Here is a 141907-nt window from a genome sequence, read left to right as displayed (position 1 = left end):
AGAAAGCCTTTCCTGGTCTCTCTTAATTCCAGTTCATTTCCTCTATTGATTATTTCCCATTTTATCCGATCGCTTGTTTGTACATAGTTATTTGTGACTCCTTGAGGGCAGGGACTGTCTTCTACCATCCTTTGTAGCCTCAGTGCCTCTGAGACTTAGAGATAGAAGGGACCTCTAAGGCTATCAGTCTGACCCCTCATTTTTCAGAGGAAGGCTAGCCAGGTAAGGTGGCTTGTCCAGGTTACACAGACTGTAACTGTCAGAAGTGGGATCTGAACTTTAGAGCTAGAGTTCTTTCCATTGTACAACCAGTCCATGTCCCTCTCTTATGCATGCATTCATTCATTCATTCAATTCATTCATCCATCCATCCATTTATTCATTCATTCAATTCATCCATCCATCCATCCATCCATCCATTCATTCATTCAACCATCAGATCTCTGTAGGAGAATCACAGATGTCAGTGATAGATGACGCCACAGAGACCATTTAATCTAACCCACACCTGAACTAGAATCCTCTCAAGTGCCTAAGAATTCAGCAAGGGATCATCTAATGATTGTTGGAGGATCTGCTGGCTTCTGAGGTGGCTCAGGCCAGTTTTGGACAGCTCCAGTTACCAAGAGCCTGGACACACAGTTTATCTGAGTCCGTTTTCCTACCCTCATTCATCCTCAAAAAGTAAAAATTAGGATTAAGTGGGGATTTTCCAGTGACACAGAAACAGAGTTCAGAGGATTTACTGTTTTCTTCCAGTCAAGGGACAGGGTGTTGAAATCCAATGCATTATAGAGTCCTCTCAACCATCTTTCCAGTCTTATTTCCAATTATTCTCCTTTATATATTCTCTCTTTCAGGCAAAGCAGCCTCTAACCACATAACAATCCAACCTGATAAACATTTATTAAGTACCTACTATGCACCAGGCACTAAGTGCAGAGTAGAGGAGGCTAAGCTGAGTTTCCCATCCCTCTCTTCCCCACTCCCCATCCTGTGTACCCTAGGGGCTGCCCTGCCATGGTGTCTCTGGCTCTGTCTCCATCCTCCCATCTCCTTCAGCAGAGGGGCTGCTTCAGGTGCCTTGCCCTGGCATGGCTTGTGATAACTGCTGGGGAATGGATCAAAATGCCTGCTTTGAATCCTGGTGGGGAGAGGACCTGAGCATGTTATACCTCTCCTTCCACTTTAGGGATTCTTAGCCTGTGGGTCCTTGAATTTGTCTTCACGAATTTGAGTGTCATCCTTGCGTAGGAGCCATGCTAATCTTCTTTGTATCGTTCCAATTTTAGTATATGTGCTCCTGAAGCACGCACTTGAATGTGTCTTGAACTGTTTTTTATGATTGTTGATTTCCTTTGTAAATCTCTGTATTTTATGTTATCATTATAAATATTATTCTTGGGGCAGCTAGGTGGCGCAGTGGATAGAGCACCAGCCCTGGAGTCAGGAATACCTGAGTTCAAATCCGACCTCACACACTTAACACTTACCAGCTGTGTGACCCTGGGCAAGTCACTTAACCCCAATTGCCTCACTAAAAAATAAACAAACAAACAAACAAATAAATATTATTCTTAAAATGTTATTCTGAGAAGGGGCACCTCTGGGCGACTGCCAGTGAGGGTCTGTGACACAAGAGAAGGTAAGAACTCTTGTCGTAGACAAGGAAGTCAACGAGAGCAGAGACTGTTTCTAACCAGCCATGGAGTCAGAGGACCTGGGTTCAAAATCCCAACTCTGACACTTATTACCTGCATGAGGTTAGGCAGGTCACTTAGTCCCTCTTGACCTCAGTTTCCTCAGCTGTAAAATGAAGGAGTGGAAAAGACTGGTGGTCCCTTCTAGCTCTGGGATTTTGTTGTCATTTAGTTGTGTCTGACTCTTCTTGACCCCATTTGGGCTTTTCTTGGCAAAGATACTAGAATGGTTTGCCATTTCCTTTTCCCGTTCATTTTACAGCTGAGGAAACTGAGGTAAACAGGGTAAAGTGACTTGCCCAGGGTCACACAGCTAGTAAGTGTCCGTGGCTGGATTTGAACTCAGGAAGATGAGTCTTCCTGACTCCAGGCTGGGCACTCTGTACACTATGGCGCCCCCTAGCTGCCCCTGAAATTCTGAATCTGTATTAAGTCTGAGGCCAGAGGGGTCAGGGAAGTGCCTGGGATTTGTAGTCAGAGGCCTTGCTTTCCCCTCTCTGGCTCTTAGCATCCTCTTCGGTGGAATGAGGGAGTTGAATGTGAGACTTTCTTTGTCTTGACCATTCATATTGGGTACAAGAATTATCTTTTTCTTTCCTTTAAATGGAATGGGGAGGTGAGATGGAAAGGAGTTCCCCCTCTCTAACCCCCACCCAAAAGGGAGAAGAGGATGGTATATTTGGAAACTCTAATTTTAGCTGGTGTTCAAGTTCAGAATTTTAAAAAATGTAATAGAAGAAAAAATAAGTGAAATAAAATAAAACAAAAGGAGGGCCTTTGGCCATCTGTAAGGTCTCCTCCAGCCCTAAATATTATGCAATGTGAGCCACTGGTGAGCTTCTCTTAGGGAGCCTTGGGGTCCGGGCCAGGAAAAGTGGGGGTGGGGGGAGAGGAGGGTGGGTCTCGGGGCCTTAATCTGCCCCCAGGCTGGCTCCTCAAGCTCCCCCCCCCCACCATTCCTAGCTGGCAGGGTGGGGGGAGTCTCCTTGCCAAATCAGGGAAAGGGTGGCATGTGGGTGGGTTTACAAAGATACTTTGCTGGGACATGTTCACTGGAAATAAAAATGGGAATTCTAAGCAACTTCCAAGTGAGGAAGGCCTCATCCTCAAACTTTTGGCCCTTCTTCCTTCCTTCCCAGCCGGTAGGTTAGGACCAAGTGTCCCCCACTCATGGGATCTTAGACAATTGTCTAATTGTTGCAACAATTAGACAATCTTTGACAAATGTTTAACAACCAGCTTGGGGTGGGGAGGGATTATATATACTAGAAACTCTTAATTTTAATGTGTAATATTTAGCATTTTCTCCATTACTTTCTGGACAATGCATAAAACAAAAAAATCAAACCCCGATTTGCTGTGTTTTCAGATTTCCAAGGTCTAAATACTGAGCAGGAAAATTTAACAATCAGCTCTTGTAAACCCTTGCAAGCTAGTATTTTCATTCTCTCTCTCTGTCTCTCTCTCCTCTCCTATCTCTTTCACTCACTCACACACACACACACTCTGCCGCTCTTGACCCACTGGTGGTTGGGTAAAGCATGTCTTACACCTCCTCCCTGAGGTGCAAGGGCCTTCTCGTCCTCCAGCAGGTCCTGGACAGATGCCTCAGGTGGGAAGGTCCCTGAGTCCCAGTGTTGGGAGTCAGTGCCCAAGCAGTCGCCCCAGGACAAAGGCGCCGGAGGGAAGCCCAGCACCACATGCAGAGCGGCCATCAGGAGCTTTCCCCCACTCAGCCCCACCCCGACTTCTCGTCTCCCCTCTTGATTCCCATGCTTCCGGCCCAGGTTTCACAGGCTGGGCCTCTCCTTTGGCAAACCCCGGATTCATCGCCCATTTCCTTTCATCTTCGCCCAACCCTCCTCCTATTTCTCCCATAGATAACATCTTCCCGGGGGCCTTTGTGCCAGCAAGTCAGGTCACCCTAGGGGAGTCCTCCCTTTGGCTGCTGGCCCTTCCCCTCCCCCTTCTCCCCTCTCCCAGGTGAAGAGGAGGGACAGGGAGGGGCCGGTGACTCCAAGAGTCTGAGAGCCTCTGGGCCTAGTCTGAGGGAGACCAGCCGCCCAGTGGGGCTCTGCAGCCACTATGGATGAGAGAGCCAAGGGGGAAATCGGAAAAGGGGCCCCCCATAATCTGCCCCAGATGTGAGCGTGTCATGATGGGCAAGTCACTAACTTGTGTCTTAGCTTTCTCCAATGTAAAATGGAAATAATAGTAAGTCCACCCCTCCCTCATAGTACTGCTGTGAAGATCCAATTAGAATTTTTTTTTTTTGTGAGGCAATTGGGGTTAAGTGACTTGCCCAGGGTCACACAGCTAGTAAGTGTTAAGTGTCTGAGGTCAGATTTGAACTCAGGTCCTCCTGACTCCATGGCCCATGCTCTATCCACTGTGCCACCTAGCTGCCCCTCCAATGAGAATTTATATAAAATATAACAATGTGATTGATGTGCTATGATATGCTATGACATGCATTATATCATATACCTGCACATCAATGATATATGGGATATAATGTATTATGTCACATCCTATATCACATATTGAATTGTATTATATTATCACATCATATTGTCATGGGGCGCAGAGCACCCCAGAATTTCTCTGGGGCACACCGAGGAATCTTCTCCTTGAGAAACTAAACCAGAGGACAGATAAGGCCTAGAGGAACCAAATCAGACTGAGCTAGCTTGGGATTCCTACCCTTCATTCCGGTCTCCCTTATCCTGGGGAGATAAGTTTGGGTGTGGCTTCGGCCTTTGTGTTCTGAAGAGGGATCCGTAGCCACCCCTCACCCAATTCCTCTAGTCACTACCAGTGGGGGATGGTCCTCCACTGCTCACCCAATTCCCCAGCTACCACCAGTGGGGGATGGTCCTCTCTCACTAAAGGAACTTTCCACAGGCAGATGGTCCACCCCCATCAGTCATCTATAAAAGTACCTTCCGGTCTCCTGTTCGAGGAGATTTGGTACCTCTGAGCCATGTGCTTTATGCCAAATCTCCCCATGAAAAGTCTGAGGATTTCTTTCATGGTTTCCCTCCCCCCACCCTTCCCTTCCCTTGCTCCTAAATAAACTATCACCTTGTTCCCTCCCCCCACCCTTCCCTTCCCTTGGCCCTAAATAAACTATCACCTTGTTCTAACTAAGTTTTGTGTGCAAGAGGGTGTAATTCTTTAAAGAGGAATTCCCAAGAACCCCAACCCCAACCCGTACCCAATTTCCACTATATCATCTGGCGCCCGAACGTTGTAGGGACGTGGGATTTTCCTCTTTCCTCTTAGCACACAAAACTGGGGGGTGGGAACCTCCCTTCTGGGTTTCCTTTCTCCCTCTCCCACCTGACTCAACCTCCCGTTTGAGTCACAGAGAGGTAGAGAGAGGGTCAGCTTTCGCACGCGACAGTGGAGGGCAGCCTGAGTCTCCCTCCCTCGCTGAAAGCTCAAACAGACGTCTGGACCACGCTTGGCACAGAACCTGGAGGTAAGGCCCTACCTTCTGGGTTTCTCTTCTCCCTCTCCCACCGGACTCAACCTCCCGTTTGAGTCACAGAGAGGTAGAGACGGTTGGCGTCTGCAGGACAGCAGAGAGCAGCCTGGGACTCCTAGATGTCCGAACCACGCTCGGACTCTCAGACTACACGTTTCTGGGTAAGAACATTTATGCTTATGTGTCTATCCCTTACCAGCTCTCTGCTCTTGGTTCAGACTATTCTCCTTAGACAGTAGTTATGGGACAGAAAGGGAGTGTTCCGAAAAATTCACCTCTGGGGTGCATTCTAAGAGGTTGGACTAAATTGGAACTTAAAAACCTGAGAAAGAGGTGCATGATACATTTTTGTAACAATTTATGGCCACATTATCCTCTAGGAAGTGAAGGAAATTGGCCTGTACACGGCACCCTTAATTATAATACCATCTTGCAATTGGACAGGTTTTGCAAGCGTGAAGGGAGATGGACAGAGATTCCATACATATCGGCTTTTATGAGTTTGAGCCAGAAGTCAAAGGGAAAGGATGAGGTCCCCTTGCCGGTTGAGAATCACCACAAGCCCAAGCAATTCGCTAACTCTTTGGGCACCTACTCTGAGACCTCAGCCTCCCCTCCTCCTCAAACTCATTCCCTACCTGTTTCTCGTTCCACTCCTTCTTCGCCTGCTTCCATACCTATGGGTCAACCACAGTCATATCACTCTATGACTGAGACCTCTCCTTGCCCACCGGCTGATCTCAGAACCAATTCCCTGTGCCACACGGGGAGTGGATATCAGTCTCCTTCTATCCTGCTCTACCCCATTTACAATCGGGGGGAACTCCAATATGTTCCCATTTCTCCTGTTTTTTCCATTCAGCCGACCCCATCTGCTTTACCTAATCTGCAGTCACCTATGGCTATCTCCCTTTCCCCATCTCCACCCATGCAGCAGCCAAAGACTGTTTCCCCTCCCCCACCTACTCCACAGCCAAAGGCTGTCACCCCTCCCGCACTGGGCCCTGCGCCCAATCCTCTGTCTCCACCTGAGCTATCTCCTCAACCCAGGTCTTTACCAGTGTCTCCCACTACTTCCCTGCTTCCATTAAGGGAATTTCCCATTGGGAAGGGCACAACATTAAGGCGTGCCCCTTTTTCTATAAGCAGGTTATCTCAGATTAAAGAGAAATTGGGGAGCTACTCAGAGAACCCCACAAAGTTCATAGATGGCTTTAAGTCTGTGACACTGGAGTTTGACCTTTCCTGGACCGATTTGCAAATTATTCTTGCCAGCTGTTGTACCCCTGACGAAAAAAAACAGATTTGGGACCTGGCGGTACAAGTTGGGGATGAACACTCGCAGGTTGGAAATTGGGTTGGGGTCCCTGGTTTTACAGCTGTCCCGGTCATAGAACCGAGATGGAACTATGATAACAGGGAAGATAGGGCTCGTAGAAATCACATGGTCACCTGCCTAGTTGAGGGAATGAGAAGGGGGGTTAAGAAACAAGTCAATTATGGAAAGGTGAGGGAGATAACACAGGGGTCTGATGAAAATCCTGCTGTCTTCATGAGCCGCTTAGCAGACTCTCTGAAGAAATATACTAACCTAGACCCCCAAAGAGATGTAGGAATTACTGTCCTCAATATTCATTTTATCAGCCAGTCTGCTCCTGACATTAGGAGAGAGCTCCAGAAGTTAGACTGGGGTCCCCAGATCCCATCCTCACAACTCCTTGACATTGCTTTTAAGATTTTTAATAACAGGGACCTTGCAGTAGCCAAAGAGAGAGAAAAGATGGCTCGTGCCCGCTCCATAGACCAAGCTTCTATAATAGCAGCCGCCATCACCACATCTGCTACCAGCAGAACTCCGGCTGGCCGAGATTCTGGCAGCTGCAGTAAACCGGGACACAGAAGTGGGGGACGCCGCACGAAGGTGAGGTCAGCTCTCCTACCTCTTTGTCCCCAGGGCAGCACCCAAGAGATCGGCTCTGCAGCTTGCTCTCCTGACCAGCATCGTGTCGGGCCTATGGCCAAGCTGGACATAGGAGGCAAGCCTAGGAATGGTTTTGGGGCGACCTCTGTCTTACTCTCTGGTTCAGGTCCTAGCATGCAATCAAGGCACAAAGTAGGGATGGGATAAAAGGGACCCTTAATGTAGACAGACACTGCCTATCACAGAATTAGGCTTGAACTCCCTCCTGTAAAGCAGGCCACACCCTGTCCTGCAAAAAGGTCCCACTTGACTCCTGATCTGATAAAGTCCCTTTTCCCTTTTGCTCTGGTCAGTTTTAATTTTTTTGTTTAAGTCTGTTCCATCTAGGCTCAAGGATTCATGACACTGTGCCTACGTGTTGCCTCTGGACTCTCTGGGCCCCTCACAACTCCGAGCATTCCAGGCCTTCTCCACTTCTCTCCCCTCCCCCTCCCTTGCGCCGTGATTTCTTCGACCCCCGGTCAGCATGAAGCAGTTTCAGAAGAATCTTCGTCCCCTTTCCTTATATATAGAGAAGTGGGGAATGTCATGGGGCGCAGAGCACCCCAGAATTTCTCTGGGGCACACCGAGGAATCTTCTCCTTGAGAAACTAAACCAGAGGACAGATAAGGCCTAGAGGAACCAAATCAGACTGAGCTAGCTTGGGATTCCTACCCTTCATTCCGGTCTCCCTTATCCTGGGGAGATAAGTTTGGGTGTGGCTTCGGCCTTTGTGTTCTGAAGAGGGATCCGTAGCCACCCCTCACCCAATTCCTCTAGTCACTACCAGTGGGGGATGGTCCTCCACTGCTCACCCAATTCCCCAGCTACCACCAGTGGGGGATGGTCCTCTCTCACTAAAGGAACTTTCCACAGGCAGATGGTCCACCCCCATCAGTCATCTATAAAAGTACCTTCCGGTCTCCTGTTCGAGGAGATTTGGTACCTCTGAGCCATGTGCTTTATGCCAAATCTCCCCATGAAAAGTCTGAGGATTTCTTTCATGGTTTCCCTCCCCCCACCCTTCCCTTCCCTTGCTCCTAAATAAACTATCACCTTGTTCCCTCCCCCCACCCTTCCCTTCCCTTGGCCCTAAATAAACTATCACCTTGTTCTAACTAAGTTTTGTGTGCAAGAGGGTGTAATTCTTTAAAGAGGAATTCCCAAGAACCCCAACCCCAACCCGTACCCAATTTCCACTATATCAATATCATAGGCAGCTTAAGAGGCAGCTAGGTAATTCAGTGGGTAGAGCACTGGGCTTGGGAGTCAGAAACCCTGAGTTCTAATTTTTTTTTTGCAAGACAATGAGGGTTAAGTGACTTGCCCAGGGTCACACAGCTAGTAAGTGTCAACTGTCTGAGGCCAGATTTGAACTCAGGTACTTCTGAATCCGGGGCCAGTGCTTTATCCACTGCTCCACCTAGCTGCCCCACCCTTTCAGACTTCAAATGTATACAAGTACATGTGAAGGGTCCAAGAATTCAACTGAGTCAGTAGGAGAGCTAATAACTTTTGTACCTGGAGTTGATGTTGTCTCTCTGGGTTTTGCCAGAGAGAGAATCCACATCCTCTGATCCCAAAGCCAGGGGCATGGGCAGACCCAGAGGGATCATTAAGGGGGCTAAAAGTGGTAGGCAATGAACCAGAGCTATGGATATTTGTACGCAGGCGGGTCCAGTATCACACAACACCCCCTGGGCCAGGGGGATCTCATCTGCCTGAAGCTGAGAAGGCAGATGTTGGCTGACGTAGCTAGGGGTAACCAGGGGGAGGAGCAGGGCTGGGGAGGGGAGGACTCCACCTTCCTGTAACTTCCTTCGGAGGCTCAAGGGCCGCAAGGGAACTTAGAGGTCATTTAGTCCAATTCTTTCATTTTACAGATGTGGAAACTGAGGCCTGGACTGACCATTGGAAAAGAGAGAAAAATCTGGGAGAGACTTTAGAGGCTATCTGATCAGGCAGGCATGCGGGACAGAACCAGATTAAAATAGAATTGGGAGAGGCAGCTGGTGGCGCTGTGGATAGAGCACCGGCTCTGGATTCAGGAGGACCTGAGTTCAAATCTGGCCTCAGACACTTAACACTTACTAGCTGTGTGACCCTGGGCAAGTCACTTAACCCCAATTGCCTCACCAAAAAACAAACAAAAATAAACAAATAATGAAATAAAACAGAATTGGGAAATATTTAACAAAATTAAAATACAATAAAACATAGCTAATGTTAATTTGTGGCTTTCAAAGTCAACATGCAGTTGTAAGGATCCTTAGCATATGGTTTGGCGACCCCTGTGGCCTAGTTTTTTGTTTTTTTTGGTGAGGCAATTGGGGTTAAGTGACTTGCCCAGGGTCACACAGCTAGTAAGTGTTAAGTGTCTGAGGCCAGATTTGAACTCAGGTCCTCCTGAATCCAGGGCTGGTGCTTTATCCACGACAGAGTTTATATTAAAAAAACAAACAAAAACTAAACAAAAACTGGACAAGTCACTTTATTCCCTGGGCCTCAGTTTCCTTCCTCTGTAGAATGAGCAGTAGAGACTGCCAGGAGAGTTCCCTCCCAGATCTAGACCTTGGGTCCTCTGGGCCCGTGATCTTATAGCCCTCAGTCTCCCTCTGTCTTTTTGCTCTTTGTGAATTGTGCCTCTGCCCCTCCAGTATAGACCCCAATATCTGGTTTCTTTCTGTCTCTTTTCTCTGCCCTTTTTTTTGGTCTCTCTGCCCTACTTGCTTTTAAAAGACTCTTCAGTTCACCATAACCCCTCCCCTAACCCTAAGCCCCCTCTCCAGATTGGGTTCACCCTCTCCCCTTTGTACAAAGGAGATGCTCAACAAATATTTGTTGAATGAATGAATGAATGAACAATATGCTCATTCAGGAACTCAGGAAGAACCTGGGCAAATTAATAGCCACCCCCAGTGGCACCTGGAAGGTGCCAGATGTTTTCTCTCTAACAGAAGTAATCAGGGAGCCCCACAGAGCTCAGGACTGGGGCACTTCCCATGGGGCCTCAGGATGTGACACACCAGAAGAGGCCAGAGTGCGAGCTCAGCCTCGTGGGAAGTGCCCCAGTTACAGCAGATGGAGCAGGGAGCTCCGGATACGCAACAATAACGAAACAATAGACGGCATTCATACAGTGTTTCAGGTTTGCAAAGTTCTTTACGTGGATTATCTCAGTGTATTCTCATAACATCCAGGTGAGATAGGTACTATTATTGTCCTCATTTTATACTTGAAGAAACTGAGGCAGAGGTGAAGTACCTTTCCCAGGGTCACACAAGTGTCTGAGGCAAAATTTGAAGCCAGGTCCAGCACACTATGAATTATCCCACCTATCTACCTGAAACATCCCCTGATAACTCTATGACAACATTTTCAATGGTTAAGACCCCATGTTTACCTTTCAGCAGTGAAAACCTTCAAAATCCCTGTCCAGCAGAGCCCCTTGGCTCCTAAACACTTTTTTTTTTTAATTTTTTTTTTTTTAGTGAGGCAATTGGGGTTAAGTGACTTGCCCAGGGTCACACAGCTAGTAAGTGTTAAGTGTCTGAGGCAGGATTTGAACTCAGGTACTCCTGAATCCAGGGCCGGTGCTCTATCCACTGCGTCACCTAGCTGCCCCCGGCTCCTAAACACTTTTAGGGGATGGAAACTGGTTTTCCATAAACAAGAAAACTCTGGATAAGGCTGTGTCCTGACTCCCATCCCTCCTCCATAAAGCTGCCAAAATCACGTTGCTTAGCCACAGGTCTGACCACACTGCTAACTCTCTTCCTCAAAAATCTTCCGTGGCTCCCTACTTCTTCTAGAATAAAAATATAAATCTCTTAGCTTGCACTGAAGTCCATCATAGTCTGTCTCCTATTCCCCTCACTTCTTTTCTCTGCCAGCCTCTCAACGCTACAAGATTCCTCCTCCCCTGGCATCCTTTCCTTGGGTCAGTTCTTCCTAGAAACTTCTTTAAAAAAGGAAGAGTACAAAGTTGTGGCATATGAATGTAATGGAATTCTATTGTGCTGCAAGAAATGATGAGCAGGAGGAGTTCAGAGAAACCTGGAAGGACTCGCATGAACTGATGATGAGTGAGATGAGAAGAACCAGAAGAACATTGTACACAGTATCATCAACATTATGTGTTGATTAACTGTGATAGAATAGATTCTTCTCACCAATACAATGGTACAAGAAAGTTCCAAAGGACTCATGATGGAAAAGGCTCTCCAAATCCAGAAAAAAAAAAAGAACTGTGGAATATGGATGCTGATTGAACGATACTATTTCTTTTGTTTTTGGAGCTGTCGTTTTTCTTTTTTGAGGTTTTTCCTTTTTGCTCTGATTCTTCTCTTGTAACATGACTAATGCAGAAATAGGTTTAATGTTATTATACATATATAACCTATATCAGATTACCTACTGTCTTGGGGAAGGAGGGAGGGAGGGAGGGGAGGGAGGGAGAAAAAGTTGAAATTGGAAACATTATAAAAACAAATGTTGAAAACTATCTCTACATGTAACTGGAAAATAATAAAATACTTTTATTTAAAAAAAAAAAGAAGAGTTCAGGTCAGGCATGTCCACTCTTTGTCTCTTTTCTTCTTTTTTTTCTTAAGGAGGCAATTGGGGTTAAGTGACTTGTCCAGGGTCACACTAGCTGTGTAAGTGGTTTTTTGTTTTTTAACTGAGGCAATGGGGGTTAAGTGACTTGCCCAGGGTCACACAGCTAGTAAGTGTTAAGTGTCTGAGGTTGGATTTGAACTCAGGTACTCCTGAATCCAGGGCCAGCGCTCTATCCACTGCGCCACCTAGCTGCCCCTAGCTGTGTAAGTGTTTGAGGCTGGATTTGAACTCAGGTCCTCCTGATTCAAGAGATGGTGCTCTATCCACTGTACCACCCAGCTGCCCCAGTCTCTTTTCTTCCAAAAGTGCAGTTGGCAAAGGGAAAGGGAGAACTTTTAATTAAGTGAAGGATCTCATTGAAAGAAGTTTCACTGCTCTCATCCCCAACTCCCCAGCAAATACTGAGCTTGGAGGTGGAGGAGGAGGAAGAAGCCATCCTGGGATCCTGGGAGGAAAAATGAAGCTCATTGGCTGAACTTGACCTTGTTGACCCTGCCACTCTATAAAAGGCTGAGATAAGCCCTGGCCGGGGGTTCTAACTTGGCGATGGCTACTTGAATCCTCAACTTTTCCAATGCATCTGTGACCTCATGGACAGGGATGCTCCCTCCACACACACAGATCCCAGCCCTGCCCTTCCCACGCCATGTTTGTCTGTGTCTTCGTATGGGTTGGAGGCAGAGAACAGCATTATTTTGCATCTTATTGCAACTCTCTTTAATGCCTGGCTTAGTAGGAGACAGCTGGATTCTCCACTCTCCTTCTGCACTTAATGGGTTGTGAAACGTTGTTTTGGTTAAAGCATATAAAGAAAACCCGACCTCACACAGATGTGAAGTTGGAAGAGAGAGAAGCATTCTAATAGGCCAATAATGTCTTAGTGTTGTTAGTTTAGTCCTCATGGACTCCCAGAAAGGGTCTCAGAAACTTAGGGATCCCAGGGCCTTTCTTTGAGAATCACTGTCTTAGAACATTGAATAACCCCACATCCTTTCCCGTTGGAGACCAGAAACCCCTAGGGACAACAATGGTGAGCCCAGCGGGGGTCTTTTAAATCTGGCTACCCCTTTCGTATCTCCTTGGGCACAGGACACTCTTCTTTTTGCTGCCTGGCTTTTGAAAAATCTGACTGAGATCTGAAATCTGTGCTGTGGTCCAGAATATATTTTCTTCCTTGTCAAAGACATCTTGCTCTTTTTTTTTAATCCTCGCTGCTTAACCAATGCTTATTGGTTGGTTGACTGGCCTAGATTTGGGCCAATATGTCTTGGTTCGAGAGCTACTGGCATCACTCAGGTCTGAAGGCATTCCTCATAACAACCACACAACGGGTCTCATTAGCTCTGTTTGAAAGGAGAGGAAACTGACCAGTGTGTTCCCTTCACCGTCCAAGAAGAAGAAAATCCTAAGGAAGTGCTGCCAGGAATGAGAAGGGCCTTGAGTCCTTCCCATAAAAGGATCAGTTAAGGGAACTGGGAAAATTTAGCCTGGAAAAGAGAAGACTGGGAGATGGAACAAGAAGTTCCATCTAGTATCCAAAGGACTGGGGCTGTGGAGGACAGATGGCACCTGTTCTGCTTGGTCCCAGAGGATAAAACCAAGAGCAAGGAGTATTAGCTGCAAAGAGATAGATTCAAAGCTTACTTCCAGGGGAAAACATCCCGACAGTGGCAAGGGGCACCAGGCTGCTTTGGAAGGTAGTGAGCTCCCCATCATAGGAGGTGTTCAAAGAAAAGACTGGATGACCAATGGATGGGTATGTTGTAGGGTGAGTTCTTTTTTTTTTTTTCTGGAGAATGGAAGAATTGATGTCTGGGATCCCCTCCTGTTCTGCAGTTCTCTGACTCTGTGAGTGACCTGCAGCCCCTAAATCTCTCTCTTGAAATCTAGTGATCCTTCCACTGCCCTGTACCATTTCTCACCTGAAACACAAAATTCTGTATCGGTGTAAGGAAATCAGCTCCATTCAAAAGGTTCCTCCTAAATCAAGGGGAACCAGATAATCAAGACATTTTCTGAATTCAGGGACCATCCAACCTCTTGACCCCAAAGAGCTGAGACCAACCAAGTAATATGGCTGGAAAAGACAGAGACTTGGAGGGTTGCTTCAACACACCTTAGGACAGGCTGCCCCTCACGCCAGGATTGCCCTCCCTCCTCACCTCTTCCTCCCCCTGGAGTACTGGATCTCTCTGGGGAGTTAAATTTTCAGTGTGAGTATTGACGCCTCTGAAATCAGCAACTACAGCCCACCCGGGCTCCATTCATTGTCTTGTTGATTGTCTGGACGGAGGAAAGTGATAGAGGAAATGTGAATAGTGAAGATTACTCTTAAAAGTGTGTCCTGGGGACATTTTTCTTTTCTGAGAGTCGGTTGTTAAACATTTACCAGTGTACCCCGCCCCCTCCTCCTCTGAGAATCCTAGCTCTTTTCAAGGCTCAGTTTAGGTAGAAACCACCTCTACAGCCTCCAATTGTCAACACCCTGCAACCCAGCCCATGAAATTATTCCTTTACTCATTCATGGACCAGTAGGACGTAACCTCCTACTACTACAGTAGGACAGGGACTCATTTTTATCTTTGGACCTTCAACATCTAGAATATTATAGTTCCTTTGGAAATGCTTGTTGATTGAATTAAGGTCATCGTTACTGTTCAATTGTTTCAGTAACATCTGACTCTTCATGACCCCATTCTCTGAGGCTTTCCTGGCAAAGACACTGGAGTGGTTTGCCTTTTCTTTCTCCAACTCATTTGACAGATGAGGAAACTGAGACAAACAGAGTGAAATGACTTGCCCAGGCTCACAAGGGTCTTCCTGACTCCAGGCCAAGCACCCTATTCACTACAATGAATATCCAAGGCACAGTGGATAAAACTAGCCCTGGAGTCAAGCTAGGTTGTGTTGTGGATAGAGCTCCAGGCTTGGAGTTAGGAAATGCCTGAGTTCAAATCCAGCCTCAGACACTTACCAGCTACGTGACCCTGAGCAAGTCATTTTACCCTGCTTGCCTCAGTTTCTTCACCTGTAAAATAAGCTGGTGAAGGAAATGGCAAATGAGTATCTTCACTAAGAAAACCCCAAATGGGGTCAGGGAGAGTTGGACAAGACTGAATAATAACTACCTAGGGTCCTAGGGCTATAGTTAGAATCCCAGGGGGAGAAGGATCAGACAGCGTAGTTTGGAAATAGCTGGAAATGTTCTTGGGGATTCACATTCAGCTGTGCCTTGGAAAGGATGGCCATAGAGGTCTCCTCCAGGTCTGCCACTCCATGATTTCAGGTGGGAGGAGGCAGAATCATTTTCTCCAGAATACCTGCACCCCCATCTCCACTTTTTGGTCTCCTGGGAGTAGGTCCCAAAGCTCTTCCAGCTCTGACTCTGTCCTTTAACCTCCAAAGTGTGATGCCCCGTGCCCCCTGCCTCTGGAGAGCAGAGAACCAGAGGCAGTCAGGAGCATAAAGGTTTTCCCTTCCTCCCTAGCCCAGCCTCCCTGACAGATACCTCTTCCTCCTCTTCTTCCTCCTCCTCCTCCTTCTCCCCCTCCTCCCCCTGTTCTTCATCTTCCTCCTCCTCCTCCTCTTACTTCTCCTCCCCTCCTCCTCCTTCTCCCCCACCTCCCACTTTTCTTCCTCTTCCTCCTCCTCCTCTTACTTCTCCTCCTCCCCTCCTCCTCCTCCTCCTTCTCCCCCTCCTCCTCTTCCTCCTCTTACTTCTCCTCCTCCCCTCCTCCTCTTCCCCCCTCCTTCCCCTCCTCCCCCTGTTCTTCCTCTTCCACCTCTTCCTCCTCCCCCTTCTCTTCCTCCTCCTCCTCTTTCTCCTCTTCCTCTCCCCCCCTCCTCTGAGCCCCCAGGGGCCCCTAATCAGTTCTCCAGGGTTTTAGTTGTGGGTACATTTGGCCCGGGAAGATAAGACTTCCTTGGCTAAAGGTCCGGCTCTCGGCCGCTCGACGCTCTGGGGTCTTTGGGGGGAGGGGGGGGCCAGCACTGCAGGGAAGGGGTTAAGGCCCGTGCAGAGCTTCATCCTGACTCAGCTAAAGGAAAACCCAACATGGGGAGAAGGGGGGAAATCGAGGGGGAGGTCGCGTCACCGGAGATGGCTGGGTCTGCGGCTGGAACCACAAGGTTAGGGATGGCCAGACTCCAGGGTGACATGTGAGAGCCTCCGTTCCCTGCACTGCGCCCCTCCCAAACCGCTCCCCGGCTGCAGCCCCTCCCCCCAAGGTCCAGCCGCCTTTGTGCGGGAAGTCAGAGCCACGATGGGGCTCAGTGGGGCTGAAGGGATGGGGTGACTGATAGAACCCGCCAGCATCTGATCTTAAAATGCTTCAGCCCTGCTCAGAGCCGACCCACTTTCCCCTCCTTCCACTACCTCATCTTCCCCCTCTTTGATCCACTTTCTGATCCCTCAGCATGGATGACAAACTGAATTCGGAGTCAGGAAGATCTGGGTTCAAATCCTACTTTACACATTTACCAGCTGTGTCCACTTTCAGCCTCAGTTTCTTCATCTGTAAAATGGGAATGATAAAAGGGGAGCAGCACAATATCTAGTGTTTTCTCTAAGAGGACCTCAGTTCAAATCCCATCCCTGATCCTAAAAATACAGTTCAGAACACACCCCTGCCCTGCTCAAGAAGCTGCAATGGCTCCCTATTACCGCTAAAATAAAACATAAATTCCTCGGCTTGGTGTTTCTAGCCTTTCCAGTCTGTCTCTTTCCAGGCCGATTACAAATAACTTCCCCTCACACGCTGTACATTCCAAGAAAATTGGTTTGCGTGCTGTTTCCTGAACCTGACGTCCCATCTCCTGGCTCTTTCCCACAGGCTCGGAATGTACTTTCTCTCTGCCTCAGTTTCATGGAAGCCCCTATCTCAACCCCTGATTGAGCTCAGCTCAGCCTCCAAGAATCCCTTCCTCATTCTCCCGGGGCGTCCTCTCAAGAAATTACTTTGTTCTTATCTTGTATCTAGTCTGTTTCTGCTTCTCTGTGCCTGCTGACGCTTGGATACATTGTACACATGCTCTATCCCTCCCCTGGAATGTAAGTTGCTTGAGGACAGGGATTTTTTTGTTTGTTTATTTTTTTATCTCTAATACTAAACACAGGGAACATAGTAGGGATTGGATCCAATAAACTTATGATGAAAAATGCTCTCCACCTCCAGAGAAAGAACTGACGGAGTTTGAATGCAGATCAAAGTGGGCTTTAAAAAACAAAACAAAACAAAAAACAACTTTTTCTTGAGTTTTTTTTGGTCTGTGTTTTGTTTCCCAACATGGCTAATAGGGTAATATGTTTTGCATCACTGAACATGTATAACCTATAGCCAATGGCTTGCCTTCTCCGTGAGGGAGGAAGGGATGGAGGGAGGGAGAGGATTTGAAACTCAAATTTTTAAATGAATGTTAAAAATTGTTTTTACATGTAATTGGGGGAAACGTAAATATTAAATAAACATTAGGAATTGGATAAATGCTTGCAGGGTGAGTTAAACTCAGCAAGATGTGGTTCCTGCCCTCACAGAACTTACTATCTAGTGAGAGATAAAGGAAATTTCAGCTTCAGCTTGGTCCTTCTCCTCTACCTAGTCTCTCTTCTCAGGCTCCCTTTATCTGGGTTGGGTCAGAAGCTTTGGCTGGAAGGTTCTCTTGGTCCAACTCTGTCATTTCATAGCTGAGCAAACTGAGGCCCTGGGAAGAAGGGTAACTTGTCCAAGGTCACAGGACTAAAACCCAGACCTCCATATTCTCAATTCAGGCATCTTTTTTCTGCACAGTCTTTTCTGTGTATGTAGAGGGTAGCCAGATCTTCCTAGAACATCCCATTTATAAGTTGAACTCTTCAGTTAACAGGTAGGAGACCTTCGTCTTGCCACTGAACTCTATCCTTAATAAGGTCGAACCTGACTCTCCAGGGCACTGTTGACAACACTTTAGGGGTGATTGCTTGAGCCAAGGCTAAATCAAACATCTGAAGTGCTCTTTCCCTTTTAAAAGGAAGGGCAGTGGGGGCAGCTAGGTGGTGCAGTGGATAAAGCACTGGTCCTGTATTCAGGAGGACCCGAGTTCAAATCTGGCCTTGGACACTTTACACTTACTGGCTGTGTGACCCTAGGCAAGTCACTTAACCCCAATTGCCACACACACACACACACACACACACACACACACACACACACACAAAGGGAGGGCAGTAGACAGACTGATGTAGAGAGCCAGAGCAGAGACAGCTAGAGAGAGAAATTGTGCAGGCACTGTGCCCTCCTCACAGAATTCAAGATGGCAGCCATGGGGAATGATTCAAGAATTCCTGGATCAGAACCTCCCCACACCTGGAGAGAGCAAAGGTGAAGGAATTGGGGGCAGGGGGGAGGGTTAGTGATGGAACAATGAAGAAGTCATTAGATGAGGTTCTCAATCAGTGTGTCTTCCTTTCCTTTGGTTGGTTTCAGAAGTCAGGAGCAATTAATAAAATTTTTGTAGGGCTTTGAGGTTTGCAAAGTGCTTTACAAATAATCTCACTTGGGCCTCACAGCAACGTTGGGAGGTAGGTGCTATGATTATCCCCATTGTATTGATAAGGAAACTGAGGCAAAAAAGGGATAAGTGATTTGCCCAGCTATCAACTGTCTGAGGCTAGATTTGAAATCATATCTCCCAGACTCCAGGTCCAGGTGCCAACTTTTGTTGTTCAATCTTATTTTTCCAACTCTTTTGGACCCCTTTTGGGAATTTTCTTGGCAAGGATACAGGAGTGGTTTTCCATTTCCTTTTCCTGCTTATCTTTACACATGAAGAAACTGAAGCCAACAGGGTAAAGTGACTTGCCCAGGGTCATACTGCTAATGTCTGAGGATGGATTTGAACCCAGGAAGATGACAAACATAGATAGTCTTCCTGCATCCAAGTCCAGCAGTCTATCCACTTTAGTACCTAGCTGCTGTCAGGCGCCACCTAGCTGCTTTAATTGAAATGGTTCAGCTCTACACTAGACAAGTTTCTCTCCGGACCCATCTGCCAACTTCCCACCGTCAGCTCTGTTCTTTTCCCTAAACTTTGTCTCTGTGGCCCCAACACCTCCTCCTCTCTTCTACCCATCCCAACTCTGTTCAGAGGGTCTCCTGCCATGGCAGGATAATCAGCAGGGGACCATTAGGTCATAGATTTCAAAGCATAAGAAAGCTTAAGGGTCATAGCATCCACTCTCCTCATTTTACAGGTTAGGGGCAGGGGTAGTGGTGGGAGTGGAGGACCCAAGAGAAAATGCTTCAAGAGATCAACCACTGAGACCCCTCTGCCCTGTCTGGAGGATTCTATCCTGGGCATTGTGGGAGGATCACTCACTCAGGATAATACAAAACTCCTTAGAAAACACTTTTTTCATCCCACATTTAAGCTTTAGAGAGTTTGTAACAATCAGAAAAGGTCAGGACCTGGAGCCAACATGATGATGAGCCTCTCCCACCTTCTCTACACTGGTCCTGGGACAATATACAGTCCATTACGAGGTCCAAGGGTTTATGCTCCTATTGAATTGTGTATAAGCACTCAGACTCACCTCCAAGCATTGGAGAAGGACTTTATTGGAAGGTTGAAAATAAATAATTTTTAAAATTCATCTTCTCCTTTTCCTTCCCCCAGCTTACTTTTTCCCAACCTCTCAATCCCTGGTAGCTATGTGGTACAGTGGATAGAGGGAGTGGTTTCAGGAAGACCTATGTTCAAATTAATCCTTAGATACTTACTAAATGTGTGACCCTGGGCAAGTCACTTGACCTCTGTTTACTTCCATTTTCTCATCCATAACATGGGGGTAATCATAGCACCTAACTCTCATGGTTGGTGTGAGGATTAAATGAGGTGTTTGTAAAGCACCTAGAATAGTGCCTGGCACATAGTAGGTGCTTATTTTCCTCCTGCCTTGTAGAACCTCCACATTCTTCAGAGATAACGCTGGGCTGTGATATTTCTATGAAATGTTCTTGGCTACACTCTACTGAGTTGCTCTCTATGAACATCACCACTGAGCTGCTCTCACCTATTTTCTGCCAATCGTTGCTGCCACCTGCTGGTCTCCATCTGATTAAGTGATGTGCCCAAAGATAACACAGGTGATGAGTAGCAAAGACAAGGTTTGAGTCCAACATCTTCCAAATCTCCATATCAGCATACAGCTGTTCCTAAGACACTGTTTTCATTGATGATCGGAGTTCAGTTCCATTAATTACTTTTTTTTTTAATTGAGGCAATTGGGGTTAAGTGACTTGCCCAGGGTCACACAGCTAGTAAGTGTGTTAAGTGTCTGAGGCTGGATTTGAACTCAGGTACTCCTGATTCCAAGGCCAGCGCTCTATCCACTGCGCCATCTAGCTGCCCCCATTCGTTACATTTTAGGGATGATATTGATGAACTGGAGAACATCCAGAAGCAGCCAAACAAGATGGTGAAGATGCTTGAGCTCATGTCTTATGAAGATCTGTAGAAAGGATTGGAAATATTTAATGTGAAGGGAAGATTCAGGGGAATATGACCTCTGTCTTCAAGTACTTAAATGTGTGGCAACACTTAGCACAGTGCCCAGCACACAGTAGGTATTTCATAAATGCTAATTAGTCAACTATGATGAACATCTGGAAAAAGTTTTAATTTGTCCAAAAAGAAGGAGGAGCAATGGGTCAAAACTGGAGAGAAGCAGGTTTGGGCTTGATTCCAGGAAAAAAAAAACAAAACCTTAATAAGAACTGTCCTAGTGTGGAACAGACTGCTTTAGGGGATGGTAGTGCCCCCTCTCCCCCAACTAGAGATCTTCAAGCTTCAAGGAAAGACCAAATGATCATGTACTGGGGATGCCACACACATGCCACTAGGTGGTACAATGGTTAGAGCGCCAGACCTGGAGTCGGAAAGACCTGAGTTTAAATCCAGCCTTGAATACTTACTAGCAGGGGCAGTTAGGTGGCGCAGTGGATAAAGCATCAGCCCTGGATTCGGGAGGACCTGAGTTCAAATCTGACCTCAGACACTTGACACTTACTAGCTGTGTGACCCTGGACAAGTCACTAAACCCTCATTGCCCCACAAAAAAAAAAGAAAATACTAGCTGTGTGACCCTGGGCAAGTCATTCAACCCTATTGGCCTCAGTTTCCTCATCTGTAAAACGAGCCGGAGACGGAAATGGCAAACACTCCAGGATCTCTGCCAAGAAAACCCCGAATTGGGCCATGGGGAGTCAGATACGACTGAACAACAACAAACACACACACACACACACACACACCATGCTCTGTGCTGTCTTTGGGGGACAGCGACATGCAGTGAAAACGGTACTGACATTGTCAGCAGAAGATCTGGGGGCTCTGCCACTTGCTACCTGTGGGGTTTAGGATTTCAAGGTAATTGGGGGGTGGCATGGGGGGAAGAGTTGGGTTTCTTCCAATTCTGAGTCCAGAATTCTGCCACTTTTCCTCTCTGGGGCATCTGTAAAAGGAGGAGAGTTGAACAGAATGGTCCCATCTAACTATCAGTGCAGGAATTGGCCCTCCCAGATGCCACTGGGCATTGTGGCCATTCTGGGTTCCAGGGAAAGGCAAGGGGTCAGCCTCAGGAGACTATGAGCACACATTCTGGTTAGACTGTTAAACAGCCCAGAGGCCTCACTACAAAGGAGGTGGAAGAAGGGGCCCAGGCCTGCTGGGTATGGGAAGCCAGAGCTGCCCTCAGCTCTGACCACTTTCCTCCCTTCTGCTTGGGTTCCCAACAGAAGGGAGAGGCAGATGAGATCCAGATGGTGCTCCCTCCACACTGACCAGAAGCATTTCCAAATGAATCCCAGGCTCCTGCCCCTTCTTGGCAAGACCCAAAACTCACTGAGTCATCTGGGTGGCAAAGGACAAATCAGCTTCTTCCGACCCAGGCTGGTACTGTGGGAAAGAGCCCTGGCTCTGGAGTAAGAGGACCTGGGTTCCACTGACTTTGCCACTTAGGACCTGTGTGATTTTGGCTAAGTCTTATAACCTCCATGACCCTCAAGTGCCTCACCTGTAAAATGAAGGTTAGACTAGATGACTTCTTTTTTTTTTCAGGGCAATGAGGGTTAAGTGACTTGCCCAAGGCCACCCAGCTAGTAAGTGTCAAGTGTCTGAGGCCAGATTTGAACTCAGGTCCTCCTGAATCCAGGGCTGGTGCTTTGTCTACTGTGCCACCTAGCTGCCCCTGAGACTAAGATGACTTCTAAGGTAACTTCCCCTCAAGATCTATGAAGCTATGAGGTCCTGGGTTTAAATCCTGACTCTGTTGCTTACTACCTGTGTGACCCTGGGCAAGTCACAACCTCTCTGGGCTTCAGTTTCCTTCTCTTTGAAGTAAGGGGTTCAAGCTAAATAGCCTCTAAGGTCTCTTTCAGGGCTAAATCGATGATCTTATTATTCTGGCTTAGGCTCATGGGGGCAGAAAAGAGGAGTCACTGGGATTGAGGGGTAGGGATGATGATGACATTGGACTATCTTCACTGAAACGTCAGGCATGTCTTTATCAGGCCACACGACAAACAAACATACCTAAACAAGTTCTGTCCTTCCGAGGGGTCACTTCAAAGTCTCACGGTACTTTATATCCATGCTTTCTTTTGACCCAGAACAGCATTGAGATGGACCCTAAAAAAATCAAAAAAGGAAGAAAAGGTCCCACGGGTACAAAAATATTTCCAGCAGCTCTCTTTATGGTGACAAATAATTGGAAATTGAGGGGATGCCCATCCGTTGGGGAAAAGCTGAACAAGTTGTGGCATATGAATGTAATGGAATAAGGGTGTGTTTTTAAAAAATGATGAAGAGAGGGGGCGGCTAGGTGGCACAGTGGATAAAGCACTGGCCTTGGATTCAGGAAGACCTGAGTTCAAATCCAGCCTCAGACACTTGGCACTTACTAGCTGTGTGAACTTGGGCAAGTCACTTAACTCTCATTGCCCTAAAAAAAAAAAAACAAGGAAAAAAGTGGGGGGAAAAATGATGAAGAGGATGGATTCAGAGAAACCTGGGAGGACTTGTATGAACTAATGCAATGTGAAGTGAGCAGAACCATGAGAGCAATTTATATAATGACAACAATACTATAAAGATAAACCACTTGAAAAGACTTAAGAACTCTGATTCATGCAATCGTTCACCATGGCTCCAGAGAACTAATGTTGATACATTCTTCGCATCTCAGGAGAATTTTTTTTTTTTTTTTTGCAGGGCAATGAGGGTTAAGTGACTTGACCAGGGTTACACAGCTAGTAAGTGTCAAATGTCTGATGCTGGATTTGCACTCAGGTCCTCCTGAATCCAGAGCCAGTGACTTATCCACTGCGCCACCTAGCTGCTCCCCAGGATAATATACTTTTTGTACAGGGTCAATCAGAAATTTGTTTTCACAGCTATTGAATATTTGTTAGGAAGGTTTTGTTTTTTTTCAGTAGGTTAAAGGGAGGGTGAAAGAGAAATAAAGTAGACTTTTGTTATTTATCACATTAAATTAAAATTTTTTTAAAGGAATAATGCTGAGGCTTCATGATCTAAGGGGATCTTCGCTTCCATTAAAAATTGCTCGTGGGGGCAGCTAGGTGGTGCAGCTTCACCAGACTTCTTGCTGCCCAAGGGTCCATGATACCAAAGAGATTAAGAACCCCTGGCCAGGGGCAGCTAGGTGGCACAATGGATAAAGCACAGGTCCTGGTTTAAGGAGGACCTGACTTCAAATCCAGCCTCAGACACTTGGCACTTACTAGCTGTGTGACCCTGGGCAAGTCACTTAACCCTCTTGGCCCTCCCCCCCAAAAAAATTGCTCATGCACAATGGGTTGGGGCAGCAGCAAATCCAATGAGATCTCTGCCATCGCTATCTGGGGAAGATGAAATGGCTTAGTTGAATGAAGGACAGAATTGAAGGTCTAGAGACTCGAGGCATCAGAGTCCCATTCCCCCAAAGGGGTGAATCTGGGGTCACTCTGCCCTTCTACTACCCTGACATTTTAAGGTGGATAAATAGGTCTTTCACCCATGGAAACCATAGAAGGCATAGAGGACGGAGCTCTAGACTTGGAACCAGGTAAATCCTGCCACAGACATTCACTGTGTGACTGGGCGAGCTACTGGAGTTCTGGCCCTCAGTTTCTTTCTCTGTAAAATGAGAGCATTAGAGCCAGTGGCTTTTTAGGATTTATTGGCCTTATATTTATGCATGTAGTTGTCTCCCTCATTAGAACATGTGTTTATTGGGAATGGGGATTGTTCCATTCTTTGTCATTGGATCTGCAGTGTTTGGCCCATGTCTGGAACATAGCAGGCGCTTAATAATGGCTAGTTGATTTATTGATAGCTCTAAATCTATTTATGATCCTATTATTCTATGAATTAGTTTTGTAGGCCAAGATGAAACAGGATCTGGAATAATGGGATGTCTAAGAAATGAGCTTAGACCTACCTGCTGCCCGACCACCAAGAACCATTTGACCAAGGGACTCTAGGGAGCCACAGAAGAGTACAAAAGTCAACAAGAATTTATTAAACACCTACTGTGTACTATGTGCCAGGCATTGTACTAAGCACTAGAGGGTCCACTGAGGCCCTATCTGGGCCTCAGTTTCCGCCTCTGTAAAAGGAAGTTGGATTGGGTGACCTCTGCTGTCTTTTGCAACCCCAGGTCTATAATCCCATGCATTTGGGCAAACCCTTTAAGTTCTCTGGGCCTCATTTTCCTTATCTGTACAATGAGGGAGTTGGACAAACTGGTCTCCAATATCTCTTCTTGTTCCAAATCTCTAACCCTGTGTTCCTAAAAATCTGAGCATCCTGCCCTGGGAGACGTGTCTTCAGGAGAGAGCTGTCTACAAGTGACCACCAGGTGTCAGCCCTGGAGAGGCACCAGTTAGCCAGAGCCAGGCAGGAAAAGTTGCCAATGAGACAGGAATGGAGAGGATGCAGGGAAACAGAAGGGAGACACCAGCACTTTGGCCAAACAAGAGCTGTTGTCCCAAGGGAGCTGGAGCCAGAGAAGCTCAGGGCTGAGAGAGCCCTGAGGACACAGAAAGTCCCATGGGTCTGGACCTTTGTCATGCCCAAAGTGCCCAATCACTGAGTGTATATACAGGGTTGGCCAGAGCAGCTTTGCACATGTCCTGTTCTACATCTTGCTCCCCCACGGAACATAGAATGTCAGAGCTGTGAGCTCCTGCTGCCTCCCCCCTCCCCACCCACCCCAGGCTCTCTTGTCCCAGGAACCCTCTCTGCCTTGCCCCATCAAAAGTTACCTGCACAGTCCAGATCCCTCAGGGTAAACTGCAGTGTGTGACAGAGGAAACGACTTGGTTACTTTCTGTTTAAAGAGACAAGTCCTGGCTGGCCCAAGATATGTGACTCTGAGGTCTTGGCAGAAATCACTGGCCCGAGGAGACTAATCCCTGGTGTGTGATAAAAAAAAGGGATAAAGACCCATTCAGCTCAGATTAGGAAAGAGACCCTGGAGAAAGGAGGGCAAGGATCCCTTTTGGAAGGGGTTAGGGGTGGGGGATGGAGAGAAAACAATCAGGAAAAAAGATAATCCCCGGAGCCCTCAGAAAAGAGAGGAGCTTGCAGGCTCTGGGGGATTCCTTCTCTAACAACCTGGGGGACCGAGAGGCTGGCAGAATTAGAGAATCCTGGCTCTAGTATTGGAGGGACCGTCTGGTATAACTCCCTCTTTACACAGGAGGAAACTGAGCCCCAGAGAGAGCAAATGACTTCATAAAATCATAATTCCATATAGAGCAAGAAGGGACTTCAGAGAACAGCGAGACAAGCCCCATCATTTATGTTCATTTATTCATTTGTTTATTCTAAAAATAAACACCATTGTAGAATGGGCAGATCCATAAATGTGGTCTAATATGAAACATGTACATAGCAAAACTTTCTAAAGGACCTTTCCTGATCTCCTCAATTTTGCAAACTTTCCCAATGTCAGTTCTTACATTCGTTTATATTTCTGCAAAACTCCTCTGCCCAGTTGCCCACGTAACATTTCTTTTTTTCTTTCTTTCTTTCTTTTTTTGGTGAGGCAATTGGGATTAAGTGACTTGCCTAGGGTCACACAGCTCCATGTAATATTTATAAAAATCACTTTAACTGTGTCACTCCCTTTCTCATGAAACTTCAGTAGCTCCCTATTGCTTCTGGAATAACATGTTGTTCAGTCATTTTTTGGTCATGTCTGACTCTTCATGACCCCATTTGAGATTTTCTTGGCAAAGATATTGGAGTTGTTTGCCATTTCCTTCTCCAGCTCATTTGACAGATGAGGAAACTGAGGCAAACAGGGTAAAGTGACTTGCCCAGAGTCACACAGCTAAGCCAGATTTCAACTCAGGAAGATGAGTTTTCCTGATATACCAGCTCCTCAGTTTGGTATTTAAAGCCCTTCCCAATATTACGCTGATCTGCCTTTCCCTGATTACTCATCGCTCCTCCTGGATCATATGCTCCGGCCAAACTGGCCTATAAGCTGTTCCCCAAACACAACATTTCATCTCTGCCCTCCATGATTGTGCACAGGTTGTTATACCCAGAACACCCCTTCTCCTCACCTCTGCCTCTGGAAACCCCCCTACCTTCCTGCATGCCGCTTCTTACACAAAGCCTTTCCTGACCCTCCTGGTTGCTTTGGGGACACCCTCCCCCATACTCTGCATTTATTTTCTGTATTTTAATCAGTTTATCTGTGTTAAATGCAGAGTATGGGGAGTATAGACATAGACATAGACATATGTGTGTGTGCAAGTAGCCTGGCAAAGAAAACTAGATAGAAAGCTGGCCTGAGTTCCAGTTCTGATTCTGACTCAGACTTGGTTATGTGACTCTGCACAAATCACTTGAACTTTCGGTGTGCAGGCAATCCACTAAGACTTTAAGAGCTTAAAGCAGGTGTCCACCCATATTGGTAGAGGGACTTCTTACTAGAAGCTCTGAATACCAACCAAATAAAAAGTCCAGCCAAAATTTTTTTTAATTAATTAATTATTTTTTTTTTTGCTGTGGGGCAATGAGGGTTAAGTGACTTGCCCAGGGTCACACAGCTAGTAAGTGCCAAGTGTCTGAGGCTGGATTTGAACTCAAGTCCTCCTGAATCCAGGGCCAGTGCTTTATCCACTGCACCACCTAGCTGCCCCCCAGCCAAAATTTTAAAATAAACGTGTTCATGGTGTTCCCCCTCCCATCCTCATAGACTGTCAGCTCCTTGAAACAGGGGTGGTCTCACTTTTAAAAAAAATTTCCAGTGCCTTGCAACAGTGCTTAGAACATAATGGATGCTTAATAAAGGCTTGTTGAATGAATAAGTGAATAAATGAATGCATGAATGAGCTTTTAAAAATATTTTTTAAATTTTTTTGTTTTATTTTAGAATTTAATTTTTCCCAAATTACATGTAGATACAAATTTTGACATCAATTAAAAAAAAAAACCTTTGTGTTCCAAATTCTCTTCCTCCCTCCCCCTCCCGCCAAGAACTTAAAGCAATTCAATATAAGCTATACATGAGCAGTCAAAAATATTTTTTTAGCAGGACAATGGGGGTTAAGTGACTTGTCCAGGGTCACATAGCTAGTAAGTGTCAAGTGTCTGAGGCCGGATTTGAACTCAGGTAGTCCTGAATCCAGGGCCAGTGCTTTATCCACTGTGCCACCTAGCCACCCCCCAAAAATATTTTTAACATTTTTATTTAAAGTTTTGAGTTCCAAATTCTATCCCTTCTTCCCTCCCTTCCTCCCTCCTTGAGGTGGTAAGCAGATATAGATTATACATGTGCAATTATGTAAAACATTGCCATATTAGTCATTTTGCATAAAAGACCAAAAAATAAAGAACGAAAGTGAAAAATAGCATGCTTCACTCTGCATTCAATCAATATCAGTTCTTTTTCTGGAGATGAATAGCATGTTTCATCTCTAGTCCTTTGGGGTTGTCTTGTATTGCTGAGAATAGTTAAGTCATTCACACTTCTTCATCGTACAATATTGCTATTACTGTGTACAACCTTCTCTTCTCCTCACTTCACTTTTGTTTTGTTTTTGTTTTGTTTTGCAGGGCAATGAGGGTTAAGTGACCTGCTCAGGGTCACAGAGCTAGTAAGTGTCAAGTGTCTGAGACCGGATTTGAACTCAGATCCTTCTGAATCCAGGGCCAGTGCTTTATCCACTTTGCCACCTAGCTGCCCCCTCACTTTACTTTTCATCAGTTCACATAAGTCTTTCCAGGTCTTTCTGAAATCATCCTGCTTGTCATTTCTTATAGCATAATAATATTCCATCACCATCATATACTACAGTTTGTTTAGCCATTCCCTAATTGATAATCATTCCTTTGATTTCCAATTCAATAAGCTTTAAAAAAATAAATTCTGGTTTCTTTTTCTTATAGTAGATGTTTAATAAATATTTATTGAATGTTTGTAGTTATTTTGCATTCAAAGAGGACAATGACTTCAGGGTGATATCATGACTTGTAGTGAATGGGATTTAAGTGAGGGAGGGCTATGCAGAGTCACCAACCTTACTCTCTCCTTACATGAATGAATGAATGAATGAACGAATGAATGAGCCTTTAAAATAAAGAATTCTGATTTCTTTTTCTTATGCATAACTGAATAGGAAAATGTGCTCCAGCTCCATCAGGAGTCAGCCATCATCAGGAGAATGGGTCCCCAGGGCTGGGGTTTCTCCAGGGCCTGAAGATGATTCTGGAGGGGGAGAAGATGACAAAAATCAGGGCCAAGTTTTGTGCCCATGGTCTCACCTTGTCAGTGGACAGAAGCCTGGATGCGGAGTGCATCTGCCACCTGGTGCTTGTGGGACCTTGGACAAGTGAGTTCACCGGCTGGCTCTCAGCTCCTCTTTAGAAGGAGGGGCTCAAACCCGGTGGTCTCCACTGTCCCTTCTAGCTCTGGGTTGGATACAAATCTTTTGACCCAACGACTCCAGCTTCCATCTAACCCCACCACATACACCCCTGTCCAACTTTCTCTCCATAAGTTACCATGCTCCCTTCTCAGGGAATCCCAAGTCCACCCCAGCAGGTGGAAGGCAGCTGCCAGCCGCCGCATGAGGAACCCTCCCCTAACAGATGGTAAAGGTGAGATTTGAACCCAGGTGCATTGATTACAAAGCTGGAGTTCTTTCTATTGCACTGCACTACCTCACTTCTACCCCCAAAATACTTAAGACCGGGGCAGCTAGGTGGCACAGTGGATAAAGCACTAGCTCTGGATTCAGAAGGACCTGAGTTCAAATCTAGACTCATACACTTGACACTTACTAGCTGTGTGACCTTGGGCAAGTCACTTAACCCCCATTGCCCTGGCCAAAAAATAAATAAATAAACAAACAAACAAACAAACAAACAAATAAATAAAACCCCCAAATACTTAAGACCTCTCATGTGCGTGATGCCATATCTACACCAAGTCTACGGTTGCCCTTCAACTCTTGTTTATGGAAGGGTGTATTTTTGTCACAACCCCTGTTACAGGGCAGAGGGATGAGATATTCTGCCAGTATTCAGAGGGGGTACCCTCCCCCCTAAAAAAACAGTTGCAGACGAGTCACACGTGGCAGCCACGGCCTGTGGGCCCCTCCTCCCCACCACAGGAATCTCTGCTCCCCAGATCCAGCCAAAGATATAATCAGATGCTTCTGCCTCCTCGGCGCCCGCCTGTGGCCTGGCTCACCCAGCCCAGTAGGGAAGGGATGGGGGCCCTACTGGGGAGGCTGGATGGGAGACCAAGAGGACTTTCTCCACTATACTAGAGCAGTAGGGCTGGGGGAACAGGGTGGTGTAGTCTCTGGACACCGGCCCCTGCTTCTTTAGCCATTCCTAGACCATTCCAAGAGGCTGTGTGGGCTCAGTGGAGAGGATTTAAATGATCTGGGTTCAAATCCTGACTCTGCTACTTACTAGCTCTGTGACTCTGGGCAAGTCATGGGACTTCTCTGGCCCAAAGTTTCTTCTTTGTTCAAGTGAGAGAACAAATTGTCAAGATCACAGATTCAGATGGTGAGGGTCCTCCCAGCTCTGACATTTGTACTCTGGATTTTAAGGCCTCACTCCACTCAGACATTCCCTGTTCTCAGGCCCCTCCCAGCTCTGTCTCCTATAAATTAGGATATAGATCAATGGATTGTTAGATTTCTAGGCACTGGGAACAACCTTCAGAAAGGAGAATGCACAGCTGACCCAGACAACAGGGACAGTCCCTTGTCAGTAGGGTCAGAGAATTTGGTTCTCTAATAAATTTCATAGATCACAGGCCCATTTGATGTAGAGCTAAGCCAGGCATTGGAAGCATCTGGTCCAACCCTCTCATTTTAGAGAGGAGGAAACTGAGGCTGAAGGAGATGAAGGGATTTGTCTGAGGTACCACAGGGAGTAAACACCAGGGGCAGAATTTGAACCCAGGTCTCTGACTCCATCAGCCAAGGCACTCATCACACTTATCCCTAGTCTGCTCTTCCTCGCAATGAAATTCCTAGAAATTTTGCACTACCTTTGGTCTCCTTTCACTCCAAACCTTTTCCTGCCTCATTGGGCCATCATTGCTCTCCCTGTGGGCTCAAGGGCTGTGCTCCCCTTCCTGGAGCTCGAGTTCTGACCCAGGAGGTCAGAACAAGTTCTCAGATGCCCCATGACAGGTGGGGCATCTGCTCTCTGAGCATCAGCCTGGGTCTTCACGAGTTTCACCCATGTGTCAACCACAGCCAAGCTTAGCCCAGAGGCTAAGACTAAAGAGGTTGGTTGTTCTTTCTGTTTCTGTTTCCATTGCCGCAGTTGTGGTCATTCTGTACGTTGGTTTCCTGGTTCTGCTGACTTTGCTCTGCATCAGTTCATGGAGCTTTTCCCAGGCTTCTCTGTTCATCACATTCATCATTTCCTACAATACATGAGACTGTTACATTTCTGTTACAATTTGTTTAACCATACCCAATCAATCTGCTTTGTTCTGGACATGCAATTTCATGAGTGTGGGGAACTCCATCAGCTCCTGCTCTACTATCAGTCTTGGAGAATTGCCTAAGGCATTGGAGAGGTCTGTGACTTGTCCAAGGTCACACAGCCAGGACTGTCAGAAGCATGTTTTGCGCTCAGGCCTTTCTGGCTCAGAAACCAGTTCTCTATCTATGATACCATCCCACATCTCACAGTCATTTGATTGTATTAATTAATGATACCGATATTCATAATGACTCACTTTCCTTTAGCACTTGGCATAAATTATCTCATTTGGGTCTGACAAGTCCTCAGTGAGGTAGGCAGGGCAAGGACTGTTCTGTCCTCAGAGCGGGTCAGTGATTTGCCCAGGGTCCCTCAGGCCCAGGACTGATCCAGGGCTCTGCAGCTCTGCAGGATGGGGCTATGTGGTTGGAAGTCTTGGCAGTCACAGGTCAAGTCAGCTGGAGAACAGGAGCCTGTGGGTGGAGGGATGTCCAGCTGCTGACCAGCTGGTCCCTGATGCCAAGCCAAGGACTCACAGTATCCTGGGCCAAAGTGGGGTGAGAACATAAGATTCTGGGGGCCTTTTAAAGAGGCTGCTCCCAGGTGCCTCCCACCCCCAGCCCCCCTGGCAGCCTGGCCGCCCACTCCCTTCCCAGCAGGAGGGTTCCCCTCTTCCTCCCCCTTCCTTCCAAACACATCTGTGCTAAGGGCCCCAGCAGCCTGCTCAGACAGGGTTGGGAGCAGAGAGCCCAGGCCTGGGTCTGTTCCCACAGCTTTGCTTTCCCACATCCACAATCCCAGCTCCCGCCAAGTTCCGGCCTCCTGGCTCCGCGGGGCTTGGCAATGAGCTGAGGGGACAGGGCAAGCGGGGTCTCATACCAGCCCGGGAGAGCTGGTAGAAATCAGTCCCCTGTGCCTGGGGAAATCTACCCACCCACAAGTACTTTTAACTCTCTACAACCTCATGGGCTCTCAGGAGAGAAAGACAAAAATGAATCAGAGAGCCTGATGCTTTTTCCTCTGTGACCCTGGGAAAGCCCCTTCATGGCCATGGGCCTGTTTCCTCATCTAGAGAAGGAGGGGTTTGAACAAGGTGGCCTCTGAGGTCCCCTTCAGCTGGAGATCTGTGCTAATTCCAGGAGCAGGACCTGTCCACTAGCCCTTACATTCTTTTAGGGGAAACAGCATATATACACAGAAAACTATCCAAAGGAAATAAATACAGGGTAATTTTGGTAGCTGGAGACAGATCAGGAAAAGCTCATGTAGCTGTCACTTGAGCTGAGCTTTGAAGGAAGCTAAAAAGAAGAGGTGAGGATGGAGTGAATTTCATTGTATGGGGAGTAAGGGGGTACAGCCTCTGCAAAGGCATGGAGTTGGGAGATGGATTTCTCTGTGTGGGGGGAATGGCAAGAAAGCCAATAGAGTAAGTGAAAGGGTAACGACAGGTATCCCCTAAGGGCCCTTACCTGGGGGAGGGGTGTTCCTTGGCTCACCGCATCAGACTTTCTTTCCCTTCCATTTGTAAGGCTATGAAAATAGGCATAAAAGTCCAGAATCCTCTGGGCCACCATCTGTGCCCATTGACTTACTGCAGTGAAGCAGACCCAGAGCAGAAATAGAGACTAGCCAATGGCATGGACCATAGATTTAGAGTTAGAAGGAATGTACGTTAGGGGTCACTGAGTCTACGCCACTCATTTTGCAGAAGACGAAACTGAGACTGAGTCCTCGCCCAGGGTTACACAGGCAGTGAGTGTCTCAGAAGGCATTCAAAACCAGATCTTCCTACTGCCATGTCTAGGACTCCACCCTCTATCCCTGGACATTCTTTGCTTTATGCCATCTTTATTGGCTACCAATCCCCATGACCCAACCCTTCTCCCTGGGGCCTGGGGTGGCAGCCCTTCCTGCATCTCTCTACCACTTTCCTCAGTTATGATCATTCTCCATTAGAGCAATGAACTCTTTGGGAAGGGAGGGTTCCCTCCTAAAGAAAGAAGGAGAGGGTCCAAATTGGAATCCAAGTGATTAAGGATAAGCCAAAGCCAGGTCAGGACCCTGAATTCTCAGGCACTCTGCAATCCAAGGAGCTAAGATGAAGAGAGAACCCAGGGGCAGGTGCCGAGATTCAAGCTGGGCAGGTCAGTTCTGGATCTGGGGACGTCAGTGGGCAGGTGGTTGGTGTGACTCAACCTCGAGGCTTTGGCCTTTGGCAGAGATGGCACTTGTGCTGACGTGTTGGCAGGGTTCTAGGTCAGAAATATCAAGTTTTGTGGCCAGGTTAAAGCTGTGCTTGGGAGCCCAAGTGTCAGCTGGGACTTCATTCCCCTTAACACACCCAAGATGGTGCTTGGGATCATTGGGGCCAGAGTTTTCAAGCTGGTTGGGACCTTCTACACCATCAAGTTTTAGGGTCCTAGATAGAAGCCATTGGGCTCACACAGACCAGCTCCAGTCCTGGGGCCTGACTCCCAAGAGGGTCAGTTCTCTCTTTAGTTTATTATATACCTCTTCCCCACCCCAACAATGTTTTACTTTGGCAAAATCTCCAAAATAAAGCTTCACGTGGCTCTTATCTTTGTTGTTATTGTTCAGTTGTTTCAATCATGTCTGACTCTTCATGATCCTATTTGGGGTTTCTTGGCAAAGATACTGGAGTGGTCTGCCATTTCCTTCTCCAGCTCATTTTACAGATGAGGAAACTGAAGCAAACAGGGTTAAGTGACTTGCCCAGAGTCACACAGCTAGTAAGTATCTGAGACCATAATTGAACTCAGGAAGATGAGTCTTCCTGACTCTAGGTCTGGTACTCTATCTCCTGTTCCACCTAGCTGCCCCTACCTCTTATGTAGGTTTCCCTAAATCTGGGTAACATTACTAGCTCCTGAGCAGGCACTCAAGGTTCTAAATGCATTTCAGACATAGGGCAGCCTTTATTTCAGCCCCATAGAAAATGCTATAAGAGTGTGTGGCAAAGCCCCTTTCAGACCTTTTTTTTTTTTTTTTTTTTGGTGGGGCAATGAGGGTTAAGTGACTTGCTCAGGGTCACACAGCTAGTAAGTGTCAAATGTCTGAGGCCAGATTTGAATTCTGGTCCTCCTGAATCCAAAGCCAGTGCTTTATCCACTGCACCACCTAGCTGTCCCACTCCTTCAGACTTCGAATGTATACATGTGCATGTGAAGGGTCCAAGAATTCAACTGAGTCAGTAGCAGAGATAATAACTTTTGTCCCTGGAGTTGATGCTGTCTCTCTGGGTTTTGCTTGGGTCTATATGATTTTCTGTACCCACTCATCTACTTAGAAGAATGGAAGAGATACAGGTTTTTAAAACTAGGGAATCCCATACACCCATAGCTGTTTGGTAATTATTGGGCAAACAATCATTAACTGGTTTACACCCTATCTTTTGATGACGAAAATTTGTCAAGTCTGTGGAGCATCTAAGCTAGAGTGAGTTCTTTGACTCGAGGGGTTTAAGACTTTGCCCTAGGAAGCAGAATCTAAAGAAAAGACTAATTCTAAGGGCCCTTGCTATCTGAGATGACACTCGCTGATCTTTGTTCTAAAGAACTTGGCACCTGGACCTGAGATGTTCCTGCTAGGAAGATAAAACACTCAGAAGTAGCTGAGAGGGGAACAAAACCATGGAGGGTGGGTGGGTGACTCTTCCAAAAGGAGTATGTCCCTCTGACTCTGAGTGCTGTCACCTTGGAGGTAGTAGCTGTCATGGGATCCAGCGAGATGACTTCCCTGTGTCCTCTCTGTAAAATATCGATATATCTGCCTAGCATTGGGAAGGTGCCCTTTAGAAGCCTCCCAATATTGAGAATCATCTCAACAGGTTGATAGAAAAGCTCACAAGATCGATCAGGGGCTCCCCTGCTCAGCCACATTGGCACTTGGAATGAGGTCCTCAAGCCGGGGCTGGACCCACTGTTGAGCATATTGAAGGGAGGATTCTTGTTCCTAATTAATCTTATCCTAGTGTGTACCAGTCCTGTGCTAAGTATTTATTCTGGCTACAAATACAAACAAAAAGAAAGTCCCTGCCCTCCAGAAGCTTACATTCTAAGGAAGAAAGACAACACATAAAAGGAAGATGAAAGAAGGAATTGTGGGGAAGCAGTGAAGAGGGAAAGAATCTCAGTGAAAACTCCTAGAATCCAGAGATGGAGTGTTGTGTGGGAGCAACAGCACGGAGGCCACGGTCACCGGGTCACAGAGTATTTTGAGGGAAGTAAGGTGTAGGAAAAAGGTGTAGGAAGGTATAGAAAACTGAGATCTTAAATCAAAAGTACTTGGTATAATGGAAAGAGCATTAACAACTGATGTTGATTATCACAGGAGCTCCCCAGTGGCTGGACTGGGATTTCTCATGCACTCTGGCTCAGGGCTAAAGGGCTAAAGTGCTACTTGGGCACTGGTTTAAAGGGTATTGGTATCTGAGGCAGGAAGACCCATTCAATGCATTATGAGAATGGAAAACAGAGTCCTTTCTCTTTCGAGGTGGTCTCTTGTTTGGGACACAGCCAACACTGGCTCCCCATTGAATTTCTATTTGGGGGTAGTGGTCTTCATTTAGCTTCACATCCATTCAGAGATCCACCTAAACCATCTCACAATCTGCCCACTTCTTTCCACCTCTCCAGAACAAAACTCCCTTCCCATTCACTTCTCCCCATGTGTGTTGTCTGCCCTTGTGTGGGAAAGCTTCCTGAGGGCAGGGACTGCTATCCCCAGCACTTAGTACAGTGTCTAACAGATGATAATCACTTAATATACTGTATATCTTTTTGTTCATTCATTCATTGCTTTTCCCATCCCCACCTCCAACCTCTTCAGTCTGGGTAGTTACAAGAACAGAGCAAAGAGAACATGGACCTCTCTAGGTCATCCTGAGACTGGACCTCAAGTCCCTGGGTGCCTCTTCTTTTCCATGTTTCTCTCCCTGAGCCTGGATCACACAAAAATCAATCCTGAGAGATGGACATTTGCAGCCCTAATGTAACCTTGAAAGCATGAAAGGATGTTTTACATAATCATACATGTATAACCCATATCTGATTGTTTGCTGCCTCAGGGAAGGGGAAGGGGAGGGAGGAAAAGAGGGATAAAAATTGGAACCCAAAACTATAAATAAAAATGTTCATTATTTTTTTTTAAGTTTGAAAGGTTGGGAGTTTTTTAATTCCTGTTCCTCTGTTACTGAAATTGTGTGTTGTCTTCCCCTATTAATTAAATAAATGTTTATTGACTGATTGACTGAATGTACTCCCATGAAATGACACCACCAGAAAGATAATCTGGCTGAAAATATTATTTGCCTTGGTTTACAAGGAGATCCAGATTTTTACCTTACACAGACAACAAAAAGTAGAGGTGAAAGTGAAATACCTACTCAGTATTCCCATAAAGTACCGTAACCTTTTGGAAGAGTACAGTAGCCGATGAATTGATTCATGTGTTAAGCATTTGTTAACAAATGCCGTTAAGTTTTATGTTTTGAATATTTTTTGTTTGATAGGAAAAATAGGGGCAGCTAGGTGGCACAGTGGATAGAGCACTGGCCCTGGATTCAGGAGGACCTGAGTTCAAATCCAGCCTCAGACACTTGACACTTACTAGCTGTGTGACCCTGGGCAAGTCACTTAACCCCAATTGCCACACAGACACACACACAAAGAAAAAGAAAAAAGAAATAGCTGTCCTATACCTGATATCTATTTTGTACCTTGAGGACCTTTTCTAGAACAGCCACTGCTCCCTATTAAAGGAGACCTTAGACATGAATCATACCTAAATGTTAAGATTTTCCCGATCCATGCAGGGTGACAACAAAATGAGTCAGAGAGTGCAAGAAAAGCCTAATCTGCCAGAGCTGTCTTTGGAGTCAGGTTCTTTCAGCACCAGATCTCCTTGTGTTTCCAGGGGTGCCCCACAGAGCTCCAGATAATAAGAATTGGGTGACCTGAATCCTAGTCCCACCTCTGCCCCTAACCAGCTGAGGGAGCTTGACCAGGTCACTCCTTCTCATCCATAAGGAGCGGCACTAGATTCAACCCAAGGTCCCTCTAGTTCTAACATTTTGTGTTCTGGGATGGGGCTTTGATAAGCAGACGGGGACTGGACTTCTGACTTTGATCTGGGCACAGGCCACACAGGTCATCCCTCCCAAGGTCTCCAAGAGGCCTCACTCTCTCCCCTACCTTCTCTCCCCCTTCCCTTGCCGCACTTCTTCTTGCTGCTTATTCTCTGCCCTGACACCCCTCCCTCCTCCCTGCTCCCTCCTCCAGAGTGTGTGTGTGTGTGTGTGTGTATGTGTTCTGTGCCACTCTGAGTCTAGATGAAGTGACAGCTCTCTGAGGCTATGAACCCTCTCCCAAGGGCTCCCTCCCCCCTCTCCTGCTTCCTTCCTGTTACCTCCTCCCTTACCCTGCCAAGGAGGAAAGCATCCATCAATCATGAGTTGTGTCAGGGCCGGGCCCCAGATGCATGGATTTGGGGCCAAGGACAGGTGCTGCCCCCCAAGGAGAAAGATGAGAAGGGAGGATATGGGCAAGCCAGCCTGTCAGTCAAGGTGGTTCCCAGATCCCTCACCTCTCACCCCCATCTGAAGCACATGCCCTATCCATCTTTCTAGGTTTCGGGTGGGGGGGCTCCAGGCTCCTCCAGATGTGGCCAACAGTAGGTATGAGCAGCTCAGCCCTTGGCCAAGTGCAAGGAGGAGGACCTAGCATCGCCTTTGGTGGGAAGGTAGGAGGTCTGAAAAGATTCTTAGAAGTAACAGTGAGCAACACTAGCAGTATGGTACAAAGGAGAAAGAGCCAGAACTTCCAACCAGCCTGAGTTCTCCTGCTTCTGTTACTTATTATCTGAGTGACCCTGGGCAGGGTACTTCTCTTTGAGCCCATTATAGATTGGTAAATAGGGGTAAAATGGTAAAATGGGGGCAATAATGCCTGGCAAGAGGGCCTTCCCCCCAGTTATTATGAGGCTCAAACAGGATTATGTGTGTAGAACACTATAAGGGTCATATTTTAGCTCAGGCAGCTATATGATGCAGTGGATAGAGCATCAGGAAGACCTGAGTTCAAATCCAGCCTCAGACATTTAATTATTATGTGACTCTGGGCAAGTGCTTTAGCCTCTGTCTGCCTCAGTTTCCTCATCTGTAAAATGCGAGAGTTGGACCAGATGCCATTTGTGGTCCTTTTGGCTCTATAGAGACAGAGATGATTCTAGCACCACTCCCTCCTTTCACAGATGAAGAAAAGTGCAGCTAAGAGGAAGAAAGACACTGGCCCAAAGTCACCCAGCTCAGAAGACTAGATTCTAGACCGAGCTCCACTCCTTGCTACCTATGTGACCTTGGGCAAATCACTTCCTTTACTCAGGCAGAGACCGCCCCAGACTCGCTGCTGTCACCAGGGCAATGAGGCCTCCTTTCTCTACTCCCGTTCTCCCAGTGTTTGAAGCAGAGAGGCTGCACCCTGACCTCATCTGTACCATACTGCACATTTTTATTATTACTGGGGTTTGAATGTCAGTTCTGACATTGAGTAGGTGGGGAAACTCTAGCAAAAAATGTCACCTCTCTGATTCTCAGCTTTCTTGTCTTTAGAAATGGAGGAAATTGTGAAGAAAACACTTTGGAAACCTTACAGTTATGGAAAAGTAAGTAATAACCCTAGCTAATAATAGTTAACCTTTATAGAGTCATTTAAGGTTTGCAAAACTCTTTCCTTAGTTTATCTCATTTGATCCTCATAACAACCCTAGGAAGTAGGTGCTATTATCATCCCCATTTAGTAGGTGAAAAAACTGAGGCAGACAGAGGTGACGTAACTTACCTGTGGTCTAAGGTCGAATTTGAACTCAGATCTTCCAACTTCAGGTCTAACAGTCTATCTACTACATCTGCAACCTATGTCAAGTAGTATGTTGCTGTTGTTGAATTGATGTAAGATAACATATTACACTAGAGAAAATACAAATGCTTTATTGTCTCCAGAAAACTCTCATTATAAGGCATGTGGATGATCTTCTCTGGTCTTGTCAATTAGCATACGATTGCATTAGCTCTTGCTCACCTTGGAAGGCTAGTTCTGAGGGGATGAGAAAGAGGACAGCAGGAAGCAGAGGGAGGAAGAGAAGGGAGGCGTGACCACATCAGACATTGGCAGGATGGGGGTTAAGGAACAGGGGTAATGGCTAAGATGAGGCAGATTTCTGCTTGATATAAGGAAAAGTTTCCTAACAGAGCTATTTGAGGAACCAGGAATGCTTATCCCATAGAAGCCAAGTCAAGTCAACAAGCATTTATTAAGCACCCACTGTGTGCGGGGCAAAAGACAGTCCCTGCTCTCAAGGAGTTCCCAGTCTAATGGGGGAGATGACATGCAGACATCTAGGTATGAACAAGCTACTTGGCAGGATCAATTATAGATAATCTTAGAGAAGCACTGGGTGGATGGTACATGATATTTGTCATCAAGTAGAAGGAAGGAAGGAGGGAGGGAGGGAGAAAGGAAGGAAAGAAGGAAGGAAGGAGGGAGGAAGGAGGAATAAAGAGAGGAAGGAATGAAGAGCGAAAGGAAAGAAGGAAGGGAGGAAGGAAGGAAGGAAAGAAGGGAGGGAGGAAAGGAGGAAGGAAGGAAAGAAAGAAGGAAGGAGGAAGGGAAGGAGGAAGGGAGGGAGGGAGGGAAGGAAGGAAGGAAGGAAGGAAGGAAGGAAGGAAGGAAAGAAGGAAGGAGGGAGGGAGAAAGGAAGGAAGGAAAGAAGGGAGGGAGAGAGGAAAGGAGGAAGGAAGGAGGAAGGAAGGAAGGAGGGAAGAAAGGAGGGAGGGAGGGAGAGAAGGAAGGAAAGAAGGAAGGAGGGAGGAGGAAGGAAGGAGGAATAAAGAGAGGAAGGAAGGGAGGAAGGAAAGAAGGAAGGAAGGGGGAAGGGAAGGAGGAAGGGAGGGAAGGAGGGAAGGAAGGAAGGAAGGAGTAAGGGAGAAAGGAAGGAAGGAAGGAAGGAGGGAGGGAGAAAAGAAGGAAGGAAGGAAGGAAGGAAGGAAAGAAAGAAAGAAGGGAGGAAGGAAGGAAGGAAGGAAAGAAAGAAGGGAGGAAGGAAGGAAGGAAGGAAGGAAGGAAGGAAGGAAGGAAGGAAGGAAGGAAGGAAGGAAGGAAAGGAGGAAAGGAGGAAGGAGGGAGGGAAGAAAGAAACAATCATTTATTGAACACCCACTGTGTGCCAGGCACTGTGCTAACCATAGGGAATAAAAATTCAAGCAAAAACAAAGCCCTCAGGGAGCTTGTGTCCTAACAGGGGAAGACAACATGAAGGGGGGTGGGGCTGAAAAACAGGAGGGGGATGAAGGCTCCAGGTGTAGACTCCTGGTGTTGAAGTCCCAAACTCAGGAGCAGAGGTGGGCCAGGAACGGAGGGGCCTCGTCCCCTCCACAAAATAAAGGTCCGGGGAGGAGCTGACCAATGGGAAGAGGGGACCAGGCTGGTGGAGGGCTACTCCAGGGTGAGAAAGCCTGGTTGACCGCCCCCATGCCAGGAGGCCCCAGAGGCCAAGGGAAGTGCCAGGATGAGTCAGCCGAAGGGACACGGTTGTAAAGTCTGCCAGATCCAAGCTGGGAAAGGGAAAACTGTCTACATGCCCCATGAAGAGAGTGGAAGGAACCAGGGAAGCTTGGCCTGGGGAAGAGAAGACTCAGGGATGGCATGCTAGTCATGTTCAAACACTCGAAGAACTCTCAGGCAGAGAGTGTTTACTTCTCCTGCCTGGCCCTAATCAATCAGCCAATCCACCAACCATAGAGCATTTATTAAGGACCTACTATATACACCATGTACCTCACTAGATGGCCCAGAGGCCCCTTCCAGCTCTGAGGGTCTGGAGAGAGGAGGGGAGGCTTGGGGGTGGGGCAGGTGAGTCCAGTGCTGGGGAGGAGGAAGCTTGAGGAGCCCAGAGCTGAGCCCCAGCCCCCAGGGCTGTCTGTCTACTAGACATTTGCCTTTGCTGGTGGACAGTGTGAGTCAGCGCTCCAGTTTAGACTCATTCCTCTACTTTGGCTAAAAAGATCTGCAGACATGGCAGCCTCCCAATGACCCTGGCCTGGTTGAGCCCGAAAAGCCCAGGATTCTTGGGTAAGGAAAGTAAGATGTTTTTCCCCACAGGACATCACCTGAGACAAGGACAGACCCCACACACAGGAAGCACTTTTATATTTGGAGGGGAAGGAGACAATCCCTGGCCCACCAATTATTTTCTCTAACAGAATAATCCTCTTAGGTGGAGGGTTTTTCCAAATTAAAATCTCCATGGGTAGAATATGAATATATTATGCTAGTATCAATTATTCACTCATCAGTATAAGTGACTGGAATATATTCTTCTTGACAGACTGACAGCCTGAGCCATCAGGAATTGGGATCAGGGGGGCAGCTAGGCAGCATAGTGGATAAAGCACTGGCCCTGGATTCAGGAGGACCTGAGTTCAAATCTGGTCTTAGACACTTGACACTTACTAGCTGTATGATCCTGGGCAAGTCACTAAACCCTCATTGCTCTGCCAAAAAAAAAAAAAAAAGGGAATTGGGATCAGACATGCCTACCCCCTCCCAACAACACTGTCCTGACCCAATGTCTTTGCGTTTAATGTGGGGGGTAGTAGTTAGTTTTTTACCAGCTTATTCTATCCCCAAAGATGTAGTCACAGAAAGTAAGGGCCAGATTACAAGGTGCTTAACTCAAAAGGTCCAGCAATGGAATGACCATCCCCACCCCAGTGTTCCCCAAAAGACAGTGGAACCGTTTGCGCAAAGCTAGATTCCAAACCCAGAGTAGCCTGTGTGGAGTGTGACCCCTCCACCAATATGAGTGGAGGGATTTTTCTCTCCTCCCTCCATCATGCTTGAGATGTTTATAGATGGAACTACTTATCCATGAGAATACACACTGTCCAGAAGTTCAAGAGGGTTTGAGACAGGCACAGTTGTGGGAGGCCAGACACAGTAAACAGTTACAGACAGAGACAGACACAAAAGAGGAAACAAATGTCCAAGAATGGTTCCCCTGGCCACTGAGAAGACAGCCAAGCATGGATTCAAGGGAGAAATAACCTTGGAAATTAACAGTTGAGCTCTGCAGAGGACTTCATGATGTACTGGAGGCATGAAGTGTGTCTCACTACTATAGAGCCCACTCTTTCCCACAAATGAATGTGAATTTGTGAGAGAGTGAGCCCCAGATATATAAGGGGACTGTTTTATAGCTCTTGTTCCTACTATGCTATTTTAATAAATACCTTTGGTTTGATCTAATGGTATCTACCAGCTGACTGTAAATGGGGAACACACCAATGGGGGTTCATAAACAGGAGTCAGATCTTGGACCCACAAGGTATCCTAAGAAATACTACTTAGCCTTCCTCTGGGGGTCCAATCCTTGAGTCTGAGTATATATTGGAAAAGTAACCAAGAGGGGGTGCTACCAATGAATTAAAAGCAAATCGAACCCTAATCTTAAAAACTTCATTGTAGCATCATTCAATCACCCATTTGTAATATCACCTCTCTATTTGCCTTTATCTATGTAAGCAGTTAGGGATATAAATTTTCCCCTAAGTACCACTTTGACTGCATCCCATAAATTTTGATATGTTGTCTCATCAATGCCATTTTCTTTAATAAAATCGTCGATTATTTCTATTATTTGTTCTTTGACCTACTTGTTTTTTAAGATCAGATTATTGAATTTCCTATTGATTTTTAATCTCTCTTTCAATTGTCCATTATTGGATGTCATTTTTATTTCATTATGATCTGAAAAGGATGTGTTTACTATTTCTGCTTTTCTGCATCTGGTTAAAAGGTTTTTATACCCTAACACATGGTCGATTTTTGTGTAGATCCCATGTACTGCTAAGAAGAAAGTATATTCCTTTCTATTCCCATTCATTTTTCTCCAGAGGTCTATCATATCTAACTTTTCAAGAATTTTATTCATTTCTTTAACTTCTTTCTTGTTTATTTTTTGGTTAGATTTATCCAGTTCTGAGATGGAAAAGTTAAGGTCCCCCACTAGGATAGTTTTATTATCTATTTTCTCCTGTAACTCATTAAACTTCTTCTTCAAAAATCTATATTCTATACCATTTGGTGCATATATGTTAAGTATTGCTATGATTTCATTGTCTATGGTACCTTTCAGCAAGATATAGTTTCCTTCTTTATCTCTTTTAACTTGATCTATTTTTGCTTTTGCTTTGTATGAAATCATGATTGCTACCCCTGCTTTCTTTGCTTCAGCTGAAGTATAATTGTTTCTTTTCCAATCCTTTATGTTTACCCTGTGTGTATCTCTCTGCTTCAGATGTGTTTCTTGTAAACAACATATTGTAGGATTTGGGTTTTTAATTCATTCTGCTATCTGCTTCCGTTTAATGGATGAGTTCATCCCATTCCCATTTATAGTTATGATGACTAACTGTTTATTTCCCTTCATGCTAGTTTTCACCTGTTTATCCCCCCCAATCTTCCCGCCACCCTTTCCCTCCTTGCAAGTGTTTTACTCATGATCACTGCCTTCCCCAATATCCCCTCCCTTGTATCAGTCCCTTCTCCCCCTTCTACCAGTGGTCAGAGCTGGGTCTCTTCTCCGATCGCAGAGGTCACATCCCCCAAACTGTCTTCTGCCTTGGCTCTCGATTGCTCTTTGATGGGTACAAAGTCCCCCTACTGATCCAATAGCTCACCTGAAAGATAATATGGCTGATGGGGTAGAGAGAGAAGAGGAGAGAAATCTCCCTCCTCAGGAACAAAGAGCAATTCCCTAAGAGCTGGGTCCTACTGCTAGGTTTACATCCCAAAGACATCCCCCCAAAAGAGAAAAAGATGTATTTGTACAGAAAAGATTTATAGCAGCTCTTTTTCTGGTGGCTAAGAATTGGAAATCAAAGGAATGCCCATCAATTGGGGAATGGCTGAACAAGCTGTGGCATATGATAGTGATGGAATATTATTGTGCTATAAGAAATGACAAGCAGGGTGACTTCAGAAAGACCTGGAAAGACATGTATGAAATGATGTATAGTTAAGTGAGCAGAACCAAGAGAACATTGTGCACAGAGACAGCAATATTGTTTGATGAATAACAGTGAAAGACAACTATTCTCAACAATACAATGATCCGGGGGCAGCTAGGTGGCGCAGTGGATAAAGCACCGGCCCTGGATTCAGGAGTACCTGAGTTCAAATCCGACCTCAGACACTTGACACTTACTAGCTGTGTGACCCTGGGCAAGTCACTTAACTCCCATTGCCCCGCAAAAAAAAAACAAAAAACAAAAAACACCAATACAATGATCCAAGACAATCCTTAAGGACTATTGATGAAACATACTCTCCACCTCCAAAGAAACAACTGATATTAATGGAATAGACCAAAGCACCCTATTTTTTACTTTCTTTCATTTTTTCTTTTAATCAAGTTTTCTTGTACAAAATGACAAATAAAGTAATACTTTGCATAATCATACATGTATAACCCAAATCTGATCATTTGCTGCCTCAGGGAGGGGGGGAGGGGAGGGAGGGAAAGAGGGAAAGAGGGATAAACATTGGAACCCAAAACTATAAATAAAAATGTTTATTACATGGGGCAGCTAGGTGGCGAAGTGGATAAAGCATCAGCCCTGGATTCAGGAGGACCTGAGTTCAAATCCAGCCTCAGACACTTGACACTTACTAGCTGTGTGACCCTGGGCAAGTCACCTAACCCTTATTGCCCCACCAAAAACCAAAATGTTTATTACATAAAAAATAAAATTAAAATTTTTAAAAAAGAGTTGGGTCCTTCTTCCATAGCTGGCTCTCTTCTCTGCTGCCAGGGATCACACTCCTCAGAGTTATCTCCAGCTTCAGTTCTGGACAAACTCCTTAGAAAGTGTGTTTTGATCCTTAAAAGACCACCAGGGTTGTAACCCATCTTTGAACAGTCAAAAGACTAACTACCTTCTCATGGCAGGAGAGAGTACAAGGAGAGGGGAGGGAAGTCCACTTTGGCTGGACCTTGAAGGGGAAATAGAGACATGATGCTTGGGAAAACACATTGCCTTCAGAGATAGGTTCTAATCCCACCTGACCATGGACGCTTCCCTCGGCCTCAGTTTATCCATCTATAATATGAAGGATTGGGCCTAACGACCTCAGATCTCAGGCAGGTTGAGGCCGGATTTGTGCTGGCACATGGTGCTTAATACAATGCTTGTTGACTGGCTGATTAGGTGTGTGACCTGGAACAAGTGACTTCCCCTCTCAGAAAAGTTTCCTCATCTGTAAAATGGGAACCATCCTGCCTGCCTCATCCATCTAATAATAGGTTGGGAAGCTGTAATGAAATGATAACAAACGGATGTGTAACCCCTGGGACAGGATAGAAACGTCCTGTGAGAATTGCTATTATTCATCGTTAATTTACGATTTCGGTGGAAGCTTCCTTCCTCAGATCTCCCCCTCCCACCGTCCCCCCCCCCCCCCCGCCCAGCCCCTAAGTGGAGACACAGGAGGAACATATTAGCCGGGGTGAGGAGGGCTGAGCTCCATGGGGCATAAATAACCTCAAATTCAGCGGCCAGGCATGCCGATGTCATTTCCCAGCAGCGTGGTCTAGGTCTGGCTGGGCAGAGCCATTGGGAAGGGGCCAGAGGCCTCCAGGGCATGGGATCCCATCGAGACCCCTTCCCTCCCACTTCCATCTGTGCTCCCGCTTCCCCGGGACGATGAGACCCAAAGCTCATTGGATCAAAGGAAGTGCGGATTCTTTGTTTCTCTACTTGGAAGCTCTGGGCAGAGACTCAGCCTCCCTCTCGGCTCCATCCTTTGTCTTGGAACCTCCCTCCCGGGGCTTTGAAGGGAGCTGCGAGTTACAAGCTTCATTCCCTTTCACTGGGACAACACCCGCTGCCAAAAAGGCCTGGGGGGGGGGGCGGGGGGAGAGGATGGGATCAAGACAGGAGAGGCACCGACGATGCCCAGGAGCAGAACAGGCGGCAGAGAAGTTGGAGGGGCCAAGGAGGAAGTGATGCAATGGAGAGCGTGAAGGGTTTGGATCTGGAGTCAGAGGTCCTGGGTTCAAATCCCCACCCTGACCCTGAGTAAGTCGCAGCTTCTCCGGACGGCCTCGGGGTCCCCTGAAGCTTCCGATCTCAGAGAAAATCTGGAGAGGAATTAGAAGTTTCCTGGAAATCGAGGCCTTGAAAAGAAACTCAAAAGTCTCCACCCCCTCCCCACTGGCTTAAAAAAAAAAAATCTGAGCCGATGCCCGGACCCCTAGTTTCCGGTCTTCATCCTGTTGGGGACTGGCTGGGGCCTGTGGACGCAGGCTGCCTTTCAAAATAAACCCGGCGACTGTATTAAGAAGAATAACAATCTGCCTTTACACAGCTATGGTTTGAGGTTTATCAAGCCCTTCATTCCTCAGAGGAGCCCTGGGAGGTGGGCAGCACCAGGCAACCTTAGTCCCCATTTGACAAAAGAGGAAATCGGAAACCCCAGTCAGAAAGAGAGCTTGCCCACACACCTGGCGGGCACGGGGACCTCAGATATGTACTCAGGTGTCCACCTTCCAGGCCCAGGGCTCTCCCACCCTTCCAGGCTGTGCCTCAGACTCCTGGTCACTCAGTGGCTTTGGGAACTCTCTGGACCTCAGTTTTCTCATCTATAGACTGGGTCTAATAATACTAACATGACCTGCCTCATGGGGGGGGGGGGGAATGAAAGAGTCAAATGGCTATAACCATAAAGCCTTAGGTAAATGCCAGGTTTTCTTCCCCTCCCCACCCCCACCCCCACCTCGGATTTCATGGGTGTGGAGAGCTCCCCAGTGCACATCAGCAGATCACCCATAAAGTCTTAGGGGCCCTGAGACGATGAAGGGATTTGTCCAAGGTCATATTGCCAGTACTTGGCTTAGTAACAGAGGAGTATGTGGCCTGTCTCCCACCTGGCTTCTGCCTCTGGGAATCCCTTATTTTCTACAAAGCTCAGCTAGATGGCTCCGTCAATAGAGCGGTGGGACTAGAGTCGGGAAGACCTGAATTCAAATCCAGCTTCCGACACCTACTAGGTGTGTGACCCTGGGCAGATCACTAAACCACTGCATGCCTCAGTTTCCTCAACTGTAAAGTGGTGAAAAATAATATCCTCTACCTCCCCAAACTGTCATAAGGATCAAATGAGATAATATCAATTAAAGCACTCAACCCAGCACCTGGCATTGAGTAGTAGCTTAATAATTGCCCATTCCTGGAGCAGCTAGATGGCGCAATGGATAGAGTACTGGCCCTGGAGTCAGGAGTACCTGAGTTCAAATCCAGCCTCAGACACTTAACACTTACTAGCTGTGTGACCCTGGGCAAGTCATTTAACCCCAACTGCCTCACTAAAAAAAAAGGAAAATAATAATAATTGCCCATTCCCTTCCCTTCCTCAGCACTGTTAAACAGGCACATTAGCTTGGTGTTGGAGCTGGGAATTCCAGAAAACAATTTGGAAACATGCCCCCAAAGTCACTAAACTCTGTGTATCTTTTGACTCAACTAGGCCTAGACTTCCCAAAGAGATCAAAAAAAGGAGGAAAAGGCCCCATCTGGGGAAAAAACATTCTGGCCGGCTCTTTTTGTGGTGGCTGGCAATGGAGATGCCCATCACTTGGGGAAGGGCTGAATAAATTATGCTATAGGAAGGCAGTGGAATACTACTGTGCCATAAGAAAGGATGGAGGGGGTGGCTCCTGAGAGGCCTGCAAAGACTCATGAACCGATGCTTGTAAATTGGAAAAAACGATCAAATTAGAATGTAGAAACTCAGGTCACACAGCACTTCCCACGAGAAGCCTATCCTGACTCCTCCGGCTGTCATAGGGTCCTCCCTCCCAAATGACATCATAGTCCTTTAGGACACAATTTGTCTATAGGCAGGTGGGGGGTGAGGGTGGGGGGTAGGGGACTAATGGATAAAGAGCTGGTCTTGGAGCCAGGACGATCTCCTCTCAAACCCTGCCTCTGATGCCCACTGGGGCATGTGAGCCTGCGCAGGGTAATCATGCTCTGAATGCCTCCCGTACCTCCCAAGTTAAAAGTTTGAGAGGGGGGGCAGCTAGATGGCACAGTGGTAAAGCACCGGCCCTGGATTCAGGAGGACCTGAGTTCAAATCCGACCTCAGACACTTGACACTTACTAGCTGTGTGACCCTGGGCAAGTCACTTAACCCTCATTGCCCTGCAAAAAAAAAAAAAAAACCCAAAAAACAAACAAACAAACAAAAAGTTTGAGAGGATTGTGATGTTTAAAATCTAAATTGTGGTCGCCTTAAATTAGAAGCTTTAGCACCAGTCCTTGGGCATTAAACATTTATTAAAGCATACAGATATTCCCATGGAGTTCAGAAAGTTAAGAAAAAAAGCCTATTTAGCCTAGAGTTCCAGCCTGGTTGGGCTCTTCCTCAAGTCCTCCTCCACAAGCCTACATTAATCAGGAACTCTCTCCAGCAAACTGATTGTGGAAGCTCTTTATTGGTCTGGAACAGAGGCAGTCCTTACACACTGCTTCAAGCTGATTGGTTGGTGTCATCCAAATCCATTAGTTCTGAAGGTGTTCTCAAGGTGTGATTACAATCCAGTTAACTTGAAGTAGGCTAATCAGCAGTTAATCACTCTCACTTGATTCAATCAGTCTAGATTAATCTCCAGGTGGGTCTTTGAGTATCTGCTAAATCTCATTATTTCATCACAGGATGGAGCACTTCGTGTGTGTGGAAAAGGTTCCCTTGCCCAGCAATTTGCCTGTACTCCTGAAATCACAGGTCCAGTCCCTATCTCTTTTGTATCTGCGCATTTAATCATTTGTTTATTTATCTACTTATCTATTTACTTGTTTATTGATGGATTGATTTGTTCATTCATGTATCTATTTATCTCCCTCTTTAGAATGAATGTAAACTCCTTGAGGACAGAGACTATTTCATTTATTTTTTCTATCCCTGGCCCCTAGCACAGCATCCAGTCTGTTGTTAAGTTGTTGTTTGTCCTTCGATCTCAAAGAGGACCATGACATCAGGAGGTGATGTCATGACTTGCAGTGAAATGGATTTGTCACCAACCTCACTCTCTCCAGAGCCATCTGGGGCCAGTGGTGAGATATACCTGTTGTCTTCTCCATTAGAATCCAAGCATCTAGAAGGCAGGGGCTCTCTTGATTTTGGACTTTTAAGATCAGGGTTTATCCTCCACATACATACTGATGGATCAGCTCTCTAGATGGGGTTTCCATCCAAATGCAAGTTGCATAATAGATATTTTTCATCCACTTGGTCTTTCCTATGTGAGTGGTCAGGCTACACTCCTTGGAGTGGTGACAGACTTCTCTTTCAGGAGACTCTGTAGTATTCCCAGACATAATGTAATCAGTCCAATGTTAGCCACAAACAGAATATCTAAGGGTCCTCACCATTCGCAGGGAAGCCTGAACTTCAACCTGAACTTCAACCTGAACTCTGGCTTTCTTCCATCACAACAGCAAACACCTTTGTCAACCGTTTATCTCTCTGTTTTATGCCTCACTTCAGATTTATGATCGAAGGGTTGGGGAACAGGGTTATTCCTGTTGTAACATCTTCCAAAGGAATTTTGAATGGCTTTGAGGAAGCTGGTGGGGTTAAGGGCAGAATGCTAGTCTTGGAGTCGGAGAGATCAGAGTTCAAATCCCACCGCAAATACTTACCAGCTGTGGGATTTGGGGGGAAATCCTTCTGTGCCTTTATTTTCCCACCTGTAAAATGGACTTAATGGCCTCTAAGATCCTGTGATGCATGAATGGTAGGTACTTAGTTGTAAAATAACTAGTATGGGAGCATTTGGTTCTACGATGTGAAATGCTTTTTCATGCTCGAAACAGGAAGAGGAGAAAGAAGAGGAGGAGGAAGATGATGATGACATCAACGATAATGATCCGAGTTTCTCTGCATCTTTAACTTGATTGTGAAAGGGTAAAGAGGTGGTGGCATTGCAGAAACCTACTTGTTCTGCCCTCTCCATGGATATGCTTGGCCTGGAGCAGAGAGAAGAGGAGGAAGGTGGGACCATCAGTGGCCCCTCTCTCCATCCCCTCTCTTTCCCTCCCCACCCCTCCCCTCCTCCTCCCTTCCTCCCCTCTACCTCCTCCCCCTCTTCCCCTGACCCCTCCCTTTCCTTCCTCCTCTGCTTCTGGTACTAATGAAGTTTGAGGTGTTTTCCATGATTTTGACGTCATCCCCTACCTAAATTGTAGTCCCAATTCAGCCATCTTTGTAGCCTGTTAATTAGTAAAACTAGAACAGCTTTCTGGCCCATCTGGTAATTGGGATTAAGTGACTTGCCCAGGGTCACACAGCTAGTAAGTATTAAGTGTCTGAGGCCGGATTTGAACTCAGGTCCTCCTGACTCCAGGGCCGGTGCCCTATCCACTGAGCCACCTAGCTGCCCCGGTGCAGGCCTTTTTGTTCCCAGATGATGGTGCACTCCATGCAGCCTCTGAAGCTAAGATGCAACAAAATATGGATCGATTCTCTGCTGCTTGGGCTAATCTTGGCCTAACCATCAACACCAAGAGAGCACAGGCGCTGCACCAGCCGGCACCGCACCATGCATACAGGGAACCATCAGTTTCAGCAAATGGAGTTTTGAATACTGTGGATAAGTTCACTTACCTTGGTAGTATGCTTTCCAGGGATGTACACATTGATAATGACAATGATGCATGCTTTGCCAGAGCTAGCTCAGTGTTTGGGAGGCTCTGAAGGAAAGTATGGGAGAGAAGAGGTATTACACTGACCACCAAACTGAAGGTCTACAGAGCTGTCATGCTGACCTCATTGTTGTATGCCTGTGAAACCTGGACAATCTACCGGCGCCGTGCCAGGAAACCGAATTGCTTCCATTTGAATTGTCTTAGGAAGAATCTGAAGATCACTTGGCAGAGCAAGGAACCAGATACTGAGGTCCTCTCTCTTGAGCTAAACTGCCAAACATTCAGACTCTACTTCAGAGGGTGCAACTCTTATGGGCTGGTCATCGTGTTCAAATGCCAAATGTACACTGCCTAAAAGACTATTTTATGGAGAACTCACACAAAGAAGGTGCTCACATAGTGGTCAGAAAAAGCAATATAAGGACACTCTCAAGGTCTCTCTGAAGAACTTTGGAATTGACTGCATGTCATGGAAGACCCTGGCACAGGACCGCCTAGCATGGTGTGTCCTCATCAGAGAAGGGGCTGTGCTCCACGAGCAAAGCAGAATTGCAGTAGCCCAAAAGAAACTGGAGATGTGCAAATTTAGAGAATCCACCCCAAATGGTCCCATGGATCGTTTGTGCTGGCCTGTGGTCAAGCTTGTATTGGTCTGATCAGCCACAGTGGGACACACTGTCACTTGGCTCTAACAAAGTGATGCCGTTTGGGTCGTCTTCAAGGACAGACAACAACCAACCAGCCAGCCTCAAAGTCCACCACTCTTACCATGAGCATCCTGAGCCCCTGCCACCATCCCAACCCCCTATTGGTCCAATCTGAGGTCACCTTCAGTTTTCACAATCCATCCATGTCCTTCATTCTAAGGTCCCCACCAGCTCTAACACTCTGCTCTGAGACCCCATGGCAGCGCTCGCTCTGCCTTTCTATGGAAAGGAGGTGTTTGTGGAATGCCATGCTATGAGCAATGTTGGGCTTCATCTGGGTCTGGCTCTGGGCTCGTTATGGTGAATACACATCAGTTGCCAGCTAAGTGTGGAATAGGTTAGAGATAGTGCCTCCTAGCTGTAACATTCTCTGCTCTAATTGGGGCCCTCCCAGGCCTGACATCCCCTGTTCTGAGGCCCCTCCCAGGCCTGACATCCCCTGTTCTGAGGCCCCTCCCAGGCCTGACATCCCCCGTTCTGAGGCCCCTCCCAGCCATGATGTTCCCTAGTCTAAGACCCCTTCAGCTGACGTGCTCTGTTCTAGGGATCCCTCCGCTCCTATGTTCTAACGTCTCTCCCAGACCTCACATTGGGATTTGATGAAGTAGCACAGAGAGAGCTAGGATTAGGGTGCCGCGAGAGGGGTGTGTTTGGAGACAGGCTGAGGATAAGATCCCAGAATCAATCAATCAACAAACATTTATTCAGTGCCTGCTGGGTCCAAGGATCTGGAGAGAAGGAGGAGTCAGCTGGGAGGGAAAACATATACATATGAGAAGATAAGGAGCCATACAAGGCGATATATGATGAGAAGCTGGATGAGTTTGGATGAGAGTATGCGTGCTTGCAAGTGCGCGCGTGTGTGTGTGTGTGTGTGTGTGTGTGTGTGTGTGTGTGTGTGTGCGCGAGAGCGCCACAAGTATACTCAGACTAAATATAGAAGGAGGTGGGATTGCAGCTGGGCCTTGCAGGCTGGGGAGGGTTGAAGAAGACAAACAGAAAAAAGGATAAGGGGAGTAGGGGAGTAGGATGGTGAGAGAGACAGTTAGCTCCCTCAACGGGGAAACCAAGAAGTCCTGGGGTTAGGCTCCCTTCTAGTAATCCCCTAACTCGGGAAGACCTGAGTTCAAATCCTGTCTCATATGCTTACTAACTCTGTGACTCTGGACAAGTCCGTCTCAGTTTCCCGATCTACAAAATGGGGATAATAATAGCACTTACCTCCCAGGGTTGTTGTGAGATTTGAATTAAATGTCATAAGAAAAGAGCTTTGCAAACTTGAATTCACTACAGAAATGCTATTTATTATTATTACTATATCTCCCCAAGGAAGACTTGGGGAGTAGCCAGGAATGTGCACGTGGGGAGTCAAACTACTCCCTCATGACCTTGTCTTTGGGGTTTGCAGGGTGGGGAAGATTCATTCTGCAAACAGGGATCCTGCCAGTATTGGGGGATGGGGAAGTGGGCAGTGTCTGCCAGTCAGATCTCCCTCCAGATGTGCCCTGGCCCTGGAGAACTTGGTCTGAAATAGCTCCTGGAGGGAGGCGGGTCCTCAGCCCTTCTTTCTTGAAGACCACTTGGGGAGGGGGATGTCAGAGGAGAACCGTGGGCACTTAGTCCTAGAACCTGAAAGGACCTCAGAAGTCATTAAATCCAACCCCCTCCTTTTACAAAAGAGGAAACTGAGGCCCAGAGAGAGCAAAGTATGGGAAAGGGCCCTGGATTTGGAATCAGAGGATGTAGGGAGCTGCAGAAGCACAGTGGAGAGAGCTGGGCTTGGAGTCGGGGACACATGGGTTCAAATCCTGCCTCTCACACTTCCTGGGTGTGTGGTCCTGGGTAAGGCACAGATCCCATAACTATATGCCTCGGTTTCCTTCTCTGTAAAATGAAGGGGTTAGGCTGGACGGCCCCTGTTGTCCCTTTCCAGCTCTACGTGGATGATCCTTTAACCCACTCGGGTTCCTCCCACGACGTCTGAGGTCCCTTCCAGCCCCAGCCCTGGGTTCCTATGACGTGGATTCAAGTCTCAGCTCTGCTGCTTGCTGAGCGACCTTCACACATCATGTCAACCTCTCGAGGCCTCAGTTTACTCCTTTGAAACAGGTCAGTGGTCAGAGAAGATGTTCATGCAGGTCCAGGTGCGGAGCCTATGAAAAGCTCCGAGGTCAGTCCCAGGCCTCGAGATGCCAAGCCCCCAAGAGCTCGCGGGGTAGAGCACTGGCTTCCTTTCCTCCCCAAGCCTCAATTTCTTCCCGGGTAGACTAGGATGGGGGGTGCCCTCACCGCTTCTCCTCTCTGCTCTCCCCGGGCAGCTAAGGCCCCGCCCCGGCTCTGGGCGCCGCGGGGGTCCCCCCAGCCTGGGCCAGCCCCCACCCCCAGGCCTGGGAGGCGGCCGCCCCTTGGAGCTCCCCTTCCGGGTTGGGGCGGCCCCGGCGGCGCTGGGGGGCGGGGGTGGGCCGTCCCCCTGGTCCGTCCCCTCCCCCCGGAGCTGCCCGCCCCCTCCGGGCTCCGGGGGGCTGGGAAGATGAAATCGGGCCACGTCCGGGGGAGAGGAAGGGGCTGAGGCTGCGAGCGAGGCAGGGAGCCAGGCAGGCGGCGGAGGGAGGCTGGGCAGAAGGGCAGCGGGCCCGCGGCGGCCAGAGGAGGGCTCGCTCCGGCATCCCGCGCCTTAGATGCCCCCCGCGCGGGCAGCGGCGGCGGCCGCGGGCACCATGAGGAGTGGGCGGCATCAGCCTGCCTCGGGAGCAGCCGCCCGGGGCTGGGCACTGCTCTGCCTCTGCGCCCTGCTCCCCGGGGGCCACGGCACCTCTTGGAACTTCGGGGGAGCCGCCCAGTTCTCCCGCCGCAGGTAAAGCCCGCCCCCACCCTTTCCTTCCCCGGAGGGGGAGCCCGGAGCCCCCACTTACCCCACTCACCCCATTCGCCCAGGGTCGGAGCCGGAGCGTGAGAACGGAAGGAGCCTGGGGCAGGGAGGGGAGGGGGCAGGGCAGACCCCCCCCCTTTTAAAAAGCCGGGCTCCTGAACAGTAGTGGGGTCTCAAAGTGGGGATTATCCCACCCCCCCCCAAAAAAAACCCTCGGTCACCAGACTGAGACTTGTGGCTGGATTAAGAGATTCCCCCGCCCTACTTGCTGCCCCTCTAGGGGAAAAGAAAAGACCTCCCCTCCCCCAGCTAAACGGGAGGAAACTGATGCTCCAGTAGTGATGGGGTTAAAGTGACCCTACTTGTCACCCAGACCCCATGGGTAACTGCGCTCCACCGCCACCACCCCAGAATCCCACTGTCCCTTGGGCGAATAGTAGGACTTGGAGAGAAGGGAATTGGGAGGGTGTCTTAGGGAGAAGGTGATAGACGCAGACAGATACCCTGTAGGGGCTCAGACAGGAGCTGGAGGAGGAAGACCCCGAAATGGGTCAGCTCCCCTGGAAGTGGAAAGGGAGAGGGGCTGGGGGGGGTCCCTGCCTCCAGGTTTCCAGCTACTCCCCCAATCGTGGGAAATGTCTGGTAGTGACCTCCCCACGAGGCCACCTCCCCTGGGTCCCATCAGCTCCCTCCTCCCCTTGCAAGACTTCTGGACCTTTCCTTAGTGCCCCCTCCCCCGGGGGCTTTGCTATTATTTTAAACCTCGGACAGAGGGATTTCTTCCCCAGAGAAATGGAAACAGGAGCAGAGGTCATAGGTCATTTGAGTTTAGCTGGGACCTTCAGATATTTAATCCAAGCCCCGCCACTTTCTTCAGTTGATGATACTGAGACTAGGACCAGGGACATGCCCAAGAGGCTGGATCCAAACCTAGTCTCCTGACTCCTCTTAGTTATAAGCCCCCTCTCCTCCCATCCAATCAGAATGGTGAGCCAAATGAGGAGTGTATGGGAGACCCCTTGTGCTTCCTGGGAAATGTGCCTTCACTGAATGACCAGAATCCTCCCCATCTCTGTTTTCTTTGCCTCCTTGGAAGGTGCCGGTAAGGTATTCTCAAGCCCTCGACCAGCCAGTATTTCTTAACTGCTCACCTGGGCTCCGGGCTCCATGCTTGACTTGACTAGGATTATAGATTTAGAAATAGAAGAGACAATTAGAGATCATTTAGTCCAACCCTCTCATTTTAGCCAGGGGGAAACTCCCTCCCAGAGACGTTGGCTGATTTGCCCAAGGTTCCATGAGACTTTGGTGACTGAACAAGGAAATGAACTTGGGTTGAATCCAGGGTACTTGCTATTGCACGGTATAGCCCCTCAATACACACCTGCACTTTTAAATATGTGTGAGGAGGGGTTAAAAAATGACTAACATGCACATGTGTGGAGGTGTTAAAGACATAACTGTAATAGTGGAAGGCACTATAATGGGGTGGGCTGCAGCTGGGTCACGAGGAATCCTTTGGACCTGAGTTCCCTCCACCATAAGGGCCTACAGTACAGAAACCTGGATGAACCAAAGAGTCAGTGTGGGTTAGGGAATAAAAATAATGAACAGAACAACATTTTTACATGGACAAGGGCAGTGTAGCACAGTAGCTAGAGATCAGAGTCTGAAAGACCTGGGTTCAAGTGACACAGGCTGAATTTGGGGCTCTTAACCTTGTGGCCCCACACAACCGCGTGAGGCTATGAGGTGTCAGTCTCCCTGGGTAGAGGGAGTTTGCTCATTGGGCTTTCCTTCCCACTACCAGTGAAATTATCCCTCCCCCCTCCCCCCCGAAAAAAAGGCCTGGTATATACAAATGGCTCTAATAAAATACTTATGGAATGAATGTACAGTCCTACCCCTGGTTGGATGGTCCCAGGCAAATCCCTTCCCATCTCTGGGCCTCAGTTTCCTTTTTTGTAAAAGGGTTGGACTCGGTGAGCTCTGAGTTTGCTTTCAATTCTAAATGACACTCCACGATCTCAGAAATCTTACGCCCTCGGAGCATGGGACTGACCCCGGGCTCTCAGACAAAGTGAGGCAGGATGGTACAGTAGAGAGAACACTGGCTGTCCAGTTATTGAACAAGGCCTCAGGTCCTGCCTTGGATAATTCCATATGAGCTTGGGCAAGACCCGCCACCTCCCTGAAACTCAGTTTCCTCATTTGTAAAATAAAGCGATTGGACTTGCTAGTCTTCGACGTCCTTCCAGGTCCAGTTCTGGGTCTTTAGCAATCAGGAAAAGCAAAGAGCGCCAAATATGCAGTAAGCAGAAACACTGAGTTAAAAAGTAATTCCCGGGCAGCTAGGTGGCACAGTGGATAGAGCACTGGCCCTGGAGTCAGGAGTACCTGAGTTCAAATCCTGCCTCAGACACTTAACACTTACTAGCTGTGTGACCTTGGGCAAATCACTTAACCCCAATTGCCTCACTAAAAAAAAAATAATAATTCCCACAGATCTAATTCGAGAGGCACAGAGGGTTTTTTTTGGAACTGGGTGTGCAGGAGAGACATCTAAGAATGCCGGATGATTCCTAGGAACTAGACTTTTCCCGTACTGACAGAACTAGGTTGGGAGGTGAGACCAGATAACCCCAAATTCAAAGCCCTCTCCCTCTGAGTCCTCAGGGGACCCAGGTGATTTTCAGCCTGTAAGGCCCTCTGGGAACTGGTGTCTTTCGTAGAATCTTTGTTGGCCAGGATCCCAACTTGAGTCCAGCCTGGGGGGCCCTAACCAGACCTCTGGCTTCTCACGGGATTCTAGCTTCAGAGCTGAAAGGGATCTTAGAAATTAATCCAGTCTGAGCTTCTCATTTTACAGATGAGGAAACTGAGACTTAGGTGACGGGGCCAGGATTTGAATCCAGGTCTTTCCGATGACAGAGCCAGGACTCTTTCTGTGGAGTCTGGCCTGATCTTGGAAGAGGCCTCTAGATGTCGTTTGAGCTCATCCAAGCTGGGACTACCTTGTCTGTCTTTTGGCCCAAACCCTGTGCTCCATTCCCCCGGGAGGGCTGATAGGAGAGGCCTGGGCTGTGCTTCCTGGCCCTGTGGCCTGGAAAGGGGGAAAAGTTACTCTCTCAGAGATCTCTGGCCCTGCTTCTTTATCTCCAGGGTTTCCATGCCTCTCACCTGCTCTCCCCTGTCAAGGGGCCCCTTACAGCCACCTAGACAATGAGGCTGACCCCTCCTCCCAGCTTTTTCATCCCCTAGTCAAAGAGCCGGGCCCTGGCTCTCCCACCCCCCACAGATTCTATTCTCTTCTTCTTTTCAAAGGACAGCCTTTCCCTTGCTAGCAGGCAGGGGCCCACTCCCCAAGATCTGTTAGAGATGAGGCCTTGGGGGGAGGAGGAATGAGTGGTCATGGGAAGGGGAAGGGCATGTATGACAGAGGCTCTGGGGTTGCTCTCCACCCCATGTGGCGGGAGGGGCACATAAGGCTTCTTCTTCTGGACAGGCTGGATAGATGATGCCGAGAACGCGTACAATGATCACGCTTCAGAAGTGGAAAGGGCATCAAGGTCACCTTTTTACAGAGGAGCAAACTGAGGCCAAGCAGAGGGAAATGGATTGGCCAAGGTCACACAGCAAGTGACCATGTCACCAGGTCAGAGCCGAGACTCAAATCCAGATGGTCAACTTAGGAATAAGCTCTGAAAGGGACCTTCCAGGCTGTTTAGTCTTTACAGATAGACTGAAGCCCACAGCCAGAAAATGACTCAAATAATTTCCAGTGGAGTCACAGGAGCTGGATTCAAATCCTGCATCTGACACTTACTGGTTTGTGACTCTGGGCAAATCACTCTCTGCCTCAGTTTCCTCAGTTCTAAAATGATTTTATGGCCCCTAAGGTCACCACTGGTCAATGGGGCTGTTTTTCAGGACTTTTAAAAAATTATATCCCATGGCCTCTTGGCTTCCAGAGTCCTTTTCTCACAGTAGCCTGGGAGTCAGGGAGTGGCAACATGATCGCCCCCATTTTACAGATGGGGAAGCCCAAGGCCAGTCATGAGATATAGTACTAGAAGGGACCCTAGAAGACAATGAGTCCAATCCCTTCGTTCCTGAGTTGGAGTCGCCTGCCCAGTGTAGAAACATCTGTGGGAAGCAGCACTGGGTGGTAATTAGCCATCCGGTGGCTATCTGGTTGCTATGTTCACTCTGGGAGAATGGTTTTCTGGAGGTCAAGCTGACTCATGACCCCACCGACTGGGCGCCAGGCAGTTCCAGCCTCCTAGACCCATTGCTTAACTACCCCTGGGTCTCACTCAGGCTCCTCCACTTTGGTCTTTGACAAAAGAAATGGACCCAGAGTCAGGACAGAGTTGAATTTACTTCTTGTTTCTGATGCTGACTTTGAGCAAGTGACTTAACTTCTCCTGCCCTCAGTTTTCTCCCCTGTAAAATGGGGTCATACCTCCCCACTGGGCTGTTATGAGACTAAAATAAAATAAATAAATAGATAATGAATGAACGAACAAGTAAAGTCAGCTATTTTATTTTACATGTGGGGAAACTGAAGTTCAGCGAAAAGGTGATTTGGCTAAGGTCACACAGCTAGTAAGTGGCAGGAGGAGGATTTGAACCCATGTCTTTTGAGTTCCAGCTCAGTGCTCTTTTCACTCTGGGGGCAATAATAGCACTTGTCTCCCAGGGCGGTTGTGAGGATCATGTGAAATAATAATTGGCAAATGGTTTAGCACTGTGCCTGGCATACAGTAAGTACCAAATAAATGTTAGCTATTCTTATTTTCTGTCCCCTTCGCTGCCTCTCAACCAGCTGGAGAAAAGCTTGAGTTTCAGTCATTTGCCATCAGAGGCAGGCACGTTCAGAGGAATGGCCCATCATCCCCTTCTTCCTTCCACCTCCAGCTGAACACCCGAAGCCCCTCGCCTTCTAAGTGGAAAGAGAAGAACGGGGTCCTTGCCTCCGCCTCCCCTGCAGCTTCCGTCCCCTCCCACGCCCAGCCCAGGGCCCCAAGGTTCTGCTGGTTGGCGAGATAAGAGGCATAAAAGCAGCTTTGTACAAGGGGAGGGGGAGGCCTGGGAGCAGCTCCAGCAGCCCCGAGGGGCCATGCCCCCTGCCCCAGGAATATGCTGGGAATGTGGGAACCCTAACAGTAGGGCTCGGCCCCCCGAGAGTACCGGGTCCCCTGTGGGCAGAATCAGAAAGAATGCCAGTGGGAGGTGAGAGCCCTAGAAGCCACTCCCTCCCTGCCCACCGACCCCTGCAGCCTCATTTGAGCTGCCCACTCATGCCTTCCCACACTGGCCTCTTTGGGACTTTAGACATTATCCTCTGCAGAAATGCTCCTGGGTATTTCTGAGAAGGAAACCCGAGAAGCCATGCCATCCCACCCCTGAAAAGTATCTACCATTCAGGAAGGGACAAGTGGGCATCGGTCCTCCCCTTGGACGCCTTCAGTGGGGAGAACCTAGCACCCCTCAAAGCTGCCAGGCCCCCTTTGGGGTGGCTCTCCTTGATAGGGAGCGTGTCCCTCGACTGCAACCCTAAACCTGCCTCTTTCCCACTTCTGCCCATGACTCCTGCTTCAACTTTCTGGGCCCAGCGAGTCCAAAGCAAAGCTCATCCTTCTTCCGAGTGACAAAGAATCGGAGAGAGTAATCTTGTCCCCTCAGCCCAAATCTTCTCTTCTCCAGGCTAACAGATCCTCTCCCAGATCCTTGGTGGGCACGTACTCAAGGCCCTCGGACATCCTGTGCTGGGGCGGGGAAAGAATTTGGGATTTGGAGTGAGGGAACATAGTTCAGATCTTATCTTTGTCATGTGCTAACCTGGTGGCTTCGAGCAAGTCATTCCCCTTCCCTGGCCTCAGTTTCCCCATATGTACAATGAGGGAGTTTGATGATTTGGCCTCTAAGGTCCCTTCTAGCTCTGGATCCATGAGAATGTGATTCCTCCAATGGCTTCCCTAAGATGGAGCTCCCCTTCCTGAGTGCAGTACACCAAGTGCAGCCTGCCCAGAGGAGTGGACCCCAGAAATATCCCCTGCCCAAGACACTTTCCCCAAGCACCCAAGAGCACGGTAGGGTTCTTGATTGTCATTTGGGAGTTTGTGGATCCACCCAGAAACCCTCCGAGGGAGGGCAGGGTGACTGGCCCCATCTGAGAAGGGACAAACACCAAAGGTAAGGTAGGGCAGGACAAGGATTTTAGGTCTCCTGATGTGGGGCATCTTCTTTCTTCCCTGGAGGCTTCTGGGAAGTGGGTAAAGCAGGTCTAGGGAGAGGTCTCCCTCTGCTACCTGAAAGGGGAGGTCACTCCTGCCCAGAACATTTTGCTAGCTGGGGCACCTGCGGTGGTAAGGACCTGTGGGACCAGCCTGTGACTCCACTCCTTAGCCGCTGGCCTGGGCTGGGCATTTTCTGAGGTTCCCTCTGATCCTGGCAACCTCTGACTCTGAGTTAGCCTAGAAAACAGAAAAAGGGGACCAGGACTTCCTGCCTCTTCCCAGCTGTGTGATCTTAAGCAAATTCCTCAACCTCTCTGGACCTGTTTCCTGCTCTGTAATATAAGGCTTTGGTTAGGTGACCAACGTCTAAATCTTCCTGTTCTCTGAGTGCTCGGCCAGTGGGCAGGGTGGGTCTGCCTCCCCAAGTCCCCCAACTTTGCGCTCGGCTTCTCCCGTCTCTCTCTCTCATAATGGGTTTTGGCCCCCAGCCCTGTTGGCTGCCTCCCTCTGCTCTTAGCTCATATCGATGTTCCAGATCTCAGCCCAGGGCCAGGCCTCTGTTGGGATCCCATTCCCAAGAGTCCCCGGAGAGACAGGTCTTCCCTTGCCAAAATCCCATGTGCCACTCATTCCAGGGGAGGCGGGTGGGAGACCTGCCAGGTGGCACGTGGATACCAGGCCAACTGGTCCTTCCAGTCTTATCATGCACCATCGTTAGTTAGCCTCTGGTATATGAGCGGGAACGGAGGCCCTGAGAAAGGGAGGGAGATTGGCTCTGCCACCTTAATCTGGCCCAATCCTGGTCCCCCTTTGCCTAGTTGCAAAGGAATCTTCCACCCGCCCCGCCCCTCCCCCCCCCTTCCAAGGGGGCCCTATGGCCTGGCCCATCCCCAAAGGCTCATTCATAGGGCAGCTTGGCTCAGCACGGCTTTCTGAGACACTACCTCACTTGGAGTGTCTGAGCCTCTCATTTTATGAATGAGGAAACCGAGGCTTAGGTGGAGTTCCCATCAAGGGAGGGATGGTCTATACCAAGGTGCTTAGATCTGGGTCACCTCTAATCCACTGAGATCAGAAGAGTAGGTGAAAGACCCAGCTGTCTGGGTGGGAAGCAGAAAGTGTTGGCAGATGCTATTCCTTGGGCAGGATGTGTGGGAACATCTGGGGCTGATGCGCTACCACCACAACATCGGCACATCTGTTCTTATCAGCCCAAGGCAGGGTTGGGTCGGCTTATCTCCTCCGATCCTCACATCAAGGGGGAGGGGGAGGTTTGGTGCTGATAACTCACCAGGAAGGGAGGGGCTTCATGTCCTGGGTCTAAAACCTCCTCCCTTTGTAACCTTGGGCAGATAATTTTCTTAACCTCTCTGGGACTCAGTTTCCTCCTCTGTAAAAATGAAGGGGTGGGGGGCGGCTAGGTGGTGCAGTGGATAGAGCACTGGCCCTGGAGTCAGGAGGACCTGAGTTCAAATTCGGCCTCAGACACATAACACTGACTAGCTGTGTGACCCTGGGCAAGTCACTTAACCCCAGTTGCCTCACTTAAAAAAATAAATAAATGAAGGGGTGGGAGAAGCTGGGCCTCTGAGGTTCCTTCCAGCCCTAAATCTATGAGCTTTTGAGCATCTGGTCCAGGGACTCGACCAGTTTTAGGTCAAGGACCCCTCTAGCAGTCTGCTGAACCCTGTGAAGCCCTTCTTCGAAAAAGCAAATTTGTGGACCCCCAGTTAAGAACCTCCAACCTAATAGAGCCTCCTCATCTTACAGATGAGATATACAGGGACACAAAAGATGTCTGGAGACTTAGCTGGAGTCACACAGGTAGAAAAGGACCAGAGCCTAGATTTGAACCCAGAATTCAACTCTACTGTCCCACACCTTACTGCCCTCTCTCCCTCCCTTCCTCCCAACAAGGGCTCCTCCAGCTGCATTGCTTCTGGTCCCCCTGCCCAGGTATTCCCAGAATAATATATGATATCCTCCTACATTGGAGAGGGGGCCTGCAGGGCCCAGAACTACCTAGTGCTAGAGACAGGCAGGGCCAGGATCCATTTCAGCTAGAGTATCTGAGGCTCAGGGAAGGCAGCCACTCCCCAGGCTCTCAACAGGCCGGGGGCTGAGGCCAGAAACAGGCACCCTGCCCCCGACGCTCTTTCAGCCCCTCCAGGCTGGCAGGGCCATTAGATGCCACCAGGCACCACCCTGGGGCCGTTGGTAGCCTATGCTCTACACCCAGGTTCTCTCTCGGGGTTTCCCTAAGTGCCCACTGTGTGCCTGTAAGGCATCATGTGGGGTCTGATAGGGTGGAAATTGCCCTGTCTCTGAAGCCACACCTCCCAGGACTTGGTTTCCTCCTATGTAAATTAGGGACGTTGGGCATGCTGACCCTCTGAGACCCAGGCCCCTCCTAGGACTAGATCTTGGATCCTCAGTGTAACTAGGATCTGTGCCCCAAAGAAGCTTCCGGTCTAGTTGGGGAGATAATACTGATGGCTGATTATTCACCTAACGACAGGCCCTGTCCTAGGTCCTGGGGATACAAAGTCAGAAATGAAGTATCACCTGCCTTCAGGAAGCTGACCATCTATAGGAGGAAAGACCGTGAACGCATAGGAGTAAATACAAATCTCTACCTAGGAATTTATAAAAAGTACAAAACGCAAATATTTACTAAGGAATGGGGCAGCCAGGGGGCGCCATGGTAGATAGAGCGCTGGGCCTGGAGTCAGGAAGACCTGAGTTCAAATCTGGCTGGACTCAAATGCTTCCCAGCTCTGTGACCCTAGGCAAGACCCTTTACCCTGTCTTCCTCAGTTTCCTCCTCTGTAAAATGAGCTGGAGAAGGAAATGGCAAATCACTCCAGTATCTGCCAAGAAAACCCCAAATGGGGTCATGAAACAGAGGGGCAAAAAAACAACTAAGTAATTTAGGGTTGGGCTGGGGAGGACCCCAACGCCTCACATTGAAGGTTTACAAACTGCTATTTACTGTGTGACTTTGGGCAAGTCCCTTACCCTCTTGGAGCCTCAGGTTCCTCCTTTGTGAAATGAGGGGAGTGTACTAGTTGACTTGGGCAGCTTGGCAACCCTGGGATTAGGATGATGATCCAGGAGTCAAGAAGTCCTGAGTTCAAATCCATCCCTTACTAGCCGTATGACCCTGGGCAAGTCACCATTTCTGCTTGCCTCTGTTTCCTCAACTCTAAAATGGTCATCATTAACAGCACCTGAACCTCCCAGGATTGTGGTAAGGATCCTTTCTTTGAGGTCACTATGATCCTTGTCTGCCCTCTCCGTTCCAACCATACCAGTGTCACCTGTAACTCATCATCTCCCACCTCCATGTCTTTGCTCTGGCTGCCCCCCAAGCCTGGAAGGCCATCCCTCCTCATGTCCAATTCTTCTAGTCCCTGGTTTCCTTCAGGACTTAACTCAAGTGAATGAATGAACGAATGAACGAATGAATGGAAGGAAAACTGTTAAGTATTTTTTATGTGCCAAGGATACAAATACAAAAACCAGACAGCCCTTAACTACATGAAGCCTATATTCTAGGCCCTTCTTGGTCCTCCAGCTGCCAGGGCCCTCCTTCCCCAACCCCCCTTGTGTGGATTGTACATATTTGTAAATGCTTATTATGTGCACATTGTTTTCCCTGATAGCGTGTAAGCTTCCTGAGGGCAGGTACTGGTCTGGGGAGGGGGTTTTGCCTTTGTATTCTCAGTGCCTACCTACCTAGCCTAGTACCTAGCACTTAGTAGGGACATAATGATTGATTACTTGATTCAGGAGAAGGGAACATTTGAATAGTTGAATTTCAGTGCCCTACAAGGATAGTAGTACAAAGATTATTATCTCGTTTTTGCAGGTGGAGAAACTGAGGCCAGTTGACCTCCATCCCCCAACGGGCAAATGTCAGAATAGAGGTTTGAACTAGATCCCTCTTGGCCCCTGTAAATAATCATGAACTGTCATGTTATCCTGGCTGGATAACATGGAATTCAGGGAATGTCAAAATGGGAGGCTCAAAACCTGAGTTCAAATCCCACCTCTGATACTTGCTGTCTGTGCAGGACCTAGAACGAATGATTTAAGCTCTTCAGTCCTTATCTGCAAAATGAAGGGGTTGGGCCAGATGACCTCTGAGGTCCTGTCAGCTCAGGATCTATGAGCCTCTGGGACTGCTTGGTTCCATCACCCACCCCCATCCCCATCCCCACCCAGACCCGGCTTTCAGTGTCTGCCTCCCAGCTGCTCTGGTCTCCAGGAGGGAGATGCATTGGAAATCTCTGGCCAGACGGGCTGGGCTGTGCTCTGGTCCCAAAGAGTAGATCTCAAATAAATCCTGGCTCACCAAAAAATAAACAAGGAAGCCGCAGGCTTGGGCGGCACAGTGGGTATGATTTTAATTACAGAAGAAAAGATGGGAGAAATGTTTTCTCCTCCCCTCTGGTAAAGAGAGAACATGCCACAGTGGAAATTCTGAATAGATGCACACACCCACTGAGCCAGCTGCTGGGGACCTAGGAAGAGTGTATGTGTGTGTGTGTGTGTGTGTGTGTGTGTGTGTGTGTGTGTGTGTGTGTGTCTTTGTCTGAGTGTTGTGTTCGCACACATGTACACTGTCATACCTGTGACTATGAGGTGTATACATGCACATGTGTGAGCTGCGTGTGTATGAATGAGTCTGGGGTGTACATGGGAGGGTATCCAGGGGGTTACCTGGGTGGCAGCATCCAAGAGAACAATGAGTCAGGAGACCTATGCCTATGAACTAGCTGTGTGACCTTGGGCAAGTACCTTCCTCTGACTGGAAGCCAGTTTTTCCCTCATCAGTAAAATAAGGAGGCTGGACCAGACCCATCTTTTTTTCTTTATTATTTAATTTTTTTATTCTGACCTTAAAACACTAAAAAACAAAGAACATATTTCCCTACACACACAGCAGAACACAAAAAGATAATTGTACATGAAACAGTATTTCAGGTTCACATTCCATTCACTCAGGGCTTTCAAAAGGCTCCTGCTCATTTGTGCCTTGTTCTAAGCTTCCTTTTGTTCCCTACTGTGGATTTCTAAGAATGGTTACATGGTGCGCGCTCTCTCTCTCTCTCTGTCTCTCCCTCTCTTCCTATCCCTCTCTCCCTCTCCCTTTCCCCCTTTCCTTCTCTGACTTTATCTGTCTCTGTCTCTCCCTCTTCCCCTCCTCCCCTCCACCTGTCTCTTTTGCTCTCATTGTCAACCTCCCCTTAACCCTTTCCATTAAAAACTGAGAGAAAGAAGGGGGTAAAACCCCTTGTAACTCATAAGGAATGCTTCATTCCACCTGCTGAGTCTATTGCCTCTCTATCTGAACATGTTTCATCATAGGTCCTCAAGGTTGATCATCCCATTGGTTAGAGTCCTTAAGTCTTTAAAAGCTGTTTTTCTTTACAATTTTGTTGTCCTTGTATAAATTGCCTTCCTGGTTCTGCCTCTTCCACTCTGCATCAGTTCATACCACCCAGGATTCTCTGCAATCATCTTTCACCATGTCTTATGGTACAAGCATATTCCATTGCATTCCTATACCACAATTTGCTCAGCCATTCCCCAGTGGATGGACACTTCATTAGATTCTAGTTCATTGCTTTTCCCTTTTGCCCCCCTTAATCCCTGCCTCAGAACCAGGAAGTTTATGTTACTTATGGATATTCCCTCTGTAGTATTAGTCTCCCCCTTAACCTTCCCCATCTCTGCTTCTTTGTTGAGTTTGTTGTATGTCTGCACCCAACTATTTGTGTGTGCATGTGTGTCTATTTCAGACAAGAGTGAGGTTCCTCTCATGCCCACTCCCCCCACTCCTTCCCCTATGCTTGTATATTCTTCTCAAATACTCCAATTATGAAAAATAGCAAATTCCACTCTTTCTTCCTTTCTACACAAGAGTATTCCTTTTCTTTTTCTTTTTTTCTTTTTTTTTGGTGAGGCAATTGGGGGTTAAGTGGCTTACCCAGTGTCACACAGCTAGTAAGTGTCAAGTGTCTGAGTCCAGATTTGAACTTAGGTCCTCCTGACTCCAGGGCCAGTGCTCTATCCACTGCACCACCTAGGAGAATATTCCTTTTAACCTCCCTTCTCATTCTCCTCTTAAAACCTCCAAACAGGACCAATTTACCCCCAGTTCCTCTGTTTTCTTATTTAACTTATTTTTGAAGATCCCAAAGTTCTGAAGGGACACATTTCTTTTTTCTCTACCAGATTTATTAGACTTGTTAGCACTGCAATATCATACAACCCTTTCCAATTACTCAAATACATTTTCCTTTCTAGATTTCTTTTAACTCCGATATGTTCTTTTCAACGTTTCTGTGTATCTCTGGTCTTTTCACTGCTTTAATGTCTTCTTTTCCATTAAAGATCCCTTTTCTCTCTATAAGACTATACTCAGCTTTACAGGGTAAGTTAATCTTGATTGTGAGCCTCCATCTTTTGCCTTCTGAAATACTGCATTCCAAGATCTCCTTTCTTTTTAAGTATAAGCTGCCAGCTCTTGTGTGATCCTGTCTGTGGGTCCTTGGTATTTGAATTACTTCTTTCTGGATCCTTGCAGCAGTTTTTCCTTTGATGTGGGAGCTCTGGATTTTGATTCACATTCTTGTGACTTTTTCTTTAGGGGATTTTTCATGAGGTGATTGATGGACTCTTTGTGTTGTTCAGTGGTTCTAAATAGATTTGGGTAGTTTTCATTTAGGATTTCTTGAAATAGAGTTTCCAGGACTTCTTTTAAAATTAGGTTTTTAGGGAGTCTGATGATCCTTCAATTATCTCTCCTGGACTTTGTTTTTAGGGTCAGTTGTATTTGATATCTTACATTTTCTTCTATTTTTTTCAATCTTTTGATTTCACTCTAATATTTCTGGTTGTTTCACTTATTTCTGTTTGGTCTAGTCTAGTTTTCATTTACTTGGGTAGTGTTTACAACTCTCTCTTCTGAACTATTTGTTCTCCTTCCAATTCTTTTCTTCATAATTTTTATTTCCCTTTTTAAAAATTCCTTGCTCATTTCTTCTAGGTATTTGTTTTCCTTATGGAATACTCTTTTATTTTTTCCCTTTGAGTCTCTGCTTGTAGTTGTTAATGGAGTTGTTCACTTTTTCTTTGGGGGGGGAGTGTCTCTTTGTTGTTGTTCAGTTGTTTTTCAGTCATGTCCAACTCTTTGTGATCCTATTTGGGATTTTCTTGCCAGAGATACTGTAGTACTTTGCCATTTCCTTCTCCAGCTCATTTTACAGATGAAAAAACTGAAGCAAACAGGGTTAAGTGGTTTGCCCAGGGTCATACAGCTAGTAAGTGTGTGAGGCTGGATCTGAATTCACAAGATGAGTTTTCCTGACTTCAGGCCTAGCGCTCTATCTGTGCTATCTAGCTACCCTAGGGGAATCTCTAGCTCTTCAAAAAAATCTTGATTCTGGTCAGTGTTTTCTTTGGCTTACTCATCTCTCCAGCTTCAGTTCCTAAAAGGGGTTTTGTAAGAAGGTGCCAGGCTCTGCCCTCCACTGTGCTTTTGGGTGGAGTGATGGGCCCTGCTTGGTCCTTCCCTGGGTCTCCAGCTTTGCTTTGACCTTCATTTCCAGGAGTTAGGCCCCCTTGGATCTTGGGGGTCAGGTCTGGGTCATCAGGTTTTTGCTGGCGTCCTAAGACAGAATGCTCAGGACCCTGGCTCCCCTGGGTCTGAATTGAAAGGGTGTGAGAGTCGGGGCAGCTAGGTGGCGCAGTGGATAGAGCACTGGCCCTGGATTCAGGAGGACCTGAGTTCAAATCCGACCTCAGACACTTGACACTTACTAGCCATGTGACTCTGGGCAAGTCACTTAACCCCAATTTCCTCACTCAAAAAAAAAAGGGGTCTGCCCTTAGGGAAGGTTCCAAGGTCCCCATCCCACACCTACCCTGGGGTTTTCTAAGGTGGCCTTTAGCTCTTACGGTCTCTGAAAACAAAGCCTTGAAGGCTCCGAGTGTCTCTGACCCAGCAGCTTGTTCACCTGGCCTGACTTGGCTGGCTTCAGTGGTGCCCCCCCCTTCCTAGTGCCTTTGGGCTTCTGGAGAACTTTGTGGACAGTTTGGGGTGGAACATGCCATTGGCTTCACCTTCTCTTTGGATTTCTTCATCATCATTTGGTCTTACACAAATTTCAGGATTTTGCAGGAGTCACTCATGGCCAGAAATCCACATCGAGTGTTAAGGTTCTCAGCTCTGACATTCTCTATTCTAAGGCCCTTCCCAGCTCTGACATTCCCTATTCTAAATGAATCCCTCCCAGCTCTACCATCCCCTGTTCTAAGGCCCCTCCCAGCTCTGCCATCCCTTGTTCTGTGGTTCTAGAATCTCTGACTTCCCCTGGCCTCGCCCCCAGGTCCATCCCATTAGGGTGGGCAGTAGCTCACATCCCCAGCCTCTTTGTCACAGTAATATCCCCTCACACTTTTTTATATTCTTTGCAAAGACTTTTCAAGTCTCTTTCCTGCTACTGAATCCTCATAAGAATCCTGCGAGAGAAGGGCGTCCTCCTTCCTCTGTCACTGATAAGGCCCAGACCAGGGCAATGACTTGCCCCAAGGCCACCTGGACAGTCAGTGGGTGCAGCTGGACCCAGGCTCTGCCCCTGCCCTGCAGTGGTCAGTGTGACCCTCTCCATCCTCCACCCCACTACTTCTCCAGGCCGGGGCAGGATGGGGGCCCGACTGAGCGTCTGTCCTGGTCAGCTTTATCAGGACATTCCTAGCGCTCAGTGAACCTCAACCTTCTCTCTGAGTCAGGGGGCCCGGCCCTGTAGCCCTGTTCACAGGAGGAGGAAGGAAAGATGAGAATGAGCCTCCTGCTCCCCAGGCCCGGCCCATCTGGCTTTAGTGAGGGCCAGGACCTTCCTCTGGCAAGTGGACAGGAGAGAGACGGCCGCTGACTGGGGAACGTGGGCCTCTGCACGTCCAGGGCCTTCTGGGGGTTAGCGTCCTCTCTGGGAGATTCTACTTCTGCCCCCAAGGGACTGTGGGACTCTGACAGTCACAAACTCATGGGAGACAGTGGGAAGGGGGTGGGTATTTCCATGCCATCACCACAAGGGCACAGAGGGGACGAAGGCACCAGGGGTGGACAGGAGGGTCCCTGTGACCAGGGCTGGGCTGGGGGCAGGGAACAGGACCTGATGCTTCTGACATGGTCTATTTTTCAGGAACTGGTGCTCGTACATCGTGACGCGGACTGTCTCCTGCCACGTCCAGAATGGCACCTACCTGCAAAGGGTCCTGCAGAGCTGCCGCTGGCCCATGAGCTGCCCTGGCAACAGGTGAGAAAAGCCTCTTTCCTGGACCTCGGACCCCGAGGGGTCTCTGTCCCACAGCTCAACCCAACTGGGCAAACATTAATAATCTCCTGCTGTGTGCATGTTGGGCTCACCTGGCAGGGGGACAAAGGCTAGTGGGAACAGAGCCACTGACCCCCTCCTCCCCTATTAGATTGGGTACCCCCCTCCTCGCAATCACCCAGGCCCATGGCCTAGTTGTCATCCTCATGCCTCTCTATTGCTCACTCCCCCCACTGCTTAGCCAAGTGGGGCTCAAGGCCTGTCCATTCTACCTACAGAAATGCTCTCCCAGACACCCCCTCCTCTCCTCGGACCCTGCCCCCATCCTGGTGCAGACCCTCGTCCCCTCACACCTGGACCACTGCAGCAGCTGCTGGTGCATTTGGTGCCCCAAGTCTCTCCCCACTCCAGCCTATCTATCCTCCGCTCAACTGGCAAACTGATCTTCCTCAAACTCAGACCTGACCATGTCACAATAAACTCCCCCTCTCTCAATAAACTCCTGTGGCTCCCTATTACCTTAGGATCAAATATGCAATCCTCACTTTGGCTTTTAAAGCCCTTCACATTCCAGCCCCCTCCTCCCTTCCAGTCTTTTTATGCCCAACTTTTGAATAATCCAGTGACACTGCCTCCTTCCCCCACTGCTATTCTTCACACATCTCCCAAGGCTGAACGTCTCTCCCTGCTCATCTATATCTCATTCATAGTAGGTACATTCTTTCATTCATTTCTAGGAGGTGCATTCACTCAGTCATTGAAGAAACATTCATTTATCTATCAGGAAATAGTTTCAGCTAGTCAGTCAGTCAGTCAGAACATTCATTGTCAATCAACATTTGATCAACCCTTGCTATTCCCCAAACACCATTCTGGTCACTGGGAGGGAGATGGATGATCCCTGTCCTCACACTTCCAATCTCTTGGGTGAGGTGACGCACACCCGAAAAGAGCTTTATACATGGTAGGCACTTAGTACCAGTTTAGTGATTAAGTGATTGTTAAAAGTTCAATAACAAATGGAGGGGGGCAGCTAGGTGGTGCAGTGGATAAAGCACTGGCCCTGGATTCAGGAGGATTTGAGTTCAAATCCGACCTCAGACACTTGACACTTACTAGCTGTGTGACCCTGGGCAAGTCACTCAACCCTCATTGTCCCACCAAAAAACAAAACAAAACAAAAAATCAAATGGAGGAAGTAAATCTGCAGAGTGTAAGCGCGTTAAGGTCAGGGACCATCTTGATTTTCTATCTTCAGTGCCTAGCATGTAGCAAGCAGGAAATAAATGTTTGTTCAGTGCAGTGGTGTTACTACTACTACTACTACTATTTTTATTGGCCTTTCAAGGTTTACCAATTGAGTCATATAAATTCTTTTACTGGATTTCAGTTTTCCAGTGAGTGGCACAGACAGGGGGAGCCATGGAAATTCAGAGGAAGCAGGTCCAGTGTGGTAGTCAGAGAGGGCTTCCTGGAGGAAGCAGGACTGTGTGATGAACCTTAAAGAGGCAGATGGCTAGGCAAGGGGAGGAAGTGGAAGGCAAAACTTTGGGGGGAGGGTGGGTGGGCACCTGGTCTGTTCGGGGATGGCCAGTGCGGAAGTCTGGTTTCAGAATGAAGGGTCTCACATGAGGAAGCCAGGTGTATGTGAGCGTGGAGTCGGGTTTGGTCCAACCCCCACGCCAGATGAGTGGCTCTCCCTCTGCTCATCTTCCTCAGGCTCGCTTCCCCCTCTGCCTTCTCTGGGCTGGACGTGGGCACAGACGATCTGCTCCTTTCCCCCACCCCCCACTTGAGGCCAAGGTCGTGGGCAATTTTTATATTTGTAACCTCAGCATCTGGCCCAGGATCTTGACCAAAGGAGGCCCTGAGCAAATACATGTTTGTCAGACTGAAGTGAAGCCAGATTGTGGCAAGCCATGAATGCCCTCCGGGTAACACGTGAAACGGAAGCTCGACTTGCCCGGCATCCAGATGGGTCAGTCTGGGTGTCAGGACAGATAGAGGCAAACAACTGTGGCCCTGGAAGCCATTTCCCCTTCCCCCCAATTTCTCTCCTTTCTCTTTTTCTCTCATCTTTCTCTCTTCTTTTCTTTCTCTCTCTCTCCCTTTTCTCCTCATCTCTCTTTTCTCCCTCTTATCCCTCATCTCTCCCATCTTTTTTATCTCTCTCCCTTCTCTTTCTCTCTCCCATCTGTCTCTTCTATCTCTTCCATCTTTTTCATCTCTCTGTCCCTTTTCCTCTCCCTCTCTGTTTCTCCGATTCTGTCTCTCAGTCTCTGTCTTTTATAATGAGCGCAGAGCCCCCCCCCCCACACACACACACACACTGGGCCAAGGAGAATAAAGTGCCATTCACATTCGCTTATTAAGTGCTAGAGATAGCCAAATAGGTGAGATCTGGTCCCTACCCCATAGGAGTCTGCAGTCTGATGGGCAGATAATGCCTCTGGCACATGCTCCGGACCAGGTAAGGGATCCAGGCTTGGAAGGAGCTCTGGACTCTGAGCTAGATGAGACCTGGGTTCTACTCCCCTCTCTACTACAAGTCACTTACCCTTTGAGCCTCAGTATTTTGGTCTAGAAGATGGGAATAACAATCCCCTAAGAGCTCTTCTTTCAGAATTGTCAGAATGCAAATTCATTAGTGCCCGTAAATTGCCTTAGAAATCTTAGACCTCTGTGGACAGCTAGGTGGTGCAGTGGATAAAGTACTGGCCCTGGATTCAGGAGGACCTGAGTTCAAATCCGACCTCAGACACTTGACACTTACCAGCTGTGTGACTCTGCGCAAGTCACTTAACCCTCATTGCCCCACAAAAAAAAAGAAAGAAAGAAAGAAAGAAAGAAAGAAAGAAAGAAAGAAAGAAAGAAATCTTAGACCTCAGTGAATATCTGCTGCTATAACAACAGCAACAACAATCATAGTAGCAGACAGCATTGATACAATACTCTCAGGTTTGCAACAAGATCCAAAGGGAGCTAGCCTAGCAAAAATCCTGAAAGGAAAGCACTGCCGGGATTGTTACCCTCATTTTACATAGGAGGAAACTGAGGCCCAGAGAGGTTCATGGGATTGTAGATTTCGAGCCAGAAGTCCACCTTCCTGATTTTACAAATGAGGAAACTGAGGCCCATAAAGGTTAAATGACTTCCCAATCAATGGCCAGTAAGTGTCTAAGGTAGGAGGATTTGCATCCAGATCTTCCTGGGTTAAAATTCTAAACTCAATGTTCTGTCCACTGAGCCACTCTGCTTCTCCTGAGGATGACACTGAATGTGGGGGTGAGGATCCAAGTAAGAGGAGGGCAGGAGCCAGCTGGGATTGGGGATTCATTCATTCAGGGGCCATTTATTAAGCGTTTACCAAGAGGCAGGCAGTTCCTAGGCCTTGGCCCAGAAGCAAACAGTACAGGGCAGTGGTCGCTGGCCAGAGAGGTGGCCGCTGGTCCAGGGAAACCCCTGAGGCCTTCAGACCTAAGCTGTGTTGGGTTCCATTACTGTGTTGCAGCTACAGAACGGTGGTGAGACCAACATACAAGGTGGTGTATAAGACAGTGACGTCTTTGGAGTGGAAGTGCTGTCCAGGTCACTCGGGGACCAACTGTGAAGAAGGTAGGACCCCCAGCTGTCTCCCTCTATGTGTTACCCCTCCCCTAATTCCCTTGCCCTGCTCTGCTCCAGAACCCTCAGCTGAAGGCAGAAATGGGTTGGGTGGGTGCTAGGCTGCTGACTGAGGAGGTAGCAAGATCCAAGGGAAGGGAAGGGAAGAGATGAGAAGAGAAAAGGAGGAGAAGGGAGGAAAGGGAAGAGAAGAAGAGAAAAGAGAAGAGGAGGACATGGGATGGAAAGAGAGAGGAAGAGAGGGGAAGGGAGGGATGAGAAGAGATGGGGAGGAAGGAAAGGGAGGAAAGAGATGAAAAGGGAAAGGGAGGGAAAGAACAGGGAAAGGAAGGGAAGAAGCATTTCTTTTTGGGGGGTGGGGGGCAATGAGGGTTAAGTGACTTGCCCATGGTCACACAGCTAGTAAGTGTCAAGTGTCTGAGGCCGGATTTGAATTCAGGTCCTCCTGAATCCAGGGCCAGTGCTTTATTCACTGCGCCACATAGCAGCCCCCAGAACAAGCATTTCTTAAATGAGATAACATATGTAAAGCTGTCATTGTAGTGCCTGACACCTAGTAGATGTTTAATAAATGCTTGTTTCCTCCCCTGGGGAGCAGGCCAATGTGGGAGGGATCCAGACCTAGAATCTCTAGCTTGCTGGACAGCTCACTGGTTCTGAAATCAGACGCCTCAGGTTCCCATGTCAGCCCTGCTACTAATGTGACCTTGGGAAAGTCACTTCTCACTGGGCTTTGGTGTCCTCTCCTGTAAAAGCAAGAGATTGGATCAGCCTCCCAGGTGTTATGGGGGGAAATGGGGTACGGGTTTGGGGTTATGGTTCTTAGGGATTCCTCTTTAAGCACACAAAAGCAGTTAGAATAAGATGGTAGTTTATTTATGGGCAAGGGAAGGGAAGGGGTGGGAGAGGGAAACATGAAAGAAATCCTTGAACTTCTTATGGGGAGATAGGTATGGAACAAAGCACGTGGCTCTGAGGTACCAATCTCCTCGAGCAGGAGGCTGGTAGATACTTTTATAAGGGACTGATGGGAGAGTGACCATCTGCCTGTGGAAAGTTCCTTTAGCGAGGGAGGACCATCCCCCACTGGTGGTGGCTAGAGGAGTTGGGTGAGGGGTGGCTGCCGATCTCTCAAGCCATCTCTCTCTTCAGCACACAAAGGCCACAGCCACACCCAAACTTATCTCCCCAGGGGTAAGGGGGATCAGAATGAAGGGTGGAGGTCCCGAAGCTAGCTCAGTCCAATCTGGTTCCGCTTATCTCTCTGGTTTAGTTTCTCAAGGAGAAGATTCCTTGATGTGCCCCAGAGAACTTCTGGGGTACTCCGGGCCCCATGACATTTTGGTGGGAGAGGAAGAAAGGGGGATGGGGAAGAAATGGGGTGAGGGCCCCTGAGGAGAGATGAGGTTCAGAGAAGGGTATAGAGAATTATGCAGATGAGCCCCAAGCCCTTACCAGCCCTAGCCTCTACAAGGACCAGCCCTGGCTCTGCACAGAAGGCCAAGGAGGGCAGGACCCCTTATTCTCAAACGTCCCTCTTCTCTCCCTGGCCACTCCCCATAAGGTACAGGAAGAGACCTTGGGGAGGAAGAGGAAGATGACAGAGAGGTTGTGGAGATGGGCTCACCTCCCATTAGGTCCCCACATCCCATGAGCCAGCATGCCTGGATGTCTCCGGGGTAGGCTGGGAGGCCAGCACCGGATTGGTGTCAGTGGCTGGGGCTGAGGCAGGTAGGAGGGATTGGCAGTGAGCAAAGTGGGGAGAAGTAGCTGAGGGAGGGAGATGGGGAGGGGCTGGGAGTTAGGAGAAGAGGGGAAGGGAAAATCCAGGGAGACTTAAAGGGCCGGCTCCCCCTCCTCAGTGCCTCCCTGCCCTGGCTGTTTTCCAGGTCTGCCTTGTGATTTCTTTCAGGGGATCTGACCTCTTTGCAAGGGGAGGAGGGGGAGGGGGAGGAGGTACCAGATGGGAAGGGTCCTTCCCTCCTTCCCTCTCTCAATGTTCTTCCCCTCTTCCGATCTGGCTGGACCAGAGCTTTCAGTGTGAGCAGGGCTGGTGAAGAGACCAGGGTGTTAGGGCAAGATTGGCATAGAGAGGACTAGGAAGAGCAGGACCCAGAACTGGATAAGCCTGCCCCGCATATGTTCCCTCCCCACACGGAGCCAACTGAAAACTGAGCAGAGAGGCCTGGGAAAGGTGCAAGCCCCTTGTTCTTATGGCAACCCAACTGGGGACTGGACCCAGGAGTCTTAGCAGGGTGGCCCAGGATCTGGGTTCAAATCCTGCCTCCATTATTCACTACTTGGACCTTGGGCAAATGACCTACCCTCTCTTGGCCTCAGTTTCTCCATCAGTGAAGAGAGTGGTTTAGGGTAGGACTTCTTAAACTTTTTCTACCCATGACCCCTTTTCAGAAATTTTTATACAACCCTGGGTATACAGGTATGTAAAATAGGTATACATGACCTTTTACTGTTGCCACATTTTTCATGACCCCCACATTCAGCTACTCAACCCCATATGGGGTCGTGACCCACAGTTTAAGAAGCTGGGGTTTAAGGGGCAGCTAGGTGGCACAGTGGATAAAGCACCGGCCCTGGATTCAGGAGTACCTGAGTTCAAATCCAGCCTCAGACACTTGACACTTAATAGCTTGTGTGGCCCTGGGCAAGTCACTTAACCCCCATTACCCTGCAAAAAAAAAAAAAAAGAAGAAGAAACTGGGGTTTAGGGGGCACCTTCCTGCTCAGCTCTAAAGCTGGTCATGGTAACTGACTATGATTTACAAAGCACTTTATTCCATGACCACCAAGTACATGGACTGCTATCAACAGAGACCACTGGTGGGAGGAAGGAGGAGGAGAAGGGGAGGGAGATGAAGAGCAAGAAGAGGAGGAGGAGGAGAAGAAAGAGGAGGAGGAAGAAGAAGAGGAGGAGGGGATGATGAGGAAGAAGAGAAGAAGGGGAGGAGGAGAGGAGAAGAGGAGGAGGGGAGGAGGAGAAAGAGGGGAGGAGGAGGAGGAGGAGGAGGAGGAAGGGAGAAGAAGGGAGGAGGGGAGGAGAAGAGGAGATGGGGAGAAGTGAAGGAGAGGAGGAGGAGGAGGAGGAGGGGAGGAGGAGGAGTGCCACTGTCTGCCCTCGGTATTTTCTCTCTCTCCTTCCTGCTCCTGACTGCCCTGTGTCCTTACTGAGCTCAGATGAGGTCCCTCCCCTCAGCTGCTGCCCAGATGAGCTGCATCCTGCCCCCTGCTCTCTGACCCACGTCATAGGGGAAGGAGCTTGACAGTGATGGGGCAGAACTTTAGGAAAAGTCCAATTACAGTCTAGCTTCATGCTGCCATCCCCACCCCCTCCCAACCCACCATCTCTATGTCCATTGGTCCACCATGTCAGGACTAATGATTTGCTGGTCCCCACCTGTGCCCCAGGTTCTGAAAGCACGCAAACAGGGTCCTAGCTCTAGGACTAGAAAGGACCTCAGAGGCCAGTGGGCCAGTTTGACCCCCTCATCTTACAGATGAGGAAACTGAGGCCCATGACTTGCCCAGGTCACATAGGCAATAAGTTCCAGGGGCAGGATTTGAACCCAGATCCTCGGACTCCAGCGGTCCACAAGCAGAAGGGATCTCAGAAGCCATCTGCCCCCCTCCTTCATTTACCCTAAGGATATGAAGTGATTTGTAAATGGCGACTGAAGCCCTTCAGTGAAGGAAGCCCACTCTCCTGGGATACAACTCTAACGATGGGGAAATGTTTCTGCGAATGACCCTCACATTGGCCTCCTCTGCCCCTCGCCTCTCTCTGGGGCCGAGGAGAGGAAGCTGAACCTGGCCTTCAAGGTGTCCTTTAGTGGAGGAAGGACCGATGTGCAGTGAGCCACATTCTAAGGCTACTTTCCCTCTGCTGGGACATTTCCTCATCTGTAAAATGGGAAGAATGATTCTCAGACTTCTGCTTACTTCACACAGGCTGTTATAGGGACCAAAGTCAGTCAGTCAATGAGTATTTATAGGGGGTGGGGTGACTTTAGCCAAATCATCTCCTATCCCTCTGCCTCAGTCTCCTTGTTTGTAAATGAGAGGGTTAGACTAAGTGGTCTTGAGCTATGACTCCATTATCCAAAACTATTCTTTTCTTGGTCTTTCTATTCCTTTAAGACTAGAGGCTGTGAGAGGTTGTGTCCAACTAAAATGAGCTGGGCTGAGCTGAGTTTAGCTAGACTGGGTGAATTGGACTGGACTGGGCTGGGCTGGGCTAGACTAGGTAAACTGGGCTGAGCTAAGCTTGGATGAGTTGGGCAGGCCTGGGTCAGGCTGGGCTGGGCTGGGCTAGACTAGGTAAATTGGGCTGAGCTAAGCTTGGATGAGTTGGGCAGGCCTGGGCCAGGCTGAGCTGGGCTGGGCTAGACTAGGTAAATTGGGCTGAGCTAAGCTTGGATGAGTTGGGCAGGCCTGGGCTGGGCTGGGCTGGGCTGGGCTGGGCTGGGCTCTCTCCAGGCCTTAGTCTGGAGGAGGACATTCATGGCCAAAGAGCAGGGAGGAGAGAAGGGCTGGCCCCTCTCACCTGGGCTGGGGCCCCATCTCTCTCAGGGAAACAATGGCACTGGGACCTCCCATGCCAAGAATGTGGGGTGTGGGCAGGCTGCCTGAGGGGAAGGGAGGGGAACTGCCAACAATGGGCTTTGGCAGGGGGGGGGGCTGGCAAAAAGGCAGCTCCCCCCTTCCCTTAAAAGAGGAGGGGGCAGGAGGCCAGGAGGCCCTTGCCAGGATAGGAGGGAGGGAGGGAGAGTAACTCTGTGTATCCATTTCCTTAGGGCTTTCCCCCAACCCCACCCTTGCCACTTCAGCCACTCTAAGCACTTAACCCATTAGTCTCCTACTCATTAAATAGATTCATCAGATCCTAGATTTATCGCTGGAAGGGGCCTCAGAGGCCATGTAATCCGCCACCACCCCCATTTGGCAGATAGGGAAACTGAGTCCCAGAAGGATTGCCATTGGGATCACAGATTTAGCATTGGAAAGAGCCTCAAAAACCATCTGGTCCAGGGGTCAAGGCCAAATCTGGGCCTTTCTGTGCAGCCCCTGAGCTCAGAATGTGTTTTATATTTTTAAACACAATAAAACTTTAAAATGTTTGTCCCTGATACAGTGGAATCTTCTCATTTTACAGATGAGGAAACTGAGATTAAGGGAAAGGAAGGCATTCGCCCAAGGTCTCACAGATAGTGAATCAGGATTTGAACCCAGCTCCTCTGACCAATGATCCCAGAAGCCACATTAATGTTGGTTTTGCTGGGGTGGTATTGGAATGAGTTCAAAAGCTGGACTGTGGGGTAGGATGGAAGGAAATCTTTTCAATGTAAACCGCCTTCTCAGAGTTAAAGGCCTCCCAGCACCTGTGGCAGGGCTAAGTTTAGGACAGATGGGGAGTTCTGGGTTCAGAATCCATTCCTCACCTGGGCTCCAGCCTGGGCCTCCCAGCTTCCCATCCCTTCCCCTGGAGCTCCATTCCTCGGGCTCGTTGGTGGCCCAGAGGCCCTGTGTCCAAGCCCCCTCCCTCCCTCATCTAGCTATGATGCAGCCCCTATCTCTTCCCTCCTCTCAGGTCAGACCCAGGCCCCCCATGAAGGTGACACATCAGGAAACCATAAATCCCCCCCCCTACACTGTGTTTATTGAATCCTTCCTGCTTGGGTCAACAGGGCAGATTCCCTTTCCCCCTCCCCCCATGTCTCTGTTGGCTCAGCTATTCTCAGAGGAAGTGTTTTTCCTCTACCCCTCCCCTCCCAAAATCAGGCCCATCCCCACAGGCTTAGCATACACTGGGGCTAGGCCAAGCTGGGCTGGGACTACCTGAACCCCACTGGGATCTGGCCTGGCCTAGGCTGGGCCAAGCTGGGCTGGGCCAAGCTGACCTGAGCTGAGGAGTCTTAATCTTGTTTGTACCCCACATTCCTTTGGATGTCAGTCTGATGAAGTCTATGTACCCCTACTCGGACTGATACCAATTATATTGAAATACATTTATCAAAATTTTTTTCCCATCTGGATTCACTCTGAGTCTGAGGTTAAGAACTTCTGAACTGGAAAATGGATTGAGCAGAGATAGTTCTGGGCTCCGAGCTAGGTTTGTGGCCCAGGGTCACACAGGTAGTAAGTATCTGAGGGCAAATTTGAACTCAGGTCCTCCTGACTCTAAGGCCAATGCTCTATCCATTGCATCACCCTACCGCTATCTTTGGTGTTGTTGCATGGGGCTGAGTCTGAGTCTCTGAAGATGTACAAATGAGGACATTGGCAAGGTTCTTAGTGAGTGTGAGTAAACTTTAGCATGGAACAAAAAAATTACAAACAGGAATCTAAGATGTCATCAGGGAAATGTATACAAAGAGGAGGAGGAGAAGGAGGAGGAGATAAAAATAGAGGAGATGAAAGAGAGAGAGAGAAAGAAAGAAAGAAAGAAAGAAAGAAAGAAAGAAAGAAAGAAAGAAAGAAAGAAAGAAAGAGATGGAAAGAAAGAAAGAGACAGACAGAAAGAAAGGACAGAAAAAAGAGAAAGAAGGGGAGGAAGGGAGGAAGGGAGGAAGGAAGAAGGAAAGGAAAGAAGAAGGAAAGAGAAAGAAAGAAAGAAAGAAAGAAAGAAAGAAAGAAAGAAAGAAAGAAAGAAAGAAAGAAGTAATAGAGGGCACAGGGTGACCAATGGATCGCCCCAGTTTGACACTGGTATCCTCTCCAAGTGGGGAGAAAGCAAGGAGAGCCCTCCACACCTTAGGTGGCCTCCCCACCCCTTGAGTAAATTTACAGGAAGGTTGGACAAAAGTGGCCCAGGACAGGTAGATGTGGCTGGGGTGGAATCTTTCTCACTGGAGGGAACATCTGTGAGCAAAAATGGTAGATACATGGAGATATTTGTGCATCCCCAGACCTTAACACAAGGCCTTCGATGAATCAAGGTTATTGAATAGAACTGAATCGGTACAATGAGCAACTAAGGTGGTGGAGTATGTGGAGTCAGGAAGGCCTGAGTTCAAATCCAGGCTTAGATACTTACTAGCTTTGTGATCCTGGCCAAGTCACTTAAACTCTGTCTGCCTCAGTTTCCCCATCTAAAAAATGGGGATAATAATAGCACCTACCTCCCAGGGTTGTTATGAGGATTGTAAAGGGCTTTGTAAACCTTGACAGTATTATAGAAATGCTAGCTATTATTACATGTGATGTTGGCAAAAAATGCAGATGGGATCTGGGGCTACAGTAAGAGACCCGGAGCTCCCAGGAGAAAGGAGGCATCCTCTAGCCTGGTCAGACCACATCTAGAAGCCCGGGTTCGGTTCCATGGGACAGACGTTAGGAAGGACATGGGTAAGCTGAGAAGTGCCCAGAGGAGGCTTCCAGGATGGGGCAGGGCCTGGACTCTATATCCCATGAGGATCAGTAGTAGGGGCATTTATCCTGGAGAAGAGAAGATGCCCGGGGCCCCAGAGAGGGGTCTTCAAGTATTTCCTTGAAAGGCAACCTGGGAGAGGGCTTAGATTTGCAGTGAGTGAGAGCTGCCCCAGGAGGTGGTGAGCTCCCCGCCACTGAAGGTCTTTAAGCCAAGGCTGGAAGGGCCATCTCTGGGGGGTGGGGGGTGGGGTGGGGAGGGGAGGTGAATCTGCCTTGCTGACCTAAGCAGGAAGGATCTTCCAAGGTAGAGAGATTCAGAGATCTTGGGATTCTGCATTAAGGCCGGATGGTGGCTTATCGACCATTACATTGGGGTCAGAGGTCAGCCTAAATGATCTCTGAGGTTCCTTCAGATGTGAAGAGTCAGGCATTGTGGGAGGAAGTCAAAGAGATAATGACTTCCCCCTGCCTGAGTCATCCTCTTCCTCGGTATAAGAGCTGAGGGGGAGTTAGGCTGAGTCTTCCCTTCCTTGCCCTCATTCAGTCCTCCCTTTACTACGTCCTTTCTCTAGAACCTCCAGAATCAGGACTTTCAAAATGCCCTTCTCTTTTTTTTTTTTTTTTTTTAGTGAGGCAATTGAGGTTAAGTGACTTGCCCAGGGTCACACAGCTAGTAAGTGTTAAGTGTATGAGGCTGGATTTGAGCTCAGGCACTCCTGACTCCAGGGCCAGTGCTTTATCCACTGTGCCACCTAGCTGCCCCTGCCCTTCTCATTTTAATTTTCTGTTCTGAGATCGGTCCTCCCCTTTTATCCATAATAGGGATAGGGCAGGTCCCAATCTCTAATTCAACAGCTTTGATGGATTCAGAGAGATATACGGGCCCTATTCACAGTCAGTTCTTACTGAATGATCCAGTGAAAAGGATTTTCACCGAGCCAAGACACTAGAACCAAGGGAACCTTACATTTGTTTGTAGGAAAGAGATGCCAAGATTGGAATCCACAAGGACTCCCGCTCCTCGGTTCTCTACCAACCTCAGCTTTGCTCCCTGGCCTCCTTCCACTACCCATTTACACTACCTTAGAGACCTGTGCTGGGCTAGAGATGGTGATAGAGGTTTTCCTTTGGGTTAGGCTCACCTGGATTTTGGCCTGACTGATCTAGATTGTTCTAGACCAAACTTTGAGTTGAGCTGGGCTGGGTTTTGAATTGAGCTGGGCTGGACTTTGGGTTGAACTAGGCTGGACTTTGATTGGGCTGGGTTGGACTTTGGGTTTGTGTCGGCTTTGGGTCATACTGGCCTAGATTCTGTGCCAGGAAGGGCCAGACACAGTTCTGGGCTGTCCTTTCCCTGAGTTTCCCCTCTGGTCTTCCTGGCTGGCCTGGAGTACGGATCCGAGTTCTATCTCCCCAGTCCTGACCCATGGCCCCAAGATCTACCAGCTGTAAATATTTACATTTGTAAAATAAACTCCTGGCTGGAGATTTGTAGGCCTTTGGAGGGGCTGGGGCAGAGAGGGGTCATGGGGAAGATCTGAGCCCGAGGAGGAGCCGGGGGGGGGCCCTGTGATCACTGAACTGAGCTGACCCCTCATAAGCGCAGCCAGAGGGGGAGGGGCCGGTTTTCATGAACTTCGGAGCTCCTCTCATCCTGCCTCCTGCCCCCTGCCCCCTGCCCAAGCCCCTGTCCACGCCCGGCTGGGGTGGCTGCTTTCTCAGCCTGGTTGCCTGGGAGAGGGATCAGAATTAACCCCTCAGCAGCCAGCCCTGCGCTGCCCAAGGGATGGGGAGACTCTACTCCATTCAATCGGACCAACGGAAATGTCGGACTGCAGTTCGAACTTCCAGCAAAGATAGAATGTTTGAAAAGACAGGCTCCCCATTCAGCACCATGTCTTCTTTGTAGAGGTGGGGGACTGTGAGTATAGAATACTGTATACACTCCCTCTCTGTCAGAGGGTCGGTGGTAGGTTCGCTGATCTGCTTTGGTCTTCTTTCTTCTTTAATTCTTCCTTAGCAGGAAAGTTCCCTGTCAGGCAGGGAGAGGGCTGTACTTGGAAATGAAAATAGTTTGGAGCTGAGCTCTATCACTCACATGTGGAACTCCCTGAGGAGGGAACTCCCTCCTCCAGTGCAGGTCAACACTTTTTCATCAACCAGGACCACAGTCAGGATGTATCAAGGGCAGAACTTGAACCAAGATCTTTCTGGCTATGAAGCCAGCTCTCTGTCTGCTCAAGCCGTAGTGGCTCACATTATGCAGAAAGGGGCCTGATGGAAGCCCCCCTCCCCCCAGGTCATCTGAACTGTCTCCTGCCAGGTTTCCTCTGCCCAGCAAAAGGTTAGGCTGCTTCCAGGCATGTCTGAGCCTGTTCAGTGGCTTTAGTCTGGGGCCCACCTGGCCTGGGCATCATGAGCCCTTCATCCTGTCCTGCCTCTGACAGTAACTGGGGGGTGGGGTGACCTTGGGCAAGTCACTAACCTCTCTGGGCCTCAGTTTTCTTATCTGTAAAATGAGGGGGGGGTCACATGAGACCAGAAATTCTTCACCTTTTTGCTGTCATAGACCCCTCTGGTAGGTAACCTCCGCTCAGAATTATGTTTTTTTAAGCATAAAATAATTTTATTTTATTATGCATTTTTGTAAATGAAGCATAAAATAAAATATGCAAAGCACAAGACATTATGAAAGAAACCAAATATAGCAAAATGCAGTTATCAAAATATTTAAAAAATAAATTTGTGGATCCCAGGTTTAGAGCCCCTGGACTAGGTGATCTCTATAGTTTATCCTGGCTCTGCCATGCCCTGTTCTAAGGGCCCTCCCAGCTCTGCCATCCCCTGTTCTAAGGCTCCCCCCAGCTCTGCCATCCCCTGTTCTAAGGGCCCTCCCAGCTCTGCCATCCCCTGTTCTAAGGCTCCCCCCAGCTCTGCCATCCCCTGTTCTAAGGGCCCTCCCAGCTCTGCCATCTCCTGTTCTAAGGCTCCTCCCAGCTCTGCCATCCCCTGTTCCAAGGCCCTGTCTACCTTTTTCATTACTTTTATTTACAATTAGTCTCTTTCCTCCCCCTACCTTGTAGAACCTACCCTCCCCCCCCCCAAGGCAGGTCTTCAGTAATGGTTTGTCGAGCAGAAGGTACCCTTGGGACCCCGAGCTACTTCTCATCTATATGCTCCATTTCCCTGCCGTCCCATGAGCCGTCCCCAGCACTGAAACCAGGAGAGGGGCCTGGGGCTTCCCCTGATTTCACCTCCCTAGAGGGGATCCTAGGTGGGAGAGGAGATGGATCAGGGACAGCTTTGTGGAGGAGGCGGCAGCTGAAACTGATCTCTTCTCCCCCATGCCTAGTACAGGGCGCTGCATACAGCAGGCGGTTAATGGGTGTGAGTGGACTTGAGCTACACTTCGAAGGATAGCTAGGATTTCAGCCAACGAGCAATTATTAAATGCCTGCTGAGTCCCAGGGGACAAGAGCAGATACAGATAGCAAGTGTCTTAAGCAAGGTCATGAGAGGCCGACAGAGGCCGGCAATCAGGCATACCTAGGGTGGAGCAAAGGGGGCTATTCCTTAAGGCACTCAGATATGGAGGGGGAAAGAACACGAGTGCTTCAATAGCTTAGAAACAAGCGCTCTTGGCGTTAGACTAGGGAGAATAACTCATTGAAATAGGAAGCCACTATCTTCTCCCCCAACAATAGCCCTACAGTACCTCGGGTCGCTGCCAACACAACCCAAGGCTCCTTTCATGCCACATATGCCCAGGCCAAAAAAATGCCAGGTTTTGGCTCGTAGCAAGTGCTCAGTGTAAGATAAGGCTGGGAAGGTCAGGGCCTGATTGTAAAGGGCCTTGAATGTCCAGGTGAAAGCATTTGACCTGGACAGATCAGAGGGTGATCTTTGCTTAAATACAGGCTGTTCTCCTTGGGACCTGTATGACTTTCCTCTCTCTTGGCCTCAGTTTCCTGATTTGTACTATAGGAGGTCACGGGTCCTTCCAGTTTTAAGTCCCATGCTCTGCTAACATTTATTTAATAGGTAACAGGGAGCCACTGAGTGAGTGAGTGGCTCTTTTTGGCTAAAGACAGTTCTTGCCCTCAAGGAGTTTATAATCTAATGGATTGGGGATTAGGTCTTCAGAACTCCAGGTCTGGCTCTCAGTCCACTAGGCCACCTCGGTGCCCCATGAAAACTGGAGTTGAAGGAGAGAGCCCCATTCTTAGTCTCCCCAGTCTGTTCTTCAGGGAGCCACAGTGACTTGAGAGGCAGGATAGTGCAGTGGATAGGGTAGTGTCAGAAAGACATGGGTTCAGATCCTACCTCGGACACTTGCTAGCCCTGTGACTCTGGCCAAGCACTTTAACTGGGCCTTGGGACTGTCCCTTCCCTGGCCTTCTGTGTTCTATCATAGAGGGAAGGCGTAGACCCGGCAATGGACTTGGCTAAGTGATGCACATGTGTGCCACATCTGGAAGGCAGAGTCAGGCCAGCCTCCCCAGACCGTCAGTCAATTAGTTACGGTTTACAGAGACCTCCATGTTCAGGGAGGTGGGAAGGGGGCCTGCTTGAGGACAGAGGAAAGGGGGTGGGGAGCTGCGAGTGAGATCTTCTTTCTTCCCCGTGAGCCAGCTGTGGGAGCCCTGCCATCCCCACCCCAAGACAAGGTAGCTGGATTTGTTTGGGGGGGTTGGTCCTTGTGATTATTCAAGGGTGGGGGCTTCACTTGGCTCAGCCCCTTCCTCCCTATCCCCAACTGACCCTATGGAAAAGGGCCTGAGAAGACAAGAGGGGAGAGTGAGACAGGGAAGAGACCAGGGTTAGGTAGTTTAGCCTCTGGGGAGATGGACGCCACCCCCCACCCCGACAGTCACACTAAGGACTCTGGGAACAGAGAGAGGCTCCCAAAGGAAGTCCTGAGCTGGAACCTTGGGGTCTTCTCTAGCCCAGGGACCTGGGATGCCGTGGATGGGGGTGAAACTCTTCCAGACCCCAAATCTCTGAGTCTAGGCCAAGAGACAGCTGGTGCTGGGGAGGGGGTCGGGTCTTCCCCTGTTAACAGCTGGAAGCAGATGTTGTTCTTGTCCATCCCCACTACCAGACCAGCTCTCCAGGCTGTGTGTTCAGATTTTGTAAACACCCTCCCCTGGCCTCCCTCTATACCCATTCCTTCTCCCTAGTCCACCCAATGTCTGTGATTCATCTCATTACCATCTCTACTCCCCTCCCTCTTTTCTGGTCTCTCCCATTCTCTAGGGTTCTTCCATCACCTCTGACCCTGGGCTTTGGTGTCAGCATGCTGTGTGATTAGAACCACAACAACAACAAAAATATATTTACATAAAAATAATACCTAGCATTTATATAACACCTTAAGGCTTCCAAAGTGTTTTTATTTTTATTTATTTATTGCGGAGCGGTGAGGGTTCAGTGACTTGCCCAAGGTCACACAGCTAGTACGTGTCAAGTGTCTGAGGCCAGATTTGAATTCAGGTCCTCCTGAATCCAGGGCTGGTGAGTTATCCACTGCACCACCCAGCTGCCCCCGCAAAGTGTTTTACAAATATGATTTCATTTTGTCCTCACAAGAATCCTGGAAGGTAAGTGCTAATTATTGTCCTCATTTTTACAGAGAAGGAAACTGAGGCAGACTGGCATGTAACTTGCCCAGGGTCACATAGCTAGCAAGTGCTTGGGGCATGATTGATTTTAATTCGAAGCTTCCAGACTCCAGCCCTGCAGGACTTTATCCACTTGACTGCCCCCTCTGGGGCTCACCCCACCCATCTGGAAAAAAACACACCAAGAACAACTCCCTTTTTCCCTGTCTCGTCCCCCATTCCCTCCCAACCACCGCCCGGAGCAGCAGCCTGTGGTAATGGAAAGAACACTGGACAGAGGGCCAGCAAACCTCGGTTTCCACCCTGGCCTTGCAGTTTCTTCTCCATGTGATGTTGGGTTAGTCACCTGTAAAATGTGGGACTTGGGCCAGATGATGGGAAGGTCCCTGGCAGTTCCAAAGCTTTGCTCTAGTGATCCTAGTCACAGGCCCTCAGTCTTCCTATTTGGAAGGCAGTCTCCCCTAGTGGACAAGAACCTTCATTCAAATATTGGTTCTGACTGTCACTAGCTGTGTGACCTTGGACAAGTCACTTACCCCCTGAGCCCCTTTTACTCTTCTGTAAAACGAGAGGGTTGGATTGACTACTCAGGTGCCTTCCAGCTCTAGGTCTGGCTCTGCCTTTTTCCTGGTTGTATGGCCCTGTACAAGTCATTTACCCTGTCTGAGACTCAGTTTTTCTTATCTGTACAATGGGACTCGCAATATCTTTGGGTTTTTGGTTTTTTGGGGTTTTTTGGTGAGGCAATGAGGGTTAAGTGACTTGCCCAGGGTCACACAGCTAGTAAATGTTAAGTGTCTTAGGTCAGATTTGAACTCAGGTACTCCTGAATCTAGGGCCAGTGCTCCATCCACTGTGCCACCTAGCTGCCCCTGCAATATCTTTGTTGTCATGTGGTGGGAAAATGCATTTTGTAAACTTTATTCAATTTTTTTTTTAGTGAGGCAATTGGGGTTAAGTGACATGCCCAGGGTCACACAGCTAGTAAGTGTTAAGTGTATGAGGCCGAATTTGAACTCAAGTCCTCCTGAATCCAGAGCCGGTGCTCTATCCACTGCACCACCTAGCTGCCCTGCATTTTGTGAACTTTAAAGCCTGATAGAAATTTGAGTTCTTTTTCCATCCAAGGTCTTCCACAGGCTTCATGGCCTTGGACAAAACACTTCCTTTCTCCAGGCCTCAGTTTCCCCATCTGTAAAATGAGGTTGGATGGTCTGATTTATGACATGCGTACTATTCCTTGGCCTTGTGCGTTTTCGGCGTTGGGGTGGGAGGGGGGTGATGCACAGGCTCTCAGGGTTGGAAAGGACCTCAAAGATCAGCTAGTTCAAATCTTAGCTGAGCAAGAATCCACCTTGCAATGTTACTGGTGTGTCATTTGGGCACTTGGGCCTGACGTGATGACATGGCCTTCTGTCTCGTTATCTTTGCTCTATCCACCCAGGGTTTCCCCTGGGAACATCAGAATTTGCCTCCTGGCTCTCCCCAGAAAGGGTTCTCATGTTTCCTGCAAGTACTCAGGCTAACAAGACCTAGACTGTAGGACGGATTTTACTTAACCAATTTACAAAACCAACAAACAACCAAAAACATACACAGGAAACTGATATTTAAGTCCCTCAAAAATGGTCAAATTATTTTCCCTTTTCTGGAAGCAAGCCTTCCCATTGGTGGGTCCTACCTTCCTCCTGGACTTAGATGTTCCAAATGACTCAGTACCAGCGAAGGGATAAATCCAGACTGTTCTTTGAAACACCTGATTCTGGTTTCCTACTATGCCAATCCTTTCTTCTTCCCCTTTGGGACTTCAATGAATTCTCTCTCTCTCTCTCTCTCTCTCTCTCTCTCTCTCTCTCTCTCTCTCTCTCTCTCTCTCTCTCTCTCTCCTCTCCCTTCTCCTCTCTCTCCCCTCTCTTCTCTCTTCTTCTCTTCTCTCTCCATCTCACTTTCCTCTGCTTATCTTCCTAACTCCTACAGGCGGTCACATCAATACTTCTCTCCACATCCCAGGTCCTTGAGCAGTTGGCCATCTTTCTTCAAACTACGAATCTCTACATCCATCTCTTGCAGCTAGGTCTGTGAATCTTGGTCTGTGCATCTTGGCCTCCCTCTTGATAGATCCCCATTTCCTTGAGGCCAGATTTGAACTCAGGTCCTCCTGAAGCCAGGGCCAGTGCTTTATCCACTGCACCACCTAGCTGCCCGCCCCCCCCCATTTCCTTTTAACGGTCAAGCCCAAGAACCGAGTCAATCTGTAAACCCAGTCATTAATGCAAGAACTCACTTATTGTGCCTACCATATGCACTGTACTTGGAATACAAAGATTCAAATGAAATAGTCCCTGTCCTCAGAGAGCTTACATTAATTTGTTCCTACTTCCTGCTTCTGTCAGTGGCCCTTGAAGACTTTGGGCAAAGAAAATTCACATTTATCCAGGCAACAGGGAACTTCTACCTCTCCAGATAATCTTTACCTCATCTGGACAATTTACACCACATCTAGGCAATTCCCTCATTATCCAGGGAATTCATGCCTTATTCAGAGAATTTACATCTTACTTAAGAAATGATAGAAAGGAGGGGCAGCTAGATGGCGCAGTGGATAGAGCACCGGTCCTGGAGTCAGGAGTACCTGAGTTCAAATCCGGCCTCAGACACTTAACACTTACTAGCTGTGTGACCCTAGGCAAGTCACTTAATCCCAATTGCCTCACTAAAAAAACAAAACAAAACAAAACAAACAAAAAAAAAGAAATGATAGAAAGGGAAGGGACTTACCTCAATGAAATCTTGCATTCCCATAGTAAGCTTCCAGCCTTCACTTGAAGACCCCTAATGATGGAGAACTCATTGTCTCCCATTCCCCATTCCTCAAATGAAAAAGTCACAGTCTCTACCACAAGAAGTTTGGGAACAGAAGATGTGAATAGTTAAATCTAAGCACCGGCCAAGAAGCCCTGTCGGGCACCCTGTGCTAGGTGGCAAGATTAGATATGGGCATTGCAGCCACTTAACCTAAACTTACTCTTGGCTGGTCCCATCTGTGTCCAGGAAGGATGGGCAGGACATAGCCCTCTGCTCACCAGCTGTGGCCCCCACCCCACCTCCTTCCAGCCAAACTCCTCCTTCCAGGCGTCAGCCTCTATCACCCTTCCCAGCTGTGGGAGCCTGATCCAGCTGGGCACCTGCCTTGCTGGCCCTAGGTCCGTCCAGCCGTAGCCTCGGGTCCCAAGAATCACGTGAAGGGGTAAGGAAGCCAGGTCCAGAGCCACCCTGTATGTGGTCTGGGCCCTTCGGGGATGTGGGTACAAGGTCACATGCCCCGGGAGGAGGGCTAGGGCACATGCCAGGCTTGAATCTCTCTTCACTCTGGCCCCACCCCACTGCCAGCTGGTGGAAAAGCTGCCAGCCCCTGCCCAAAACTGGCTCTTGTTTTCATTTGAAAACCTTGACTCTGGGTTCACCAATAATCACTTCCTCCCAAGAAAGCCGGGTCTGGGAAAGGGGATTATGGCTGTGTCCCCAGAGAAGGAGATGGGGGGTGGGGGCGGGGCAGATGTGAGAGAGACACAAGTGGAAAGAGCACAGCTTGGGACCCAGGGTATGGAAAGGACCTCCCCCATCCCCAGAACCCCCTCTGTGTTCCAGCCCCCCTGATACCCCCTCTAAGTCCCATCACCCCCAGCCCCTCCTCCATATACCATAGCCCCCCCCCGTAGCCCTGAAGTGCCCCAGTCCTCCTGATTCTCCGTGTTCAATCATCACACCCTCAGTACCCCCTCTATGTCCAAGCACACCCAGCATCTCCTCCTTGTCCCATTCCCCTCAGCACTCCTCCCTCCACCACCCATTGGCCCCCAGGAGCTCACTCTGCATCCCTTTGCCCTCTCCCCACCCTACCTCCATGTCCCATGCCAGTGACCACATGAAGTAGATGTTCTGCAGGGCTTTCTCGTCTGAGGCCATGACCTTTTCAACAAATATATTCTGATATCCGTGTGTCACCACAATGGATTCCCTTTGTAATCTTCTGTATTCTAGCTGATGCTTTTTTTTTTTTTAGTGAGGCAGTTGGGGTTAAGTGACTTGCTCAGGGTCACACAGCTAGTAAGTGTTAAATGTCTGAGGCCGGATTTGAACTCAGGTACTCCTGACTCCAGGGCCGGTGCTCTATCCACTGCGCCACCTAGCCACCCCTGATGCATTTTTTAACATTCTGATTAAGACGAATTTTTTTGGATGTGATTAATAAGGGAATTTGTTTTATTTGACTATATATGTTTGTAATTTGCTTTCTCATTCGGGGGCTGAGGAGATAGGAGGGAGAGAAGACAGATCTTTCTTAGAAAAATACTTAATTAAAAAAGGAATATTATTCTGATAAGAAGCCCACAGACTAAAGACATCCATGACCCCCCAAAATAGTTAACCCCCCCCAACTATAAGTATTGGGATCATCTCTATCTTATAGATGGGAAAACTGAGGCTATGATGGGTTAAGTGACTTGCCTAGGATCACACAGCTATCAAGGTCTAAGGGCAGTGTTCAGATGCATGTCTTCTTGACTCCAAAGTCCAGTGCTCTATTCACTATGCCCCACTACCTCCTGAATCATCCCAAAGGGGATGGGCTGCCTTGAGAACTCCCCATCACCAGAGTTCTCAAAAAGAGTGTTGATGACCCTGTGTCAGGGGTGTAAGAAAGGGAGGGGCTTGTCCAGGCCTGGGTTGGGCCACATGGTGGCAGAGACGATGATGAAGAATAATAATAATAAGATGATGATAATAATAACAATAACTAACATTTATATAGCACCTACTAAGTGCTGGGCACTGTGCTAAGCACTTTACAAGTGCCTTGTCGGGGCAGCTAGGTGGCGCAGTGGATAGAGCACCGGTCCGGGAGTCAGGAGGACCTGAGTTCAAATGCGGCCTCAGACACTTAACACTTACTAGCTGTGTGACCCTGGGTAAGTCACTTAACCCCAACTGCCTCACTTAAAAAAAAAAAAAGACAAATGCCTTGTCATTTGATTATCACAACAACCCTGGGAGGTAGGTGCTATTATTGCCCCCATTTTACAGATAAGGAAACTGAGGCTGACAAAGACTTGCCCGGGGTCACACAGCTAGTAAGTCTCTGAGGTAGGATTTGAACTCAAATCTTCTTGACTCCAGGTCTAGTGTTCTATCCACTGGGCTACACAGCTGATATTCCTTCCAGATCCAAGGCTCTGTGATTTTATTGCTGAGGGATACCTTAGGGACAAAGCATCAGAACCATGGAGAGGGTCATTGACGAGGCCCAAACAATTCCAGGCCCAGCCAGCATGGGCCGAGATTCTTAGGCCAGTCGCCCCCAGCTCTCTGGGCCTCTGCATTCCCATCAGTAAAATAGAGTGACTTTGTCCTGAGTCAGTGGAAAGCAGGAAGAAGCTGGGCCTGCCAGAGACTGGTGGCTCTTGGGGGCCGGGGGGGGTGGGGGTGGGGGGGAGGAGAGTCTGCTGCTTAGGACAATGATGTTCCGATTGCAGATGTCATCGGTTCCCTGGAGCCCGGGTGGCAGGGTCCCTCACTGCGCCGAATGGACCTTCATCCCACAGCATCTTCAGGTGAGTCCCTCCAGCCCCCGGTGGAGCAGGAGCAGGGGATTGCCTCTGTCCTAGCTCCGTGGGGCCCTTCCTTGGGAGGAGAGATTGGGGCAAAGGAACCTCAAGGCTTTCAGGGAAGAGGGAGCACCTAGAGCAAACCTCTATTTCCAACCATTCCGTTCATGTCCAGGTAGACTGGGGAAGGTTGTGATGGAGGACAGACCCCCCTGCTTGTCCCAGGGGGAGCCCTGGAGGGGGTGGGGGAAGCTGAGAGAGTAGAAGTCTGGAGCTTCCCCACCCTTAGAGCACTTCTTTTCTCCCTGGAAAGAAAAGCCTTGCCAAGACCATCTCTACCCTGGGAGGAGTCATGTGCCCATTGTACAGAGGGGAAAGCAGAGACTTAGATGGGAGTTAAAGCTGGGCTCTCAGAAACAGGACATGAGACATGAACCAAGCTTCCAGCCTAGAACCCCGAGCTTGGAGGGGCGGGGGCCTGTGGTTTGGCCAGGATGACAGAAACAATAGGGCCCTCCTTCCCCATCCAAGAGAGGTGAGGGTCAGCTAAGGCCAGGGGGGTGGGGGGTAGGGAGGAAGATTGTGCATCTTTACAAGGGCTTGAAAGTCTGACATAACCATGGAGACTTGGGCAGTCACAGCCCCAAGAGTAGTTCTGTGTATCAGGATGAGAAGCAATTGAGAAGCAGGGAGCCTCCTCTGTCCTTGGAACTGGAGACGGTTTGTGCTACTGATCCCCAAGCCCCCGGAGACCCTCGGAAGACCCGTCAGGCAAGCAGGGCCCTGGGGTCATTGGCCAGGTCAGAGCCCATGAAGATTTGGCCAGCGAAAGGAGACCAGTTCTAGGCTGGGGCAGCCGGCCAGCAACAGGAAATAGCAGAGGTTGGGGATGTAGGGGAAAGAGCATTGGTCAGGGAGAGTCAGGAGGCCCGGAGGCCAAGCCTGGCTCTGCTGCTGACTCACTACATGACCCTGAGTAAGTCACATCCTCTTGCTGGGCCTCAGTCTTCTCATCAGTAAAATGGAGAGAATGTCACAGGAAGCCAAGGAGAAAAGATGCAGAAGGTCCCTCCTGGGGAAGAAAGAAAAAGGAGTCTAAACAAAAGCTCAGCCCATGTGGGTTGTCTTCCTCAGGTTGTTTAAACTGCAGCAAGGTGGCTGAGCTGACAGAACGGCTGAAGGTGCTGGAGGACAAGGTCAGTGCAGCTGAAAGCTACTCCCCCCTACCCCCTAGCAGCAGCTGTCATCATCCCCCAACTATCCTCCAGGTGCCACTTGAACACCACCTGTGATGGGGAGCTCATTATCTCTCCTCATTTCCTACACCATGTACCCTCCCTTCCTCCTCTAAACCCGTTTCATTGGTTACTTAATTGTGAGGAAGTTCTTCCTTATACTGAACTGAAAACTGCTTGGGATCCCCCACCCCTACCCAACACCCACCTTGTGCTTTCTTTTTTGTTTTTGTTTTTGTTTTTTGGGGTTTTTTTAGTGATGCAATTGGGGTTAAGTGACTTATCCAAGGTCACACAGCTAGTAAGTGTTAAGTGTCTAATTTGAACTCAGGTACTCCTGACTCCAGGGCCGGTGCTCTATCCACTGCGCCACCTAGCTGCCCCCACCTTGTGCTTTCTAACCAGTTGGTCCTAATTCTAGCCTCTGGGGCCAAGCAGAAGACCTTCTCTCTACCTTGTGAGTACCAATGAGGATTAAGTCTGCACCTGCTCTGCAGGTTAGAGACTGGGGCACTCTGCGGCTCTGTGACCTGCCTCATGCAAGCCATTGTGGGTCAGAGGCAGGGGCTCAAAACCAGGTCTTCCTGGCTCCAGGGCCAGTTCTTTATGCCTGACCCCAATCAACTCCCTTTTATTTGTCATCTTCCCCCATTAAACTGTAAGCAACTTGAGGGCAGGACTGGTTTTCTTTTTTTTTTTAATTAATAAAGTATTTTATTTTTTCCCCATTACATGTACAGATAGTTCTCAACTTTTGTTTATACAAGCTTTCCAATTTCAGATTTTTCTCCCTCCCTCCCCTCCCCTCCCTCCCCCCTCCCCTAGACATCAGGTAATCTGATATAGGTGATATATATATATATATACATAATAACATTAAACATATTTCTGCATTAGTCATGTTATAAGAGAAAAATCAGAGCAAGACGAAAAACCTCAAAATAGAAAAACATCAGCACCAAAAACAAAAGAAATAGTATGGTTCATTCAGCATCTATACTCCACAGTTCTTTTTTTTTTTTTCTTGGATTTGGAGATCCTCTTCCATCATGAGTTCCCTGGAACTCTTCTGTACCACTGCATTGGTTAGAAGACTATAGTCCATCACAGTAGATCAACACCCAATGTTGATGATACTGTGTACAATGTTCTTCTGGTTCTGCTCATCTCACTCATCATCAGCCAGGACTGGTTTTCTTTAGCTTATGTTGGTATTGTCAGCACTTAGCACAAAGCCCCGGCACATAGTAAGCACTTAATAAATGCCAGTCAGGCTTCTCGGTTTACTTCTTGCCCCACAGACATCTGAAGAGATCAGATAATCAGGGTATTTAAATATTCGATTTCCTATTTTATTCATCTGGGAAATGTCTGTTTTGGAATCTCTATCCATTTCATCCAGATGTCAGGTTTATTGTCATGTAATTGGGCAAACCAGATCTCTTCTGCTACTTATCTCCATTACCTTTACTTCCTCTTCATCGGTTGTGAATTCACTCTTCATTTTTTTTTTTTTTGGCGGGGCAATGGGGGTTAAGTGACTTGCCTAGGGTCACACAGACTCTTCATTTTTTATTTATTTATTTTTCAGTGAGGCAATTAGGGTTAAGTGACTTGCCCAGGGTCACACAGCTAGTAAGTGTTAAGTGTCTGAGGCCAGATTTGAACTCAGGTCCTCCTGAATCCAGGGCTGGTGCTCTAGCCACTGTGCCACCTAGCTGCCCCAACTCCTCATTTTTTATCCTAATAACTTAACCATTGCCATCGTCCTGACTTTTGTCTTGCCACTGGACTCTGATGACCCTGGAGGAGAGAGAGGGTCATGACTTTGCCCCTTGCACAACTCTGCCTCACTTAAATCTGGTTCACTCACAAGTCAGCACATCACCCGTCCAATTGTGATGTCATTGGTCCTCTTCAGGAACAAAGAAGGAACACCTAATCATTTGGATTTCTTCTTTCTTTTTGTAACTGCCTTTTTCAAAGAGTTGCACAGGGAAGGGAAAGAGAGATACAAGTTGATAGTTAGCAAGGATGGTAGGATAAAGTGAGGATTTTTTGAGTATGAGGGAAACTTGGGTATATCTGTGGGCCTTTAGAAGCAGTAGATGGGGGGCAGCTAGGTGGTGCAGTGGATAGAGCACCAGCCCTGGATTCAGGAGTACCTGAGTTCAAATCCGGCCTCAGACACTTAGCAATTACTAGCTGTGTGACCCTGGCCAAGTCACTTCACCCCAATTGCCTCACACACACAAAAAAAAAAAGGAAAAAAAAAGAAGCAGTGGATGGAAAGAGAAGGATTGAAGATAAATGAAAGTAGGGATGCTAGAGGAGGCATCTACTGGAAAGGATGGAATGGAGGGGGATTGTTTGTGCACATGTTAGGGTTGGCCTTGGCAAAATTCTCTTCATCAGAGAATGGAATTAAGGAGACTCTGTTGTTTTCATTTTAGTCATACCCAACTATGTGACCCCATTTGAGGTTTTCTTGTCAACGACACTGGAGGGATTTGCCATTTCCTTCTCCAGCTCATTGTGATATGGCAAACAGGGTTAAGTGACTTGCCCTGGGTCACACAACTGGTTTGCAGTGACTCTGGAAGAAAAAGTGAGGTTGACTACTGTGCAGCTCTGCCTCACTTAAATCCAAGTCATTACCCTGTGATGTCATTGGCCCTCTTCAAAAGCAAAGGACAAACAACTTTCCTGAGGCAGGATTTGAACTCGGGTCCTCCTGACTCCAGGCCCTGTTTTCTATCCACTGTGGCACCAGCTACCAAGGAGGAGATGGCAGCAGGTTATTTCTGAGTGATGTGAGATTTGGAGAAGGGGAGAAAAGGAGCCTCTTAGCAAATAGATGGCCAAGTGGATTATTAATTTTTGAGGGCATATGCAAATTATTTTTAAGTTTTAACATATTTTATTTCCCCAACGTCATATTAGAACTTTTTTTTACATTTGTGGAAGTTTTTAATAAAATTTTGAGTTCTAAATTCTATCCCTCTCTCCCTTCCTCCCCTCCTGCTCCCTGAGCCAGTAAGCAAAAAGATATTACATATGCAATCATGTAAAACGTTTCTATATTAGTCATTTGAGGAGAGAAAAGGGAGGAAACATAGGTGTCAGCTAGATTGTGGGCAGCTATTAATACCAGGCTCTAGAAACTATATTTTTATTAGCACTGCCCGAGGGCCAGTGGCCTTTCTCATGGCAGTCCTGTCATGTAATTCTGCCTGTGTTACCTTGGGCAAATCACTTTTCCTTTCTGGGTCTCAGTTTCCCCATCTGTCGGTTGAGGGATTCCATCTGATGACCCACAAGGTTCCTTCTAGCTGTAGACCCATAATTCTATGAATTCATTTAATCTCTCTGGATTTCATTTTTCATTAGCTGTAAAATGAATGGGGGGCTGGGCAGGGTTGGAATAATGGCCCCTGAGGCTTCTTCCAGTTCTAAATTGATGATTCTCTGATTCTTCCAATTTATCAGTGTCTTTACTAAGAGTCTGAAGCCCAAGAGATTAATGTTTGAGTATCCTATGACCTCCTTGTCATGACTGTCTTTGTCAAGATTAGACTAGAGCAGGGCAAGTTGGGGAATATTCAGTTGTCAACTCTGAACGCTTGGAGTTGAGTCCCAATGGTTCTCACACTTAAGATTTATTGGGGGGGCAGCTAGATGGCGCAGTGGATAGAGCACCGGCCCTGGAGTCAGGAGGACCTGAGTTCAAATCCGGCCTCAGACACTTAACACTTACTAGCTGTGTGACCCTGGGCAAGTCACTTAACCCCAATTGCCTCACTAAAAAAAAAAAAAAAAAAAAAGATTTATTGGGGATTTTCCAAAGATCTATTGTTTGTGTTCATTCTATCCATCAATATTTATCATATTATAAATTAAAATATCTTACTATTATTATGAAAAGCATTTTGAACCTGCAAACTCCACGAAAGAGTCTGGGGACTACCAAGGGGCCAAGACCACACTTGGAGAACCAGTGCCCAGGTCCGTTGCCCTCCCCCTTGCCCTCCCCTGGGTAGGGCTGACATTACTAAAATATCCTTTGCTTCCATTTCCTTTGCCAAGGAGAATGACCTTTGCACCGGAAAGAACAGAGCAAAAATAACTAATTAGGATCAAATACCCCAGCTAAATAAGGAAATAAAATTAGATGGCATATCTGCCTTTAACTAACTTCTAAGAAGTGGCAGCAGCAGCAGTTAACCCCAGATCTTCTGCTCTCCAAGGCAAAGAACAGCTAAATATGAAGACTGAGGTGCCATCACAGAGATTTGAAAGATCATGGAGCGCCAGGAGTGGTGGCACTCACCTGTAGTCAGGCCCAGCTACCAGGAAGACTGAGACTGGTAGAGCTACTGAGTTCAGGCAATCAGGTGTCTGTACTAAGTCGGACACAAGTCTGATGGGCTCCCCGGGGAGCAGGGAGCTACCAGACTGCCTAAGGAGGGGCAAATCAGGTTAGAGACTGAGCAGGTCAAAGCTCCCATGTTTATGAGAAATGGATTGGATCCCATGCATAACCCCTGTGCTTTTTCTAGCCTGGGTGGAATGCGTAAACCCAGTTGGGAAGGAAGAAAGGAAGGAAGGAAGGAAGGAAGGAAGGAGGGAGAGAGAAAGAAAGAGAGGATGAGGGGCAGCTGGGTGGCACAGTGGATAGAGCACCATCCCTGGAGTCAGGAGGACCTGAGTTCATATTCGGCCTCAGACATTTGACATTTACTAGCTTTGTGACCCTGGGCAGGTCACTTAACTCCAATTGCCTCACAAAAAAACAAACAAACAAACAAACAAAAAAACACATTCCCCAGGAGTACTCCTTAGGAAAGTTACTGATGAATTGGGATTTGGGGAAACTGAAAGTGAAGCCAGAAATGAAAAAGAGAAAGCTTATCAAACTGTGTTATGGGGCAGCTAGGTGGCATGATGAATAAGGCACCAGCCCTGGAGTCAGGAGGACCTGAGTTCAAATCTGATTTCAGACACTTGACACTTACTAGCTGTGTGACCCTGGGCAAGTCACTTAACCCTCATTGCCCCACAAAAAAAAAAAAGAAAGAAAAAGAAAGAAATCAACCTTATAAGTAAAAATATAGCTAGCCAGCACTTCATCTGAAAAAGATGGGGGGGGGGCAGCTAGGTGGCACAGTGGATAAAGCACCAGCCCTGGATTCAGGAAGACCTGAGTTCAAATCTGGACTCAGACACTTGACACTTACTAGCTGTGTGACCCTGGACAAGTCACTTAACACCCATTGCCCCGCCCCCCCCCAAAAAAGATTTGGGAACCTTAGAGGACCACAAGCTCAGCATGCATCAACACAATAGCATGTCAAGCAGCTAAAAAAGTTGGTGTCATCTTGGGCTGCAGTAAGACATCAAGGACTAGTCTCACTGTACTGTACAGGTCAGACCATATCTAGAGAGTATTCAGTTCTGGGTGTCATGAATTAGAAATGATATTGCTAAGCTAGAAATTGTCCAGAGAGGAGAATCCAGGATGGAAAAGGGCCCTGAGTTCAGACCAAATGAGATCGCTGGAAGGGATCGAGTTGGAAAAGAGAGTGGAAGAAGCAACTGTCTCCATGCATTTGAAGAGCAGTCACATGGAAGAGGGAGGATTAGCCTTATTTGGCCCAGCCTCAGAGTGTGGAAACCAGGAGGATGCCCAGGGGCAGACAGATTTAGGCCCCATGTAAGGAAGAACTTCCCGACACTGAGAATGCTCCCAAAGAGGAACAGCCTGCCTTGGGGGGAGCTCACTCCCACCATTGGTCTTCCAGCAGAGACTAGCTGACCACATGTTTGGACTATGGTTAAGGGAATTCTTGTCCATGTTCTGGCTGGTCTAACTGACCTAGGCAGTCCTTTCTAGCTCCAAAATTTGGTGATTCTGAGGTAGTTATAGAACTTAAGGTTCTCCTTCTCTCCTGCTCCAGACTTCTAAACCCCATCCTCCACCACCTAGAATGACCCCTCCTCCCTTCCTCATCCTGGGGCCTGGCCCTCTGCCTGTCCACCCCCCTGCCCATCTCACTCCCTTCTTCCCAGGTGTCAGTGCTAGCAGTAACCGAGCAGTCGGCATCCCTGCCCCTTGGGGCTTCACGGGAGGCCAAAGGGACCCAGTGGGGTCCCAGTGGGGACCCAACCCTGCTGTGGGGGTTGCCAGCTGCCCAGGGGAGCCCTGGAGATGAAGGAGCCAGAGGTGAGTAAAGGCAGCTGGATCTGAATTCAGATCCCACTGTAGACTCCAGTGGGCCAAAGGAAAGGGTGTCTGGTGAGAGGGGCAAAAGGAAAGAAAGAGTCAGAACAAGGGAGTGGTTTCCCTCTGAAAAATGTCTCCCTCCAAGTGACTCATGGGGGATAAAGGAGAGGTAGCAGGTGCCAGGCCCAGAGATCCGGAGGGGAAAGGGTGGGCTCTGCTCTAAGGATGGGCTGGGAAGGAAGTTAACCAGAATGGGTCAGTCTAGGCTTCCTCCCTAGGGGTGGCCAGGGGGAGGGGGAGCTAATGATTCAAAGAGGATCTGGCACTAAAGATCCTTCCCAGGCCCCCTGCCCAGTTAGAGCAATGATGGATGTGCCCTCCATTCCCTCCACATGCAGGGCCTCCCGGAGCTGGAGAGCAATGGAGGGGAACCGCCCTTGCCCGAGATGGTGGGTATCCCTGTCTTCGGTTGGGTCCTGGAGAAGGGTGAGCCTGCTGGGGCCAGGAAGGCACAGGATGTCCCCCTCACCCCCCAAATGGTTCCCAGCTGCATCTTGTGCCTCCTGACTGTGTCCTGATTGGCGTTTCACTCCTCCCTAGGCCGAGGAGGTCTTCCTGGACCACCAGGGCCTTCTGGCCCCAAAGGAGATGCAGGGAGCCGGGGCCCAACAGGAGTGCCTGGGTTGAAGGGCCCTGCTGGGCCACCAGGTGAGTGTGGGGCCCTGGAGGGCCTGCCAGGAACAAGGACCTCATCCTGGATGGATGGGGCTGGACCCAAGATGGTGGCATTGGGAGTTGAGATGACATGACTAAGTCCTGGTTTTCCCTCCTGCCCATCCCTGTGTCTAGCATAGTGCCTCACCCACAGAGTATATCGGCACATCAAGACCTAAGCTTCCAGGATAGGAGAACTCCCTCCCCCAAGGCAGATCACCAATCTACAACTGGCTATAATTTGACTTAAAGAGCTGCCTAAGGTTTAGAGAGAGTTAAGTGGTTTATCCATAGTCACACAGCTGGTGTCAGAGGCAGAACTCCATCTATCATCCCTTTGTTCTTGCATATAGTAGTCAATCAATATGCATTTATTAAGCACTTACTACATATGCCTGGCACTATAATAAGTGAGAGTGAATGAATGTATTAAAAAGCATTTTATTGAGCTTACTATGTGCAAAGCACTTATTGTAGTAGGCAGTTAATAAGTAAGAATTAGCTATTTCAAAATGGGGGGTACTTCAGAAACATCCTCTAATTTATCTGTTGTCCAAAGTGGACATCTCCACCTGGATGCCCCATCTACATCTCAAACTCAATGTGCCGAAAAACCAAAACTCAACATCTCTCCCTACTTATTCCAACAAAACTGGGCTCCTTGCTGTTCCCCAGACTTGACCATCTATTCCCTGTCTCCATGCCTTTGTCCAGCTTGTCCACACTCCTGGAAAGCTTTCCTTCCCCACCCCCACTTCTAAGAGTTCTTCCAGCTCCCATGCCACCCCCAGTCAAGTAGTTAGTATTTTCATATGGTTTTGCCCTTATTGATTTGTATGCATATTGCAAAACTCCCATCCTCCCCGCCCCCAGGGTTATAACAGGGTAAATTCCTTGAGGTCAAGGATTATTTTGAGGAACTCAATAAATATTTATTGAATCATCCCATCTCCCCTGTTAGACTCTGCAAGCTTTCTGAGTTTAGAAACAACGCCTTCTATTTTTTTCTCCTCTCCCCACACCACAAGGTGCCTAGCACAGGATTCTATGCACGTAGTATTGGTTAATTACCCCTGTCTCTTATTTTTTGCTCTCATTATTGTTTTCTAGGACCCCAAGGGCCACCTGGCAGCCCAGGTCGGGATGGGGCTAAGGGAGAGAGGGGGCCCCCAGGACCTCCTGGGCCCCCAGCCCCAACTGGACCCTCCACAGCCCAGATCTCTGAGCAGGGTGAGTTTTGCAAGTGGGGGATGGGATATGGAGCCCCCAGAGATGAGATTGGGAACCAAGGGTGGGGGCCAGCTAAGGGGGAGGCAAGAAGCCCTTTCTCAGACACATCCAGAACTGAGGTGGGAGCTGGAAACCGAAGACAAAACTCCACCTCCCAGACACCCTGAGAAGTCATCCTGGCTCCTTCCTGCCCCAGGCCTGGCACCTTCCAAGCACCAGACCCTTGACAGAACGTAAAACTCAGGGGCTACTTCTGGTGCCATCTTTTCCCCTGAAGTCCCTGACAGAATTATCCCAGGAGCCCAGTGACCCAGGCTGGCCCAGCCCCTCCTCTGAGGAGTCTGACCTGTTCCCTTATACACACACACAGGCCAGGAAGCTCCCAGTGTCAGAGCCAGAAGGAACAGTAGAATTATAGAACCCAGGACATCTGAGCCAGAAGGGGCCTTAGAGCTAGGAAGGGCCTTACAACAGAGAACAATGCCAACCTTTACTTTGGCTCAAGCCATTGAAAAGCCCAGTGAAAATAGGAATGTTACAGGGGAGGGGTTAAGGCCTTGATTCACCATTGACACCTGGATGAGAATTGGCTATTTGTTGAAGAACATGATGGGGGGTGAGCTGGGAAAGATGCAGACGGTCAGGCCCAGGAATGGACCTCGGTGGGGGCCTGCAGGGAGGGGCTGGGTCATTGAGATCAAGGATTTTATATCTGGGAGGGCCCTTAGAGATGATCTAGTTCAAACTCATTAACAAAGGAGGAAGGGGCAGCTAGGTGGCGCAGTGGATAGAGCATCGGCCCTGGAGTCAGAAGTACCTGAGTTCAAATTCGGCCTCAGACACATAACACTGACTAGCTGTGTGACCCTGGGCAAGTCACTTAACCCCAATTGCCTCCCTAAAAAAAAAAAGAAAAAAAAAACACAAAGGAGGAAACTAGTTCAGAAAAGGGAAATCATTTGGCCAAGGTCACACAGGTGAGAAATCACGGAGAAAACCCAAACAAACTTTATCTACTTTCTACTTTCTAGTACAATCAAAGACTAATGGGGAGTGGGGCTAGATTCAAAAGGATAGGGTCGGGGGCAGCTAGGTGGCGCAGTGGATAAAGCACCAGCCCTGGATTCAGACCTAAGTTCAAATCTGGCCTCAAACACTTGATACTTACTAGCTGTGTGACCCTGGGCAAGTCACTTAACCCTCATTGTCCTACCAAAAAAAAAAGGATGGGGTCACAGAAATAGAGTTAGAAGGAACCTCAGAGTCCATTGGGTTCATTTTACAGAAGGGGAAACAGAGCCCCAAGGAGTTAAGTGACTTGCCCAAGGTCACACAGGTGTAGGTGACAGTGCCAGGTCCTCTGACTCCACTTTTTTTTATCATTCCAAGAAGGTTTGAGGCCATCCTTACCATGGGAAGCTGCCACCCTTTCCTCCCATTTCTCCTCTCTCCTATAACCACACATATAGACACCCTCATACAAAAAGCTACCAGTGGTATAGATTAAGCTAGGAAAGCTCTGCTCCCTGGTGGCCAAATGTGGTCCTGCAGAACTAAGAGACAAGGCTGAATTCTGGCTCTGCTGCTCGTTAGCTAGGGGACATCGGCTAGGCTGCTTCCCTTCCCTGGGCCTCAGTTTCTTCACCTGTAAAATGAAGAGGATTGGACTAAATGATGTGTAAGGTCCCCTACTGCTGTAAATCTACGACTTTGTGCGATCTCTCCTGGCCACTGTCACTCTCCCAGCACACACCAACCAAGGCCCTATCTGGCTCTCAGGTGGAATTTAAGGTTCTCCCTCCCTAAGAGATATTTGCATTTTAGCATGAAACTCCCAAGGAATAACTCTCTAATGGTGGAATTTCAGGCACTGTGATAGTATAGGGAAAGGGAAGTCTGCCCCTAGTGGCTTGGAAAGGCTTTATGGCCTAGGTTCAGATCCTGCCTCTGACTCATTAGGCCAATAACTTAAATTCTCCGGATTTCAGTTACAGGGAAACAGAGGCCCAGAGAGGTGAAGAATTTGAACCCAGGTCCTGTAACTCTAGTTACAGAGCTGTTTCCATGGATCCATGCTAGGGAATGAATGATATATCATGAGTAAAGCGCTTTGAGAACTATACAGGGCAAATGGAAACATGAGATGTTTCTTCCTTTCATCACCATCCTTGTAGTGGCCACCCACTCCATCAGGGCTTTAGGCCAACCCAGCTCAGGGCACCTGTTTAGAATTGTTAGATTTCCATCTGGGAAGGAATTTAGACAGTCATTTGGTCCAAAACCCTTATTTGACAGAATGGGACCAGAGAGGGGAAATGCCTTGGCTCTGGTCACGCCCTTGGAGTTAATAATAGATGATCTTATTTTCAAAAAGAAAAAGGGGTCTGCAAATTCTGGGCCAGTGAACTTGACTTCATTTCTTGTCAAAATTCTCCAGTGTGTTATTAGAGATGGTTAGTGACCAATAGGAAAAGGAAGCAGTAAGTACAGATAGTCAGCAAAGCTTTATCCAAACAAGTCATGCCTAGGCATCCTGAGTTCAAATCCTGCCTCAGACACTTACTAGTATGTGTGACCCTGGGCAAATCACTTAGTTTCTGTTCACCTCAGTTTCCTCATGTGTAAAATGGGAATAATAATAGTGCCTACCTCCAGGGTTGATGTGAGATCTGGGGAGATAACATGTGTAAAGCATTTTGTATAGATTTTATTATGCCACACTAATCTCCATTTCCTTTTGGGATAGGGTTATTAGAGTGGGAGGTCAAGAGAATTCTGTAGGTTAGATAGCATTTATTTAAAAAAAATTTTTTTGGCAGGGTAATGGGGGTTAAGTGACTTTCCCAGGGTCACACAGCTAGTAAGTGTCAAGTATCTGAGGCCCGATTTGAACTCAGGTACTCCTGAATCCAGGGCTGGTGCTCTATCCACTGCGCCATCTAGCTGTCCCCAAATACTTTTTTGTTTTTGTTGTTGTTTTTGGAGGGGCAATGAGGGTTAAGTGACTTTCCCAGGGTCACACAGCTAGTAAGTGTCAAGTGTCTGAGGCCAGATTTGAACTCAGGTCCTCCTGAATCTAGGGCCAGTGCTTTATCCACCATGCCACCTAGCTGCCCCCATTTATTTAAATTTTTACAAAGCTTTTGAAAGTCTCTCATGCTTTTCTTGTAGAAAAGATGGAGGGAAGGAGACTAGAAGATAGCACTATTATATAGATTTGGAATTGGTTGAATGATTGGACTCAGAGTCATCACTAATGGCTGGTTCCACATCACTTTGTTTTTGTTTTTGTTTTTTTTTTTAAGTGAGGCAATTGGGGTTAAGTGACTTGCCCAGGGTCACACAGCTAGTAACTGTTAAGTGTCTGAGGCCGGATTTGAACTCAGGTCCTCCTGACTCCAGGGCTGGTGCTCTATCCACTGCGCCACCTAGCTGCCCCCCCACATCACTTTGGAAGGAGACTCTAGTTGAATGCCACAGGTCTCTGCACTTGGTTCAATGCTATTTAACATTTTTATCTGTGAGTTGCTTAAAGGCATAGATGGAAGGCTTATGAAATTTTTAAGAGACACAAGACTGAAAGGAATAGCTAACATAACAGATAATAGATTCAAAATATTAACAGGCTAGAATGTGGTACAGAATCGAATATGAAATTTAAGAGAGAGAAGGGGCAGCTAGGTGGTGCAGTGGATAAAGCACTGGCCCTGGATTCAGAAGGACTTGAGTACAGATCTGGAAGACACTTGACATTTACTAGCTGTGTGATCCTGGACAAGTCACTTAACCCTCATTGCCCTACAAAAAGAAAGAAAGAAAGAAAGAAAGAAAGAAAGAAAGAAAGAAAGAAAGAAAGAAAGAAAGAAAGAAAGAAAGAAAGAAAGAAAGAAAGAAAGAAAGAAAGAAAGAAAGAAAGAAAGAAAGAAAGAAAGAAAAAAAATTTAAGAGAGAGGAAGAGAAAGACAAAGAGATAGTCTGAAAAAGACCAGGATACCACAAGCTCAATGTGAGCTGATAGTGGAATAGAGCAAAAAGGCTGATGGAATTAGTGTTAAGTGACTTGCCCAAAGTCACACAGCTAGTAAGTGTTGTGTCTGAGGTCGGATTGGAACTCAGGTCCTCCTGAATCTAGGGCTGGTGCTCTATCCACTGCACCCCCTAGCTGCCCCGACTGATGAAATTTTTAATTATACTAAGAGAGTAGAGCTTCCTGGAACAGGAAAGTAATAGTCCCACCTTTCTCTGTCCTAGTCAGACCACATATGGAGCATTGTGCCCAATTCTGGACACCACCGTTTATTAAGGACATCAATGAGCTGGGGTGTCCCAAGGAAGGAAGGCAGCCAGACTGGGGAAGAGCCATGAACCATGTTGTAGTATGAGGAGCATTTGAAGGAAATTAGTTTATTTAACCTGGAGGAGGGAAGCTGCAAGCCTGGGAGTGGTGAGGGAGAAGAAACTTTGTAATACCTTGTTATAATGATTAGCTTCCTTAAAGCCTAGGGGACAATAAATGACCCCTAAGGTTCACATGATTTCTTCTTCACCTCTAGAGAATTTTTTCTAGTAGAAAAATTTGAGTTCAGTCATAATTGCTCTGAGCCCCCTGTTAGGAAAATTCCTGACATCTAGGAAGAGGTTGGGGTTTCTGTCTAACTTTACTTTTATATCTATCTCTAGAGTGCCCAGTCAGGAGTCAGGAGTCAAATATGGTCTCAGACGCTTATTAGCTGTATGGTCCTGGGCAAGTCACTTCACCCTGTTTGCCTCAGTTTCCTAATTTGTAAAATTAACTGGAGAAGGAAATGGCAAACCACTCCAGTATCTTTGCCAAGAAGACCCCAAACAGGGTCACAAAGAGTCAGACATGACCAAAATAACTGAATAACTAGTTAACCACTGGCCTCAGTTTACTGTAAACATTAAAGTTATTATATAATATATTAAACATTTATATAATAGAGTTGTATATTAATACATAATTATATATCTATATATTATTATAAAATACATATCAAAACAGTCTATATTAAGAAAATAACAATGTATTATATATCGGACAAGCACCAGGAAGGCAAGTTGAAGAAAGAGCCAACCTTTTATTGGGATTTTCTCCAATCTATTGTCTTCCGATCTCCACTGTCTACACAGCCATTGGCCCTCCTCAATATGTCTATTCTCTCCCACAGTTCAGCCTTATCTTTACTCCTCAGAAGTGTCTTAGAAAGTCAGTTACTTGCTCCGTCCCCAATCTAGATAACCGCATGGTCTTATCTAGGACCCAGGGGGCACAACAAAATCCACCAGCCAGTTGGAGCAGACCTTTCTGTCAATCTGTTATCATTTCGCTTCAGCCAATGGCTTTCAAAGACTTTGCTCTTAATCTGATAAGACGGGTCCTTACCTGGTTAAGATTGCAGAGCTAAAATGGAGTGGGGTGATTTCAACCTGATCCTTACAACATAAGAATTATATCACCCCATTCATGTGGTAGATCTATTTTATGAAAGAAGGATTGAAAAACAAAACAAAACAAAAAGGGGGCAGCTGGGTGGTGCAGTGGATAAAGCACTGGCCTTGGATTCAGGAGGACCTGAGTTCAAATCCAGCCTCAGATACTTGACACTTAACTAGCTGTGTGACCCTGGACAAATCACTTAATTCTCATTGCCTCAAAACAAAACAAAAAGAAGGACTGGCTTTGTGCTCTTTGACCACAGTAGGCAGAACTGGAAGCAGTGGGTGCAAGTGACAAAAAGGCAAATTTGAACTCAGCACGCAAAAACTTCTCAATGATTAGAGTTGACCCCACGTGAAATGGGTTTTCTCAGGGTAAAAGTGTGGAGGTCTTCAAGTAGAGTCTCAGAGACCACTTGCTGGGGCCTCTGCAGAAAGGTCGGTTCTGAGTTGGGCTGGATGGCATCTGAAGTCCCTTTCACCTAAGAATTTGTGAGAGGGGCAGCTAGGTGGCACAGTGGATAGAGCACCAGCCCTGGATTCAGGAGTACCTGAGTTCAAATCCGGCCTCAGACACTTAACACTTACTAGCTGTGTGACCCTGAGCAAGTCACTTAACCCCAATTGCCTCACTAAAAAAAAAAAGAGAGAGAGAGAGAATGTCAGTGGCCCCTGGCGTCCCTCACCCCCTCTCTCCCTGCAGGAGATCCGCTGCTCTCCAACACCTTCACTGAAAATGGGGGCCTTGGGATCCAGGGGCCTGTGGGCCCACCAGGCCCCGTGGGGCCCATGGGTAAGTTGGGTCCCAGAGCTGAGGAAGCTGGGCAGCCTGATCTCCTGAGGGCGGGGATGGGGCAGTCCTGGGCCCTGGTGTGGCTGGCAGGACAGAAAAGAAAAGAAGGGGCCATGGGGATGGGGGGAGTAACTCGGTCCCCCGGGAGGGAGGCCGTCATCACCCCCTTAGTCTCGGTCCAGTCCAGAAATGGGAGCTTGTCTGACACAGTTGGGGGTTCCCCTCTGCTCTCCTTCCAGGTCCCCCAGGTCCCCCAGGCCCGGTGGGCATTCCAGGCACACCTGGCCACAAGGTGAGTAAATTACCATGCATATATTTATCTGTTCTATCTCCCCCCTCCCATTCCTAAAGGGCAGGGATATACTTTATATCTCTAGTGCCTGACACACAGTTGGTGCTTAATCAATGGTTATTGTGTTAGACTATAACAACCATTAAGTTCTGCTGTTCTGGGAATTTGCTGGGTTCCCAGGGGTCTTCTCCCACCTGCCCTACCCATGGTCCTCCAACAGGCCCCTCACTCGGGCACTGGATGCTCTCTGCGATCCCATCACTGACTCTTCTCTCTGAACCCCCGCCCCTGAGCTGTGCCTCCTGAGTCACCCATCCCCTGGGGGAGATGGGGAGACTGCCAGGCTTGTAATGCTTCCTCTCATTGTTCAGGGTTCACCAGGCCCATCTGGAGCTGATGGAAGCAATGGCCTCCCAGGGGAAAAGGGTGAGCGAGTGAGTACCTGGACCCACCACAGGAGACCTTGCACTGCCCAGGGCCAGAAGACTGTGAGATGGGGGGAAGAGGGGGAGGGACACTGCAAGTTTAGTATGTGACACAGAAGCCACTGTCCTCTGCCCTGGGCAGATTTCAAATGCCTTCCAGCACATCCCCACTCCTTTTACAAAGTGGGAAACTGAGGCCCAGACAGGTTATGAGACCTGCCCAAGGTCACATAACTTAGTAAGTGGCAGAGCTAGAATTGCGGCCCGGGTCCTCCGCTCCAGACGCTGCTGTTTGCACTGGGCCAGAGCTGCTTCTGGATAGGCCTGGGTGTTTCCAGGGTGGGCGGTGGCTGAAAGTATAGAAGGGGCACATCTGAGCAGCCCGCTGGGTACCTGAGAGAGGGAGCCGAGGACAGCATGGAATGGTGCACCCGCCCAGCCCAGGGGAGCCCTCCCTGCTGCCCTCAGTGCCCTGACTCTCCCCATCTCCTCCTTTTGCACAGGGCTTCCAGGGGGAGCCAGGCCCCCGAGGCTTAGCAGGAGAACGGGTAGGTCCCCTCCAGCACCTCTTCCTCCCCTCCTCATCTGTCTTTCCAGCGAGCCGGTGCCAGGCACGTCTCCCCACAAAGGCCCCGGGAGATGAGGAGCTCCCACCCAGGGCTCTCTGCTGAGCCCCCCTGTCCCCGTGCCTTCCCATCCTTCCCTCTCCCCTCAGATATCCCAGGAAAGGGCCATGGCCACCCCAGCCCTAGAAGGCCCCTTGTTCTTGGGCCTCCTAGGGTTCACCTCCCATCTGTCTCTGTCTGTCTGTCTGTCTCTCTTATTTCAGGGTGAACCAGGCCCCAAAGGTGACCCCGGAGAGAAGGGCCACTGGGTAAGATTAGCCCCCAGACTTGGCTAGGAGGCCACATAGGCATCTCTGCCCCAGCCCCTCTCCCCAGTGGGCCCCCAGGGGAGATGGTGTCTGTCCATCCCACCCCTCGTCCCCAGTCTCCAGGCACAGCAGGTTCCCCGTGCCCCAGGGTCTTAGCTTGTGTGCAGGAATGGGGAAGAAGGAGAGCAGACTTCATGGGGGCCTAGTCTATCGCAGAGGGGTCTGGCTCCGAGGCTCCCACAGACCAAGCCCAGGTCTAAGTCCCTCTGCCCTGCGGTCAGTGAGAGGAGGGTCCCAAAGTGTGTGTGTGTGTTGTGGGGGAGGGTGGGGACCCAGAGGGAGAGCTCATGCCCCAGGTAGGCCATTGCTCTCTGTCTCTGCCTCTGCCTCTTGCCCTTCCTTCCCTCCCCCCTAAACCCTTCAGACTCAAATGAAGGACAGAGCTGGGCAGCAGGCCTCACCCTAAGCAGGCCCAAAGCCAAACTACACCATTCATTCATTCATTCGGTCAGTCAGTCAGTCAGTGAGTCAGTCAACAAACACCAGCCCACCACTTACCTGGTGTAGAGCCCCTAGTGGGGGTACCAAGAGATTTTGATAAGACATAGTCCAATACGGAAACAAGACACAAACACAGAAAATTCCAGTGCTCCACATGTGCTGAGTTCCCTAGAGGTGCCACAAAGAAGGTCCGATACCCATGGAGCGGAGCACTGGCACACCCTGGCTCTGTGGGAAATGCTCAGGCCAGTACATCAGGGGGCTCCCCGACCCATCCATCAATTAACGCTCAAAACCTAGAGCAGGAAGGGACCCCAAGTCCAACCCTCATTTTACAGAAGAGGAAACCAAGGCCCAGGCAAGTGACGTGACTTGCCCAGGATCACCGAGGAAGGATCCTGGGGTCAGGCCCTCAGAGAGCATCTAGAGAGGGCAGATCACTGTGCCAATTACCGGAGATACAAAGAAAGTCAAAAACAGCTCCTGCCCTCAGGGAGCAGACAGGCTAATGAGGGAGACTGTGTGCAAACACCTATATACATACAGGCATATGCGGGAGAAGTTGGGGATAATCACCAGGGAGAAGACATTAGAATCCAGAGAGGTCTGGAAAGGCTTCCTAGAGAAGGTAGGATGAGCAGGGAGGGCATCCCAGGCATGAGGCACAGGAAAAGAAAACATCCAGAGTCTGGAGATGTCTTGTGTCATGTGTGAGAAACAGCAAAGAGGCGTGTGTCACTAGATCACTTCTTGGATTGGATAAGACTGGGCTGGATCAGAAGCAGAGAAGCACTGTGTCCCAGGGACAAAGATTTGTCTGCATCAGTAGATCATAGAATATATGGAAAGCAGTTAAGCCTGGAGTAAAAGACCACTAGCCAGAGGAGATGAAACTTGACTCATCATCAGCAATAGGGAGCCATGGGAGATGTTTGAGCAGAAGAGTGACATAAAGCATTCTTTAAAGGTTAGTTGTTATTCTTAATATGAAGGTAGAAGTCTGGAGGATGGATGGGAGGGGGAAATAGGGAAGGCCAGGAGACCCAGCAGGGAACCATTCTGACAGTCTAGGCAGGTGATAACAAGGGCCTGCTACAGGATAAAAAGCAAGGAACAGAAATGAGAGCTATTGAGGATGGAATGTAGAGTCCTAGATTCATTGGGAGGTAGCTTGGGAAAGGATGCAGCACTGGGAGTCAGCAGCCCTCAATTTGACTCCTGGTTCTAGCCCTGGCTGGGTCACCTTGGGTGAGTCCCTTCCCTTGGCTGCAGGCTTCAATTTCCTCACGGGACTGGACAGACCCCCTCACAGAGAGGGAGGCTGGAGCCCAGAGAGGGAAAGGACTTGCCCAGGGTCTCCCCAGCAGTCAGTGGCAGAACTGAGATGAAGGATGGAAAACAATTGTTGCTCCCACATTTCCACCCTCATTCCTCCATTTCAGAGCAAATCCACCAACCCTTCCAAGATCTGGGGGGATCATAGGACCTATAGCTGCAAGGGTCCTCAGAGACTGAGTCCAACCCCCTTATTTTACTCAGGAGGAAACTGAGGCACAGGGAGAAATGGCCTGCCCCAGGTCACACAGCTAGTAAGCATTAAAGAAAGATTAGGGCTGGGGACCTCAGGCTCCCGAAGCTGTGCTCTCCACCAGGGAGACGGGAAGCCTAGAAGCCCTCCCTCACTCATGCACACAAGAAATGCATGGTCAGAGAGGCAGGTCTAGGAACTACCTTCCATTCAGGAGACACAGTAAAAAGGGAAGCAGGACCCAGCAACAGACCAGCAACAGACACATACGCGCACATACAAACATGCAAACCAGCAACAGACACACAAATCAGGCAATACCAGGGCACCTTTCTCTGTTCCTGATGGTGGGGATCAGGGAACGATACAGCTGCGGGAACGGGCTCCTTCCCCCAACTCCAGTCCTGCATGCCACCCCCTCCGTCTGCTCAACCCCCCTCATACCTCCACCCCCGTTGGGAGGTCCCTGCTATCTCTTAGGCTTCCCTGGAATTGGGGTGACTCCAGGGCCTTGCTCTCTGTACCTCTCTGGGGCTCGCGGAGCTGACAGGGGCATCTGGCTAGGCCTCTCTGCTGCCTACCTCCCACCCCCAAATCTCCTATTGCCCCCCTATTCCCATTCCTTGCCCACTGCCCACCTCCAGCCCTCCCCTATGATGTATGATGCTCCCAGGATTTCCTGTGCTTCTAACCCTCAGGTAGGCCCGTCCTAGGACCAGCCACAGGGCAACATACCCTTTCTCCTTTATTTATTACTAGTACTATTATTTTTGGACCAAAGCTATAGATTTCATCATTAGAGAAAACTCCCTCCACTGATACAAGTTAGCACCTACTCAGCAACTTATGTCTTTTTTTATTTGTTTTTTGTTTTTGTTTTTGTTTTTTTGTTGGGCAATGAGGGTTAAGTGACTTGCCCAGGATCACACAGCTAGTAAGTGTCAAGTGTCTGAGGCCGGATTTGAACTCAGGTCCTCCTGAATCCAGGGCCGGTGCTTTACCACTGTGCCACCTAGCTGCCCCCAGCAACTTATGTCTTAAGAGTTTCTTGGGACCCTGAGAGGTTCGATTCCCTAACTAGGGTCATATAGTCAGTATGGAACAGAGGCAAGCCCAGAAGTCAGGGTTTCCTGTCTCTGCAGCTAGAGAGCGCTTTAGCCAACACTACGCGCTGCCTCTGAGTATGACTCTTCTCTTTGATCATATTGTAACATGAGAGTAACAATCCCCGTCGAAATCATAAGATCATGGATGTAGGGGGCAGCTACATGGCACAGTGGTTAAAGCACCGGCCCTGGATTCAGGAGTACCTGAGTTCAAATCAGGCCTCAGACACTTAACACTTACTAGCTGTGTGACCCTGGGCAAGTCGCTTAACCCCCATTGCCCCGCAAAAAAAAAAAAAAAAAAAAAAAAAAAAAAAAAAGATCATGGATGTAGAACTGGAAAGGACCTAAGAGAATATCTAGACCAACCCCCTGATTTTATAGATGAGGAGGCTGAGAGATGATAAGGTGACTTGGCCAAGGTCACACAGTTGGTAGTAAATGTCTGAAGCAGAAATTGAACCCATTAGTCACAGAACCAAGCCTTGATCTCCCATATCCTAGGCTGTATTTCCCACACCTAGCCCTCTCTCTCTCCCCTTCCCAGCTCCCTCCCCACCCCCTTCTAGCCCCCAACCACCCCCTCCCCTATATGCCTGATAGGTACCAGGGACCCTGCCCGCATGCCCCTTGTGCCCCTGCCTGTGCCTAGCCTGCTGCTCCCCAAGAAGGCTGATGGAAGGGGGAGGCATGCCGGGGTGCATGAGGTTGGTGGGGAGGGGTCCTGGGAAGAACAGTTACCCTGATCTCTGGTGCTTTGAGGGTTCCAAATCACTCTGCCTACAATGACCTTGTAAGGTGGTGTGAAGATTATTATGCCCATTTCACAGGGGAAGAAACAGGTTCAGGGAAGGGAAGGGACTTGCCCAGGGTCACATAGCTAGTAAGAAGTAGATCCAGAACTCCAAACCTGGTACTCTGACGCCAAGTCTAGCATGTCAGCCTTGGAAGGCAACTAGGACCAAGAAGTAGATAAGAGGGGGGCCTCTCACCAAGGTGGGATATTTAGGGTGAAGACCTGAATTCATAAGGCAAATCATCACTCTGCGGCTTCGATTAGCCTGGTTAACCTCAATTAGTGGGCCCCTCTGATTTCACCCCACCTGGTACCACCTCCAAAGAAGGCCTCATAACTAGGTTCCCACCCCCAACACCTCTGAAACTGCCTTTTGGGGGACTCATCTAATGCCATAGGGAACCCTGATATAAATGAGGGAGGCCAGATGGTGTGATCTGTCCCAGGCACTGTAGTGACCCTTAGGGACCTCTCTGGACCCCCAGCCCTTCCAGGAACAGTCCCTCAAGGCCCAGGTTCATAGATTGAGAGCTAGAAGAAATCTTAGAGGCAATTGAGTCCAAGCCAGTGTGATGTTTAAAATCTATATTGTGGTCGCCTTAAATTAGAAGCTTTAGCACCAGTCTTTGGGCATTAAACATTTATTAAAGCATAGAGGTATTTACAAGGAGTTCAGAAAGTTAAGAAAAGGCCTATCTAGCCTAGAGTTCCAGCCTGGTTGGGTTCTTCCTCAAGCCACCCCCCCTCCCCCCCTCCCCGCCATGAGCCTGCTTCAATCAGGAACTCTCCAGCAAACTGATTGTGGAAGCTTTTTATAGGTCTGGAACAGAGGCGGTCCTCACACACTGCTTCAAGCTGATTGGTTGGTGTCATCCAAATCCATTGGTTCTGAAGGTGTTCTCAAGTTGAGTTCACAATCTAGCTTCTGAGAACAATATCTTCTTAAGGGCTAGCCAGGTGTGATTACAATCCAATTAACTTGAAGTAGGCTAATCAGCAGTCAATCACTCTCACTTGATTCAATCAGTCTAGATTAATCTCCAGGTGGGTCTTTGAGTATCTGCTAAATCCTATTATTTCATCACACCAGTCATTTTACAGATGAGAAATCTAAGGCCCAGAGAGGGAAGGGACTGGTCCAGGGTCACACAGCTTTCTGAGGCAGAATTCCCACTCAGGCCTTCCCAAGGACACATCCTGAGGAAAGGAGAATGATGCAGCAATGAGGGCCCAAGAACAGATGTCCAGTGGAGTAAGAAGTGTAGACACACCTGGCCCTTTGCCCGTTAGGAAAGATCTACAAAAAAGGCTGCCTAACCTGTATGAGTATTCCTGGTCTCCTGGGCAACCACCAAATTGCCCAACAGCGACATCTTGTGGCCAAAGTCAGCCTTACACAGAGCTTTAGACCCATCAGACTCCAACCAAAAGGGGCTTTACAGATCAGCCCAGTCCTGCCCCTTCATTTTACAAAGGAGGAAACTGAGTCCAGGGAAGACGAAGTGACTTGCTTGTGGCCACACAAGGGGTTTGTGGAGTGAGGAACTCCCCAGACACTGGCCTGCCCGGGAGGCTCCCTTTTTGTTGTTGTGAGATATCTGTAAAGCTCTTAGCACAGCATCTAGTACACAGTAGGCACTTAATAAATGCTTGTTTGTCCACCACCATCCCCAGCAAAGAAATGGAAAGAGCTCTAGCTCTAGAACCAGAGGATCTAGGTTTAAATTTCTGCTCTCTTGCTAGTCACCTGTGTGACCAGAGGCAAGTCCTTTCTGTCTGAGCCTCAGTTTCCTTACCTGTAAAATCATAGATTCATCCATTTAGAGCTAGAAGGGACCTACTAAGCGATCCAGTCCAACTCTCCCCCCCCCATTCTGCAGATGAGAAAACAGGACCCTTCCAGCTCTAATCCTTGACCCAATAACCCTCGCTGTGTGACTGTGGACAAGTCACTTGAGTCCTGTAGAATTTCAGCTGTGTCCCTGTGACAGAAGCCAGGGAAAGCCTCACTGGGCCTCAGTTTCCTCCTCTGTAGAATGAAGGGGTTAGATTTGAGGTCCGTCCTGCTTCCCGACAGCCTGAATCTGCTTCTGTGCCCCCTACACTGCCCCCTCCTGGTTCTGCTCCCCCCAGGGCCACAAAGGACAAGGCGAACCCCCTTTCCACCTAACAGCCTTGCCAACACATCCCCAATACAGCTGGATCTGGGGTAGAGCTCAGGATCAGCTGCAAAGCATCCCCCACTGGAATCTGTGTGGGGGTTTGGGGGGCTCACCAGGTCTGCTTGTCCTCCTGTGCCCCCTTCCTCACCCTGCCCCAGGCCCTCTGCCCACCCATCTGTGCATCAGTCCCTGGGCTGTGGCAGAATGCTGAGGGAGCCTGCCGGGAGTGCATGGCCTTGGATGGGGGGTGGGGCGGCCAGGCCGGGCTTTGCCAGTCTCTTCCCCTCCCCCCATTTCCGACGTGTCCTTAGCCTGGAATGGAACCAACCCCTCCCCCAGCCTGGGGACCCCCTTCACGGCTGTATCTGTCTCTTTCCTCCACAGGGGGAGGGTTTGCACCAACTACGCGAGGCTTTGAAGATTTTAGCAGAAAGGGTTTTAATCTTGGAAACAATGATTGGGCTCTATGGTGAGTAGAGACAGACAGACTGACAAATGGCCTGCCCAGTGCAGGGCACGTGGAGGGAGAGAGGGGTGCCCAGGCCCCCCTGGCCTCTGCCACAGCCACACAGCTAGAAGTCCCCAGTGGGGGACCAGCACACGGACAAGGGGAGGTGATCGATGGCAGCCAGGGAAGCCTGCCCATGACGTATGTGACTGGACCAGGTGGCATCATGGGGAATGGGTCACCTCCCCATCATGTCTGAGGTCCCCTGCTAGGCTAGGATGGAGCTGTCCCTGCCCTTCACCCTGGCCCCTGCATCTGCTGGACTGAAGGACTTCAAAGATAACAGGACCAGATCCCAGAGCACTAGGTCTATGTAGGTCATAGGACCAAATCCTGGAGCTTTGTGAGTGATGGAACCAGAGCCCACCACTCTAGGTTCTTCTGAGTGATAAAGCCAGATCCTGGAGCTGCAGGGCTCTGTGTGTGACAGAAGCAGAGTTTACTACTCTAGAATTCTGAGTGATAGAGCCAGATCCTGGAGCTGTATGGCTTTGTGAATGACAGGACTGGAGCCCACTACTCTTGATTATTATCTGTGATAGAGCCAGATCCTGGAGCTGCAGGGCTTTGTTCATGATGGAAGCAGAGCCCACTACTCTAGAATTTTATTAGTGATAGTCAGATCCTGGAGCTGCAGGGCTTTGTGCATAATGGAAGCAGAGTCTACTACTCTAGAATTTATGAGCGATAGGACCGGATTCTGAAACCAGAAGGCTTTGTGGATCACACAAGCAAAACCTACTACGCTTGATTTTTCTAAGTGATAGAGCCAGATTCTGGAGCTGCAGGATTTTGTGGGTGATAGATTCAGGAGTTGCAGGGCTTTTGGGATGATGACAGAAACAGAGTCTACTACTTTAGAATTTTATGAGTGGGGGCAGCTAGGTGGCACAGTGGATAGAGCACCGGCCCTGGAGTCAGGAGGACCTGAGTTCAAATCCGGCCTCAGCCACTTAACACTTACTAGCTGTGTGACCCTGGGCAAGTCACTTAACCCCAATTGCCTCACTAAAAAATAAAGAAAGAAAGAATTTTATGAGTGATAGAGGCAGATCCTGGAGCTATAAGGCTTTGTGAATGACAGGACTGGAGCCCACAATTCTTGATTATTATCTGTGATAGAGCCAGATCCTGGAGCTGCAGGGCTTTTGTGAATGACAGAAGCAGAGCCCACTACTCTAGAATTTTTTAATAATAGAGCCAGATCTTGGAAGTACAGGGTTTTGTGGGTGATAGAGTCAGATCCTGGAGCTTCAGTGCTTTGTGGAGCCCACCACTCTTAATTCTTTTAAATGATAGAGCCAGATCCTGGAGCTGCAAGGCTTTGTGGGTGATAGAGCCAAATCATGAAGTTGGAGGGCTTTGTGGATAGCAGAAACTACTCTAGAATTTTATAAGTGATAGAGCCAAATCCTAGAGCTGCAAGACTTTATGGGTTGTAGAGCCAGATTCTGGAGCACAGCTTTGTGGATGGCAATGTGACAGAGCTCCATCCTGAGGAAGGGCCAGTGTACTGGGAGATGGCAGGGGATCTTGCTGGCCCTAACAAGATGGTAACAGCTGTCATCTCCATAGAACTCTAACACCCAGACGCTATTATGGGTGTTGCTATGGTCTCCATTTTTCAGACAAGGCTCAGGGCCTCACAGTAAGTGATTCCAAGGGAAGCTACCACTGGGCCTTGGGGGAAAAGTGAGCCCCCTGGCATGGGCATCAGAGAGCTAAGAGGCTGGTCAAATGCCAGATTCCTTCTTGGCGGGTCCCCATGAGGGGCCCTCTGTGTCCTTCCAGTGCCTCTCTGGGCCCTGGACCCGTCTCCCCAAAGAATCTCCTCTAGCCTTAGATAGAAATGAAGTACAGCACCCATTTCCCGGGGGGGGGGGTGTCCTGCCCAGCACGTTCCCATTAGCACTGGGGCCTAGATCAGTGTCAGAGGCCAGTAGTCTTCCATCCCACAACCACACAGCTTCACAGTGATGGCCACATCCACCCTGGCATTCACAAAGGGTGGTCAGGGCAGGGATTCCTGCCCTGCTCCTCTAGTTGGGGAAGATGAGGCTCACATGGGGCAGTGATTCTCCCAAGGGGGCATTCCCAGGCTCTCCCTGCCAAGGCCCTTCCCTGCCGCCTCGCCGTGCCTGCCCAGACCAGCATAGAGGTGACCCCGCTGTCCGGGTCTCCCCCCTTCTCCCCACCCTTGCGGAGGCCAGAGCCCACGGATGGATCTGTACTCTCTGCTCTTCTCGATCTCCCATTAGGCCATTAGCTTACAAACCTTCCTACAGCAGCAGCAGGCTCAGCTGGAGCTCCTGGCCAGACGGGTCACCCTGTTGGAGGCTATCATTTGGCCAGGTAACCGAGGAGAGGCCGCCCCCCCACCCTGGGGGCTGGGGGGCTCGGGGAGGGCCAGAGAAGCACCGCCCCGGCAGGAGAGCCGGCTGAAGGGGGCGCTAGAAAGCACGGAGCAACACACAGAGGCTCAGGGAGAACTTGCCCATGCCCAGCCTGGGACCATAGAGAAGGAGGAGGGCCTCAAGAGCCCTAGGGCAGAGAATGGCAGAGCTGGGAGGGGACCATGGGATGTCAGGGCTGGGAAGGCCTTAGAACAGGGGATGGCAGAGCTGGGAGGGACCTAAGAACTGGGAAGGTCGGAGCTGGAAGGACCTTAGAACAGGGGATGTCAGAACTGGGAGGGCCTGAGAACAGGGGATGGCAGAGCTGGGAGGGGCCTGAGAACAGGGGATGGCAGAGCTGGGAGGGCCTGAGAACAGGGGATGTATCCTCAGCATTTAAGTCCAAAAAGTAAATGAATAGAAACCATGCATGCCCGCCTTGTCCCTGACTGGCTACACAGGAGATACGAGGAATTCTCACTGAATAGTTTAAATTCTTGCCTCATGGAGGGAATCTGATTTCCCAACCTGGACCCTCCAGGCCAGGCAGGAGCAAAGGAGATGTGGCTTCCTGCCTCCCTCCAATTGCTAAGACCAGAGAAACCAGGGATCATGTCGGGTTCTGTATGCAAATCCTCCTGTCTGTCTTTCCTGCTTTCCTGGCTTAGCAGGAGTCTTAAAATAGTCTCTATTATTCACCTGCAGTATGACCTCCCTGGGTGTGAACACTCCTGGGTGTGAATGCCTCTTTGGTGTGCTGCCCCTCAAGCAGGTTTTCTCCTTTTAAGTTTGATCTCCAATTAGAGAATAAAAAGGGTTTGGTGCATCTACCAGCAGTCAGGAGGCCTTCCCTGGCCCCTAAATTTAACGTTTTCAAAATGCCTTCTCCTGCTGATGCTTGGGTAGTTGAAGGTCTTGCAAATTCTCTTCAGGGCCACCCAAAGGGAAGGAGGCCTGACACTTCTGGGATCGGTTGGAAAGGCCTAGTCTTGTGTTTCCAGCTGTCTGCTGGGAACTTGGAGGCTTAGGAAGGCTTCCCATAGTCTGGCTCTTTATTAGGCCAGACTTCTGCTCCTTTGACATTTCCTGTTCTAAAGCCCTTCCTAGTCCTGACATCCCCTGTTCTAAGCTCCCTCCCAGCCCTGACATTTCCTGTTCTGAGACCCCTCCCAGCCCTGATGTTCTATTCTAAGGCCTCTTCCTGGCCTGACATCCCCTGTTCTAAGGTCCCTCCCAGCCCCGATATCCCCTGTTCTAAGCTCCCTCCCAGCCCTGACATTTCCTGTTCTGAGACCCCTCCCAGCCCTGATGTTCTATTCTAAGGCCTCTTCCTGGCCTGACATCCCCTGTTCTAAGGTCCCTCCCAGCCCTGACATCCCCTGTTCTAAGCTCCCTCCCAGCTCTGACATTTCCTGTTCTGAGACCCCTCCCAGCCCTGATGTTCTATTCTAAGGCCTCTTCCTGACCTGACATCCCCTGTTCTAAGGACCTTTCTAATCAAACAGTGAAGGTCTTATTTTTCCCATTTCCTCACCTGACCCTGAGAGATCAAAGTATGGTGAATTCAATCTTAGGATCGGAGGTTTGTGCTGGAAAGAATCTGGAGGCCATCCAGTCCAGCCCCCTCATTCTACAGAGAAGGAAACAGGCCCAGAGAGGTCAAGCTGCTTCCCCGAGATCACACAGCTGGTTGGTAACAGCTCTCTTGCCTGGCAGGTGCCAGTCCTTTTCTCGCACCCTTCAACACAAAGCTTAGTAAAGGACCTCGGGAGCTGGCTGACAGGACCCCCTCCCAGCAGCCTCTCAGGGGTGCAGGAAGCAAGGCCTTCCCAGCCAAGCCCAGAGCCCTGGCCTGCTCCCTCTGGGCAGCACAGGAAAAACTTGCCATCCATCTCCAAGAGGTGGGCTGGATGTTTGCTCATCAGCGGGCCTACTGCCAACCAACACCTCATTGAGGAAAGAGCCGCTGGCTCCAGAAGGCCCCTGAGAGGGGACACATTTGGTATGAATCTGGACTTATATGACAGGTGAGTCAACCGAGTCTGAGCCCCAAATGGCTCCATTAACACAGGATCATCCACGCAGGGGGCCCAGGGCGGCTAGGAGGGCCTAGAACAGCCCTGGGTACATGGAAGGGACCCAGCTAAGACTCCAAATAGACAAGGACCCTCGGAGATCACCTAGTCCCAGAATCTCAGACCCAGAAAACTTCACAGGCCACGGGCTTCTCCAACTTGTGCTTACACAGGAATCTGCTCCAACACCATCCCTGACAAGTGATGTCATCCAGCTTTTGCCTGAAGACCTCCATTGATGGGGAACTCACTACCTGACGAGGCATCCCATTTAGTTCATTAGGTACAGGTATCAAGCCGAATCTACCGCCTTCCGCTGGTCCTGCTCCCACTCTCCTGGGCCAGAGAGAACTAGTCTGCAGTTACTGAAAGCAGCTGTCATGTCCCCTGAGTCTTCTCCTCCCCGACCCAATCGTTGCCAGTTCCTCCAACTGCTTATTCAGACAAGTGCCTGGAGAGGGAGCTGTCCAGCCTTCTCCTGTGTGAGGAGGAGGAACCTGACACCCAGAGAAGGAAGAGGTCCAGTCCTATGCAGCCCAGGGCTCCTGCCTCCCAAGCCAGGGGCAGAGGGGGCACGTGGAGGTCTCTTCCAGCCTCAGTTTCCCCTTCTCTAACAGGGGATAGCGTTGGTCCTTAAGAGGCAGAGAAAGGTGGAGATGGAAGTAGGAACTAGAAGCGGTGAGAGAAGAGGGACCCGGGGTCAGGACCCAGGCCCCCGGGAGAATGTGTTTGGAATCCCCTACAGATGAGTTTGCCAAGAGTGGCCGTGAGATCCTTAGATAGGCGGCATCAAGGGCTCCATTTGTGCTGCAAGTACCGAGCGGTCTCTCCCTGCTGGCCTGGCTTTGGCCCTCCCAGAGGTCAGCTCAGCACCGCCCCCCCCTTCTCTCCTCTAGTTCTTTCTCTGGCCCCTCCCCAGGGGAGCCGCCCACCCCAGGGTCTCTCTCCCATGAGGCACCCAAAAGAGGGGCCCATTGGGAGACTCCCCGATCATGGCCCCGGGAATGGGGCTGGAGTAACCCTCTCTCTTGGCTTCCCCTGGCAGAACCGGACCTTGGCTCTGGAGCAGGGCCCCCCATCGCTGGAGCCTCAGGCTTTCCTCGGGGCAAGCGGGCCGGAGGAGCGGCCCCCTACCGCATCGTCTCCCGTCTCCTGGCCCAAGGAAGTGAAGACCACAAGGACTAAACCTGGTCTGCTCGGGCACCAAGCCGGGCTCGGGACATACCCCCCTCCCACCTTGGACCCCTTCCAGGCTCCCACAGCCTGGTCCCCAGGGATACGCTATCTATTTATTGGAGGGAGCTGCCAGGCCCAGGTATGCAGAGCAGCAGCAGGGAGACTAGACCCAAACTGTCCCCTCCGGCCATCTGCAGGTGGGAGGACCTGGCTCCCTGCAGGTGGCTCCCAGCTGGGGGGGCCAGGCCTCTCCCCTCCCATATCCTCTGCCTAGGGGCTTCCAGGGCCTGGAAGAGGGGGTCACCTCAGGCCCTGAGCGGAAGGACTGGCAGGACGCAGGATCCCAACCCAGCCTTGTCACCAACTTGCCCCTCTGGGCCTGGGCTCCTCCACAGCTAGGCCGGGGGAAGGGGTCTCAAGCGTTGGAAGGGACCTGTCTGGAGCAGGTTTCCACCCTGTGCCCTCCTTTCATCTAGCCTTCCCCTCCCCCACATTCACTTTACAGGGGAGGAAACTGAGGCCCAGAAGCTCATAGATAGAACCTTGTGGGTCCTGTCGTCTCACCCCTCCTCTGGAAAATGGAAGTGACTAGCCCAAAGTCACCCAGGCAGCAAAGAGCAAAGACGGGATTGGAATCCAGGCCCCGGACTCTGTGTGCAGTGTTCTGGGAGATGAGGGAGATACAGGATAGTGAGGAATGGGTGTGGAAATGCCAAAGCAGCTCTGGCTGGCCCCTTCTGAGGGCTGCCCCTGGCCCGGGAAGCCCACCAGTGAGGATGCTGGGTCCCCCCCCCCACCTGCCACCATCTCCCCTTTGTGTAAACCACAGCTAGGAGTTGGGGCGGGGGGGCGCTGACGGCCTATCAGAGCTAGAGAGGCGCTGGGAGGCCATCAGTCTGCCTCTTCCCTCCCCACGCCCCCATTTCTGCAGAGGCTTCTCCCCAAAATGTGGTGCTGCCCTCCCCTTCCAATCCCCCACTTGGTACTTGTGGTGCTATATTTCCCCTCCAAACTCTTAAGTTCAAGTGCCAGCTGGTCCTCTGATGGAGGGAAGGGGCAGGGCAGGATCCTCCTGACCCAAGTGGCCTCCTCAGAGATGGGTGAGCCCCAGGCTCCCCGACATCGCAGCTTGTTCCCTCACAGGACCCCTTGCATAGTCCCCAGGGCACAGGGGGTCAACAGCACGGAGGGAGGGGCAGCCAGATGCTGGCGGCCACTCTAGGCTGGGGGAATTGGCAATAAAGATCCCTCCTGCTCCATTTGGTCCTGCTGGGGGGGCCGGGGTGAGTGGGCAGGGTGGGCATTTTGCTGTAGCTGGGGGGGGAGGGAAGGAGCAGGCTGGGCCCCCAGACTCCTGGCTTCTATTCCCACGGCCCCCCTGACCCTTTCATGGAGAGCTTCCTAATCATGGGGGCTGATCCAAAGCTGTGGGAGTGGGGGCTGGCTGCATTCCAGGTGGGGGACCCAGAGGAGGCGAGGGTCAGAGCAGCCCCCAGGTCTCCCTGGGCACTTACCCAGAATCCTGCAGGCCCTTTGGCTCTCCTTCTCTGTCTGGCCTTTAGCCCTGGCTCCAAGGCCCAGTTCCACTGTGTTCTCCTGGCCTGGGTCCCTAAGGGGTCTGCCTTATTCTCACAGCCCAGCCTAGCACACTGTCCCCAACCAACTGTCTGGCTCCTCCTTAACTGACAGGATGCCATGGAGAGAAGGGCGGATTCAGAGTCAGAAGACCTGGGTTCAAATCCAGGCTCTGCTACTTTCCACCTGTGGGATCATGGGAAAGGACACAGGCTCTGACTCCTCACCTGTAAAGTGAACTTAGATCCTCTGAAGTCCCTTCCAGCTCAGTCTATGGCATCTCCAGAGCCATAACTAAGGTGTACACAGTGAGACTTTGCCCCAGGGTGCCGAAATCTCTGCCAAGAGCACTTGGGGACTCGAGTTTCCAGACTTCCACAACTGGAAGAGTATGGCCCACCCACCTCCCAGCTACTCCAAGCTCCTTCCTGAAACTAAGCATCTACTTTTCTTTAAAGATGAAATGGATTTATTCAGTCGGGGGATGTCTGTGCGTGAGTGTTGCTGGGAGCTGCGGCGGATGGCCCCCCCACATGAGCGCTGCCCCGTTCTCACTCCGGAGGTCACAGGGGCTCTCCTTAAGGCCCAGTTGGCTCCTATTTCTGGGCAGGTGGAAGGGGGCCCTCCCTGGGAGGCTCACTTCTGCCCACTGCGGTCACCTGGGCTGCATCGCCCACCTGCCCTTCAACCAGAAGGGAGACGGCCCCTTCCACGCGCCCTGTGGCTGCGAGCGCTACCACCGCCTGCTCCATGGAGAATCCCATGCGCTCCAGCTGTTGCAGCCTGGGGGGAGGAAGGCCGTGTCAGCTCCCAGGCCCCTGGACTCCGCTCCGTGCCCCCCCCCCCAGCTCCCGGGCCACCCCCTCACCTTAGGGAGGAGACCGAGGACTTGGACAATCTCAGCTCCTCCTGCGCAGGCCTCAAGGGCTCGTCCTGAAGGGAAGCGCGGATGGCGGCCTGCAGCAGCTCCTCATTCGCACGCTCTCCCTGGCTCCAGAGGGGGGTCTCCAGAGGGAGGCTGGGGGCATCCCACGACGGGGCCCCTTCAAAGATGGCGGCATCAAACAAGGAGGGCCCAGCGCCCAGGCCAGGAGAGAGGAGGCCTGGGGCAGGGGCGGAGGACCAGAGTCCTGGCACTAAATGCCCAAGAGCGCCAGGATCACTATGTCTGTGGGAGCAAAGCCCAGTTACCGTGGGAGGCCCGGCCTCCGCCCCAAGGACCTCCCTCCAGGGAGCCAGGCCCCGCCCATCCCCACCTCCCCAGGGAGCCATGGCCTGGCTCCACCACCCCACCCAGGCCGGGGGCTCACCTTAGCCCAGCAGGGCGGATGACTGGCAGCTCCAATGGGCTGCCTGGGGCTGGGATGAAGCACAACAGAGAGCTGCCCTCCAGTGCCCTGCAAACACCAGCCTTCTGCAGGGCTTGGAGCCTGCGCTCAGAGAGCTCCAGTGGGCGGAAGACCCCGGCAGAGTCTGCGTCATGCCCCAGTGGGGAGGGGGGCGGCCAGTCAAGGGAAAAGCTCACGCTGCACAAGGCCCCTGGTCCTCCCACCTCTGCGTCCTCCCGCCTCTGCCCCGTTGCCCACTAGACTCCTCTCCCCTTGGTGCATGGGTCAGGAAGAGAGGGTCGGAGGGGCCAACCCCCTGGTTTTTCCTGCCCCTGCGGACCTCCCCCACCCCCTTGAAATTCCTCCCCTCCATCCACCAGGCCCATGCCCCCTACACCCAGGGCTCTCATCTCCAGGCTCAAAGATGCGATGCCCCCAGCAATGTCTCAAGGTTCCATCCAGCCGTCCCAACCAGCTCAGGGGCCAATACCCACCAAAAGATACGGGCCAGGCCGGTGAGGAGGCCGCACAGCTGGAGAAGAAAGGGGGGCTCGGAGCTCACAAGGTGCATCAGCGCCAGCAGCAGCAGGGGCGGCAACACTCCCCCTGGCAGCCTGGGCCGGCTGCGGTGCTGAGCCGACAGCAGAGCCAGGTGGATGGGCGTGTAACCGCAGGCCCTGCTCCCTGCCCCGGGCACCCCAAGGCTGGCCAGAAGCAGGTAGAGCAGCCCAGTGGCCAGGGCCCCCAGGGCCGAGGCATGGACATAGCGCACAGTGCCCAGGTGACTCTCTTGATACCAGCCCAGGGTGGGGAAGAGAAGCAGGCTCAGCAACAGGGCGGGGAGGGCCTTGTGGCCCAAGGGGAAGGTCAGCAGCCGGTACACTGGTGGGACAGGAAGCAAAGAGTTAATGAGGAAAGTCCCACCCACCCCACCCCGCAGCCCAGTCCAAGGGCTCCCTGTCAACATGTGCCCCCTACATGCCACACAGTGAACACTGCTCCTTCTCAAGAATCTTACAGTCTGTTGAGAGGAGGCAACATACCCACACATGGCTATATTCAAAATATACGATGAGCAGCATTTATGAAACACCTACTATGTGCCCGGCACTGGGCCAGATATTGGAGCCACACACAAAAAATGAAACAATAACATATGTAATACTGGGTCTGAAAGAGTTTTACACACAGTATCATTTGATCCTCACAACAACCCGTGCAGGTAGATGCTATCATTATCCCTATTTGATACTTAAGGAAGCTGAGGCAGATCATGATTAAGTGACTTGCCTGGGGTTGAAAGCAGGATTTGAACTCAGATCTTTCGGATTCTAGGCCCAGAGCTCCATCACCTGCTTTCAAAGAGCCAATATTCAAACAAAGACAACGGGTACATACAGGTATGCATGTATACTGAATAAATACACAATAATGAATTACAGGGAAGCTAAGTGGCGCCATAGTGCACAGAGCGCCAGGCCTAGAATCAGGAAGAGGTATCATCCTGAGTTCAAATCTGGCCTCAGACACTTCCTAGCTGTGACCCTGGGCAAGGCACTTCACCTTTTGGCCTCAGTTTCCTCATCTGTCAAATGGGCTGGAGAAGGAAATGTTAAACCGCTCTGGAATCTTTGCCAAGAAAACCCCAAATGGGGGGCAGCTGGGTGGCACAGTGGATAAAGCACCAGCCCTGGATTCAAGAGGACCCGAGTTCAAATCTGACCTCAGATATTTAGCACTTACTAGCTGTTGTGACCCTGGACAAGTCACTTAACCCTCACTGCCCTGCAAAAAAAGAAAAAAGAAAACCCCAAATGGGGTCATGAAGAGTCGGACACGACTGAAAAAATGATTGAACAATTAAAATACAAAGTAGTTTGGGGAGGGAGGGCCCATTGGTAGGAAAGGCTTCAGATAGAAAGTGCTGCTGAAGCTGCCTCCTGAAGGAAGAGAGGGAGTCTGAAATGAAGCTGGAAAGGGAGTGCCTGGCACAGGGAACAGCCAGTGCAAAGGTATGGAGGTGGGAGATGGAGTCTGTACAGAACAGGAGAAGCCAAGCTAGCTGGACTGTACATGGCGGGAAGGGGAGACTCAGAAGCTGGGCTGGGGCAGGGGAGTTATTATAAAGGAGCCCCTGGAGTTTACTGAGGGCAAAGGGGCGGGGAACCATTCAAGAAGGACTTGAGGCCAGCGAATGAGACAGGTCTGAAGGTGAGGAGGTCCGAGCCAAGGTGGAGGTCCAAGGGGTGAGCCTGAGAGCAAGGACTCAAGGATAACTCGGGCCAAGTTCTGCATCCAAAGGGCACTTAAGTGTCAAATGAATGAATGAACGAACAAACAAATGAAGGAATGAATGAATAAGCATGTTCCAGGTCTAACCTGTGGACATATTTTCCAGAGGTCCCATTCAGAGCAGAAATACTAACTCAATGACCCTCCCCTACAAAAACCACAACATTTCTTCCTCTTAATCTTCATTAGATGCTGTGTCCAAAAATGAAAAAAAAAAAATTAGTCTCCAGGCTGGAAGGGACCCCAAACACCCATCTGACCAAGAGGCCTCTCTCTACCTACCCTGATGAGCCTCTGCTTGACTACCTCCTGTGATGGGGAGCTCACCCCCTCTCCCAGTAGCTTGCTCCTATTTGGGACAGCTGACATTGTTAGAGATGTAGCTTGGTAAAGTATTACCACACCCTGGCTGTGTGACCCTGAGCTAATCACTTCCTCTCTCACAGCTGTAGACAATTCTCTAAGATTATAAATAGAGAAGATGGTGCTAACCTGCATTGACGGAGGGGATTTCCTCTCCTGGGAGCTCTCCGAGCCAATGAAATCGAAGATCCAGTCCCTGCAAGCCACATCACCTCTGTCTGCCTCAGTTTCCTCATCTGTATAATTGGGACAATGATAGCACCTACCTCCCAGGGTTGTTGTGAGGATCAAAGGAGATATTTGTAAAGCACTTGCCACAGTGCCTGACACATAGTTAGAGCGATGTGTTAGTTATTATTTATTATTATTATTATTAAAATCCATCTTTGGACACTTCCTAGCTATGTGACCTTGGGCAAGTCACTTCATCTCAGTCTGCCTTAGTATCCTCAAATGTAAAATGATGATAACAGCACCTCCCTCACAGAAGCTGTTGTGAGGATCAAATGATAATACCTGCAAATTGTTGAGCCCAGTGCTATGTGAACGTTGGTTACCATTATTATGAAAGTCCAGCCTTGGACACTTCCTAGCAGGTGACTTCACCTGTCTGCCTCAGTTTCTTCATCTATAAAATGGGGACAATGATAGCACCTATCTCCCAGGGTTACTGTGAGGATCAAATGAAATATCTGTAAAGTGCTCAGCCCAGTGCCTGGCACATAGTAGGTACCGGATAAGCACTGGCTATTATTATTGTTGTCATTGTCATCATCAGATTATTAGAAGTTTTCTGACATCAAGTTCAAATCTGTTCCCCTCCAGCGCTGGGCCCTCTGGGGTCAGGTAGAACAGGACCCCTCTGAGAACCTGGGGATGTCCCCTATGTCTTCTCCCTTCCAGGCTGACCATTCCCAATTCCTCTGACCCACCTTCCCACGGGATGGTCTCCCAGGATCACGGGCATGGACCTGGAAGGAGACGCTCTGGCCCGGGGCCCCTATTTTTACAAATAAGGAAACAGAGGCCCAGATTTGCCTGAGGCCACAGGCCAGTCTGTGGCAGAAGCAGCATGCCCAGGGACACGGCCTCACACTTTGTCTGCCCCTCCTGCACTTCTCTAGCCAAAGCCCCACGCAGGAGCAGATTTAGAGCTACTGGGGGCCTCAGAAGGCACCTGGTCCAAGCCCCTTCCTCAACTGGACCGGGCCAGGGAAGATCTCTCGATCTTCATTCCCACTTGGGTGACACCTGTCTGAACTGCTGACCTCCGACATCCCCGACATCCAGGGTCATCCCTGGGGGTACAAAGGAGTCTGAGTGAATGAGAAGGGGGGCTGAAATCACTCTCCCTCAAGCCTCTTCCCACCCTAATCCATTCTCCACCCCACCCCCAAGACAATCTTCCTGGGTCTGACTCACACACCACATCTCCAGGAGCCAGGCCTTTGTACTTGCAGGGTCCCATGCCCAGAATGCCCTCCCTCCTCAAACCCATCTCCTAGCCTCCTTTAAGCCTCAGCTCAAATACTACCTTCAACCATCCCAATCGCTGCCCCCCATCATCACCCTGTTACCTCTCATCTACTCTATAAATCTTGTTATTACATTAGATTAGATTGTAAGCTCCTTGAAGGCAGGGTCTGTTTTTGTCTTTCTTTATATCCCTGACACTTAGTAACAGCTACATAGTAAGTTTAACAAACTTACTTTAATACTGACAAAATGAATGGACATTACTCCTTTCTATTAACAATTGGTGGGGAAAAAAAATTTTTAAAAACCAAACAATTGGTGGAATGTACTTTGTAGAAGACTTTCCTTGGGAGTTACTTGGCAAGTGTCTATTGTGTCAAAACAATGTATTGGTAGTTTTAAATAAAGTAAAATAAAATATACACTTTATTGTGTCTTTACAAAGCACTAGATCAAACATTAACAAAATGCATTTAAAGAAACCAAAAAATCTAGAATATCAAGGGAAAAAATAAAAAAGGTTCAAATGAAGGGGGAATACACTTCCAGAACTCAAACAACATTATAAAGCAGAATCAAAGGAACCATTTGCTACCGGTTAAAAAAATAGAAAAGTTGACGAGACAAGGGAGAATTAGAAATAATGACACTCAGTAACTCAGAGTTTGATAAAGCAGGAAAACATATATTATTTAGGGAAGAATTTCCTATTTCCTAAGAACACCCAGAAAGTAACTCTTATCCAACAGAAAAAACTAGAAAGCAGTCTGAAAGAAATTAAGCTCAAACCAACATCTTACACCAAGTTCCAAGACAGGTGTGGATCACTGCATACCTTATCAGATTTGTTCAATGTTTTGATGGGTTTTGTTGCTTGTTATTTCTCTTCATCCTTTCTTTCGTTTTTAAAAAATAATCTTCGGACAGCTAGGTGGCACAGTGGATAAAGCACTGACCCTGAATTCAGGAGGACCTGAGTTCAAATTCGGCCTCAGACCCTTGACACTTACTAGCTGTGTGACCCTGGGCAAGTCACTTAACCTGCATTGCCCAACACCCCCCCCCCAAAAAAAAGACTAGCTCTCTGATCACTGCAATCAATAACAAAAACATAAGTCCAGCGGGCCGAAGATGAAAAACACCACTCACCTACTGTCAGAAAAAGGCATATTTTTGGATACCACTAAATTGGGAATTCTTTAGTTGAGCTATGTAGCCACATCCCTGGGAATTTGTTTTTCAGGATGTCATTAAAAAAAAAAATCTTTTCTCAATTAGAGTAGTGAGAGAGGCAAATCAATCTTAAAAATATCTCTTATCTGAAAAATAAACATCTTTTAAAACAAAGAAGAGATATGAGAATATACTTCACCCATTCTTTGCAGGGGTTGGGGTCCACAGGTATAGAACACAGCATACATGGTCAGGCTGTCGATGAATTGATCAGTTTTGTTGAAGGTTTTGGTTTTTTTCCCATTAAAAAAAAATCTCCCTCTTGGGAGAGGAGAAGGAAGGGACACAGAGGGAAATCCAAGTGATGTTTAAAAAAGAGAGAGAAAAGCTACTTTAAAAAATAACAAAAGTTGCATTCTATGCCACCCAATCCACTCCCTTCTTAAGCAGAGTACTGGAGGTATGATTTCTCCTTTTCCTGTGATTCAAGATCACCAATAGCAAGAGCCAGGACTGTCGGTTATGTCCTTAGGGGCCAACTCAGCTTTGACCTGAATGGCCTTGGGCTGGGTTTTTGGTTTGGGTTTTTTTTTTTAGTGAGGCAATTGGGGTTAAGTGACTTGCCCAGGGTCACACAGCTAGTAAGTGTTAAGTGTCTGAGGCTGGATTTGAACTCAGGTACTCCTGACTCCAGGGCTGGTGCTCTATCCACTGCACCATCTAGCTGCCCCTTGGTTTTGTTTTTTAAAATAGCTTTTCTGGCTTTTCTCTAGATGAGAGCAATCATTATCTCTCAGTGGTCAATGTGACTGCCTCTGATGGCCTTCCCCCAACCCACCCAATTTCCTAGTGTGTCTCCTCTAAGAGTCTCAGTTCTGAACAGTGTATGAAGTAAAAGTCAAGAGACCCTCAATAAGGGCTGTGGGAAAATGTTGAGTCCTCTCGGTGGGAATGAAGTGGATTAGAACTGTCTGGGAATACACCTACAGGTGATTTAGTGTATGGAAAGGGGATTCAGATTTAGCTTGAGAATAGAAGCAGGTACTCAAATGCTAATATCCACAAATGGGGATTAATTCAAATAGAGAAGAACTTCCCAGGGGAAGTTCCCGAGAGAAAATCAAAGCAGAGGGGCAGGATGCTAGCCAGTTCCTAGATTGTAACCCTAGAGGGAGGGCCAATTGTTAGGGATAGGAAGAGATAAAAACAGACCTGTGAGCCTGCATCCTTGTTCACTCCACTAGGGGGTCGCCCATTCTCAAGAGAATGACAATAAATGAGCCTTTGACACATCACCCACGCTGAGTTCCAGAAGTTATTAGAGTGATATTTCTCACAAGGGCCAAGGAGTTCTTCTATAAATAAAGCATGTAAGTCTAGCAGACCTCATGACATCTGACACAGCATGATACAATAAACCAAAACCTGAGTTCAAATTCTGTCTTTGTTATTTATTATCCAGATTACCTAGCTTCCTTCTCCGTAAAACAAGGGGATGGATGGACTAAGTATTCTCTGAGGCCTGCATCTCTGCTTTTAATCTTTTGGTTTTAATTCAACTCAACACATTTATCCACCTGAAAAACGAGCATTACACCTACAAGAAAAAAGGTGGGTTTTATTTATAACTTATTTTTATATTATTTTATATTCATATTATATAAGAATCACTTTTTATTTATAATTTTGTTTTATATTATTTATGATAGTTTTATTTATAATTTTCTTTTATATTATATAACATTGTATATTATTTAATAGTATTATTTTAATTCTAAAAATGGGGCTGTAGAGCAGCTAGGTGGCATGGTGGATAGAGCACTGGCCTCAGATTCAGGAGGACCTGAGTTCAAATCCGGCCTCAGACACTTGACACTTACTAGCTGTGTGACCCTGGGCAAGTCACTTAACCCTCATTGCCCCGCAAAAAAACAACAACAAAAATTAAACTATCCTAAAATTATATTTTTTAAATTTTTTAATGGGACTGTTTTTATCTAAAGTCCACTGAATATATGTATGTGTGTGTGTGTGTATAAAACTTTCTATATATGGTGTTCAGCTTTCTGTGTACATGATGTTTCCTTACAATCAATAGAATATAAGCTTCTAGAAGGTAGAGACTATTCCCTTATACCCAGAGCCTGCTTAGCACACAGCAGAGATTCATTTTATCGATGCAAAAATAAAAGCATAATGAATGAATGAAAGGAAAAACCATTTGTATGAAATATGTAATTTCCTGAAGGAAGATAATGAAAAATACATGTTATATATTTTGTATTTAATTTTCTACGTAATAGATAGACAACTAATCTGATTTAACAGGAGAGGAAAAACAATTCCTTAAAAAATACAATTGGCCAAATGAGAGAAAAAATTGGACAAATGGGAGAAAAGAATGGCCAAATGTTCTAAATCACTATTAATAAGGGAAATGCAAATTAAAGTGACTCTGAGGTACCACCTCACACCTATCAGATGTAATATGACAAAAAAGGAAAATAATAAATGTTGGAGAAGCTGTGGAAAAATTGGAACACTAATGCATTGTTGGTAGAGCTGTGAACTGATCCAACCATTCTGGAGAGCAATTTGGAACTATGCCCAAAGGGCTATAGGACTGTTCATACTCTTTGACCCAGTGGTACCACTGCTAGGTCTGTATCCCAAAGAGACTTAACCCTCATTGCCCCACAAAAACAAACAAACAAACAAAAACATGGTAGGGGGCAGCTAGGTGGCCCAATTGATAAAGCACCAGCCCTGGATTCAGGAGGACCTAAGTTCAAATCTGGCCTCAGACACTTATGAGCTGTGTGACCCTGGGCAAGTCACTTAACCCTCATTACCCCACAAAAACAAACAAAAAAAATGGTATTAGAACAAAAAAAAAGTTAAAAATAGATCAATCAGGGCAACAAATCAGGTATACAATGTAATAAACAAGCAAAGAAGCATAGTTTTGACAAACCCAACGATCCCACTTACTATGGAAGGACTCACTTGATTTGACAAGAACTTCCTGGGAAAACTGGACGGCAGTCTGGCAGAAATTAGGTTTAGACCAACACCTGACACCACACATCCAGATAAGTTCTAAATGGACCTTATGTTCATGGTTATGCATAGTTGTCCATAGTTACTTGCATGTTGCCTCTCCCATCAGACTATGAGCCCCTTGAGATCAGGGACTCTTTTGTCTTTCTTTGTACCCTCAGTGTTTAACACAATACCTGGCACACGGTGACCAAAAAATGGCCAAAGGACGTAAAAAGGTTGTTTTCAAAGGAAGAAATCCAAACCATCAACCATATGCTTCAAATCACTAATGATGAGAGGAGTACACATTGAAACAACTCTGAGGTTCCACCTCACACCCGTCAGATTGGCAAACATACCCCTTAGAATGAAAATGACAACTGCTGGATGCAGTGAGGGAAGACAGGAACATTAATGTATTGTTGTTGAAGTTATGAATTGGTCCAGCCCTTCTGAAGAGCAATTTGGAACTATGCTCCTAAAGTTACTAAAGTCTGATTAGCCTACGACTCAGGTTTGCTACTACTAGACATTTACCTCAAAGAGATTGAAGAAAAAAGGAAAAAGACCTCTTGGTCCTTTTATAGATGAGAGAGAGAGGAAGGAAGGAAGGAAGGAAGAATGAATGGGGGGCAGCTGGGTGGCACAGTGGGTAAAGCACCAGCCCTAGATTCAGGAGGACCTGAGTTCAAATCTGGTCTCAGACACTTGACACTTACTAGCTGTGTGACCTTGGGCAAGTCACTTAACCCCCATTGCCCCGCAGAAAAAAAAAAAAGGAAGGATGAATGGATGGATGATATATAAAAGATAGATACAGATATAGATATGTATGCATATATATTTGTATTAAATGTTTACTTAGTTTATATATGTAAATTATGCATGCAATATATATTCAGATGGACAAAAATACTTATAACAGCTCCTTTTAGTAGTGACAAAAAACTGGAAACCATTCCTATTGAGGAATGGCTAAACAAAACATGGTATATGAATGTAGTAAAATATTAGAAGAAAAGCATGAAATGGACAATTTGATAGGAAACTAGGAAAACCTCCATGAACTGATGCAGAGGGAAATAAGCAGAACTAGGAGAACAACTTATCCAATAACAACAACTTTATAAAGAAAATCAGTTTTAAGAGACTTTAAAACTGATCACTGCAATAAGAAAGTGTGAGGGAGCAGCTAGGTGGTACAGTGGATAAAGCACCAGCCCTGGATGCAGGAGGACCTGAGTTCAAATCCAGCCTCAGACACTTGACACTTACTAGCTGTGTGACCCTATGCAAGTCACTTAACCCTCACTGCCCAGCAAAAAAACAAAACAAAACAAAAAAAACCACTTCTACATACACATTCCCTTCAATGAAATCTAAGCTCCTTGAGAGCAGGAACTATGCTATTTTTGTCTTTGTCTCTGCAGCATCCAGCACAGTACCGGGCACCAATGTTTGCTGAATTTAATTGAACACCAATGAGAAAACTAAGGATATCAATTGACTTTTGCGAGGTCCAAAACCAGTAAGTGACAGAACCAGGCCTACAGGCCAGGTCTTGGCTCCTTTCACTGCCCTATACCCCGTACCCTTCTCTCCAAGGTAGGACCAGGAATACTCAGGGAAAAAAACCTCCCCACCCAACAGGGAAACCAAAATTCTCACCCTGCCAATGTCCAAGCAGCAGGTCCAGGTCCAGGGCCAAACTTGGGCCAGCCCCCAACACCCACAGACAGCAGAGCAGCAGCAGCAGAAGAGAGGAGGCCAGGGGCAGCCCCCGGATCATCTGGATCACTGGGACCTGGCGTTCTCTGCTGGGTGCCATGGCTCCCAGGACTGGACTCTGACTAGATGGAGGGAGGGCTGGCAGGGCCGCCTAGCTGGGCAGTTCAGGGACAAATAGGTCCCAGGGCTGGCTGCTAGGAGCGAAGAAAACAAAAATTCTCAGTCCCAGAGAGATCCGCACCACCACCCCTCTCCTGCCCAGTCAAACCCAAGTTTGCCTCAGTTTCTTCTATTGTAAAAAGAGGTGATTATGAGATGGTTTATAAGATCATTTCCCCTTCTAGAACTACATATCCAGGATCACAGGATTGAGAACCATAAAGGGCCTCAGAGGTCATCTGGCCCAACTCCCCTTCATTTTACAGAGAAGGAAACTGAGGTTCAAAGAGGTCACAGAATCACAAAATAATAGTCGGAAGCCGTCTAATCTGATCCACACTGGAAAGGAATCCCCACTGTAATATCCAGCAAAGATGGTCCTCTTATTTGGGGTCCAAAAGAAACCTCGGGGTTATCTGGTTCAAAAAGGGAGAGGAGGCCCCCACCCCCACCCCACCCAGGCACATTCCTGAGTGCCCCAGGGAGCAGAGAGACCCATGGTGGGGCAGGAAGCATGGGGGGTCTCATTAGAAGCTCCCAGCTCCTTGGGAGCAGTGGACAAGACTGTAGGGGGAGTAACCCCAGGAATCCTGGGGCTGAAAGATCAGAGGCCAGAGCTCCCCTCTCTCTTGGATGGGAATCGGGGTGATGAGAAGCTGGCTCAGGTGAAGAGAGGGAAGATAGGCACCCAATGCAAGGGAGGACCCCCAAAACATGCTGCCCCTCACCCCCAAACTAGGGCTATAGCAAACCTCTGGAGGGGGAGGAAGTCTGGGGGCTCAATACGGGGTAGGGACCCCAAAACACGCTACCTCCCACTCCAATGGGCCCAGGAGGGGAGGGAACTCTAGGGACCCAGCACAAGAAAGGGACCCCCCAAAACACTGACCCCTCACCCCAAAACGAGGGTTATAGCAACTCTCTGGGCTGGGGTGGGGGGTGTAGGGGCCCAATATAGGGGACGCCCCCTCCCTAGGTAACCTCGGGCTCCAGCCTCGGGCATGGTCCGCCCTCCCCGCCAAGCTGCCCGCCGTGCCGGCCCGGGCGCTCCGGGCCCAGGACGCCCCACCCCCCGCGCGCACACACACCGGCCATCTTGCCATGCCGCCCGGCAGGGCCCCGGCAGCCCCGCGTGGGGGCGGGAGGCGGCGGGCTCGGCTCTGGGCTCGCCGGGGAGCGTCTACAAAGGACGGCGGCGGCCAAGGCCTGTCTCGTCAGGGAGCGTCTGCAAAGTGCAGGCCGGCAGAGAGGAGGGAGGGGGAGGAAAGGGAGGAGGAGGGAGTAAGGAGAGAGGGGGGAGGGAGGGAGAGGGAACAGGAAGGGGGAGGGGAGAGAGGGGGGAGGGAAAGTGTAGAGGGAAGGGAAGAAGAGACAGAGGGGAAGAGAAAAGAAGGAGAAAGAAGGAAAGAAGAAAAAAAGAAAGCAAGAAGGAGCCAAGGAGAGAGGCAAAGGAAGAGGAAGAGGGAGAAAAGAAAGGAGAGCTGGAAGAAGAGAGAGGAGGGAGAGGGAAGGAGGGAGGGAAGAATGTGGGGGGGGGGGAGAGAGAGAGAGAAGACCCTGGGGCAGCGGGGAGGGAGGGGGAAGAGGCTCCTGGAGGGGGCGGGGCCCTTAGAGCTACTCCAGCACCATCCACTCCTTTGGCGGAGCAGCAAGCCGGCCTGCAGGGTCCCGGAGCCTCCCCGGGCCCTCTGGCTGAAGCGCACCTGGCCATGGGGAGCCGTGGCTGTTCCTTGGTGACCCCTGGGACCCAGGGTCTCCTTGGTGACCCCTGACCACTGCCTCTAAGAGCAGGAATGTTAATCCTAAGAAGGGCCGGGTGGAGCCAAAATTGCAATCCTGCTTCTTCCTCCTCGTCCAGGACCCTGGGGAAGCAATTCCTGCCTAATTCTCCTTAAAACAAAACAAAACCAAAAACCCTACTTTTATTCCTGGCCAAAATTAGCTCCCCAGGAAACCTTTGAGCTGCTCTTCCTGGCCTTATCTCAACCCTCCAGCCTTCTGGGCCCAGTTCAGGTGCTGCCTCCTCCTGGAAGCCTCCCTGGAGCAGCCCAAGCCAAAGTGAAATCACAGAGGCGGTAAAGCAAGAACACCTGGGTTCAAATACTGTCTCTGAGTCTTACTACCTGAATGAATGAATGAATGAATGAATGAAGAAATTCATTCATTCATTTATATAATGCTACCTGAATGAATGAATGAATGAAGAAATTCATTCATTCATTTATATAATGCTACCTGAATGAATGAATGAATGAAAGCATTTAGTAAACACTGTGTGCCAGGCCCTTCACTAAGCAGGCAAGCCACTTCATGTCAGTGGGCCTCAGTTTCCTCACCTGGGAAATGAGGAAATTATCCTCTGAGGTTCTTTCCAACTCCAGATCTAGGTTCTTTTGAACCATGAAGCCCATCAGGAGCTTGGTGTGCTCAAAGGCAACAATTCATGATCAAATCCATCCAAGAAACCTGATTTTGTTTTATTTACTAATTTAAGGACTAAGAAGCCATTCTCTCTCAAGAGGTGAACTCTCCTTGCCTCAGGCCCCATGTCTTAAAGGGTACCAATCTTTATTTTCTTCTCCTACATTCAAAATCAAAGAATGATTGAGCTGGAAAGAACTTTAGAGATAATTTCTAAGCTAAAAAAAAAAAAATCAGCACAATGTGACAGAAAAAAAACAAGACACCTGAGGTCAAGTCCTCACTGGGACACTGATTGGCTGTGATCTTTCCTGGTCTGAGTCAGTTTCTTCATGAGTAAAATGGAGATAATAAAAATAGATAACAATACCAATCAAAACATCAAAGAGCTACTTTGTATAATTTGATGAGAATAATAACTTCATTTGGGAAAACAAAAGATCTAGAATGTCAAGGGAAATGATGCAAAGAAGCAGGGACAAATAATTTGGAATACCACTTCCAGACCTCAAACTCTACTATAAAGCAGCAGTTATTAAACCATCTGGTATTCGTTTAAAAAAAAAAAGAAATAGAAAGAGGGGGCAACTAGATGGCCCAGTGGATAGAGCACCCGCGCTGGAGTCAGGAGGACCTGAGTTGAAATCTGGCCTCAGACACTTAAGACTTACTAGCTGTGTGACCCTGGGCAAGTCACTTAACCCCAATTGCCTCACTGGAAAAAAAAGAAAAGGAAAAAAATAGAAAGATAGATCAATGGAATGGATTACACAAGAGAGTCTCAGAAGCAATAGAACGCAATACAATGTTTGAGGAAGTAGAAAACAAATTACTGAGGGGGAAATTCCCTATTTGATTTTTTTTAAGTGAGACAATTGTGGTTAAGTGACTTGCCCACGGTCACACAGCTAGTAAGTGTTAAGTGTCTGAGGCCGGATTTGAACTCAGGTCCTCCTGACTCCAGGGCTGGTGCTCTATCCACTGCACCATCTAGCTGCCCCACTCACAATTACTCTCAACCCCTAATATCCTGGGAGAGGTTGGGTTCCCCCTTTGCTCTACAGGAGTGCAATACTTGCTTCAGCCTCTCCAACCAAACCCTCTGACTCTCTCCCTCCTGGTTCTGATGTGGCATCTTCATTTTATACACTAAGACACAATGGCTTTGACTGAGGTGTACAGGTCCTGTTCACACTCTGATTGTTTGTCTTTCTTTTTACTTGTTTTTGTCTGTTTTTGTATCCCAGCTGAGCACAGTGCCAGGCACACAGTAAGCTTTAATTAGTGCCTCCTGACTGATTGGCTGAATCTTTTGATTCCTTATAAAATTGTTCCTATCTGACAAAGGTAGTTACTTTCAAGCGGGAGAAATGAGCCCTTTCTTATCCACAAGCATGAGGCATAGCAAGGTCAAAGCCACAGGGGTGCCAGGTGAAAGTCATAGATTGTTGTTGTTTTGTGGACCATGACATCAGCCCCAATCCAGGCTCAGACACAAGACACTCACCCACTGCGTGACTCCAAGCATGTCACCTAACTCCAACTTTTTAAGGTTCTCTAGGGTCTTGTTTTTGAAAGTCAAATTTTACATTGTTCAGGTCTTTTCATCACAAATACCTGAAAGTCCTCTTTTTCATTGAAGTCCCGTTTTTTCCTCCAAAAGGTTATACTCAATTTTGCTGGATAGGTGATTCTTGGTTGTAATCCCAATTCCTTTGCCCTCTGGAATATCATATTCCATGTCCTTCCATCCTTTAATGTAGAAGCTTCTAGATCTTGTGCTATCCTGACTGGGGCTCCACAGTACTTGAATTTTTCTTTTTGGCAGCTTGCAATATTTTCTCCTTGACCTGAGAGCTCTGGAATTTGGCTATAATATTCCTGGGAGTTTTCCTTTTGGGATCTCTTTAAGGAGGTGATGGGTGGATTCTTTCCTTTTCTATTTTACCTTCTGCTTCTAGAATATCAAGGCATTTTTCCCTGACAAAAATTCGGCAACAGAAAAAGGTTATGTACACCTATCTATTTTATATACCTAGATACCCAGGGTCCCATAAAAATTTATTGGGTGAGGGGCGGCTAGGTGGCGCAGTGGATAGAGCACCAGCCCTGGAGTCAGGAGTACCTGAGTTCAAATCCGGCCTCAGACACTTAACACTTACTAGCTGTGTGACCCTGGGCAAGTCACTTAACCCCCCCCCCAAAAAAAATTTATTGGGTGAAAAGGGATCACAAGTGGAAAAAGTTTAGGAAGCCCTGGCCTAGTAAGGGAAATAAGACATGGGCTTAGTTACTTTGTGGGATAAATTCCATCTTCTGGGTCTTCATATCTAGAAAAGCCCCTCCCCAGGCCTGAAATTCTCTCCCTTCTCACTTTCCTTTCATAGACACATCCCTTTCCCCAGCTTCCATCAAAGCAAGGGAATTGGTGCTTTCTTGGGCCCCTACACCAGCCCCTTCCTGCTCTTCCCAGTTAGTTGTCAAGTCATCGTGAAGCATTTGTTAGGCACCCGATGCATGCTAAGCTCTGAGGGCACAAAGCTACATGCTCAGGAAATGGGAACTCATCATCAGAAAGAAAGCACTGGGATGAAGGAGGATAGGGATCAACTTTTTTTTCTTCTTCCTTTTTTGGTGGGGCAATGAGGGTTAAGTGACTTGCCCAGGGTCACACAGCTAGTAAGTGTCAAGTATCTGAGGTCCAATTTGAACTTAGGTCCTCCTGAATCCAGGGCCAGCGCTTTATCCACTGCGCCCCCTAGCTGCCTCCTTGGGATCAACTTCTTCCAGCCTCCAAAGAAGCCAGGGAAACCGGCTGGAGGTGGAGATGAGGACAGGGACAATTTCAGGCATTTAAAGGAAAACACCAAAGGCGGGAAATGAGGCCTGAGCCATGGGATGACAGAGTCCTCTGAAGGGAACTGGGAGTAATAAGACTAGAGAGATGGGAAAGCACCAGGTTAGGAAGGATTATGAATCAAACAGAGGATTTCATATTTGTTCCTGGGGGTAACAGGGAGCCAGTGAAGTTTATGGGGTAGGGGGCAATGGTGACGTGGTCAGACCTTCATTTTAGAAAGATCAATTTGATAGGTGAGTGAAGGATGAATTGGAGTGGAGGGAGACTGGAGGCAGGCAGAGACCCCACCCCCCACAGAGAATGAGGATTTCCCAGGGTAGAGGTAGGGTGGGAGGTGGGAGGGGAGAAGGGGGTACATTCTAGATTGGATGTAGGAGGTGAGGATGATAAGTAATACCCTGGAGAGTAGGGGGGGGGAAGGGGTTATTGGGCAGCTAGTGTCAGGAAAACTCATCTTCCCGAGTTCAAATCAGGCCTTGGGGAGCAGCTAGGTGGCGAAGTGGATAAAGCACCGGCCCTGGATTCAGGAGGACCTGAATTCAAATCCGACCTCAGACACTTGACACTTACTAGCTGTGTGACCCTGGGCAAGTCACTTAACCCCCCATTGCCCCGCCAAAAAAAAAAAAATCAGGCCTTGGATACTTCCCAGCTGTGTGACCCTGGGCAAGTCATTTCATGCAGTTGACCTCAGTTTCCTCATGTGTAAAATGAGCTGAAGAAGGAAATGGCCAACCACTCTAGTATCTTTACCAAGAAAACCCCAAAAGGGGTCCCCAAGAGTTTATAGCACTAAAAACAACAAACAACAGGGTTTTTATGAGCATATTCGCTCTTCTGAAACTACTTCAAAACGTGTGTATCCCTGTCCTATTGCCAGTAGAATGTAAATAAGCTCCCTAAGGGCAGATGGGACTCTCACTTTTGTCTTTGCATCCTAGTGCCTAACACAAAGTAAGCACTTAATATTTGACTAGAAATAAATCTGATAGGGTAATTCAATCAACAAGCATTTATTGAGGGCTTGCTGTGTGCCAAGCCACAGGCTACCATTGTGGTACTTCCTCCAGATCCATGTTTTCTTACCCAGAGTGTCTTATGAAACCTCTATCAAATATTCCTGAGGTTTTCCTCCAGGTAGTTTGGTGTTTTTTTCCAGGGCAATGGGGGTTAAGTGACCCACCCAAGGTCACACAGCTAGTAAGTGTCAAGTGTCTGAGGCCAGATTTGAACTCAGATACTCCCGAATCCAGGGCCAGTGCTTTATCCACTGTGCCACCTAGCCACCCCTCCAGGTAGTTTTAAATTGGGTGGGTGGCAGCGAGCTTGCTCTCCACACATCTCTTTGGCTGATCATAGGTTTAATGATATTCCTTTCCACCATGATGTCACTGTCAATATGCTAGAGAGATAAAGGTCTGTGAATGCAGAAGGCTGCAAATAGCTTAGTGTTCTTTCCATGCAGTGACTGCTTTTGCTTTTTTCCCCCCCTCTTCCTCTTTTTAATTTTTGTGTTTGTTTGTTACAAGGCATGGCTCCGTGGGGAGAGGAAGAAGAATATTGGGGAAATGCAGGTGATAGAAAAACCAAGATATCAATAAAAACCAATTTTAAAACAAGGAGACAGCTTGCATCCCTCAAAGGATAACAAATACACATAATTTGTTACAGAAAGAAGGCACATTTTTGTTCATTATTTCAATAAATAAAAATTTAATTTAAAAATTAAAAATTTTAAGACTGGAAGGAATACCAGAAGGAATCTAATCCAATTCTCCAATCCACATTTTACAGCTGAGAAAGGTTAGATGACTCGGCAAGGTCACACAAGGCATCCTAAATTTGAACTCATGTCTTCTGACTTCACATTACGGAGTCTTTCTGTCCAAGAGAGTGAGGCACAATTGACTAGGGATGGGCCCTGGAGTCATTTCCTCTTCTCCGGGCCTCAGTTCCCTCACCTGTAAAATTAGGGGGCTGGACAAACAACCCGCTAAATCTTTGAACCGGAAGCCAAATAGACGTTCCCTACATTTG

General features: G+C 48.6%; 2 protein-coding genes and 1 pseudogene across 10 annotated transcripts; 1 reads left to right on the top strand and 2 right to left on the bottom strand.

The window, feature by feature from the left end:
* Nucleotides 1–1213: 1213 nt before the first annotated feature.
* LOC122737600 lies at nucleotides 1214–1312 on the bottom strand (annotated as a pseudogene).
* Nucleotides 1313–53350: 52038 nt separating this feature from the next.
* EMID1 (EMI domain containing 1) lies at nucleotides 53351–123345 on the top strand. Of its 6 annotated transcripts, none has more exons than XM_043968101.1 (16): nucleotides 53791–54124; nucleotides 69597–69710; nucleotides 73240–73343; nucleotides 91894–91971; nucleotides 93100–93161; nucleotides 99270–99423; nucleotides 99822–99872; nucleotides 100024–100131; nucleotides 101248–101367; nucleotides 107528–107617; nucleotides 107857–107909; nucleotides 108281–108343; nucleotides 108838–108882; nucleotides 109164–109208; nucleotides 118068–118161; nucleotides 121323–121590. In XM_043968101.1, exons 1-16 carry the CDS (start codon nucleotides 53949–53951, stop codon nucleotides 121460–121462), a joined length of 1497 nt encoding a protein of 498 aa, XP_043824036.1. In that variant the 5' UTR covers nucleotides 53791–53948; the 3' UTR covers nucleotides 121463–121590. The 6 variants fall into 6 exon arrangements, with proteins under 6 accessions (XP_043824054.1, XP_043824036.1, XP_043824045.1 ...); XM_043968110.1 differs by lacking the exon at nucleotides 118068–118161 and adding an exon at nucleotides 115686–115770; XM_043968130.1 differs by lacking the exon at nucleotides 121323–121590 and adding an exon at nucleotides 115686–115770 and having other exon boundaries at nucleotides 118068–118178.
* Nucleotides 123346–123479: 134 nt separating this feature from the next.
* RHBDD3 (rhomboid domain containing 3) lies at nucleotides 123480–135816 on the bottom strand. 4 transcript variants are annotated; one of them, XM_043968153.1, is made up of 6 exons: nucleotides 135678–135816; nucleotides 134371–134624; nucleotides 124861–125238; nucleotides 124339–124501; nucleotides 123897–124196; nucleotides 123480–123811 (listed from the first exon to the last, which is right to left on the bottom strand). In XM_043968153.1, exons 2-6 carry the CDS (start codon nucleotides 134528–134530, stop codon nucleotides 123625–123627), a joined length of 1188 nt encoding a protein of 395 aa, XP_043824088.1. In that variant the 5' UTR covers nucleotides 134531–134624; nucleotides 135678–135816; the 3' UTR covers nucleotides 123480–123624. The 4 variants fall into 4 exon arrangements, with proteins under 4 accessions (XP_043824088.1, XP_043824097.1, XP_043824106.1 ...); XM_043968162.1 differs by having other exon boundaries at nucleotides 134371–134621; nucleotides 135678–135795; XM_043968171.1 differs by lacking the exon at nucleotides 135678–135816 and adding an exon at nucleotides 135571–135653.
* Nucleotides 135817–141907: the final 6091 nt, after the last annotated feature.

The sequence above is a fragment of the Dromiciops gliroides genome, chromosome 1 (assembly GCF_019393635.1).
Source record: "Dromiciops gliroides isolate mDroGli1 chromosome 1, mDroGli1.pri, whole genome shotgun sequence".
Classification (NCBI taxonomy): Eukaryota; Metazoa; Chordata; class Mammalia; order Microbiotheria; family Microbiotheriidae; genus Dromiciops; species Dromiciops gliroides.
The sequence above is the reverse complement of the archived record's forward strand: the minus strand, read 5'-3'. Positions and strand labels throughout refer to the sequence as shown.

Bases quoted from the DNA above. Each gene is read 5' to 3' on its own strand.
- EMID1 (XM_043968092.1), top strand. From the start codon at position 53,949: ATGCCCCCCGCGCGGGCAGCGGCGGCGGCCGCGGGCACCATGAGGAGT. The intron at 91,972-93,099 runs GTGAGTCCCTCC...TGTCTTCCTCAG, and splicing joins TCATCCCACAGCATCTTCAG to GTTGTTTAAACTGCAGCAAG. The intron at 107,910-108,280 runs GTGAGTAAATTA...CTCATTGTTCAG, and splicing joins CAGGCACACCTGGCCACAAG to GGTTCACCAGGCCCATCTGG.
- RHBDD3 (XM_043968153.1), bottom strand. From the start codon at position 134,530: ATGGCACCCAGCAGAGAACGCCAGGTCCCAGTGATCCAGATGATCCGG. The intron at 125,239-134,370 runs GTGAGAATTTTG...CTGTCCCACCAG, and splicing joins GCTGCTTGGACATTGGCAGG to TGTACCGGCTGCTGACCTTC. The intron at 124,502-124,860 runs GTATCTTTTGGT...GGCATGACGCAG, and splicing joins CCTCCTCACCGGCCTGGCCC to ACTCTGCCGGGGTCTTCCGC.